This window comes from Coloeus monedula, assembly GCF_965178545.1.
Source record: "Coloeus monedula genome assembly, chromosome: 8".
Classification (NCBI taxonomy): Eukaryota; Metazoa; Chordata; class Aves; order Passeriformes; family Corvidae; genus Coloeus; species Coloeus monedula.
The window spans coordinates 22,650,255-22,794,433 of NC_138788.1; the positions used below are offsets into that span (position 1 = coordinate 22,650,255).

The 144,179-nt window shown below is 37.7% G+C and overlaps 5 protein-coding genes across 5 annotated transcripts in view; 2 read left to right on the forward strand and 3 right to left on the reverse strand.

Moving 5' to 3' along the window:
* The window catches only part of PDE6C (phosphodiesterase 6C), a gene marked incomplete at both ends in the record, with an annotated part of 23,397 nt that extends 19,534 nt beyond the window's left edge, over window positions 1-3,863 (reverse strand). The window contains one exon of the mRNA XM_082285825.1: window positions 3,384-3,863. Coding sequence (XP_082141951.1) covers window positions 3,384-3,863 — 480 coding nt within the window. The remainder of the gene's footprint in view (window positions 1-3,383) is intronic.
* Window positions 3,864-12,291: 8,428 nt separating this feature from the next.
* Window positions 12,292-16,353, forward strand: RBP4 (retinol binding protein 4; the record flags this gene model as incomplete). The annotated part of the gene is made up of 5 exons (XM_082285826.1): window positions 12,292-12,450; window positions 13,066-13,202; window positions 13,347-13,453; window positions 14,814-15,026; window positions 16,235-16,353. The coding sequence occupies 5 exons, from the start codon at window positions 12,292-12,294 to the stop codon at window positions 16,351-16,353; spliced, it is 735 nt and encodes a 244-aa protein (XP_082141952.1).
* Window positions 16,354-19,390: 3,037 nt separating this feature from the next.
* Window positions 19,391-24,917, reverse strand: FFAR4 (free fatty acid receptor 4; the record flags this gene model as incomplete). Its single annotated transcript, XM_082286505.1, has 3 exons — window positions 19,391-19,798; window positions 23,506-23,634; window positions 24,384-24,917. 3 exons carry the CDS (start codon window positions 24,915-24,917, stop codon window positions 19,391-19,393), a joined length of 1,071 nt encoding a protein of 356 aa, XP_082142631.1.
* Window positions 24,918-34,183: 9,266 nt separating this feature from the next.
* CEP55 (centrosomal protein 55) lies at window positions 34,184-44,709 on the reverse strand (the record flags this gene model as incomplete). The annotated part of the gene is made up of 8 exons (XM_082285689.1): window positions 34,184-34,437; window positions 34,894-35,019; window positions 35,652-35,723; window positions 36,709-37,022; window positions 38,871-39,009; window positions 39,750-39,812; window positions 41,984-42,271; window positions 44,527-44,709. The coding sequence occupies 8 exons, from the start codon at window positions 44,707-44,709 to the stop codon at window positions 34,231-34,233; spliced, it is 1,392 nt and encodes a 463-aa protein (XP_082141815.1). The 3' UTR covers window positions 34,184-34,230.
* Window positions 44,710-46,741: 2,032 nt separating this feature from the next.
* On the forward strand, window positions 46,742-110,128 carry MYOF (myoferlin). Its single transcript, XM_082286265.1, has 54 exons — window positions 46,742-46,868; window positions 52,741-52,796; window positions 53,677-53,768; window positions 60,076-60,184; window positions 61,410-61,494; window positions 63,566-63,726; window positions 64,191-64,319; window positions 65,813-65,875; window positions 65,987-66,037; window positions 67,582-67,612; window positions 68,063-68,178; window positions 69,338-69,464; window positions 69,916-70,019; window positions 70,945-71,013; window positions 71,135-71,178; window positions 71,580-71,662; window positions 73,857-73,895; window positions 75,590-75,714; window positions 76,179-76,295; window positions 76,657-76,834; window positions 77,658-77,782; window positions 78,278-78,384; window positions 80,674-80,866; window positions 81,918-82,073; window positions 83,066-83,197; window positions 84,482-84,645; window positions 86,361-86,475; window positions 86,593-86,698; window positions 88,257-88,399; window positions 88,695-88,868; window positions 90,068-90,179; window positions 91,327-91,404; window positions 93,180-93,361; window positions 93,454-93,612; window positions 93,771-93,869; window positions 94,168-94,329; window positions 94,847-95,012; window positions 95,623-95,699; window positions 99,475-99,486; window positions 100,298-100,396; window positions 101,019-101,144; window positions 101,885-102,040; window positions 102,156-102,247; window positions 103,206-103,376; window positions 103,898-104,046; window positions 104,273-104,412; window positions 105,005-105,093; window positions 105,175-105,270; window positions 105,854-105,995; window positions 106,309-106,408; window positions 107,271-107,464; window positions 108,691-108,800; window positions 109,129-109,276; window positions 109,725-110,128. The coding sequence occupies exons 1-54, from the start codon at window positions 46,781-46,783 to the stop codon at window positions 109,758-109,760; spliced, it is 6,177 nt and encodes a 2,058-aa protein (XP_082142391.1). The 5' UTR covers window positions 46,742-46,780; the 3' UTR covers window positions 109,761-110,128.
* The last annotated feature ends 34,051 nt before the right edge of the window (window positions 110,129-144,179 follow it).

Genomic DNA, 144,179 nt, shown 5'->3' on the forward strand with positions numbered 1-144,179 from the left:
ACCATAGGTTTCCAGTGGTTAAATTAGGTACCACAACAATCACTCTTCTGGTGCTTAATCTGAGTTGGAATCTCCCACAGTCTCTTGTTTCTTCACTTCACTTGGGTTATGAATTCCAGTGCAGAATCTCTAAAAATGAGGGCTGGTTATTTCAGCACCAAAACATTTCAGCCCCCTTATAGATCTAATCCAAAAGCCTTCACTTCTTTTGAAGCATTTTTTCACAATTTTTATAATTTTTAACTCAACTAAAATGAAGAATATTATTTCTTGAGTTTCCAGTTATTAATTAAATCCTTGTCTTCAAATACCTCTGAATTGAAAGGAACAGTTCAATAATTTAAATAGGTTATGGATTAAAGCAAATATGTAAAGTCTTTATTATTGGTTCTTACAAGCTGACAATGTGAGATTTTGATTCCCCAAAAAAGACATACTCCTTGTAGAGCTATTTTTTAGTTCTTAGTTTTATTTGGAAATAATGCCTTGGAGAAAAATGTATGGTAATTGTACTCTCCTTTATAATGTTGTCTGTGTTATCAATTACTGTTTAAAGACTACTAATGGACATATCAAATTTTTTGCAGCCTATTATTTTACTTTGTAATACTTGAGGCACATACTCTGCTAGATCCTGTGAATAATGTGAGACAAATTATTAGGGTAATGGTCCTACCTGGCCTCCTGTTTCTCACAGCTCTTAAATCCTGGATTAAATGCTATTAGCTCTCACAGTCAACAGGTCCATAATCTTGTGGGGAGGAGACTGTTCTGACTACTAAGTTAATTATTGAAGGTCTGTATCTTTTCCTCTGCTTTTCTTTTCTGGAGCATTAGTCAGGATGAGGAGCTTCCTCACGTTTATTGGTACCTTTCCAGGATGAAGAAGGAGATAATCCCTAAAGAACCGGTTGCCAGGCAATAAAAGTAGAGTAAATTTTTTTTCCCCAATGATTTATTCCTGTTGTGATCTTATATTGCATTTACTTTTGTTATAAAGGGATGATGATTGAAGCATGAATATGTCACACCATGGGTTTGTCAATGTTGTCATGTACTTAAGACTTAAAAAACACTATGCTGTTTGGATACGGACTGTGTCAACAGTAGAAAGTGGCTAGACATGACATTTTAAAAGTACTATAGCCAACTAGAAGTAATCATTGTGCATATTGTATTCTGACAAGGCAGTAGGGGCAAAATTCTTCTCTGGCTTAATTCTGCTTGTCATTTTTTGTTCGAAATTTGGGTAGCAGACAATCTAGTTTGACTGAAGTGTACATGTAGTGAACTGAAAAATAATTACCCTTTCTAAAATGTGTTAAAGACTTCAGTGTCTGCATATTTCTGCTGCCTTGGACTAATTAGGCTCCTTAAATGTGACTGACTCAAGCTGAAGTTCTGGGTTAGCTATGGAAATAAAGATTCTGGTGATGTAATTGGGAGCTCTTCTTGTGTGAGGAGTGTGGACTTGGACACTGCCTTTTTGTACACATAGAATGAAAATGCTGACATTTTTTGAGATCTTTAGGGTTGTTTTTAAATATCAAACCTTAGTCCCAGAGAAGTCTCTGGGAGTTTTGCAATTAACTAATAAAATGTCATTATTCTGATGATGTTTAGTTACCAAATTTAGATTAATGGGACCATAGTTTAATTGCATTTTTACATGTGTGCCTAATGGCGTAGGCTTCAGTAATCCTAAGAGAGTAAATGGGTGCCTAAATAAAGATTACCTTGGAATGACTGAATTATAACAGATACTCAGCTGACATAAATTAATTTATGAGCACAAAACACCTAGCAGGATCAGATGGACAGAAAAGTTCTCTTATTTAAGCATATTCAAATAACATTTGTCACAACATTTTGAACAAATCCTATTGCAAACACAGAAATATTTGGTTAGTACTGCTCTGGGCACCTCTCTCTATAACGATACTAAGAAGCAGTGCAGTGTCTGATAGGAGGTACATCTTCCTTGATCCTTCTGATCTTTTCTCATGTAATCAGTCTTATGAACTTGGACAGATTATCCTCCAATCTCCCCACGTGGTGGTAAGAGGCAGTAAATCAGACACTTCTGGTCAGAACAGCAACCACTGAAGAAAGGATATTAGTGGTCAATTGAAAACCAACTGATTTATTTCCTCAAATCAGTCTTCTGTTTGCCCCTGTGATTCTACTTACATCTGAGGCAGTTTACTATATATTGGAATGTCCTTTTCATATATATAAATATTAATGTGTTTCTGAGCTTTAAAACTAGTCCTTTATAACTTTTATCATGATAAATATATTATTTTTTGTTTACCTCCTGGAAAACATTGATAATTGCAGTGGATAAATATTTTCATTATTTACTTGGAGTTTAGGACACTGAGGTGGTTTCTATCTCTAAAATATTCTGGAATTTTAAATTGACTGAATAGGAAATACTGAGAATCCAGACAATTATCTTGATAATTTTCTTAGCCCCATTCAATTATGTTCAGATTTTCCACATAGGACTAAAAAGAAATTAAGATACCAGCATTTGATGATTCAAGTTTAGTTATTTTTAAAGTAATCTTCACATTCAAAGCATATTTACATTTCCCCATGTATTCCAGAGCAGTTTCTAAAGCAGACCTCATACATGCATGTTTAACTTTTGTTAGGTCACTCATCATTTAATTCACATTTATAATAAATAATAATAATAAAGATGTAAATAAAGTGAATAAATAATATAATAAACTCTTATCAGCACCTTAAAGAAAGAAGATGATTCAGTGCAGATTCAACAGGAACTTCAATAATGTCAGAACAGCTCTGACTCATTAATTCTCTTCTACAGAAAATGGTTCTGAACAAAAGCCCTGGATCCAGATGTACTCAAAATCAAACCCATTTTAAATCAAACACTGACATTTATGTTGACATCATCTTCATCTGTCCTTATTCACTTACTAATAAGGATACATCTTCATTACAAAAGCTGCAAATTAAATGATTCAGAGATGCATGCATGGCAGCATGGAATGATAACAGAGAACACTTGCAAGCCCATACTGGAAAACAGAATACAAGCCTGCCTTGTTCAGCAGAAACTCAGGTATTTAATGGTCTCTATTATTATAATATTCTCCTCCCTTATTATAGTCATTGACATTACAACTACTTTAAGGCCACTGAAAACACCTAACTAGGCTATATGATGTGGTTCTATTGGATTTTAAGCCATCTCCACTGATGCTTTCCTCATGTTATATGGCTGGAGTCCTGTCTCTGAGATTTTTCTGAAGAACGACTTTTTACCTCAAGCCCTGGGCAGGAAGCTAAGTAAGCAAATGCACAGAACCCCATTCCAAGAGAAGTGACATCCAAGAGAAGTCACTTACCTTTGTCACATCGGGTATATTAAAAAACTTCTTGGTATGAGCCACCCATCCCACTATCCCGATGTCCAGAGGAAAAACAGTCTCATTTTCTGGTTTCACCAAATTCTGCTCATAGCTGGAAGTTGGAGTGATATCAAGAATCCTGGAGGCTACTTCTGGAATACCATTTCGGGAACGACAAATGAACAAACTACACCGATCAGCTGCCAGCAGCTGTGCCAGCCTCTGCAAGGACTTGTGCACAATCTTTTCCATAACACATGCTTCATCCTGGAGTTCTGTTACCAACTCAAAAATGATGTCACACTCCTCCAGACGGGACATGTCTTTGAAGCTGACGTCTCCCTTCACATCCCCAGGCTTCACATTAAAGATACTTCCCAGCACTTCTGGTCTCATTTTTCGGTCGAAATACTCCTTGGCAAATTGGGGATTGTTCTCCAAGTATTTTTCAACAGCATCTTTATTTACCTCACCCATTTTTGTTGGATTTTTCCTAGGATTTCTTCTAGAACTGCATCACCATCAAAGCAGGAACGGTAGCAAGAAGTCCTAACCTGTTACTAGTAAGGAAAATGTACTTTATACATATTGTATAGCTCACAGACATAATACATTCATCTTCCTCTGTGGCTTCCAAGCCTTCTGATACTCTTGAGATATGGCAGAAGGCACTGGCTTAGCATCTTCTTAGTGCGAGATCTTGGAGACTGCTAATTAAAGAGATGTCAGGACACTAAACCCCTGAGCATTCTTAGCTCATAAATCCTCAGGGAATAATTTTAGCATTTTAAACTAACAAATTAATTCTTGTAAAATTGTCTGATGTGTAGATATGTATACCTGTACGTATCTCCTTCATTCACAGTATATATACTGTGCTGTGCACACAGAATTTCCTATTAGAACTTCATATAAGGAATTCCACCCAGATACTTATCCCTCACTATACACGTGCACAGATGTACACACGTGTATTTGTGAGAGGTACTTAAGGGCAGGAAAACCAAATGTTATGGAGAAATCTTTTAAATGGTAGAATTTAGTTTTCCTTGAAATAGTCAGGTGATGATAGAAATTGGATTACTGAAAGTAAATAGTCATGAAGCTATACATAAATAAAATGGATGAAATCCTTAAGACTTTACAGAAGTCTGAGCTTGCTCAAGTGCTCAAGTGATTTACCTAGGTGAAGATGGAATTGCACAGCCAGATATGGCTTACTCTTTTTTCTTTTTTCTTCAGAAAGAGAGAGACAAAAGAAAGAATAAAATCAGACAACTGATTAAATTCGAACTGAGTTGAGGAAAAAGTAAAATTTTTATTCTATAAGCATAAATATCCAGTCAGGGTCTACACTTCCTTCAGAAAAAGTTGGAGATATCTGCTCTATTGAATAGCACAAAAAGGATAATAACTGACAAACATTAGGCAAAGAGGGAATCTTGAGTCTGGTTATACATGGTTATACATGTTTAAAGTTTCCTACCATTAGAAGTTCAATGTTACACACAGGAATGGAAAAGGAATGATGGAAAATGTGTTTAATTTGAGGAGTAAATATTCCAAGGCTACATGAGTGAGAAGGCTGAATTTAAGTGCCAACTAAGACAATAAATGATCTGAGCTCATTGAAACAGATCTGAATTCCAGCACAGCAGGAGGACTGCAATACAATTAACCTTACTTCTGTTTATGATATCCACATAGATCAGAAGCAATGAGAGATCCTTGGTGTAAGAATAAAAAACATATACCCTTTGGCAATTCTTAATTTGTGAAGAGTAATTGCCAAAGTACAGCATCATCTGTCTGCCAGAAGCCACAGTATGTCAACATTTGTTTTTAGCAACAGATCAACATGGGCAACTGACACAGATACTCTCGAGCACGAAGAACAGGTCACTGATAGATGTGCAATAACACCTAACATTACTTTTCCCTCTGACCACGATATGACACTGTGTACAACACTAATTTTTGCCAGACTGCAGATGCTTTACAGATTTTAAAAGGCATATGAAAATCAGCAAACACATTACAAACACATTTTGGCCTAGTTCCTTTTCTCTGATGGGGTTGCTGCCCCCAGCAGCCTGGGGGACAGGCCCCTCCCTGGTAGGTGTGTGAGTTTGCAGCATCTTCTTGACAGGTGACCTAGTGAAAGGAACTTGTGGCAGCACAGCAGAGTGCTCTCACCATTGTACACACACACAGTTTACAAGAAAACAGCAGAAGAAAGGCACATACATATCTTAGTCTTTTAGTAACTTCATGATTTGATCAATACCTATAAAAGCAGTAGACTTGAAAAGAGTTTTGTATGTAATTGTCAATAAATTATTTCTTGTCATCTTCCTGATTTCTAGCTCATTACTTTTCATGCTGTGCTTTAAAAGAAGAGAATTTTGAAGAGCATCAATGAAATAGTGTGAAGGAATAATGACATTTTTTTGCATTATGTGTTCAGTCATATTTTTTTACCGACTTTGGAACATTCCACAGTGTAGTTGCTTTGAAATAGAAGGGGTCTATAGAGGACTTGTCTCATGCCCAGATAAAATATTCTATAAAATTAACTTCTGTGTAAGACTTACACATTCATTTTTTTCACACATGAGAAATCAGTTTTACAAACATCAATTCTCTATATTGTGATCACATTAATTCAGTGAAATAGAGTGGCATGTCACTGCCTGGAGGGAGAATAAGTGAATACAGGCAACCTGACCAAGTGATGCCATTTCCTTTGGGGGCAGGGAGGTTGGGGGGTTTTATATTTGTAAACTAACAAATTTACTATCATTTTATTATCATTTTTTCTATGTGCAAGATCACCTAAAATGCTTATCATAATTTCACCAAATTCCCCTCATGCTCACCTGTTTTTACAAAGGATAAAGTACACTGTTTGTACTTTGAGATAACAAAGATAATTTTTTAATTAGGTACTACTATAAGGTGATACACTTTCTTTGTAATAAAATATTTTAAATGTAGCTGGGCTGTCCCATAATCACTCTTATATCATAAAGCAATTCTTATTGTATTTTCCTTAATTTAGAGTCACTCTTAAAATTGCACTCTTGCCCTGTAAAGTGTGAAATGACATGGAAAGAAGTATCAGAACAAATAGAAGTTCTTTTTGAAAGGTTGTAATGAATTTTAAAGTTTCTCTGCTGGAATATGACATTTATTTTCTGTTCTATCTCCTTTACTCACATTTTTATCCACAGTATTGAGCATTTTATCTTTATTAAAGCTAATTCATATTTGTATTTAAACTCAATTTAATTTCAGAGACACTCCGAAATATGTGTGCTTTGTGATTTTAATACATATGATGCCATTTGCCTTTGACGTTCATAGTACCTACAGAAATTGAACTATTTATGGAGTAGTTCTTAGTAGTAGACCATTCCTGAGCCCTTGTGATACATGGAAACTCCTAAGAAGGATAACTGACAGACGTGCTTATTTAAATAGATTCAAGCATCACGTAGATGTCAAAGGCATTTATAAGGTTTCCCAGTTCAGCTCAGTGTTTGTATCTCACTGTCTCTGCCCATCCTGATAGCAGTTAATGCAATTTGTTCAGTTAGGATTTTCTGAAAAAACACAGATCAAATGTGCTTATTTCAGTTGCATGGCTTTTGATGTGGATAATATTGTGGTCACTGTCTGGACATTGGAGATTCATATGTATAAACCAAAAAATTAATATTCAGATTTTTTTTCCCCCTAAATGGATAGATTATGAGAATGGATTCTGTAGGTTCTTACAACAGGTACTGTGTGACCTAACACAGCCAGGTTTTGGCACTGTTTTGGTGTCACTGACTTGGTATCTTCTGGGAACCCTTATAAATATCCTTAACTGCATATTTCTTTTACAATAATTCTCTATCCCTTTTCTTACAAAAATAATCTTAAAAAACATAAACACTGAAGATAGTAAGTTAACTGCTTTTTCCATATGGTTGTAAATGTTTATGTTCTCTTAAAACTACCAATTATTAGCTCTGGGGGATCATGAAATGAGTAACCAACAGAGATTATAGACTCTAGGGGAGATTTCCTGAAGTAAATGGCCAGTCTTGTGTGAAGGGGTTAACCTGGGTTGCCAGATGCACTGCAGCTTTGGCCAAAAGCATGGATTTCTTCATAGCTTGGCATGAATTTTAGTATACAGACTAAGGCAAAAGGCAGCAGCCTTTTAATCTCAGCCATTCTCACATTTACTCCCTGGGGGTCTTAGGTTACCTGACAAGTTTTTATTACTGAGAATGTTATTCAGCACTGCTGAGAAGGGTCTGACTGTCTTCTTCATGCCCTGCTGCCAGATATGTATACCCTTGTTAAGATCTCCCCAAACCTTCTTTTCAGGCTGAATAGTCCCAGCTCTCTCCACCTCTGTTTTTGTCATATTCCCTTATTGCTCTGTGATCTTTGTGGCTCTTTGCTGGACTCACTTCATTATGTCTGTGTCTTCCATCAGTTAAAATTTAGAGTTTTTCTCACCTGGCTGGTCAGCCTGTTGGAGAACTTTAGATCTTTGTTTCAAATTGTTTCCATTTTAGTAATAGGCCCAGAAAAAAAATTTCAATTCAGAATCACAGGCCTCAGGAAGACTTGCTAAAGATACCATTTTAAACTAGTTTTGTTAGTAAATACTATTTGTAAAGAGTTCAGTGTAAATTTACTCCCGAAACAAAAATGTCATGTCATTAAATCACAAAAACGGGTCGTACACGGGCTGGCATGGAGCAAAGGGCAATCTTTTCTATTCCATTCTGTCCTTGACCTCTGTACTCAGACTGCCACCAAGAGGAACAGTTGTGATGGCGACAGTGTACACAGTTGTCCCTTACAAAGTACATGAAGCTCCTTGGCTCAGGTCATGCCATTTGTTGTTGGTATGGGTCTGGTTTCACAGGGCAGTGGCTTGCATCCACTGCCCTGTACACACACTGGTCATTCATTCACCTGCAAAATCTGCCTCTGAGAGTTCAATGGATACCCATGTTTGTGAATGGCATTCTATAAATAAACAATCAAGAGAACACAGCAAAAAGTCTTTCAATCTATGTGTAGTCTGGCTGGAAATGGATGGTCCATTTCCTACTAGCAGTTTTTGAGTCAACTTTCCCCAAGAGTTAAACTTATTCTTGTGAACAAAAACAAAATTTTAGTTCTTTTAATATGTAAAGCTTGAAAGTTGCAGTGTTAAAAATGTTTTAAACAGTAATTTGACTCTTTTTTCTTCCTTTTTTTTAGAAGTCATAAATAAAGATAAAATAATTCCTACAATGAATGGTTTTTTCCAGCCATTTCCTTCTGTATTTTTTCCCTTGCTATACCTAATTGAAAATACTGCAGAATTTCACATGTTATTAATGTAGAAATTAATCCAGTCATGGAATCACTGCCAGAAGTTAGCCTCTTTTTGTCCTCTTTGCAAAATTTAAAGGTAGAAGACCTTCTTTCCCTTTCATTAAATATGGTTCCAAAAAATACATAGTGACTTCTAAAAAAATTTCTGTACTACTCATAATCCATTGCCAGCCTTAGGCATCAGAAGTCATGTATGAAACTTATGTTATCAATGTTTTAATAATTCTCTTAAATATAATTGTCTGAGCTTTCCCAGAACCTAGAAATCCTTGGATACCATTGGCTTGATCTATGCATATTCCTCTCAGATTCAATTGAAATCAATTGAGTTCCTTTCAGTTTGCAGGAGAATAAATCTGAAAGGTGGATATCTAGGTCTGGATGACGATCACTTGCTGACATTATTTCTCAAGCAAACCCAGAGCCCAATCAACCCAAATGACATTTGACTGAGGCAAAGTTTACACTGTTTATGAGTTTACACAGTTCTTCTGGCACTGCTGTATCTCTTAGGACTGAGGAAGAATTCACCCTTGAATTGCCATAGCAATGCTTGTCTGCTAGAAACCTTCCATTCCTCCTCCACTACACCCTGATCTAGATGTAACCAACAAAAGAGCAGCCTTTTTGCCTAAAAACCTTGTCCCATTGAACCAAGGAAGTGCTTCAGCTGTAACTCTGAAAGGACTTCATCAATGTAAACTGTGTCTCAGGTAGGCAGTATTGGAGATACAGGTAAAGCAGAGGAGGCAGAGAGCCAAACTCCCTGTGCAACCTTCATGTTATACTGACTTGCCCAGCTTCTCTTCTGCAGTTGTCGAAATCTGACTGGGAAATACTGGTGCGATTTCACTGTAGCTGCACTGCCACAAATTCCCAATGACAACAGGTCAAAAGAAGAATTTTCTTGAGCATTGTCTAGAGTTTGTAGAGATCCCAGACTTGAGGACCTGAATGAGTTGAAAGTTATAATTACTAAGTCTGTCAGGCACCTCCACCAGATATGAGTTGCCAAATATTGCAGAGATCAGTGGAGGTATGCAATTAAAGAAATGCTGTGCCACAGCTTATACAAAATTACATGTTTCTGATTTAATTTGTTGATAACATCAGATTAATTTAAGAGACAGTAATATCTCTTGCACACATTTAGAACTGATCTTATTAAAACTTATTAACAGAAGTAAATTTTTGTTTCATTGACGCCTGGTTTCATTTCCTGTCTGTAAATCTTCTGACAACACCAGTATATACAACAGGGACACTGATCTAGATTTTCAGAGGTGGTCAAATCTCAGCAGGTTTTGACTTATCTGCATGAGTGACTGTAGACTGCTTTGAAAAGGTCTCAGATAATTATGCTATTGACAAAACTTTATAGGAATAGATTTGATCCTGCAAGAACCTCTCTGGTGATATAAAGCAGTATACAGATTCTTGAACAGGACAAACTTAGTAGAAATGCTAATAGTTCACAAATTGACAGAGGATAAAGAAATAATTTTCTTTGGTATTAAATAAAGTAATAGATTCAAAGCTTATTAATTAAGCTATAATCCATCTTATTGCTATCAGTCATGTGAGACACTGAACAAAGAAAATCCATGTTGATTTTGATTTTGTTCGTATGATGAATTCATATATTAAGACCAGTGAGTGTTCTGTAAAGGTTTTATAAAAATGTAAATGTATCACTGGTATCACCATTGCCACAGACTGAAGCAAGATTCTAAGTCACCAGAAGACTATAGGTTACTTTTTCTCTTCAGTCTCTGTCAAAATTAGCAAATTTGAAAATTTCAGCTTAAAAATGGAAATCTTGACTAATTGGAAAGCTACCACTGAAAGCTTCAGGACAATTAATATGCATACACCCTTCTGGCTCCCTGCGTTAAATATGTTCTTTACTTCAAACAGAAGCTTAATATTAAACATAGTGGAATTTTTTGTGTCTGATGTTATCCAGGAAATCAAAGGCAGACATGGAACAGCCCTGAGCAATAGATGTTTGAGAAAGTGAACAAAACATACTCTATGCAAAAAGCCCCCAACATAAAGCAGAAAAGGAAGATAAATCAATCAGACTGTTTGCATTATATATGAGAAGAGATTGTAAAGGACAGCAATAGTAAAAAGTCTAATATTTTTATGAATGTATGAAAGGAATGATAAGTAAACTTCTGGGAAAGGCCATGCTAAATAAATTGGTTAAAGCTGTACATTGGCTACTGTTGACATATTTTTTTATACTGCATTAGTATCTTCATATTTAAATTATATTTTTACTTGATTTTTAAAGTAATGAACACAGGCCTTTCAAATAACAGGTTTCTGCCTTTATTCTTTAAAAAAACTGGGAGGTGAAAAATGTAGGTGAATTAGTTCTCTTGGTAACAATCATTCCTATCCTGCTCTGGTTACATGCCTAGAAAATAATTAACAGATTTTCTCTAATGCTTCCTAAAGATGTTGAAACTAGAGAACAAATATTGACTGAGAGGCAGCAAAACTTGCCTGGACAGGAGAAAATAATGGTTTATACAACTGAAAACCATTTGCCAAAAACAGAATAGAAATTATGGAATATCTGATTTAATGTCAAAATGGCCAGATGTGGTGTGTACATGCATTTGGGTGTTTGCAGGCCACACTTAAGTCCTGCTACCACATAAAAGGGTTCTTTCACCATCCTGAGGATGCGCAGGGCCCCAATTCCTCTTGCTGGGAGCTGCTCAGGAAATGATTTAGCACCCAAGAGAGCCTTTTGGAAGCAAGAGGGAAACAGTCATGAGGACCTGAAGAGGTTCTGGAATGACCAGGCTCTCAGAAACATGAGCAGAAACTTGCAAGTATTATGTTTGCCACAGTTTATCAGGGTAAAAGAGGAGAGGACTTTGGGGAGGAGGTGGAGGAAACAAGCCTGCTCCTTGTAACTGGGTCAAGCATGTTGGGTAAGATGGATTTTGGACTGCAGTGTGTAAAATCACAGAGGAGGTGGAGGCAGTTCACTCTCCCCCTGCAGAAGTGCGATGCCTCTCATTCCATTTGTTCTCCCCACACATGTGCACACCCCCCAGGTGTGAGCTCTGCTTTTGGGTTACGAAAAGCAAAGAGAGGCATTTGTTTCTAGTGCCTGCTTGGCGGCAGATCAGGGTCAAAGACCACCTGAGCTCATGGGTGTTATGCAAGAGGCTGTTATGAAGGGGCCACAGCCTGCAGCATGCATCAACCCACCTCCCTGCTCCCCTCTCCAATGCTGGCTCTGTGGCTCAGCAGGTTGCGAAAGCCCCAGGACTACATAAAGCATTCCCTGTCTGGGCACTGCCACCACCATCAGCACTTGAGGTCTCAAGAGGCTCCAGGGATCAGCACTGTCTGTAAGGGACCCTGCTGTTGTGGGCTGGGGACAGCCAGGTGCCTTGCCTGCACACACATCAGGGAAAGCTGCATGATGCCCTGGCAACCTGTCAGGGCAGCCTTCCTCCCCTCACTTGTGTGACAGAGCCTGTTTCTGATGATGTTATCTGTTTGCTGCAGGGACAGGATGGCCCACATGGAGAGAGCTCTGCCCTGGCTGCTGCTGCTGTCACTGGCCTTGCTGGGCAGCAGCACTGCGGAGCGGGACTGCCGAGTAAGCAACTTCAAAGTCAAGGAGAACTTCAACAAGACCAGGGTAAATCTTTTCTCTCCTGGATCTGTGATGCCTTGCATAACTCCTCTTTCCAGGCTACAAAATTTGGCATTCAGTATCACCAGTGTGTTCACATTTCAAAGTCACAGACTGTAATACTGAGAAACAGCAGAAGTGTGTGATGTCCACACCTCCACAGATGCTGAATCCTGATGCATCTGATAAAGGAATACTGCAGAAACTGAGTTTTAGCAGACTGGTCTCAAACTGCAGGGTATAAGCAAAAGGACTTGGTTGTTTCCATGAAAAATTAATACTCTGATGTTTTCAGACACCATTGCAAAGAAAACAATATACATAGTTTTGTCAAGATCTGCCAGTTGTTATCCTTTTCCCACTAAATTTTGTATTCCTTATACTGGACAGCTGCAGATACAGATAAGATTACAAAAAAAGAAGTCAGTATTTCCACAAATTATGACTGCACTAGGATGTATTGGTGGCTTTATTCTCTTGAAACAGCTAGATTTGTTTCTTAGGTACACCTTTGAAGCATGGTGTCAAAGATCTGCATGCTCTTCCCCCTGTTCTGTACTGTCTGATTATAATGTTTCCATTGTTCTAGATCTAACTGCAGCCTTTTTTATTTCCTTGCAGTACAGTGGCACCTGGTATGCCATGGCAAAAAAAGATCCTGAGGGGCTATTTCTGCAGGACAATGTGGTAGCACAGTTCACCATAGATGAGAATGGAAAAATGACTGCCACCGCAAAGGGCAGAGTCAGACTCTTCAAGTAAGCTGTTTGCTGGTCTCCTCTTGTTCCATTTTGCTAAGCTACTGCTCCAATCCTACCTGCTATACCTGTGCTAGTCACACAGTCACACTGAACCTGTGCTGTTAGATTGGAATGTGATATTTTCTTTGTCTCTGGCTACAGTAACTGGGATGTCTGTGCTGACATGATTGGCTCTTTCACTGACACAGAGGATCCTGCGAAGTTCAAGATGAAGTACTGGGGTGTCGCCTCTTTTCTGCAGAAAGGAAGTGAGTACTTAATTATAGAAGATGCAGAACTACTTAGAAGACTAGTTACGTTGTATGTCCGTGCTGGGGAAGGAAAAAGTACTGCTGAATTTCTTAAACACTCTTAAAAGACCTGATAGCTATCATACTGCAAGCCTTAATGTGAACAAGGTAATCACTACTTTTATATGGGACAGCTGGTTGGCTTTCTTTAAACAAGTGGAGACCTGGCCTTTGTATATCTTTGTATTTATTTTGTTTGTTACCCAACAATATAATTGAAGGCCACTGTTTGGAAAGAAATGAAAGGCAGATGAAATATTTTAAGACTTGTTTTAGTTCAGAACTCAATTACCAGATGCTTCTGTTCTCTCTGAATCCTGATGTCAGAGCTGGCCAAGCAGGGAAGAGGATTTAGAAAATATTATTTTGTTTGGTCTTGTGTCTGCAAATGTAGAGATTTATCTGTTTTAAGAGACAAATATGTTCATATGTATATATAGATATATTCTTATTTTTATGTCATCTGCCACACCCTATGCAAAATTAATTCCTTGAGCCAAGTAGAAATTCGGATGCTTTGTAGCTCAATACATTTCCTTAGATTGTTTCCAAGAGAAGCAGGTAGAATTTAGAACTGACAGGAGTTCCATTCTGTTTAAAGACAAAGTTACAAAGCATGTTTTGGATGCCAATATGTCTTAAATAGTTGCCAGGTCTCCTCACAACATGTTGCTGAGTCATGTGTACTTCAGATTGCAGGCTGACCCCAAACTCTACCCTTCTAAAAAGTCTGGTGTCCCCCCACAGGAGAGAAGGGGAAGACAACAGAGAGTTACCTTCAGCAGTGCAGATGTACTGCAAGGGAGAATCTTTTGCTCCAGGAGAGGAAGGTGCAGATATGTCAGGTTTTACTGCAAACACTGAAACAGACCCACTTCTTTTAGAACAGGGTGTTTGTGTGACCAGGTTTTTATCAGGTTACATAGCTAAATAGTTAAGAATTCTCTGAAGTTGTAACTGTGTTTTAAGAAGAGAGTTTATGGCAGAACTTGTAGCAAATACACTTCTAACACATGCAAACTGCATGATAATCTTTTTCCTTAAAAATGCAGTCTAAGTAACATCCCTGGTAGGAGAATATTTACAGGTTTGAGTCATCTGGAGCAGGCCTAGCATGTTCTTCTTTATTTTCTTTTTGAAAATAAACATGGAATTAAATACTGGACACAGGAATAAATGAAAAGCCAAACTGTTATAATTTGTAACAATCTTCATCTCAGTATATTCTCCACAGAGTTATGGCAGCAATCCTTTCTGATTTACTAGATTTCACTTGTGTCTCTAACACTTTTCCTTCTTTTGCCATGGTTTCTTCCAGATGATGATCACTGGGTAGTGGACACAGACTATGATACATATGCTCTTCATTACTCCTGCCGCCAACTAAATGCAGATGGCACTTGTGCTGATAGCTATTCCATTTTATTCTCCCGGGACCCGAAGGGATTACCTCCAGGTGCACAGAAAATCGTCAGACAAAGGCAGATAGACCTCTGTTTGGACAGAAAATACAGAGTTATCACTCATAACGGTGAGAACTTTTTTTCTGAAGAATTTTATTTCAGGGTTTAATGACTAAAGCACTGTGGGATTCTCTTGCTCATTAAATATCAAATGCATAAAGTCTTTTACTTAGTGGCTGTGTTACATTGTCTTTTGAAAACCAGAGCTTGTAGTAAGTTATTTCCAACTTTTTACTTCCCTTATCTGAAGCAGAGCTGAGGTGCATAGCTTTCCATGGAGCATATCAGATCAGCTGAAACAGTAACTAGAGGAAGTTGTAAAACAATTAAATCAATGTAGCATGAGTAAACGTGGTAAGGATGCACTTCATAGTTACAGTAAAAAGTAATTAGGCAGCTGTAATCGGATCTCTTTGCCTTTGTTCAAAAACTTATTTGAGAAATGCTTCAAAAAGGCTTTTAAGGAAAATAGAAGTCTTGGAAAGGATACCTTATAGAAGACATTTTCTCAAAAGTCCTCATGCCAACCATTTCACAAAGGGCTGTGGAAGAGGGACATAGCCCTCATACTGGAAGCATGACCCTATCTTGAGTCAGGCTGAGCTTACAACACAGGGAAGGATACAGATTAGCTCACTTATGCTCAAGTATATTACAAAAGGCCAAATGGTAATAATCTAGAAGAAAACATACTTATATGCTTACTGATAAAAATAACACCCAGAATGGGGAATAGTAAAGAGCAAAAGAGAAAAATCAGAATATTTAGAACAAATAAAATAGTAGTACCTGTCCCTACTCCCTCCCCACCCCTCACATCCTGGAAGACATGCTATCTATGAAAGACTTGACTGGTGAATCAGCTGAATGGGAACTCCCAATGTAGCGATGTGGGCAAAAAAGTTAATACGACTGTTGGATGCATAAAGCAAGACTCACATGAGATTGTTGTGCTTGGCATGGGTCTAATTGCTATGGTGTCCACCATAAATGGAAAAAGTACTGAGGATGAATTAGAAGTTTCAAAGAAGAGCAGAGAAAATGACTGAAAGTTTGTAAAATGTATCTTCTAATGAGTGCTTCAAATATCTTGATGTGTTCTCATTAGAAAGAGGTTAAAGGCTGACCTGAGCAAAGTCTGTGCTTGTCCACACCAAGCAACAGGAATTGGATAGAAAAGGACTTGCAAACACAGAAATAATAAATTTAAATGGATGGAACTTTAAACTGGACACATTCAGAGCAGAAATAAACAGCCATTTGTTTAACTCCAAAGGTCATTCACCTTTGGAACAGTTTACCAAGAGCTTTTGTATGTTCTTCATCTCTGAAATCTGTAAATCAAGATTAAAGGCTTTTCTCAGTGACATGCTGGAAGAAACTGGGATTGACTGAAGGAACTTTTGTGTCTTACAAAGAAAGTCAGAACAGATGAGCAAAGTCAGCTGTTGTGGCTCTATTATCTGTTCATCTGATCCATAAACAGAGACTAATATATGGCCATGTTGTAAAGTAGTATGCTGATAACAGGGTGCCTTGAAGATCTGCTAAAGTAGGTGGTGTTTACAGCTGCTGATCAGTAACCTGGAAAATGTGCCTGACAACAACTTAAAAAAAATTTGTCTTGAATGAGAATTTGGATACCACGTAAGTCAGTTGAGATTTACAACAGACAAGAATAAGAGACACCATAAATGCAAATGGAAGTGACTTCTGTGAATTATTTGTATGATTGCATAAATGGTAGGATAGAAAAGGAACAATTTCATTATATAAATTGATGATACTTTCTGTTTTGAATCCTGCATTCACTGCTTTTCAAGTGAAGTCCAGCAATAATAAAAAATTTCTGAAAATGAGAAAGTCAAATAATGAGATGTTTAGGGATATTTTACTAAATCTAAGGTAATTTAAAAGTTGATCATGCTGCCTCTAGTTTGTCATAGGTATTGAATATCTAATCTACCAAGTTCCACTGTTCTTTGCTATCCTAATTTAGACTCAGATGTTAGGTGTTGAATGCAGTGGCTGATAAGACTGTGTGAGTTTGCAAATGAAAAGTAGGAGCCTGGGTACCTTTTTATTAAGGATTATTTCAGAGTTTATGAGCCCAGCACCAACTTATAAATTAAACTTAAAGCTAGCAATTTGTGTTTTCCCCTTTATGTGATCAGGACCCAATTATTAGTTGATTCTGAATTCTCCAGTATCATTAAGCCAAAGTTCCTGCAAAGCAAGAACATTTCAGAATGAGGGAATGATTGTGAGCTAAACTGAAAAAAAAAAAAAATTATTGGAAGCTTCATAACAGAAACTCTTACAAAATTTGCTTAATTCCTTATATGTGGATTGGAAACCTTACTACTTTAGTTTTAACTCTGCTATTAAGAGCTACAGAGTTACTACCAAACAAACCAACTTCAATTGTCTGCACTGATCTGCATCCCATTGTTACTGTGGTAAAATTCTGACTAATGTTAGTAAATGCTGCAAGAATAGGCTGCTATCTGTTGATAATTGTGCATACTGTGCCTATGTCTTGAAGCTAATTGAGAGAGTGTGTGCGTGTGTGTGTGTGTGTGTGTGTGTGTCTGTGTGTCCCCTCAACTAATAGATGTACAAAACTTACCTTGATTTAAAAAGTACTGGCTGTTCAAGGCAAAAGAGAAGCCTAGGAAATGAAAGTTTTTGTCCAACTTACACTGAAATTCTGATGGTAGTTCCTTCTCAAATACAGCTCAAGCTAAGATACAGTTAGTCTCCCAGAGTAATAGCTCAAGTAACTTTAAGTTGTGTAATGTCAGTGTCAATATTAAGTGACAGTACTTGTAAATACAATACAGCATCATGTCAGTAGAGTTGAAAGCTGCATCTGCTTTTAGCATTTGCTAGAAGGAAAAATTGTGAAATAAACAGTGGTATATTCCCTCTGCTAATTTACTATCGCCATTAGGAGTTTTGGGGGTCAGGAGATTCTTACTTTGTTGAAAGAAATTCTTAAATTAATTATTTCTAGGCAAATAACTGGAAGCTTGTTAAAGTATACACTCTTTTATCACTGAGAGATACTCTTTTATCACTGATCTGCCCAGTATCTTGTTTGCAAAAGTATTAAAACGCATAGGAGAGGTGTAACAGATTAGGTGAATTCCTGTTCTGTTCAGAGTTGAAAATTCCTTGAAATTATAAACTGCAGAGGAAGGTAATGACATTACTCTCACAAGTAACAGTCTGCTGGACTCAAGAATATTTTAAAGAAAATGAGATATATATGCGTTTTAAATTTGGTGTAAGTTCGTGTATTTAAATTTTGTCTGGAGTGTTTGACAAACACAACTGTGGTTTTTGTGTGTTTCAGGATTTTGCTCTTAAGGAGATCCAACCCTATGGAAAGAAACCATGTGACAGCACCACAGATGTAAAGTTAACACACTGATCATGTGTTCTCTGGAAAATGCTTTAAATGGCTTCATTTAGATTTTCAGTATATTTATCTGAGCTGTGTAGCTCACCTTGTCAATAAACCAATGAAACATTTTAATAAACTTGGATTACAGGGGAAGAAAATTGTATGCAAATCTGTACATACGTAGACATTGCTTTCATTAGTAGCCTGTTATTTTAGTGCACTGTTTTGAACTGGTGACACACGGTGATAATTAAGAATTTAATCTTGCTTTTTTTAGTGGTTTCAATTTCTGACTAAAAGAGTATTTATCATTAACTCCAAAATATATGTATTTTCTTTTCAAATAGGACATTTTATTTTCTCTAGAAAATACTGGAAATCATTTTAAAAGAGAAAGGAATTTCAGTGATCCTATATATCACTAATTAACTTTATTATATGACTAGTGAAGATATAAAAAATATGCATCTTTTTAAAAGAACTATTTTACACATGACAATTACCCATTTATTTATTTATTCTTTAATTGTAAATTCACATGCATTAAATCCATGTTTTTAATTTGAGATGGAGCCAAACTGGTCATTTACTTGATGATAACACATGTTCATCACCTTGTTTCAGTTAGTCTGCTCAAACCTATGTTCAGGCAGTCAGTTACTGAAGTGTTTAATCAAGTTCCCTTTAAAAATTTGATTTAAAAAAAGCAGATACTTTCTGAGGACGAACATTTTTGCTAGAAAGTTTAAAGTATTTAATTCAACTATTTTACATTTACCAAGTTCACTGCCATATATCTATTTATTTCAGCATAAGAGGAGAATTCAATCCATTGGATTAAACTGTCCAAATCTTACTGAGGCAAAGCAATGAAGTCAAGAGAATTTTACCTGCAGGAATTAAAAATACATATTTAGCTTTTTTCCTAGTCCTCTGGCACATAATACTATAACATAATGACCTATGTGACCTGGGATAGTGTAGACAAAATCCGAAGTGTGGCACAGCTCAGACTTTAAATAATTATCTGGTAATGAAAGACAAATGTGGCTGTTCATGGTTACTTCTTCTTGCAGTGGTTTCTGTACCTGCTCCATGCCTTTCAGGGTTCCCTGTACAACAGAGAAGAATTTCCTGACATTTACGTCTGAAATGGGCAACATTATACAGAATTGGATTGACTGCAGAGTTGGCAAAAGTGAATAAGGTTATCCAGAAGAAAACTGATGGCAAAATATTTAAATCCTTTTTGTAGTTCTGAACTAAAATTAAAAAAATAATTACTATTATTGGGCTCCACATAATGAAGAAAGAGATCATCAACAGAAAGAGGGCTCGGAATAGCTTGTAGTCTTGCCGGGAAACACGAATCTGATGATGTTCTGAGTAGGCTAAACCAGCATTTAAACTTCTTCTTGATGCTTTTGTAATCTGCAGTAAAAGAGAAAAAAGCAACTTTCACTGAAACACATTTTTACAAGTGAAAAAGTAAATCTTGGCACATGATGTTTTCTTTTGCAAAGTGACTACAAAAAAGGCATTGCAGAATTCCATTTGTACTTTTTGTCAATGTTTCCATTTCAAATAGTCTCACTTCACTAGCAATTCTTTTTTCTCTCATCTGTGAACTCATCTCAATATTAGGCAAAATGGTTGTTCTTTTCATGGCTCTCTACCAGTCATAAATACTTTTCAGCATAAAACAGTCTTAATTACTCATGAAATCCCATTAAATTCAAATTATGACCTCATTTGTTCTATCTAAAAAAACCCATTGATTTTTTTCACAAATGCAAACTGGAACATAGTTAACAATCCTGTTGATGCTCAAGAAGGAATGCGATCCAATTCTTTCATGGCCATGCTAATATCATAATGTAGGTATTAGAAGCAGCATTAATTTCTTACAGTGACTAAATTATTTTAAATGTGAATGAGATTGTGCATTGTTTTGTGTCACTTTTAGCTTTTCAGTCAGTAATCACAATTGCTTTCTATGAACTAACATGAAATCTTACAGATCCTTTTGTCACTATAAAAATCTGTGCCTTGTAAAAGTACTCTCTGATGTAAAAAAACAGACTATGGGTAGCTTGGGAACATAGTATTAATGGGTGTGCCTCATCTGTCATTAGGTAAAATATTAAACCCAGTGACTTGCAAAAAACTCTAAATCCCCTGTTCTACATCGCTGTCTTCACTGAAGGTGGCATGGCACAATCAAGTTCGTTACATTCATACATCTGACGTAAATAAAACAACCCTGAAATATCTAGCAAACAAAGATTTATGCTAAATAACTGAGATACTACTTTATCCCCTGCATGCATAAAGAAGGGAGTGCTTTCAAAAGCCTTGATCAATTAGCTGTCTATGTAGGAAAGTAAAAAGGTGTAAGACTTCCTGCCACTTTTCCCTTGAGCAGAAACTACACGAAGGGTAACACTAATACTAGCAACACTTCATAACTTCCTGGTACACACAAGGATGAAAGTGTTTAGAGAGAGAAAGAGAAAGTAATTTGTCATTCTGTTTGCAGTTTTCTGAATTTGTCACAGACATAAATACTCATCAAGAATCTAGACATCTTCTAAATATTTCAATAGAACGTAGTTGTATAAATCAAAACCTGTGAAGCAAAAATGGGTTTCTTAGCAGCTGCTGAGGCTGAGAAGGAGACAGTATCACTTGCTACTTCCCTGATTTAAAAAGAGCAGAGAATTCTGATGTCCTGAGCATGTAAAACTATTCCAGCTCGATGATCTCCTGCTGTACCCATCTGGAATCCAGAAACTAGGCTGACTCCTCCAAACAGCCCGAACTGAGAGTTGTTCTCAGAGAGCACCTAACCTTAGTAAGAATGAAGATTTCACAAAATGCAAAGGATTAATATCCTCTTCTAATATAAAAGTAGGAAAACTGGGTTGTGTACACTTCTCAGTCTCCAGTGTTCAAAACTGCTACAGAATGCTTTCATCAGATACATTTTTATCTGTCCCATATAAATACCTTCTGTCTTTCCTGCAGGAGCTGCACAGCCTAGGACTAAAAATGCAAGAATCACCAAGACTGTGGTAAATAAGATGCAACTTCATCTTAAGAAAGTATTCAAGAGAAATGGGGTGGCAGTGGTATGTTGTGGATCCCTTTTTGGTCTGCCCAGTATAGACACCTATCCTGAGCATCTGGACCACACTTAGACAAACAGGAACTTAGAAATCAGGTATATATAAGCATGTAACTTCAAGAACACATAAATCTTCACTAGTTCTAGCCTCTGACAAAGTCTTGCCTGAGAGGCAGAACAATGCAAAACCAAATAAATTACAAATCATTGCTTCTAATCTATCATTTTTGCCAGGATTCTGGGAAGTGTTATGTATAAATAATACTCAGTTTCAGAGTAAATTGTGAAGTACACATTTGTAGTAGTAGTATATTTGTTAAAAAATTTCAGGTCTTATATCTGGAGTCAGTCTTCATCATCATCATCATCAATGTTGTAACGTGAATACATGAATGCTTGGCACTGCTTCCAGCAATACTGAGAATCTTGCTATGTGTGCACTGGCATAATAGAGCATTCTCACCCAGTGAGAGTGAGTTTTCTCTTGGGAATGGCTCAGGGATTGAGACATTCTCCAGGTCAGTTCCGGTTGCTTTCTGGAGAGAGAGAAGATTGAATTATGTCCTTCTGTGGGCCTCAAGACTTCTTTGTTTCAGGGGAAATGGTAATGCATTTTAGCATCTCTGTTAGCAAGTTAGAAAAGAAACAGGAGCAGGGCAGCATGGGGCTGTCTTGTAATCAATCCAGTATTGAAAATACTGGTTTTGGTTTCTAGCTCCCTATGTGCCATTTTGTTTTCTGAATTTACCAGTAATCTGGAGTCTGCAAGGACACAACAAACACCATTCCTGTCCTGGCCTCTGACCAAGAACTGTGGCATTCCCTGGCCTGCAGTATTCTGCAGTTCTTTCAAAGGGCTCACATTCTCCATTGCGTTACTCTATGCTCTTTGCCTACAGCAATATGAGGTTGCAGGTGCTTTACTTCACTAGAAGAGGTTCACCTCATGCATTTACCTCAAGATTATAGTGAGCTAAATGACAGTACAGGAACTGCAGGCTGATGACTTTTACTATAAGTTTAGGCTTGATCAATAGGCAAGGATGTGTGGAGACCAGATTCTAGGTCCTAGGTTCACTGAAACACCTACAAGCAGCTCTGGTGTCTGCATCCACAGCCCCTTGGTGCTCAGCATTTCATCCTTGCTCAATAATCCATGTGTTTTGACTTTCCTTTCCAAAACCTGTCATTTTCTTACACATATTATAAGAAGTTTAATTGCCCAATAAAGGAATCAAGGATTTTCTGGGCAGTTCCTAAAAAACAGGCATTGCAGTGCCTAGTTTGGAGTGCTTGGTTTGAAGATTTTTAGATCTTTCTCACTCTGCTTTTAGATAGTTTAAAAGGAATTTAGATGCTAATATGATGCTTGGTAGAATATAGATGAAAACTCTGTGGTGCTGGGTGTCTTGGCTTATATTTCAGCATATATGTTAAACAACATCCACTTAAAAAGAAAGCAGAAGCAGAGGGTTTAATTTACAGGTTTTGTTTGCAACATTTGAAATTGTGGAGAATTAAGTATAATCTAATGAGATCTGTGTACTAAAGACACATGCAGAAAGCCCGTAGATCAAAAAATGGATGGGTTTTTTCTAGTCCTGCCTTTCTCTGCTTTTTTACAAATCCCTTATGACTGGAGTTTAGGCTCAAAGAAAGCAAAATCTAGTTTTTAGTTATTTCAAATGCTAGACTCTTTCAGCATTTAGGAGACTGACAGTCTTTAAATATGAACAGCACATAAATGGAGAATTGTATTTAATACTATATATAGGAAGACAATGTGTTTGGCCTCTGGCAATGTGCAGTTGAAGCAGGTTCTTAATTGAAATGTATAGGCCGTTATGTGCAGGTTGAAATGCTTCATTTTATATCACATATTTATCATTTACAGAGCAAATGATGCTTGTTCCCTTTACGTGTATTTGTATTCAGTGACAATATGCTGATGCCCAGTGAGTTACTGTTTACTTCCCTTTGTTTTACAACAAAATTTAAAGGAAAAACATACCTGTAAGATTTTGGAGTAACTGATGACAATGACTAATCCTGGTATTAGAAAGAAAACAGTGGCAAAGGTCGTATCCCAGACTATTTCTCCTGCAGTGCTGGGCCAATCCAGGGTGCAAATTTGCATGTCCTATTCACAAAAAATGAAGAAGAAAAGTAATGTTGTACCATTATTTTCAGTAGCATTATCCTTATCTCCCACTATGCTTATGGAAAAAAATGGCTAAACCAAGACTAAACCAAGACCCTGAAAACTTTCTACTTAGACAGTCAAGTAGTATATTACTTGATGGTTTTAAGACTCCATACAATTACAAATAGATGTGTCCACAACTGGAATACTCCCATTAATTTCATATCAAATGCTAATGGCAAAATGGAAACTTACAGACCTTAAACTTAATAATTTATTCAAGTGTCACGTTGGGTGCACTTTTGTATGCATTTCAAAATATTAGGCAGAAAAATCTATGCATGGCCATTTTGTACAGAGGGGGCTGCGGGTGCAGGGCAATTCCCCCAGAATGCTGATCCCTCGGTAAGGGGAAGTGAGCTGAAAAGGGGATCTCTGAGCCGCACTGAGGAACGCAAAGAGAATCCCAGCCGATGCGCGTTTCCCAGCGAATGGGACGGTCCGCCGGGAGAGCGGGTCGGGGCCGCCGGGGGGAGCTCCGGCCGCTCCTCCGGGCACAGCCGCGCACCGGCCCGGCACGCAGAGAGCGGCCCGGCACGCAGAGAGCGGCCAGCCCGGGTAGCCGTCTCCTCGCTGACCGCTCTCCCGCCGTGGCAGAGGCGGACGAGCCTCCACCGCCGTCGGTCCCGACGCCCCCCGGCCCGCCCCGGCCCGGCTGCCGCGGCGCGCCCGGCGCTCGCCCTCACCTGGCCGCCGGCGGCGGGCAGCTGCACCACGGTGAAGAAGCAGCAGAGCGGGAGGGTGGCGAGGGCGGCGAAGCCCCAGATGAGGAGCAGGGCGGCGGCCAGCGCCTTGCGGCGGCGGAAGGCGGCGTGCCGCAGCCGGGCGATGCTGACGAAGCGCTCCAGGCTGACGGCCGACAGGGAGAGGATGACGACGCTGCCGCTTAGGCTCACCACATAGAAGAGGAGGTGGCAGACGACGTCGCCCAGCACCCAGGACTCGGTCCAGCGCACGACGGCGATGAAGGGCATGGCGGTGATGAAGAGCAGGTCGGCGCAGAAGAGGTTGAGGACGAGGCAGTTGGCGGCGCAGAGCCGGCGGTGCCGCCTCACCAGCAGGCAGATGCCCCAGATGTTTCCCGCCAAGGACAGGAAGAAGATGGACGCCAGGGCAGATGACTCGCCGATGCGCAGGGCCGTCACATTGTGGCCCTTGAAGTCTGAGAAGAAGGGGAAATAGGTCCTGTTCCCTCCTGGTGTGCCCCTGGACCACGGCATGAGGGTGGCCAGCGGGCGTGAGAGACCCCCCGTGGACGGTGGCACCGGCCCTAGGGGAAAGGCTGCGCTCCCAACCACCACGGCGGCACCTGGGGTGCCCTCCCAGCACAGAGCCAGGAGATGACCGCCATCCCCCTCCCTCCTCTTCCTCCTGCCCCTGCCACCAAGGGCTCGGCCGTGCCAGCCGGGCGGTTTATGGCTCTCGCACTGGAGTGGAACAAGGAAGTGGGAGAGTAAACACGGTGGAGCTCACACAAAGGCGAGGCCACGGTGCGTGGGGCGGCAGTGAGGGGCTGCCCGACACCTCCCTGGGCAGGGTGTGGGTCAGCACGCTGGCACCTCTATGCCCGGGAGCCCAGGCCCAGCCAGCTCCTCAAGGGCTGGCCTGGCTCTGGTCTGCTCGGCTCTCCAGGCAGGCCCTTGGGGTGCCAGTGACCCGGGGGGGACACTCAGTCCGTTCCCGTCCCGTGGGGGTGTGCATGGCTTAAAAACATGGATGGCTGCCACACCACTCCGAGAGCTCTGCTCAGGAGCCTGGGATGACTAGACTAATCTAGGGTGAAAAAAAAAAAGAGGAATTTACCCATCGCCACCTGTATTGACAATGGCATTTGGAAACAGTAGACCTGTGAATTGCTTGTCCTAACTGTGGAGAAGGGTCACTGACATGATTTTGGGGATCTGTTAACAAAACTGATCTAGAATCTCACTCCCCTGTGTTATGAGTTCTTGCTGGAGAAGCCTGTTAGACAATGTAGAAAATACCTTATTTTCTCTGAACTTCAATTCCTAGAAGCAGTTGCTCAGATTGTAAACGAAAGTAGGGCTTTCCACTTAGGGTCTTCACTCCAGATGACTTAGAAATGGGCTGGGAGTGAAGCACGTATATTGTCACAGACAGGCAGATGATGTCTCATAAAACAAGATAAAATGTTTTCATAAAGTATGTAAACAGTTTTATAACTCTAGACAGCTCTGGGTGAATTCATTTGGCTGAGTGCCAGTGTAGGTGCTCAAGGGAGCACTTACAGGCTTGACGTGTGGACCTACACCTTTTGATTAGGTGAGAGTTGTTATTCCAAACCGATGTGCCACAGGGAGCGGGTGACGGGCGGTGCTTCTGCAGTACCCAGGGTGTGACCCTGCCATCAACCATTTACACAACAGCATTAGCGGGGATTCCAGATTAGTGGGGATTCCAGAAACTCGGTCCTTTGAAGGGGCAATCTTCTAATGAGGGATGACAAGAGTGGCATCTTTCCTGGACTGCTTCCCACATCTTTGCCAGTGCAGAATTTGCATTTATTTTAATTAGCATGTTTTCTCCTGAACTATAAGTGGTTCTAACTATCTATGCCATCTCATCAAACAGGAAGTTTGCAGGGCAGCCTAAACAGGTGGACGAAATGCTCCTGCTGACTCCTGCTGATTGATGACGGTATGAAATGTGGGCACAATTGCTGTTAAGTGGAATGGGCTATGAGCTCAAATGAAGACAATAGGAAAACTTGCAAAGGTTGGGGATTTTTCAGCAAGCAACACAAGTGACTGGCAAGTGTCTTGATACAGATACTTTATTCTAGATCATTTGATGGGAGAAAAAAATCTGCACCCGCATTACAAAAACTTCAGTAAATTTAAAAGACCTGCTGATTTTTTATTAGTATTTATGATCAATGCTTGGCATATCTAGCCACTATTTATGTTGGCTCTGCTATGGACTGATTCTTAAAATGATTAGTGAGTCTTGAAATATAGCAATACCTTCCAGTTGCCACAACCTCACCGGTCTGGGACTTTTTACAAGCTGACAGACTAGCCCCAAAATTCTGGGCAGCTGGCAGTAGCAGTGGTGTGGTCAGCTCTAAATACTGGCAGGGATTTGGGAAAGAGCTATTGTTAATAGTCTGGTTTTACCTGTGTGAAAATGTGGGAGGCATTAAGAGGACAGGGGGAGTGGAGGTGGGGCAGCTGGAAATGGTAGCACAGATAAATGCAAATTTTATTATGAATAAAATCTTTAGCCCCTTTCACATTAGTGGAAAGTTAAATTAGAAACTGGCCCTGTCAATTCAGGGTAAAAGTAAACATTTTTTGAAACAATAGGGGAAAGGAGACAGGAGTGAAACATCCAAAGCTGCATTATTGAAAAAATAAAGATACTTTCAGTCAGGAAGGAAAGGAATGCCAGAGGAGCAGAAGGTTTGAAAATGAGATGATGTGTGGAAGTATCTGGGTAGACCTTTGATCTTCTTTAGAAAGGATCACCTTTAGCTTTGGTCCTTAGGTGTGAGTGACAACCTTACTTACTTGGCATAAGCCTGTTGTTTGCTCAGGAGAACCTAAGTAAAATGCTGCTTTTGGTATGCTGTTAGTGAGTGAACTTCGCACTGACCTGTGTACGAAGTCCTGGGGACAGCAGAGGTGTGAAGAAACATGCACGTTTCCATCAGGTTTGATCAAACCAATGGGGGCTCCTTGCAGGAGCAAAAATACTCTGATTACTCATGGGTCTAATGGATCTATTATCTAAAAGAGTAGCTTTCTTTTCCCTCCCATGAAGTACAAAAGTTGTATTTGCTGTTGGGTAGGTCTAATCATAGCAACCATCACAACGTGAAATCTGAGGAAGAGAGGAATCATAACTTCAATAGAGCTACTCTGGCTTTACTGTAATAGGTGGATGCTGCGTGTGGTATGTGCACCACATGCTTATGACAAGGAAGTGATTAACAGAATGCCTGGAAACCTGACATGATTGCTTAACTTATATAATTTTTTTAACCTATGTTTGCTTTTATGCTCAGAGTCAAACATGGAGTCAACTCTGATTTCATTGTCCTAAGTTAAATTAAAGCTGCAGAGACCTCTGTGGAGCTGGTTTGCCTAACCGAGCAGGGAGAAATCTTGTTTCCTTTTTTGTGGGTGTTTTCTTCATCCCTAATGAAAGCCCAAGCTTTGGCCTTCTCTGTCGCAGAAAAGGGCTGTGTTCCCTGATACCATTAGTCAGGCTCTGCTTTTCAGATTATTCCCCTGGCAACCATGAACTGTTGTGACAGATGGGGATCGATCAGCTTATTTATTTCTTGAGCATTAAGAAATATTCCCAGAGAGAGGGACCACTTGGGCTAGGTGACTCAGGGAGATGGGAGTTCTTGTTCCATTTGGACAAGATCTAGTAAGGGGTTTTGTCTTATTTATGCATCCTCTTGCATGTAGATTGGGTGTTTAAGTCTTTGGATCTACAGGTGCACCTGCATCACAATGGGTAAACAGCACTGACCTCTGTAACAGATATATTGCACATTTAATGTTTGCTAAGTGGTGTAAATTCATTTCATTAGAAATGTTGGCTCTTTGTCTTCTCAAGAGAGTTTGCAAGCTTGTAGATGACTCATGTGTCTGCACAGTAAGATTTTTAGCATACGTTTCAACCAAGGTTACCTTTCTATTTTCATATTTGCTCTTGCATATCACACTGCAGCTGTTCTGCTTCCAGATACTATGAATCCTGTGCTTAGAAGTTACACCATTGTAAGGCATGTCTCAAATACAAGTCTGTTTTGATTTATTTCGTTTTTTAGGAAGTTTTTTAACTGCTCACCCATTTTATACTTTCATATCAGTGAGCCAAAGTGCTTACATCAATGTGAGAGGGACAATTTTAAACTTTTAGTGCAAATATAAATAGATCTGTTTGTTCACACATAGTAGCAAGTTCACACATTCCTGTGTCCACTGAAAATAGCTAGATGCTTCACTTAACGTCATCATGTCAAAAACTAATCCCTCTTTCTTCTGGGGCATGAGCAAGTCACTGTTTCTTCTGGGAAGTCTCATTTTGCTGGGGTCAGTATCCATCAGAAGCTGGCAAGCTTCCTGGCATAAGTGCCAGTGGCGCTGTAGTTTCAAGCAGTAGCAGCAGCAGCAGTACTGACCAAGGCCTCAGTCAAACGCAGAGCTGCGGGAATATTCCTGTCAGTAAATGCGCTTTCTAATAAAAGCTGGGTCAGCTTTTGGTCCCCAAGACCACCAGAAATTTTGCCAGCATCAGCATTGAATGATTTCTTTGTGGCTTGCAGTAAGGAAGGGACTTCTCTCAGAACCAAGTGCAAATGAAGAACATAATCCATGTAACATAGAATTCCCCTGGAAGGTCATGTTTTCTGTTTTGCTGAATGTTAACCAAGTGACTCAGCTCCAGCTAAACTGTTATAATTAAATGAGATTGTTTCTGAACAGTTTTAGAAACTGTGTTACACTGACACATCTGGCCCATGGATTTAGGGAGTTTATCAGTGAATACAGGGTACCAGAAGGGTTTGTTTGGATATTGCAGGATCTGATAGAACACTCTTACCAAGGAACTGAGACCCTGAGTGAGTTTTTTGCATTTGGATGTTAAAGTGCCACTAGACCTTTGCTTAACTTTCAGGTGTGCATTAAGTTAATTACATTCCTGCTAATGAGCTTTGATGCACGGACATCAAAACAAACAAAAGCTATGGTGAATGTTTGAAGGATTTACAAACTAAATCACCAGCCTCTCATGCTCAGGAGATGTACTCAGACATTCCCTGAACACATTGTTCTGCTGGGATGTATGCTGTGCAGAGATCACAGATATCATTGGTTCTTCTCATAGTCAAGAACCCAGTGATTAGAGAATGCTCTTATTCGTGAAGTTTAAGGAGAATCAGCTTGCTTTTCTTTCCCTGATGTCTCATCTTAGAAGAGTAACTTGTTGGGAGCAACAGGGTTTCTTCAGGTCAGAACTGGGATAGCAGCTTTACTTTTAAAAGCCACATATTTCTGAAATAAGGTCTACAGTGCCTGTCTGCTGCAAAGAACATCTGTCTATATTGTCAGGCTTCTCCTTAGCTAGGGCGGGAGGAACAGAAAAATCAATCTTGCAACAGCAATGGAAGTTCAAATAATGCTTTAAATTCTGCTGTAAACCCTTCTGGCTTCCCTAATGTAATGCTAATCATGTTATTTCTCGCACTGTTTATGGTTTTCATTATCAGTGGCCATTTGAGATGACTGATGTGACTTGGAGCTTCCCATAAACTGAGTCTGGAAAGCATGTATGCATTAATTAGGCTATAGAGTTTTCTATCTAGTTGAATGAGATTATACTGACCCTATCAAGCTTGTTACATTGATAAAACCAGTACTTTCATTGACACAGTGTGGACATTCACCAGTCTGTAACTGATGAGGGAAATTAAACCTGGTTGCACTTCCATCAAGAAGGCAGCTGGATATCACCAAGATAAGGTCCCAGGCTTCTTTCTTACAGGATATTTTGAAGCACCTTATCTTGCTCTATCTTTTTGGAACTATTAATTCAGTATAAAATACGGAAAATTTTGGTTGGTTATAGAGACGGCAAAATGAGTGTATGTCCCTGAGTGCTGGTGGGGAGCTCTGTTCCAGATCTGATGGGGGTATGAGGGGAGATCTCACTTCATGGATACATGTCCTTCTTGAAGTCTGCTTTTTTGTGAGAGGCACATTTGACATTGACAATGTTAGAAGAGAATTTACATCTGTGACTCCTCCAGAGCATCTCCTTTCTGTGCACAGAGCCTTTCTTGAGCAGTCATGTTTCTCACTGGCTGGCTTGCCCAGCTCCCACTCAGGACACCAGTTTTCTGAATCTTCTTCCTGGAGCACCTTATGGAGGGGAGCCTAAATGCCCCAAATACCAAAGAACCAGACACTGTGTTTTGTTAAAACAATGTGGGAATGAGGCACTTCCCAGTAATAAGGAATTAAGTGACATCAAGTTGTGCTTGTGTCATTTATGCTGTTTTTCAGCAGGATAGTGATGCATGAGTGCTGAAACAGCTTTGTCTGCTTAGACTAGAAGTTTATACAGATATAGGAATACCAGTAATTTTCCAGTTGAGATTAAACTGTTTTAATGACTTCCAGTGCAGTAGTTACTAATTTAGCATGTAGTGAAATAACATGAAGAGTCAGTGCAGAAGAACCATTGTGGCTTTTTAATTTAAATCTTATTGTGTCTTTTTTTCCTGCAGGTCTTTAGGTGTCATTAAAAACAGGGCTTCAAGGCACTGTGAAAAATCAGTGGCCGATGTCACTGACCCAAGGCAGACTTGCCCATCAGGGATAGGTTAGGTAGTTACATAAGTGTCCCCATAAGTCTCCAGTGGTGGAGATTTCAGAGCCTAAGCAATGTGTTTCACTGCTCATCTACTCCAACCACCAGAAAGATTTTCCTCATCTGTTGCAATTTTGAACATGTTACTCTTCTCACTGAGCATTGGAAGAATACTTAGAGCTTACATTTTTTTCTTTCTTCTGTGTGAATTTTTGTCATTTTTTAATGTTTTTTTCTAGACTGGATAAGCCTGGTTCTTCCATGAATTTGATGAGAAATCTGAAAGACTTCTACTACATTCTTATAAGTCTGAATTGTTCTTGAAGTACAATACTCAAAATCAACATAACTGTGTGAAAGATGGATCAAAACCAAGACTAAAAGCTGCACAAGCAACTAAATTATTAGAAGTTGATTCATTGATATAGGAAAAATAACAGAACCATCTTTCAGTTTTTATTTCACAAGCAGCTCTCCTTATGGAAAAAAAAAATTGTGGAGTTTTAGCTGTCTTTCCAGCCACCCAACATTGCATCAAAACCATTTAATTTGCTGTTAAAAGTGTGAAAGCTAGGATTTATGAATATACTAGTGTTGGTAAACCATTGTATTAGCCCCCAAGCTTCCCTAGATCAACAGCTTCAAATAATGCAGACTTTCTGCTAGGTTGAAATTCAATTACTGGAAAGGGACAAAACAGAAAAAGGCTCCTGAAATGGTAAACCCAAAGTGCTTGAAGTAACAAAAACATTGCTGTTGCTTCCCACCTTAAAAAGAACTATACTTACAGCTAATTAATTCTTATGAGTCAGGTGAGCATGTTAGGCACAAATTTCTCTTTCCTACATATAACTAAAGAGAGGAGCAGCAGATCTTTGTTAACTTTCAGAATAAAAAAAACCAAACTGAGATTTCTTAGCTTCTGAGGAATGGAAAAAAAGCACTGATATGATCTGCATACGTTATAAAGTTGGAGTTTTATAGTTGGTTTTAATTACATATAAGTGATGACAATAGTATTTGTGGGTCTGCTTTCAAAGTAAGTGTTTTACTTCACTAGAATGTCATTTTGATATTTTTAAACATGTACCACATTAATGACCTGTATAAATTTATCAGCAAGAGGGTTTTTGTACTTAGGTGTAATATTTATCAGGTAGGACTAAATCCATTGTTAAAGTTCAGGAAAGATGGAATGAACAAGACTTTTTAAAGGTTATCACAACTTTCCAAGTCTCCCTCTACCAGCTTCTAATGTGGAAGTGTTTCATGCTAATTTAAGAAAGCCTCAGAACTACTGAAGAGTGCTGACCTGTAGTAGGCAAACCTATTTCATTTATAATACATAAAAGATCAGGATTTCCTTTTGCAGAAACTATGCTGAGTATGCAGCTGAGAATAGAATACTAGCTGATTAAGGTGTTGTTAAAAGACAAACTAACAAACTTTCAAAAGTAGTTTAATTAGAGATTAAAATTATTAGGCTACAATGAAAAGCATAGCTATTATCCTGAATTAAAATATTTTTTAAAAGATATGAAATTAAGACTATTTCCCTCATGGCAAAACCTTGAGATTCTGAAGCATAATTTCTCTTTTACTCATTAGTTTATCATATCTTTGGTCAGAAAACCTGTTGCTAGCAGTTGAGCAAATTGTCAAATACAAAGATTAGCCTGAGACAGTCAGTGGAATTGAAAAGTGGATAGTGGCTAGTACAGTAAATCTGGCTGAGATATTTCAGGTATAAAGATAATAGCTTTTAATATTTTCTGTCTCATGAACACTGGATTTAATTGAGAATAACATCTCTTGATAATATAAGTGATTAAAAACTTGGAAAGCACCTTCATATTTAAGTTTTAACCATCAGGGATTAAGGTGAACATCACGGGGTAAATGCACGCAGTTCTGCAGCAAAGCACAACAGAAAAGGCTGATACCAGCTAGCTGTCAGAATCAGCAGGCCAGAGAAAGATACTTGGGTATTTGTGTGTCCTCAGCAAACCATAACTTGTAAAATAAGTAAATTTATTCTTAACTAGTGTATCTTTGTAAAATTTCTTCATTTTAATAATTTCCACAGAAATAACTTCTTGTTGGGACTTCACCACACATGAAAGGAACAAAATGCTCGCAACACATTCAAGTTTACAGTAGGTGCTAGAGAAAAATAACACAGCAATTGCAAACCCATTAGGGATTTATTTTGCCAGCTTCTAATTTGTTGCCAGAATTCATCACTAACTTGTGTTTTGTATTAATACCAAAATACAGTGACACTTCAAATCCACTAGAGCAATTTGTTAAAAACTTCACTTTGGGCCATTTGTCAAATCTAAGGTTGAATAACCGACATTTCCAACTTTAACCTCTAAAATACAGAAGCAAAACAAGTTTTAATTCAGTGTAATTCTATATCCAAACTTCAAAAATGGCATCTGACATTGTCTGAAATGTAAACTTTCTTCGGCACCAAGGACGTTTGTGTTTGCTAGGAAGTTGGCTTTTCTTAGATTAAACCTTGGTCAGCATTTTAGTCACCCCTAACTGTGGCTCACGATAGTCAGCTATTTAAGATTGATGTTTTCAACATTAATCTTAAGCAGCAAAGATCCAACATGGCCTTCCTGAGTTTTTGTGTATCAAGATGTTGATCTATTCCACATATATTTGATATATAACACATATATGTATATACACACTACACATTTATACACATATCATGTATAAATAAATATATATATATATATAGTGCACCTACAAGGGCCAAAAGTCTTTTGCAGCTATTCTTGACAGTTAAGGTACAAGCACAATCATCAGGATTCTACAACCAAGAACTGGGTATGCCAAAACTAAAATATAGTCTGACCCAATAGTTGTGCTTTTACTATTCTTACATTTAATAGTGCAAAAAGAAAAAAAATAAAGTCAGTAGTTTACTATTTTAAATATTCCTAATTCTAAAAATATTTCTGTTTGCAACCAGAAAATGCAGTAGCTGTTTTGCAAAAACATGAGGTAAAATACTGAGGTCAAATTACAATGTTAATACTGTTTTTGTGGAACTGAATTATGAAATTAGCAGTCCTTTATAGAACTGTAAGAAAAAAGCTTTAAAAGATCTTTTGCCAAGCATATTGGCAGCATATATGAAGCAAAGATAGTAAGTCCATTTGGAGCTCAAGCTGTACAGATGTCAATGTGTGCTAGTAATTCTCTATGCTGGCTTGTTGGATATGCCACTTTACATCTGGGACACTCGAGAAAACTTTCATTAAGGCAGCTGGAATGTTTCAGGGGAGGACTTCTGTCATATGTGGTCAGCTTCTTGTCAAATACAGCTTGCAAATCTTCTTGTGGTTCCATGCGTCCAGATTCCCGGAGTGTCTGGAAAAGGAGGAGCTTCACTGTGAGACTGGGGCATGCATGCACTGATCAAGTACTGTAGGAAAATATATTAAGGCCTGATGGCACACAAGCCTTGTTTGTGTTACAGCACTAAGGACTGTACCCTGTTCACCAGCAACAAGTCTGAGTGGAAGCACATTGCAGCTTTGTCACGGTGCAACAGACAAAACTGGGTCACACACTGTGATACAAAATACAGAGTGTTCCCTGCTCAGCACCCTGACTATTCTGGAGCTCCTGCTGCAGTACTCCTGCTCCATGCATGCTGGAGAGAAAAGCAATGCCTGCCTGCCTGGCACCGGGCTCTGCACCTTGGGGAAACAGACATAAAGGATGGAGGAACACTTAATGCTTGAAATGAGATCCCAAACTAAGCAGATGTATGTTTATGCAAAATCCCTGACTAAATTCACCTGCAAGTTATTCAGTACATACCAGAGGTTCCAGATAGGTTATTTTCTCCTTGGCCTTGTGCAGCTCCTTGAGAACTTGGTTTAACTGATGCTTCAAGTTCTGGCGATCAAGCTTTCCATTCTCTAAGTCTGTGGTGCATATCTGGATCTGACAGCCCCACAAAGTGAAAAATTAAAGTCAAAGTTACTATGAATTGGGAGGAATGTTTCCCATTTATATATTTAAAGTCAGTTTTGCTCTGCAATAACATCTTAAAATGGGATTTAAAACAAAATTTTAAATGAAAAATTAAAAATTCCTGTTGCTTTCACTACAGTGAAATTTACACATGCCCAGTTACTAAAATCTCCCTTAGCAGAGGTGCAGTATAAAGATATTTTGGTTGGAGGGTGTTTCAGTTTCAAATAAAGAAAACAGAAAATATGGCAATGCAATTATTTCTATAACTATATCAAAAATATATTACAAAACTTCAATTAGGTGATTAGTTTTAGGATGTTTCCTGTGCCTTACCTGAGGCTGTAACTGTTGAACAAGTGATTGTGGAGAAAATAGCATCAGGTTTGATCATACCCTCTTATCTGTGCAAGGTTACAGATTTTTCTCCTGACAGATGTGTCAAAATTTTTAGAAGTATCAAGAGATTATGCATGGTTGAATATTCATGCCTAGCATTACTTTATTTAATATACTAATCATTCTTAAATGTGAAGTTAGTCTAGAAAGACTTTGTGCCTAACACAGATTAAATATCAGCACTTTAGCACATAATTTGGTACCTGTTGTTCCAACAAAGCTATTCTTGTGTGTTCTGCCTCCTGTTTGAGCAATGATTTACGAAGAAGTTGCACCTACAAGGCAGATGAACATTTGTAACAAACACCTTCCATATACAATAGTTAATAAAATAATTAATTAAAAATAATTAATTTATAATGGGATGGAAGCAAACTCTTACATTCCAATGCCAACAGAAAATGTATGCCTGTTATGCAACAACCAAACTCAATTCAAATCTCTACTTTCCCAAGGAAAACCCTAGTGAAAAATTGTTATTGCACTGAGAAGGTGGAATGCAGGATGATGTTATTGTTAAAAAAAAGAAACCAAAAACTGAAGCCTCCTAGGTGATTGTCAAGATACTGACAAAAATATACTCACAAAACCTATGTTTGCACTAACACGATATGATGTTAATAAAAAACAAACAATGCCGCTTTTTTTTAATTTAAGAGAACAAGTTTAAGGGTCAGAAAGCACTATACTATAATTATTAAGTAAATGCATACATTAAAATGTCCTCTGCTTTCAGCATGTATCAGCTTTTATGATAATGCTGTTGGTTCAGCTTCAAAAAATAAAATAAACATCTTTTAATCACTATTAACCAGTGAGAACCAGCCTGTGTTTAGAGAGCTTAACTGTTGTTGGTTTTGGCCTACTTTGGTGTCTAGTAAATTTTATTCTCTTATTTTAAATATCAGTTGTATTGTAGCTGCCAGGTGACAACAAATATTAGCAGTATTCCATAGGAGCGCATGATAAAATGAATTTTTACCTTTCTTGTTCTCATCTACTATTAGTCTTAAGGATGAACTGTATTAGAATCAATTCAATATTTTCTCACTTCTCTTTCGTGTCCCTTAAGACCAGGGAAATGATTGAACAAAGAAGTTCCCAGTTTAAACAATTCAGTTTTAACCACAAGGACATGAGTCTAGATCTATGTGAAGCAGAGTTACCAGAGAGAGGGATGGGCCATTCTGATTAACTATGAATTTTCATCTCTCTTGATTCTTTGCTAATGATCTCAAACCTCCAAATCCATCCACTTACCTGACATAAAAGATCTTCAGACTTTTCTTTTTCTTCTCTGAGCTGTTCTTTGATAGTTTCATTTTCTTGTTTTAGTCTTTGCATTTTCTCTCTCATTTTATTTTCATTTTCTTGAGTCTTCACTTCAGCAACCCGTTGTGACTGCAATAAGGCATTTAAACTCATCATTTCCCCTTGTGTTTCTTCATATGTCTTTTTGAGTTCGTTTAATTCAGATCTCAGCTGGGTTATAGTGCGTCTTTCAGTCTCAGGATCGCGCTTAGCAGTTACTGACAGCTGGTCATAGTATTCTTGCTTTTCCTCCTGTAGATGACCTTAATGAGTCAGCAATAATTGAGTTAGTAATGTGAAGAAAAAACACTTAAACATCAGAGCACTAAATCTTTAACAACATTTTAAGGCTTATTAATAGAAATTGATGTAGTAGGCTATTGCACAGCTCAGATTAGAACTAAACTGTAGTTGAAATAACTTTCAGTATTTATAATGCATTAAGTCTCCTTACCAATATACTTACTGGAAAACACAGTTCTTACAAGGCCTCATGCATTATACTGACACATGGGAATCTGACCCAAAGACACTGGATTCCTACTTCCACTTTTAGGTTCCTTAGCCAAGCTGCTGGCATTACTCCCTCCCCAGCGATACCCTTGAGGATACTTCAACCTTCTACTTCAACCTTGTTGACCAAAGCCAGACTTCCCACTGTCTTTTGCAGACCATCTTTTCCAAATAGTATGCCATAATTTACTTCTAAATAGCAAATAAAAAGGACTAAGATAGTTCTTTTGATTAAAAAAATGCTTGCTTCTTGGGTAGCAACTATTACTTAAACTAGAGTTAGAAAAATTTCTGCTTGTTGACCCAAGAAAAGTTTAATAAGTAGGAAAATATTAAGAGGCAGACTGCAGAAATTCAGGAGTAATACAAAATATATGTAGAAGCAGAATGAGGGATGCAGAATTTCATGGGCTTTGCTGATTTTTGGCACTGTAAGTTTTGTGACTTTGATACTTTTCCTATGAACTAAGCCCTACCTTCTCATTAGCAATACTCCTTTATAGGGCAATGACACTCTCAGAGATAGGCCAAGTTTTTCCTTGGAAAAACTTGTCATATATACTTTCAACTTGTATAGCTAGGTTCTTAGAAACTTGGATTTCTGCTACTGCCTAGTTGCTTGAAGAGAGGAACTTTCTTACACCCTGACTTCTAGTCTCCTGGCTGCCCTTGCGGCAAAGCTTTGACTGCAGTAACTCTGGGGTACATTTCCTGGTGGGCTGAGTCTGCCTCCCTCTAAAAATACTGTTTGTCGATTAGTGAACAGCACCAAAACAAGATTATGATGATATTTTACTGTTTTCCAGAAAGATTCAAACAGCAATACAGAAACCAAGCCACTGCCCGTGAATTACTAAGTGGCAAGTCTGTGGGTATGCTCTTACTCCACACGATGCTAGTTCTGTTTAGTGAATTTACTTTGCAGGTCAGTTGCACCATGTATGAAATTAATAACTGATAATAAGAAAAGCAAGCCTTCTGGTTCTTCTGCTCAGTATGATTTAAATTTTATTAATACTGAGAGGGTGTGCCTTATTGAGGAACTGCACAGCAAGGAAGTGAGCTGTAGGTGGCCAGATCCTTATTGTGAAACACTGCTTTGGAGAGATGCCAAAACCTATCACAGGTTTTCTTGCCCTGTAACAACTGTTCAGGTGAGCAAAGAACGTGGCAATCTTGAGTCATTTTTATAATATTTATTTTGAAAAAAGTAAATTTAAAAAAAATCTGATCCACACCTTGCTAGTAAATCCTTAATGCTTTCATTATGTCGATTGAAAGTGTACTTTGAAGGATGGGAGACGTACATCTGTTTGCCTCAACACTTGCCACAAACAGAGAGGTTGCTAATAGAGTGTCAAGGCTGTTAAAAACCATCTTTGAAGAGGATAAGAACAGGAACTACTGTTGGTCAAGTAACATAGCTGGATAGCAGGAAGCAGAGAAATATTATTTAACCAAGTTTTACCATTAAGCAGGCAAAGTGTTGAGAACGAAGTCTTGATTTTGTTTAAGTGTGCTATAATTAGTTTTCAGAAAATTTATTCTACAGACAATTATGGTTTGGGTCACTTGTGGGGAAAAAAGAAAGTTGATACCTTCCGAATTTGATTTAGATTCTTGGTGGCTAACTATTTCTGCCTTCTGTTCAAGTTCAAAGATCCTTCCAAGCAGTCCCCTGACATATGTTTCCCGTTGCTGGTCATACAGTAGCCACTGTTGGTTTTTCTCAAGAGCCTTCATGAAAAGAAACAGAAGAACAACAAAAAAGTCTCTGCTAATTATTCAGATTTTAAAAGTATTTGTCTTATGTCTTAAAAATATTGGAAGTTATATATATTAGACAGTTTAAAGATAGCCTGCTGCAAATTGTAGTAATCTGTACAATAAATAAACAAATCCATCTTCATTTGGAAAGTTAAGTCAGGATGCTGAGCATAAGTTAAAACTGCAGCAATGGGAAAATTACTTAAAGAACAAAGGCTTTCATGAGTCATGCCTAGATTATGAAGAATTAGCTTTTCAATCTCAAATATAAAATAACAGACCTTGAAAATGGAATAAAATAAAACTGTATCATTGCAATTTAGTTTGTAAGAACGAGGACATGTATTTTTTAGCTGCTTGGCTCATAGACTTATTCAGCTTGGAAAGGACCTCAGGTTTCTGATCCAACCTCATGCTGTCCCAGGCAGTGTCAGGTTCCTAGAGGCTCCTGATTTGTCAGCAACCACTTTGTTCTGATGTTCCAAGCAAGGTCTTTCAAGACAATTTAAATCTTAATTTTTTCTTTTGGAAGTTTTTGGGTTTTTAAATTTAAATTATTGCCTTGTCACAAAATAATTTTAGGGATTATATTTTAGAGAAAAACATACCCTCTGAGGTCCCATACTACCCAAAAATCTACATGATGATAATTTACATTCTTCTGCATCTCAATACAGACGGTATGTACTTGAAATGTACAGGGAACTTACATCTTTCAATTGTCTTTCAACTTCAGTGCTGTTTGTTGCAGCTTCCTGCAGACAAAGAACAACTTGTTAGTGTTGTTTCAAATAGATGGCTGAAACAGCAAAGCTACTCCTTTGTAACTATTAATCTCACATAAATAGCATAAGAATATTTTAAAAATTAAAACAGCTGTGCATTTTGTGTTTAAAGATCTTTATAGGTGGTTGTTGGGTTTTTGTTTTTGAAGTATACAAGTTATGTAGAAAGCCATTTCATATATTTAAAATAGACTCTTCTGCAAGATATGGGAGAAAGATTGACATGGAATTTATTCCATAAGTCTGCTACTCGTAATTACATTAAAACATTTCCTAAGGAAACCATCATGCATTTTCTGTTGAACTGCTGTCTTGGAAATCCTGAAGGGTGTTCCTCAAAGAGCTTTTGAAAAATGAAGATATATAAGGGTATTATTTAAGTGCACAAAGAGAGGTAAATGTTTCTTCTATTTTTGTATCCTCATACGTTTAACAATAACCCAGACATACAGGAGTTGCTGGGGAAAGCCAGGGACCTCGATGCTTCCCTGGGATAACAGGAAGACTGTAAACATCTGGGAAATTGTGCAAGCCTGTCTGGAAGCATAAGGACAAACTGCCTGATTTTCTGAGACCTGATCCACAGGACAGTGAGTATGACTCATGTACATGTATGAGTAGGAGAGTTTTTGAGACCCATCTTAAACTAGAGAGCAGTTACACAGTCCTATTTCTTCTCTGCATGATACAAAGTGTTTATGAAATTGTGTAGGTATAAGTCAGAGGGAACTTCAATGAGAAAAAAAAATGTAGATTACTACCCAAATTTTCTATGGGTCTTGGAACATGATTTACAACAACTTATAGCTGAAAAATACAGAACTTTGAATGCAATTATTAAACTTCAACACTTCCTAATAAAAAATGCAATTTAGAGACACTGAACTTGTTTCTATGAACATTAGAATCCTGCCTCAGTGAAAACTTTCCCAAAATTGTGTCATAAAACTGTTGTTTCCGTTTCAGAGCTCGTATGCCACCTGGCAGTTTCAAGCAGCATTGCTACACTTGTTTTCAAGTTCTCCAAGATATCCAGTCAAAACATCATTGTACTCTGTTGATAAATCAGTTAAAAAATTTAAAAGAAAACTATGGTTTTAAAGTAATACATGTTTTGGTGGTTTATTGCCAAAAATATAATGAAAATCTATTTATTTAACATACATTTTAACACCTCTAACGAAGTTCAAAGTCTCTTAAAATTTAAAATAAATACGTTGCATTTAAAGCAGTATTTCTCAGTATACTGCATTATTAGAAGTACTATATATACATGTATTATCATTCAAAAGTAGTAGATGAAGATACTCTGTCATGTATTTGGCTATAGCAGAATTTCTAGAAATTGCTCAACTCTCGTGTAGAGTGCAGGGAACCAGCACCATCTGCAGGTCAAAAGCTGGAAAAGACAGACTTAACAGGCACCTATTTTTAGGTGCCCGTGCCTAAACAACTTCCCTGTGCCCCTCACAGAGATACTACGGCATTTTCCAAAGAACATTAGAACGGGCTGGGGGTGGAAAAATAACTGTAGAATCCTCAATAGATTTGTAAACACTGCCAAGGATTGGCACCATACCTACTGACCACTTTACATGAGAGGAGACACTATTATTCCTGTCCTATCTTATATCACAGTGAAGAATTTACCATGTGTGATGCCATAGAAAGTACAGACAATTAGTTTTAACAACTGAGACACAGATGAGGATTCATAAGAACAGAGAGAAGAAAGATATTTTCATGACTGAAGCTGAATTAGGTGAGGAGCTGAGTTTGTCTTTATTTGTGCCCCACTGCAGCCTTCTCACTCTAATCACTGAGCACACAAATCAGAGAAGGGCACAGTGCCTGCTTAAGCAACAGTGGATCATCACATGTAGTATCACAAGTCACACTGCCTGTGTGTGAGCTTGAATAAGGGACCTTGCAATACAGCAGGAAAGAATTCCCTCCCCCGCTGCGTTGCCTGAAGTTGTGCTCTCTGACTGTTCCTCATTTAGAGTTCAATCTGGATACCATCTCGCTTCATACAATAATATTTCAGCATGCAACACGGCTTGTAAGAAAACTAAAAACCCATCCTATTTTATGACAGGTATTGGTGCTTAGTGGGCACAAATTCCAATTTGCAATTGCAATATTTCTTCAGTGCTTACCTGGGATGCCTGAGAAGTACTACTGGCTTTGTTCTCAAGATCAGAGCATTTTGCCATGACTGCAGATAAATTACATTTTAATCGGTTAATTTCTTCTGATAGAGAACAAAGTAACTGTTCTCTCCTTTCTGCTTCCTTTGTTTTTTCCTCTAGTTGATTTTGTAGTAAGGAGACTTTACTATTCTTGGTTTTGGACTTCAGCTTGTCTTTCAGGTTTTGGATTTCTCTGTCCTTCTCTCCAAGAAGATGGTTGTATTTTTCTTTTTCTTTTTCAAGAGAAAGTATTTTCTAAATGAAACAGAATAAAAAGGAGTAAGTGTTAGTCTATGCATCAAATGCATTAGTAAGTTTATGGTAGTATGAGATGATCTGAGCAGCAGGGTCTAGTGGAAGGTGTCCCTGCCCATGGCAGGGGGGTTAGAACTAGGTGATCTTTAAGGTCTCTTCCTACCCAACCCATTCTATGACTCTATGATACTCACTTTCAAAGTTCTCTCTTGGCCTTTAATTAGCTGAGAAAATTATTTTTAACTCAAAGCAGACAATACTAGAGCGATTACCTGAAATATTTCAAGTGATAGTAAAACCAGTCTGAAACAGATGAAACGAGGAAAGAACACAAAGAACCAAATTTCACAGGCTTAGCAGGTACTCAGTTTTGCATATGAATTAAGATCACTATAGTATATGAGCCTTAAAACAAAAGCAGTACATGAACTCCAAAACACTTCCAGCAAAGAGGTTGGTGCTACATTTCTTAGTATATTTCTTAGCATATTTGGTAGCTTTTGGGAAGCCTTCTTGCAAACTACATGGCAGTAAGTTACAAGAGAGTTATTATAAAGCATTCAAGACAAGGATCCTGTTTTCCATATTACCTGGCCCTGTAGCTTCAAAATGTGCTTAAGTAGATATTTTCAACATGCACTCTTTTTCCAGTAGGCCTCCAGCACAGGTACCCATTATACAGAATTAGTACTGCATTTAAGATGTCATGGGGCTCTGCATGAACTTTGGATGTGATAGCATTTAATTCTGTGTGAGAAAGGCTGATGTAGAAATCCTGCACGTTGACATCAAGTCATTAGAAAGAGAAACTGAAAGAAAGTGAATTTGAGAGAGCCTCGTTTAGGGAGTGGTTGAACACCACTGCTCACTAAAATTAAAATAGTGACACCAAAGAGTACCTGCTATATCAAACACGATGTTTTTCCTAGTTTTTCTCAGTTTATAGGAAACCAGTATTAAGTAACCAACACCGAGCAAACAGCACAGACTCAGCAAATACACTAAGGAATTTAGCCACAACTGTGCATGAGCTGCCCAGCCATAGCTCATCCTCAGCTTAGGACTTCTCATCTGACGTTGTGGCACAGACACATGACAAGCCCTTTTGTTAAAAAAAGTGGCCTAGAAATACTAGTGCACCTATTCTCCATTAGTTGTATCCTTTCCTAGAGTCTAGCTAAAGTTTCTGTGTCCTTCTTGGAAGCCTGACAGCATGTGACTAGGTCACATATTAAGTTTTGAACTTCTCTCTCTGCAGCCACAGGTTTACCTTGAGTGGAACAGTCGTATAGACATAATGATGCTGCAATACTCTGCAGTGTCTTAGTTTTTGCTCTTTAGCTGCAATGGAAGAAAAATGTAGCGACCTGATGACAGTTTCAGTTACCTATAGCTGAGTGGGAGCTTGACAATTCAATTCAAACAAACATTCTACACTTTTTGGCATGTTCTTAATCAAATGTTTGTGAACATAAAGTTCTTTTCAGGAAGTGCTTAAAATAATTCTCTGAGACGTGTTCTATTGGACACGTGAGGACAGGTCTTAATGGACTAACTGGCACCTCTGGCCTCAGGTCTTTGTATCTACCAGCCTTGTCAGATGCCTGTGATTTTATTAGCTCGTCTATCATTGAAAAATATCTGAGAATGAAAGTGCCAAATTAAAAGTTTGCCTTAACTGTCTAACACTACTAAACCAGTCGTGACATCAAAAGTTTTAAGAGGAAAGGTGGGGCTCTTGCTCCTGAGAGGAAAGATGTGTGCCAATGTCTTTACAAGCAATTTGATGGGTGTTAACGTCTTTGAAATGGGTCTTAATGCCTTTACTGACTTCGGGCAGCAGGTTCGTTACCAGGCCCAGACGGTTTGGTTCCTGAAACAGACAAGGGTCTGCACAAGCCTGAAGTTCTGAACTTCGGGGTAAAACAGGAGGTTCAAGGGGCGATATGGGGTAGGCGGTTCGGGAAGGCTGCACCTCCCCAGTACCTCAGGCAGTGGGGAAAGGAAGAGGGCAGCACGCGGCCGGGAGTTTAGGGAAAAAGGGAGGCTGCGCCCTCCGAAACCGCGAGAGAGAAGATCCCGAGGGCGTGTGCCCCAGTGGCCTCTCTCCCTTTATCTGAATTAAGTCGAAGGACTCCCGTGATTCCTTTTTGGACATAAACCTCTGGCGCTGGTGGATTTTCCTGACATTCCCGAGGCCGAGTGCCGTATCCGTGGGACACGGCCTGCGCTGGCTCAGGGAGAGCCCGGCTCACCTGAAGGAGCCCGCTCCTCTCCGGGTCCGTCATTTTGCCTCTTCCTGTGGCGACTTCCTCCATGGATTTCCTCGGGGCAGCACCCTCCTGCTTACCCTTCTCGAGCCCACTGTCAGCTCTGGAGTTGCCCGACTTTAGGCCCCCCTTGCCAATAATTCGATCTATGGCGGTCTTGGCGTTCATCTTTAGGCGCCTGTAGAAACCAAACGAGGCTCTACGGAACAGCGATCCCTTCTAGCGGGTGGGACAAGGCTTCCGACAGCTGGGGTCTAGCGCAGGCTGCGCGGGCCGTCCCGGATCCCGCGGGTCTCAGAGGGGCCGCGGGGTCACGGCGCGGTGCGGGGTCACGGCCCGGGGACACGGCCCGGTGCGGGGACACGGCGCGGTGCGGGACACGGCCCGGTACGGGGTCACGGCGCGGTGCGGGGACGCGGCCCAGTGCGGGGACACGGCCCGGTACGGGGACACGGCCCGGTACGGGGACGCGGCCCGGTACGGGGACACGGCCCGGTACGGGGACGCGGCCCAGTGCGGGGACACGGCCCGGTACGGGGACGCGGCCCGGTACGGGGACACGGCCCGGCGGCAGCTCCGCGCGGCCCCGGCCCAGCGCCGCTTCCGGGAGTTTGAATCCCGCGGCTCCACCTCGTCACTTCCGGGCGCTCCGCGCGATCCCCGCGGCGCGGTGGCGGCCGGGGTGCTGTCCCCTGGTGTCGCGGTGGCGGCCGGGGTGCTGTCCCCTGGTGTCGCGGTGGCGGCCGCAGGGGTGCTGTCCCCTGGTGTCGCGGTGGCGGCCGCAGGGGTGCTGTCCCCTGGTGTCGCGGTGGCGGCCGCAGGGGTGCTGTCCCCTGGTGTCGCGGTGGCCGCAGGGGTGCTGTCCCCTGGTGTCGCGGTGGCGGCCGGGGTGCTGTCCCCTGGTGTCGCGGTGGCCGCAGGGGTGCTGTCCCCTGGTGTCGCCGCCCGTCGCGTCACCGCCGCCTCGTGTCGCTGCCCGGCCCGTGCCGTCCCCGCCGCAGCGGCTCCCAGCCGGGTGTCCGCGGCGGGACTTGGCCCGCAGCGGGGTGCGGGAGGGTGGAGCGCTGCGCCGTGGTGCTCGGGACGAGTCTGCAGGGTCTGCTCAGTGCTCTCTTCCGTGTCTCTAGCCTCGTTCCTCTCTGAACATGTGTGTTTTTTCTTACCAGAAATCCTCTTCATCTACCCAAAATCTAATAGTTTTAGGAATTACAAAGCAAGCTGGGATGGTTCTGATGTGACCATGTAAAAACTAGGCTGAACTGCGCTCACTTGTGACTCATTTTGCTCCATCTTGCTGGCTTCCCCTCTTCTGTCTCCTTGGGGACACGTGCGGCAGTGGCAGTGTGAACCTCTCGGGTTTTTACATCTGTTCACAGCTGAGAAAAACTAAGTCTGAGCACGGGGGAGCTCAGAGCTCTTGTGCTTGTCATGTAAGCGTTACCTAGTTCATGTTACCGAAGTGTTCGTGCGCGTGTTTATGTTAAGACAGAACATTCATATATGCCTCCAAACAATACAGGGTGTCTTGTCACTTTTATTTTTTGTTTTGCACGCATTTCCTTAATACTTTTAAATTTTAAGTTACGGATACATATTTCAATAATGTATATCCAGGATGTTCCATGAGAAAGCTGCAGTGTATGCTATGGAACACATCGTTGTTCCAGAATGCAACAGGAGGGGGAGGACTCACACTGGTTTTGGGGATCATCGCCAGTTTGTGACTAGGCTGGCACGGAGACAAACCAAAAGCATTTGCAAACAACGAAGTTCTAAAAATTAGGGGGGGAAATGTAAGCTATCGTGAAATTTCATACCTTGGTATACCAAGAGGCAGATGTGATTTACCTCGAATTCTAGAGTCGTGCTTAATGCTCATGTTGCTAAATGCTTATTCTTGCCTTGGTTTCTGACGAGAGAATTATCACGCAGTTTAAAAATAAAAGCAGCAACAACAAATCTGAGTTTTTGCAACGTGCCCTTTCTGTCACAGGATTTCACTAGCGAGAGCTCTTTCTGTGCAGCAAGACAAAACCTGGTGTCAATTTACAGGACTTTTTTTCCCCCATAGCTTTGAGTAGCTAGTCCGTCATAGATCCACCCATAGATCTCCTTTGCTGTAAACCAGCAATTCCCTGCCTCCTCTTCCTGCTAGCATTTCAGTCCACAAGTTAAGGACTGTGAAGTTGAAGACTTCATTCCTTCGGTAGTAGTCAGCATTTAGGCAAGACGGGAAACAATGCTTCGGGTGATTGTGGAATCTGCTACCAATATCCCTAAAACCAAGTTTGGGAAACCAGATCCTATCGTTTCTGTTATTTTTAAAGGTAAGGAAACTTGTCATAAATGTAGTCAGGGAAGAAATTTTGTAAAAGATAATGCCCTTTGTAAGTATTTGAAAATCTGGGAAAACATGTTTTCCTGAAATTGCTTCTGATGGAGTTTTAGGGAGGACTTTTTAATCAGAGACAGGAGTTACCTGAATGAAGTTTGTACTGAGTGGAGTGCATTGGTCTGTTCCGATCAGCTGTGCTTCTGTTTCAGGATCCACATTTTACAAGCTTTTGCAAAGGATTAACCTGTTGCTTTAAAAACAAGTCTAACTGCATAAGTAAACCCACTTAATTCTGAAATTGAAGGTTACCTTGTTTTCCATCTGAAAAATCATTATTGTCTTGATTACTTTGAACAAGCACTGCTCACTGTCACACGCATTTTTATATGACTAATTTATTGTTGTTACAAGTAGTTTACTGAAAAACAGCGGTACTATTTCTGAAGGTGTTTGGTTTTGTTTTAGTTTGGTTTGGGGTTTTTTGTGCGTGTTTGGTTTTGGTTGTTGGTTTTTTTTTTTTCAAAAACAGAATTGCACATCAAAATTTTGCCTGTTGAGATTATTGAATTAAAATATTTTGGAGGGAAACTGTATTTTTCACTTTCATTGCTCATCAGTTATGTATGGGAGAAGCAGAAGACTGTGATAAAATTAGCATTTATATGAATGGTAATTATATTTTACAGTATACTTTACCTGTTGCCATCATTACCTCACTTGGCTAGACTAGAGGAACTTGATTTCTAGTATTGATTTATCTTCAAGGTGCCAAAACCTTCAAGCAATTTTGGATCATGTAATCCATCAAACCAAACTGCGATAAACAGGCAACTTAACTCCTGGTGACCTGGTTTCCTAACTGTGCACTGAAATCCAAATGCTATTTTAAAGTGTGAAAAATCATTGCAGGAGTTTGTCACCTTTAGAAACCAAATGTGAAATCATGACTGCTGTAGGCTGGAAAAGGACAAGGCACTGCACATGCAGAACCTTAACTTTCAAAGTAACAAGTTTTCAGATATGTTTACTCAGCATCAGAAAGATGTGAAATTGTTCCATTTCCTTTGGTTTCCTCCTTTTTTTCAAGGTTTGGTGGGGTTTTTTTTACCACCCTGTGTGTTAGAACAAGTAGCAGAGCCTGACTCAGTAGCTTTTGGAACTTCATAATTCTTAAAATATGATTTTACTTGCCCTACAAAAAGTGATGATACTGTAATTTCTCTGCTTTGTTTCACATTCTGCTGCTTCTTAGGTATCCATTTTCTCATTTCAGTTCCTTGTCTTTCTTTGCTTTCCTGCCACAGTTTTGCTTTTCTGTATTGCCTCTGTTCCTGCAGTTTCCTACTCCAGATCTGGTTTATGCCTTCCCTTCTTTATGCTTAAGTGTCTGTTTAATCCCTCCTTGTAACCTTTTCTTCCTACTATGTGCTCTAGTGCAGTTCACTTTTACCTAGTAAATGTAAGTTACAGATATTTTTTTTCTGCATCTCTGGATTTGTTTTTCAGTTCTTCAGTTATCCAAACACAGGAATTGGACAACAGATATTAAAGGAATGAATTTATATTTATTCTTTATGTACTATAATTGGCATTTTTAGTGTTCCCAAACATGGTTAACCAGTGTCAGCTTCATAATTGTGACAGGTTTTTACTAGGATATTTAATTTCTCATTATCCTGCCACTTCTATTCATGTGATTTTACTACATACCAACAGTCTGATTTTTTGCTTTCCATCCAGAGTGATTCAAGTGGGACAGAAAATACCAGGCTTTTACCAGCTATTAAGCAGCTCTGATTTAATTTGTACATGGAGTGCCTGGTTGCCAAGTGCAAGAGCATAGGGTCATATCTGAAATATGTACAACTTCTGGCTGTTTATGTTTACAGATATTTTTTAATATATACACTGCAGGTTCCCCCCTCACCCTGTTAATGTGTAGAGATAGGAATCCAGTCTTATTTTGGGAAGATTTATGTCAAAGGGCATAAATCTTTAACTTTAGTCCCTACCCAGTGTAAATCCTGGGGGACATAAAAAACACACTTGGGAGTATGTGTTCTCGGCTGGGAAAAACTCAGGCATTTGCAGGACTTTGGCCATGGCGCTGCAGCACATTTTCATGTTTTTGTTTGACTCTGGAGTGTTCTTGGTGAAGTCTTAGTGAACAGCACTCATTTGACAGAAAATTGCTGTGGAAGTTGGCATTTCATTAGAACAGTATTTTGTTCAAATTTTAATTTACAGAGCCTTTGCTGATGTCAGGTTCAGTAAATTTAAGACTCCCATGGAAACACAGTCTTTCAGTCTCAGACCTTTACAGCCATGCTGTGAAGAAAAAGCTCATGACCCTGAAACTGTTAGTATGAAAGTGACTGCAAATGTTTTATATGTTAAGACACATAAGTTAATATGGTTTAATCTATGAATAGGATAGATTTCATCCAATTTGTTTAACTAAACTGGTTACAGACTGGGCAGCCAATTAGTTATTACAGTGATATATATATATATATATATATATATATATATATATATATATTAGGAGGAAATAGGCAGCTGTTTCTGTTCTGATATAGCAGAGGAATTTTGTGCAAGCATTTAACTTTTTTTTACACATTTATGTCCAGTCCAATGGGATGGAATTTTTATTTACTTTAAGAACAGCTCACAGTTCAAAGAGAACAACACTCTGAGAGTAAATGAATATCGCTATCTGGAACTGGGTGCTGTTCTTGCAGGATTCTGAGTTTGTCACTCAATGGGAGACAAATCATTGGTCAAATTAATATGAAAAAACTGTTGCCATTTGCTAAACTGACACTAAGTGATAACAAATCAGTATAATTGCTTTGGTTTGTTAGATTCTTGTCTCAGGGTGTAAAAATTGATTCAATTGCTTGTATGTGCAGTCAATAATAGGCTATTTAGTGCTTTGATCATTCCCTTTGACTGCCTCATTCCACTTTATGCAGTAAAAACTAAGGTGAAATGGCATTTATTTTGATTGGGCCAACTTGAATAAAACTGCTTTTTCTATTTGTGGTTAATCTAAGAGCTTTTCAGCAGGCCTGCAGTAGTTCACAGCTATTTTAGTTTATATTGCAGTGTGTGAAAGAAAACAGTTTTAGAGTGTAATTATTCATTAAATTTGTATTTTCTGTTCTGCAGAGAGTTAAATTATCTAAATTTAATTTCCAGGGTTTTGGAGGTCTGCCCATTTGGTCCTGCAATTGCTGCCACCATGCTATCTTAATTCTACTTTGACAAAAGTTTTATTGGGATAGTTAGTTAACTCTCTTAAAATCTTAGACTTAGGACTGTTGTAGAAGATAATGTTTGTTTCTGCTATTCCCCACCTGCTGATGTTGATTAAAATGCTGATTACAATAGAAAGAAAAAAAGATGGAAGCATTGATTGGTTTGCTATACTATAATTATCTTTTTAATGATGGAACAGTTATTATGCAAACAGCTCATCTTAATTTTTTTGGACACTGAGTCAACTCATTGGCCATTAAATTCTTATAACAGTCGTTTCCACTTGGGAATATTAACTAGCAAGTTATAATATAAGGTAATATAACGCCTCCATCAAGATAAAGCAAACAGTGATTTCTTCTACAGTACCACAGTTACTGTAGTTAGTTTTTAAAGAAACAAGTCTATAGAGTGTCCTACCTGTATCCACTATCATTTCTTATTTCGTGGTAGGGCCACACTAAAAATGGTGTCTGGCCCTATTGTACAGCTTATCCTGATGTGGTTTAGTCTTGGTTGCTATAGCTGCAATCATTACCAGAAGAGGAAAACAGCCTGAGGACCTGAAACTTACGTGAGCTCCTGGAATAACTGAGCAATCCACTTGTTTGGCAATGGGGATTTTTGACTGGAAGAAGAACGAGATTTGGCAACAGCTTAAAAACAAATACCACCACCACCCAGTGCATTGAAATACAGATAAGAGTGTAATAAAAAGAAAGTCAGTAAAGAGAAGAGAATATATGCAAAATATATCCTTGAGGAATGTGAATGTCACACTCTGACTGACTAAAATTACAACTAAAACCCAATGTAAGCTATGCTTCCCAGTGTTTTTTCATCCAACTTTCACACAGATGCATAACAGAAAAAGTTCTTTTTCTCAGTGTAATCTAGAATATGCATATTAGTGGAAACAGATCTTGCTTTTGTGAAAATGGATAATTCAGAGTGGAAAATTCAGCACCTTGTCAAGAATTGTTCTCACTGTTGTTCAAGCCAGGACTCTCCTTACCTTAGAGAGTTACATTTTAGCTTAGGCAGGGATCATAGGACTTCTATCCATTAGTCCCATCAGAATCAGGTCTGTAATTCACTATCTTCTTTACAAACAGCTGTAACTGTTCTTTTTTTTTCACTGGCAGTGAAAACATCTTTTCATCTCCCAGCTTCTAGGGACACTTGGGGTATCAGTGCCCAACCCCAGATATTCTGGGATACTCAGTTTTGAAAATGCTTTGGCTCCTATTAGATAACATGAAGTTGATTTTCTCTCACTAGCTTTTTAATTAGTGCTTTGTTCTGCAAAATGTCAGTCCACAGTGTGGTATGTTATGAAAGCTCTTTCCTTTGTCCTATAACATGAGTCAATATCCTGTATAACTTGTAGACAATTCCTGTTACATAAATGGGAGTCAGTTTTTGCAATTTGCAGCATGGGCTGACTTTTTCAGTACATCCCACTCTCATCTGATAATAAGAGCCACCACAGTCTGCTGCCTGACTAGTAGGTACATGAACTTGCCCATTTGGCATATCTTTACTCTGTTCCCCAGGCCTTTGCAACATTTTCCAGGCTAAGTATAGTCATAATTTCAAATAACAAAAGTGCAATTATCTTTACTGGAGTTCTTAAAGATGTGGAGTGTGTCTGAAGCTTGGCCTTCTTGTGGTGGCTGAGCATTTTGGAGATCAGCAGCTGCTTTAGTGACTGTACTTAAATATGCTTGTTTGTTATGTCTAATATATGCAATCTTTGTTTAAAGAGCTGTGTGTTTGCCTGTGCTCTTTTGTGCTTCTGAGTGTCAAAAGACTCGTTCTCAATCAGAGCTATATACATATATCATAACTGAACAGGATAAATAATGCCAGGCTACGCATAATTTGCACCACAACCCACATTCCAGTGATTTTTAGCTTGCCCAAATGCAAATTTTACCATGAAGTATGGAAGATTTTTAATTTTTTTAATTTTTAGGCCACAGTAAGTTTGGTGAAGTCATATCTGCATAACCTCTGGAAACCCATCTTTTCAGGAAGGATTGCATTTCCTCTTACATGCATGTGTATTTCTTCTAATATTTGCTCATTTAAACCAGACAGTGCTGACACTGTAAGCATATCTTCTTAAGATTTCTTTCCATGTGATTTTATTCCAGAGCTAAACATTCAAAAATATTTTGTAACTCATATATGGTAAATATGTGACACATTTTGTTTACTGCTTTCAAAAGTAGTACTTTACTGCTATCACTTAGAGGTTGCCATTTGGTTTGACGTCTCCAAGTCTTTTAATCTGTCTTTTTTCATCATTATTGAAGCTGAAGCTAAGGGTCATAAAAGGTTGAGAAACCTAAATATTTATTTTGCTTTTTGGAAATACATCTAGCTATGTTTAAACAAAACAGAAAAAAAAGCCTCAACTACTAAAATTCCCCAGGGGACTTTTTCATTGTAAAACGTGCAACATCTGGAAGAGGTAAAAAGAATTGGAACATTTGGTTTAAAGCTCAAACCTTCTTTAGAAAAGTGAAAGGAAAAAATATTATGTTTTTGTAGTGCTTTAGCAGAAACAAATAATCACGCTTTGTTTGTATTTGCAGATGAAAAAAAGAAAACAAAGAAAATTGAAAATGAACTCAATCCTGTTTGGAATGAGGTAATTTTTTAAAAAATAAATCCTTGGTCATTTTAAGACAGAATGCTTGTAAAGTCATTAAGTCAGTTTCAACAGTTGAGTATGTTGTTGGAAAGAGGATCTAATGCCACGTGTTCTTTCAAGGTGTTAGTAAATGCAGGTGAATGGATTCGTCTTGCACTGTGTATTACAATTCATTAAGTAATGTGCTGATGTGAAATTAAATGGATAACTGATGAGTTTGTGGCCTGGTTTTGTTCCCACTTTCTTTTGATGGCAATGATACTGAGCCATTGTTTAGCCACATGTATGGGAACAAAATGGGATAATTTATTATATACCAGGAAAAATCATACAGATTTAGAAGGACTTATGTGTTGAAAATCCTCATGGCTTATTTGTAGACCTAGTCCTATTTTGCATCTTCAGTAATATTTTTCGTGGGGAAAATGTTTTCTTGGCAGTGTTTTTTTACAAAGATAAATGAAAGTTAAATATTTTTCTTATATTTTGTAATTAGAATTACAAAGAAAGGGACCCTACAACTATTTGTTTAAATTCAATAGCAACTGAATTCAGCCAATATTGGAGGGGACTAATATCAGATATTATGAATAACAAGACAATAGTGTGAGGAAGTGGAACTGCAGAAGAAATTATGGCTCACTATTAAACAATTTAATTGTGCTATTGTTGCTAGTAATTAGCAAATCAAATACATTTGCTATGAGCAAATGCTATGATCATTTTTTAGTTTGCTTTTTGCAAATGTAAGCTGGATTTGGTCTCTCACTAAATGCAAAATTTATTTCTGAAAAATTTTGTTGTATATGCTACTCTGCTGGTAATTTTTACATAACTTGTAATTGTAATTTGTGTTTGGTCCATTTTTTTTGTTCAGATTGTTGAGTTTGACTTGAAAGGAATTCCTCTGGATAATTCATCTTCCCTAACAATTATTGTGAAGGATTTTGAAACAATTGGACAAAACAAGTATGTTCCTTCTTCCCTCTCCCTACCTCCTTCCCCCCCAGTACTAAACATGACTTCCAATACAGCAGTACAGGGGAAAATGGAACTGATAGCTGCTGTTTGCTGTGCTCTCTCTTTTCTGTCAATTCCAAGTAGTGTTCGCTGTTGCTGTTTTGGAAGAGAGTATGAACACGTCATCTCCGTTCTTTTTATTCATGGCAGATTTCATATACGTTAGGCAAACATTCATGTTTACTCATAGTAGGCCAATTCCATTGTTAGCTTTTCTTTACTACTCTCTGCCTCCTCCCAGCATGTGGATTCAGGTTTTTACAATACTCCAACAGCTCTGTTGTAAAATCACTGTGAATCAAGCCACTGCCCTCAGGTCTCTCATTCTTGAGATTCCTGCAGGTCAGTTAGGCAGGAATATATTGCATGCCTCTGACTTTATGGAAATCTCAAAACTTGAGATATGAAAGCTTGCCAGTAATCAGAATTTTGCAGTGGACTTTATAATGTATCAGAAAATAAAGGAAAGTGATTATCTGAAGCACCTAAAATGTTTCGCTCTGTACATGGGTTCAAAGTTTAGCAGTCATATGGTTGGTTTTTTTCAAATTGTATTTGTAAATGTCATCTAGACTCATATTTGTAACTCTTAACCCCCAGCTTGTGCAAATGCCTGTTCGTTTTGCTTGGGTTTATGCACAGAAAGTTGTTCATATCAAAGCCAGAGTAACACCTTCAAAGTAAAGCTCTTTGAAACCAGATCCTCAATAACAGCCAAATATTTGCAGTGTGTGGTGTCTTTGGAAGGGATATTGGCAGGGAAACAGGATAAGGGAGTGAGAAGTGAGAAATACACGAGCAGGCATCCTGATTGTTACATGGTAATAGGAAATAGCATCTTGTAGTTCTTTTAAAGACACAAAGCATTGTAACAACTGAAGAGATTTGATACTAATGTACATTCACATTTAGATGAAAGAGTACATGAAAGGACGGAATGTGGAATAAGTTTTTCACCTACCAATTGCATGTAGGCATAACCTGTATTTCTGTGGAGTTACTGATTCTGTTTACTGAGTTGGAGAGAGATTTAGGTCTACCATATCATAGACTGGCTAGTTTTTCACAGTATCCTCTTTTAATATTTAAGGAAAAGTCTATAGTTAGATACATGTCTGAAGTGCTGCAGCATTTCAAAGCAGTGCTCAGCGGAAGAGTGTGCAAATAACACTCCCATGGTTTGTTCAGGATTGGAAAGGTGGAGCACAGTGCCTATCTGAGGTCCTTACAACTGAGGGCTATTCTGTTGACAATTTAAGAAACTCACTGTTTGCTGTGTGCTTTTGACATCCGCAAGTAGACCCATTAACCTGGGAGGTGTATTAGGTGTCTAAGCTAAGTGGGATTTGAGTTGAAGTCAATAATCTTCCCTTTAGAGATTTATGCTTTTATATATTTTATTTTTAAATCTAGATTGAATTTGGATTTAGTTTTTGAGAGTAAAGAGTATCTCTAGGAGCCTCTGTTGCCTGAGAACGAGCAATGAAAAGAACCTACACCATGTCTTTGGCTTTATTTTCTTTCTTCTGGAGGAAAATAATCAGTGAGGATTGCTTTTGTTACTTGCAAAGTAGTGCCAACTTTTGCTCAAATGTTCTGCTGCTGTCTGTGCTGCAGTGTAGGCCAGAAGCAGAGCGCCGTGTTTCTCAGCCCAGCCTCCCTCTCTGGCTCCTCACTCACAAGGCTCCTGGCCAATACACACTCTGCTGTTCCATGCACTCTTAGTCCTGACTGGTTCCAGGCACCTGGTCTGTTGCTATGCCCAGGAGGTGACTACAGAACCTGTACTACCTTCCGGAACAATAGAGCAGAAGATTGCAATAAAATACGTGATTTGTTCCAGCTCCTAGAAGCTGAAACAGCTGTTAATCCAGCCCATTCTTAAACTGATGCAGGAGGAGGAGTACAGTGGATGTTATTCTGCTTTTACACTGTGCCAAGGCACTGAACTCATTACTTTGGCATGTTTCTGTAAATTAAGCCTGAAAGAACATTTGGATATTTTTCCATTTCTTTTTTTTCCTGGAGAGAGAATTTACTGCTTCATTTACAGGATCACTACACTTTAGCAGATGGGTTAATGAGTGCTCTTCATGGTGAAAAGTCACAATACTTGGAAAAGATAAATAAAGCAAACCACTGTACACAGACAGACCATCATAGGAATAAACCAGAGGACTCGTATGATTCATGCTTAGTTAGATTTTCCGGCATAAAGATGTTTGAAAAGAGAACACATCTGTTTTCTATTACATCTAATACTGTTAGTAGAAAGATTTCAAGTTCTCAGAACACAAATCTATGCAGTTAAAAACATCCCAAAAACCCCACCTCAATGTCAGTTGTCCCTGTGAAGTTAGGAGAAAGAGTTGGGATTATGTTTTTCCCCGTGTCCTTTGTGTAGTTAGTAACCTAGTGAGGTAGGAAAAACAGATTGGGCACACCCTTTGCTCTAACAGAAAAATGCAGCTACAAATGAGCAGTGCAGCAAACTATTTAATCATTGCTAAGTATTTGTCATAGTTAAATAATTTCCAGATTGTTTAAATCCTCCTACAGCTGTACCCTTTTGTGTGGATTCTTTTCCGCATCAGTGTGACTGTACATAGTTGCAGACTTTCCTTGCATCCACTGTATGAAAGATCTAGACAGTTCAAGGTTCAGTTTTGGACTTTCCTTCCTTGTTCAAAAGAGTATCCATGTTTTGTTTCTTTTTGAAAGTTTGTTCTTGCAAAGACTATTATCAAATAAGTAAAGATAAAATAGAGGTTTTTCTTAATAAAAATAGTTAAACATAGCAGCAATAACAGAAGGTAGGTATTGGGTCTTGTAGCATAGTCTATAATGAAATATACACACTGAGAAAGAAAGGTTGAGTATAGTAATTGTAACTGCAGTGTAGAATCAAGTTTGCTGATGAGAATCATAAATACAAACCTCTGCCAAAATAAACCCTCAAAAATAGATGAAAATAATTTAAATATTTGACTCTTGAGTAATTTAAACCTTGAGGCTTCCAGTATAAGTAGCATGTAAGCAGCTAGAGGACATGATAGGGTAAAGAATTTAATATAGATTGCTACCTTCAAACCAAGAGGAATAATAAAATGGGTGGTACTGTGAGTTAGCACTTCCTGATCCAGACATGGGTGTGAAGTTTCACTTCACTTGGTTATTTAGGCAGCTAACAGGAAGTGCTAACCACAGCATTAACGGATTAATTAGCTTTGGCACAAATGCAGCTCCGTGTTTAGTAGTTGGTCATCAGTAGTTCATTGATTTCATGCTTATAAACTAAGTACTTTCCTTTGATCACTGCAGGGAAACCATCGTAGGCCTGGTAAGGTTCAAAATCAGCTTCTGAATAGGAACTTTGCATTTATTTTTGGTGTCTTCTCCAGTGGTAGACCAGAATGTTTAAACTGCTTGTGGCAGGACAGGATTTTTACTTTACTCCTGCAAAGCTGGAAAAGTTTAAGAGACCAGACTGATTGGGCATTATACCTATAGAAGTCTTAGGGATGGCCAAAAAGGTACTTAAACATTTACTCATTTGCTTTGGTCTTCTGCTAAAACAGCTGATGAACAAAAGGTCAGAGGATGCATTTAAGCTATTTTGGTAGCAGAAAGTATCCCAATTGATGGTGTCAAGGGGCTAGTGTGATCTGGAATTAAATGGGCAAATGTCAGTCTGCTCAGGCAAGAGGAAGAAAGCTGAAATAGGTCCAGCAAAGAACAGTGTCCTTTGACAATGAACAGGTAGCAGAAAGTCTTTTCAGCTGTGCTGGAAGGGAAGGATTCCTTGTCGTCTTGTAAGTCATGACTTCAGATGGAGATCACATACAATCCTGCCTGAAGGTAAAGAGTCTTCAGAGTTTGGAGGAACCCAGCAATTTCACAGTAGCCATACAGCGGGTCTAGTTACCTATCGGAGGGAAGTACAGGAGCAGACCTTGCAGCAAAGCACTAAACATCAATGAACTGGTGATGGATGTGATCTCACAACAGCTCCTGAGATCTGACTTAGCTGACTTAGCCCAAAGGTTAGAGACCTGACAGAAGCATGTCAGAAAAAAGGCTTTCTCTAAGACTTGTGTATGAGTGACAAAGATGAGACCTAAGGATGACTTTGAGGCATTCCTTGTTACTTTGGAATGTATTACTTCAGTCGTTGAGTAGCTGTATGATCAAAACCAGACTGGACGTAGTCATGGGTAACCTATTCTAGCTGACTAAGCTTGAGCAGAGGCACTGGACTAGATGATCATGAGTGATTCCTTCCAGCCTCATTAGTTCTGTGGTTCTGCTAAGGGAGGGGTGAAACATCCCGAATCCAGTGAACAGGACGACTTCCGGAAAGGCAGAATAGTGCCCAAAGCTTAGAATTTGGCTAAAGCTTAGAAGCAGACTAAGTTTGTAGACCGAATATTAAATTTCTCAGTCTTGCTAGAGTGGAAAAAGACTGGAGACTATTGTGGCCGAACGTGCTAAAGAAGGGGGAAATAAAGGCATATATATATATATAGAGGCAGCTGGTTGCAAGCAAGAAGTCTGTGTAACTGATTACCTCTTCAGTCTTCTGAACATCCGTGATCACTATTTTAAAAATGGTTACTATGCATTCAAATGCGTGCAGTTATCATTTGTACAGGACAGATGAGGATGTAGAAATGGAAATGTACAGTGGAAAATTTCAAAAGCACTACAGGTGAACAGCAATTCTTGAGTTAATGTCACTAGATAGGAGGGTGTGGTTGCTGAAACATTCACCCTGATGATTTGAGATTATTTTGGGTGGCTTCTGAATTGATAATGTTTTTGAAGTTGTCACTCCAGCTCATATCAAATCAAAATGTCAAGTCTATATAATTTTTCTACAAATGTGTGTAGGAAAGTATTTTTTTTCTCTAGAATCAGATTTGGCCTAGCTGCTTATGGGTAGTCTTGTTGGGTTTTTCCCTTCTATGGCACCTCAAAATATGTAAGTTTCTGCAGCTGAACAGAAGTTGTGATGTGGATGTGTAATGCCTGGAAGGTATATTTGCAGGAAACTTTTGTTTTATGGTTAGGTATCCTAATGTACTTTGCAAAAAAATAATTTATGTTCTCATGACACAGTATGCAAGAGTAGCTATAACAGTGCTCTTGCTGCACATCAGAAAGTACCCTTGCATCCTTAGCTGCTCCATGAAAAAGCTCTGTAACTTCAGGGGACCTCAGTTAGATTCTCTGTGTACAGATCTTTTTTCTGCTTTGGCAACAAAGCTGGTATTTTATTTGTAACACATGTTCTTTGAAATATTTACAGGGTTAAATTATCTTGGCTTTTTTTTTTTTTTTTCACTGAAAAAAATCTCAGTTATTCCAGCAATCCACTTCAGTAGGGGAGTAAACTCTTACTGCATACCATGGGAATGAAATACAGTGCCAGGTATCATGAGACCAGTACCACACTGAGAAATTATGCCTCAAAGTAGTCTCTAAGGTTAAAAGTACATGCGATTTTCATCTTTCTGGGAGATGGTGGGAGTGACAAATGCAGTCCCAAAGTAGGCAGAAGTAGTTCAGAAGAGTCTACCACATGTGAGATCCCTTTGAAACCTTCCTTTGGTAGACCCCTCTAGAACCATAAGAAATGTTCTGAGAATTTAGAAGTAAGAAGATGAACCTATTCCAAAATGCAGAGTATGAGCAAGCAGATTAACATTGAAATTTTCTAGTAAGAGCATTGATGTGCATTTGTTTTGTTTCACTGTTTTCATTACAAAGACGTGGATGTCTCTGGCTTTGTATCTCTTTCTGTGTAGTACAACAGCTGTCATACCTAGTTTTTATTCACTACTTCTCACCTGAGAATTTGCAAATCTGTATAGGGAAAGAAAGTATTATATCCTTTAGCTTACCAATGAGAATTCAATGGTGGAAATAAGCGATATGGCTGTTGAAAGTTATGCAGATTATTTTCAAAAATACGCTAAAAATAATTCGTTTTTTAACCTCTTTAAAAGGTACTGTGTTTGGTTAAAGCTGTGGCTGCCATGAAGAACACCAACGCATTTAAGTGTAATGAAACAGAAATTAGAGATTACTAGTACACAATCATTACATGACATTTGCAATGGTCTTTTGTTGTGCTTAGAGTTTGCAAGTAATGGCTGGAGTTACTTGGTTGACTAACAGATGCTAGCAAAAGAAAAATGGGAGCCTCTGTTTGATTTATACTTGCATTCTAATAATGATTTTTATTTAATTTCAGATTAATTGGCAGTGCATCTGTAGCACTTAAGGATCTCGTAGGTAACCAAAGCAGATCTTTTCCCTTCAAACTCATACCTCTACTAAATGAAAGAGGACAAGAAACTGGAGTGAGTGACTTACATTTTATTATTTTACAGTATTCTTCATCAAAATGCTCCAGCACAAGGCTAATACCAATGTAATGCTTGGAAATTTCTAGCAAAAACTCCAGACAGAGGAAATTTATAACCAGAGATAACTACGTCTATACAATTTTGTTTCCCCTGTCTATATCATGTATTTGTATATATGTGTTACAAGTAATATGGGCCATGCATTAGAGTGTGCATGGAAATCACCCTGATGTTGAAAAAGTACATTTTCCAAATACCAAATGGAGTTCCCATATGCACCTTTTTTGCCATATGCTTTGTAACAGCTACCTGTGTTACAGCACTGGTTCTAGAAAGCACATGATCATGTATATGTTCACTGCCAGCTCCATTCAGAAAGTTACACAAGAACTTGCTTTACTTGATTTAGAACATGTTTAAATTTAAATGGTTATTAGCTTAGTTATGTATTAAGTAGTTTTTGGAACCTGGGACTTTACTGTGTTTGTGCAGTGTAGCTGTTAAGGCATTTCATACTGCATTCTAGTACACTTCAATAATGAGAGGCTCTAAGCGTAATTTCAGTATCTCATCAGCTGCAGTGTAATATCATGATTAGTTGGTCACAGGGTTGGGCTTTTTTTGCTGACTCCTCATGTTACTCTGGCAACTAGGAATAATAATGGATTGTTCAGTCATCCAAAACCACAGTCAAGCAAAAAAAAAGACAATTCTATAATTCGAATGGAAAATAATGTAGTGTTTTTCTTCCAGGATGGAGATGCGAACAAGCAATTGGAAAAGCCAGATAGGAAATTTTACTGACAGTTCAGACTTGTTAAGTTGTTGATGAGAGTGTTATTTCTCTACTGCCTTTGTTTTTCTCTCTGCAAATTTAGGATGTCACCTTTCTGCCATGAATATTGTGGAACTAAAATTAACATCTGTAGAACATCTTACATGCTTGTATTGTGACAGATTTTTCTAAATATAAACACAGCAAACTCCATTTGTTAGATATTATTTTAGAACCTAGTGCATTAGCTGCAAATTGTGTAATCTTTATTGTTTGTATATACATATAGCTTAATAATAGTTCATTAATTTACTAGCTGAAACTTTTAAAAACTGTTGTGGCCGTGAATAGTTAACTATTCACGTACAGTGTTAGAACAACTTACTGCTTAAATCAACTGTTGTGAATACTGTGGGCCACATAAAAAAGTGTATTTCTCTTTAGGCAACAATTGATTTGGTAGTAGGATATGAGCCACCAGCTGGACCTGCAAATCCAACTGATCCAGGAGGGACCAGTGCACAGGAAGGTATTTCAATCTTTTCTCAGAACATTATTGTTAAATCTCTTGGAGCTGTTTAAGGTAAGGCAAGAAAGTGATTCAGCAGCACTGTTCACCAGAAGCAAGCATGTCAAGACTGCCAGATAGTGATTTTTAAAGAAATTAAGGATGAGTCAGAAGCTAAGAAAAAAATTGGCATTTCCTGGCGTAAAGTGGATTTTAGCATAATTTTCTCTATTTGCTTAATAACTTTCAAAATGGCTTTTGTTTAGGAAAGAAAGGTTTTTGAATGCTCAAGGAAACTGCAGTTATCTGCTGCAATTTTAGGGCTGACCAAAAAGCAGAGAAGTCCCATTTATTACTTTCAATGTCAGGGAGCTTTGTGAAAAAAATTTTCTTGATTAATTAAACCTCTTTTCCCTTATAGAATGATTACGTTTTGGAAGACACTGTTTCATATTAGGTTGATATTTGACTAGCCAGTGAAATACTGTGATCAGTAGGGAATATTCGTTGGTCTCTCTATATATCATATTTACCAGGCTTTTGCTGAGAGTGTTTTTGCAATCTTCTAGTTTTCCAGACTCTTAAAAGAACTGTGAAGTAACAAGCTTTTGCAGTTGACAGGCAAATAATAAGCCTAATATCAAGGCTGTGTTCATTCAGAAAGAAGGAAGTTTAATAAATGTTATGTGTTTGAAGAGAAGTAAACCAGTTTGACCATTATTTGGTGATAGATAATAACATAAGAAGGAAAAAATTGAAATCAGGAGTCCACAGGAGAGAAATTTTGGTTCCACTGTCTTCACTTAGGTGTTCTTGGAGAGTGGAAGGATAAGTAATGTAAACACAAAAGCTGTGTGTTAAATTACTGCACATTTTAGAGAAATGTGGACTTGAAGGCTAAAAATGCAAATTCACTTTTATGAGATTATTTTGATAGTTTTTTAAAATGTTTTTGAACTCTAAGATACAGGTAAAAATGACAGGGTTTTTAGCTAGTGTGCAGCAACTGCATGAAAATTATTTCAGCGTGAAATCAAACACACCTTAGTTAGTTATTGTAAATACCTATTTCCCATGAAATGAAATCAGTATCCCAACTGTGATAGCTACAGCTCCATTTCAGGAATTAAAAATTAAGTGCTAGGTTATGTAATCAGTTAGCTGCATGGATCCATCCAGGCAAATGCATTTTGAGAGATGTTAGCGAGGGGGGTGGGGTCTTCTGCTTATAAAATACGTAGTATGTCAGTCTCTCTGGTTTTACACATCTCTTACAAGGATCATGAAGGATGATCATTAGCCTGTAATTCATGAAGCTAGTATACATTCTGTTAATGCCAACCACCAGAGACACAGCTCGTTCTTCCTCCAAATTTTACCGTAGTCACTGTGCAGTTAAGAAAAGCTGGAAACACAAGGGAGTGACCACTTTTGTGGTCTAGATATTTATGGATCCTATTTTGCAATACTGGAATCTCAGAGTATGATTCAGTATTGTAGTGTCATGTGGTTGTAGAACTGTCTCCCACAGAGGGATGCTGATTTCAGAACTGTCAAAGAGGCTTACTAAAAACTTACTCTGCAGTTATATGTTGTGGAGAAGGATTCAGAATTTTGTTTTGGATGGCAGACCTTAAATATATTCATGCATTCAAGATTCTGAACTAAAAACTGATACTGTGCTATAGCCTAGTCTTGCTGATGGGAAACAGCAAGATTCATTCAACAGCAGTATTTATTCAGCTGGAATAAAATGAATCCCTTGTGGTGTATTGTGAACTATTCAGGGGATGATTACAGCTGAACTTTGCTTCAATCAGTTGATTAAAAAAGTGTATGGGAATTGTATTAGACACCCTGCATCCAGAAGAAAGACTGATCTAGAGGTAGTTTGGTTAGGATATAAACTTGTTCTTAAGCAGGCTAAAATGACTAGCTTTCAGAAGGACTTGGAAGCATGTAGTTGGCAAAAAAATTGTTGACGTGAGCTAATAATAGAATTTTAGTGGAACTCTTGGATATCAGACTCCTGTAACTTTAACAGCAGCTCTGCTATTTTTTTATTAATTGCACTGGTTTTTTGCTGTATGAGATGGAGAAGATGATGCAGGTTACGAGGAAGGGTTGGATGGTCCAGTTGGTGGTATCACACCAACAGTTCCAAGTGGCACAAAGGAAGCCCAGCTAGCTAAACGCATCACCAAAGGAAAGAAAACACGGAGAGTCCTTCCTAACAAACCACAAGATTTCCAGGTAATAGATTTATTAAATATTGGATGTTCCCTTTTCCTGCTGAGCATGATACTGCTCCTTTTACATAGCCTGAACCTAATTTAATGTCGGCTTATCTAATGCACGATAATTAGCCTCTTCTTTTGAAAGCCAGTATTTCAAAGGTATTCTTCAAATGTTCCTGTTACTGAGGTGTCCAATTTTGTACAGTTCTGTCTGAAATCGGGATGAACCTTATTTACTGTATAGTTGTATAGATTTCAAACTACTATAGCAGCTTTAAAAATAAATGGTAAAGGCAAGTGGAAAAACTAGTGAAATAATTACTGTCATAATTAAGTTTGAAAAGTCTGTCTGGTTCATAACTGTCAGCTACTTCAGGTGTTGGCTAATATTTTTAGTGGTATAATAAGGAATTGTTGTCACCAGGATCATAGATAATATAGAGAATGAATTAATATAAGTGTTTGATTTTTTTTTTTCAGATTCGTGTTAGAATCATTGAAGGTCGTCAGTTGCCTGGAAATAACATAAAACCAGTAGTCAAAGTTCACATTTGTGGTCAGACACACCGGACAAGGATCAAAAGAGGAAATAACCCATTTTTTGATGAAGTAAGTGGTGTAAGAACACTGTAGCTAAAATACTGAGACTATCAAATGTAGAAAAATAGTTAATACAGCTTTCATTATGATCAATTAATAAGAATTTACTAATATTTATGGGTAATTATGGCTAGCATGCATTTTGCTATTCCCAGTCCCTTTATGTATTCACATCACTAAACACAACTCTGTCACAGACAGTCTTAGCAGATAAAACTATCTAGAGGAAAGTCATACTTCATATGAGACATATGGAACACGTTCTTTGGTACAGTTGGCCATCTGGCAGAATCACTTTGAACAGTTGTGTTCAGGTCATAAAAATCACAGAAAAATTAATTAGAAATCGTTGTAGACCTCTATGGCACATTCAGATGAGTGCTCCGTGCAGTGCTTTGGGTCAGTAGGACTGCCACAAAATCTGGAAATATCATTGCCTTGCTACCCATGATTTGTAAAAGCACAACTAGATTTCTCTGTCCAGACAGGAGGTCTGTACATCAAACACACTGAAATACAGGAGAGAATTCAAAACCGCATGGGGGACACAAGAACGATCCCATAGCTGGAAGACTAATGTTGCAAAACTTAAATGTAATAGAGAAAATGATAACTCTCATTATCTGGGAATGTGTATAAAATTCAGATTTTGGAACTGTGTGGCAAGCATGTTTAACACACACAGGCAAGACCAAGGAAATTATAAAACTTTGAAACGTGAACTAAGCTGTAGGTAGCAGTCAAGATTTATGAAGGTATGGAAAAAATAGGGAGGGCAGAAAGCCAGTTGCATCTTACATTGAAACAATTCCTTGGCAGTCTCAGTATCCATTGTAGTCTTAAACTGGAATAGGAGGGACAATGTTTACGTACCCTTCCATTTTGTTGTATAAAATATTGACTGGAGTATAGCTGGGATCAAAGACCAAACTTAGTGAGGCATGATCTATTATGAAAACAAGCTAATAAATGTTATATGTATCTTCATGCTATCAAACTATCAGATTTATTAGTATGGTCTTAAATTTAAAAACTTCAAATCATTAGAATCACTGTCACCACTAACCCTAAACAAGGCCTCTTTGACAACTAAAAGAGAGATGGTTGGACCAGGATTTACTGTCCTGGCGAATGAACTTTATAGTTTCTGAAGTTGTTCCTGTGAGAAAAGTATGAAGTGCAGAGCAAGGAGCAAAGGGCAGTGCTGGAAGTTTGCAGCACAGTTATGCTGACCTTGTTTGTTCAAATGGAAGTTGTGACTGTCTTGTCTGTTTTGTACTGAGACAATTTACTAAATTCAGTTTTTCATTGTGCACCAAATTACCACATAGTATGTCCAGCAAGGACTTTTACCCCTTGTCCAGCAAGGAGGTGGGGTAAAAGTACTGTATCTGGCATGCTTTACATGCCTCTTAAAATAATGTTTTTGCATTTTATGTTCAGGTAATTATGTGTTTGTCATTTTAAGACAGGGGTTTTTTGTTTGTTTTTTACCTTGACAGATATTTTTCTACAATGTCCACATGACTCCTTTAGAGTTGCTTGATGAAACAGTTAGCATTCGGGTAAGAAAAACCAGTGCATGTTCACAAGGCTGCTGGGTGCCTGTAGCATCCTCTGGCCATTTCACCAGTTTGTTTAGGAACATTCCTGTTCATGCTCCTTTGTCTTTTTAGGTGTATGATTCTCACTCTCTACGAGCAGACTGTTTAATGGGTGAATTTAAGGTGGGTATGAAGAAAATTCCGTATCTTGACTAAATTAAATAAAATGGGAGAAAAATTTTAAGTACTAGTTTTAAATGTCTAAATTTATACTTCTTTTTCATGGAGCCAGAGAATTTCCTGATGATGTCTTGCTTCTCAAGGTAGAGACAATTTGCTCAAAACACTAGTAAGCAGATTTTTTATTTGAGTAGAAGGTTATTGTTAAAGAAATGTGTGTGGTTTATATACCAAGTTCTCTAATTTGCATCCAGGTAACTTCTTCTTCTTTTGTAGGTCAGATGATTATTTGGTATGAGTTGAGTTTGAAGAGATAATTTTATTAGGTAAATAGGCAGAATAGTGATATGTATGGTGGCTTAAGGATACACATTCTCAAATGATGTGGAGAGGTGTTCCTTTGGTCAGAAGTTAAGTAAAAGAGATGTTGGAAAATTCTCTTAGTTAAAGTAGTTTCTGTGCTTCTGATGGTATTAGTGAGATGGTCTTTATTTGGATTTGTTATGATCAGCACTGGAAAGTAGACATCTGCCTGTCAAGAATTCCCATGGCAATTGTAATGGCTGCTGGGATCCACTGTTACAACACTCCCAGTATCAGTGCTGGCTGTCTTTTCTGCTTGCTTATTTGGTACTGCATAAATTCACTAGGTCTCTAGACCAGCTTTTTACAAAAATATGCAAAGAGGGAAGAGTGCTCTTTTCTAAACGAAACACTTTCTGCCACAAAGCTGGTTGCTTTTTGCTTCTCCTTGCTTATTTTCTTTGTGATTTCTAGTGATTCAGTCAGTGGTATACTGCTCTGTGAAAGACTGATTATTCACTAAGCAGATGACAGCATGTCACTCACCTACTTTCTGTTCCTGCAGGCACACATTTCAAGAGGAAACCACAAGGGTAATTCTGTCTAGAAAATCGCCCTTTCAGACTTTACCTGCAAGGAATACTAGCCCCAACTGCCTTGAGCAAACATACTTACGTTCCTGAACATGTTTGACATCTGATACAATGAGTGATGCAATCTTGTCCAGATTTGACACAGTGAGGGCAAGAAATTGGCATATTCTTATTAAAGAAAAGGAAATGATTCATTTAAAAATAAACAAGTTTCACTTCTGGAACTGAAGGATGAGATGTTGAGCAGGAAGTAGAAAGAAATTCTGAAAAAACATTATTTTATGTCTGAACATAAAATAATGGGTGAGCGTAGGGAATTCAAAAAGCAGTAAGCCATCCCCATCTTGTGTCTCTGGTAGATGAAAAAGCTGGGGATCCAAGAAAAGAAGGAAATAACTACATGTGTTAGTTCTAGTTCTAATACATCTTTTCTTGCATTTTCTTCTTGGCTGCTCTATCCATTAGAAATCCCTCATTTTTCAATGTAAGGCATTTTCTCTTTCTTCTCCTAGTAGAATTCTATGTAAACTGTCTTCTGTTTGTGACAAGGGAACAATGTAGTACTGCTCATGAAAAACATGGGGGGTGTTGCCCAACCATTTTTCTGTTTTGGTATTTCTTCAGAGGTAATGCCTTTGATCTTTATTTCAGATTGACATTGGCTATGTTTATGATGAACCTGGTAAGTAATAGTTACTTCAGAACTTCTTTACTTGAAACTACAAGCTGAAACATTTCATTAAATTTCTAAAGTAAAAGAGGAAACCTAATATAAAGTTATTTAGGTTTGTTGCTTTAAGTATTAACTTCAAAAAATCCAACAATATATAACTCTTTTCAGTGAATTCACAATGAAGTACAAGCCCCTTTTTTATCAAAGACCTAAAATTTGAAAAATAATGCAAAAATATTTGGTAACAATGTCCATGAATTATTATGCCAAAATAGTTTAACATCAGATTTCTTGTTTTGGATGGCACTATTGAGACCTGTCTAGGACAGAATAATTTTGTTAAATAATCAGGGTAATTTAGGATAAAGGACACTTTTAAAATAGCTAACTGCTTAAATGATGTCTGCCATTTTATAATGGATATTACTGGGGCCAGTGGTGATGTTTGTTTTATTTCAGGCCATGCAGTCATGAGAAAATGGCTTTTGCTGAGTGATCCTGAAGATACAAATTCAGGAGCCAAAGGCTATATGAAAGTCAGCATGTTTGTCCTGGGAACTGGAGATGAACCACCAGTAAGTTTAGTTTAAATGTTTTTCTTCCCCTCTCCACCTCACAGATATTTATTTATGTCTCCCCAACATTTTTTAAATCCTGTATAATTTGTCCTGTGAGCAGTACTTATAAGAGACTTTACAAGTGGTTTCAAGGGCATCCTGTACTAAGTGGCTAACTCAAAGCCACTGTTATTCTCCTCAGTTAAGCAACCTCTACCATTTGTGGATACTCCTTCACATACTAGAAGTAGGGATGTGTTAGCCTGGTTTTGCATGCAAGCTAATAGGTAATTCTCCTTAGCGTAGCTAAGCAGGCAGAGTAACGCTGGTACCAGTTCCAGGACTAAGTCTGGAATGTCTCCACTACTACAAAACACAGACAAGCCAATAGAGAAACCTGAGTACCAGAAAGCTCCAGATTTTTCTTGGTGAAAATTAGACTCCTCAATAGTTACAAGTCAGGCACAAGTAATCTGATGCATATGAAAGCAGTAGGTAGTTTTAACAATCCAGGCCTTCACTGTCTGCTGTTCTGTCAAGGTGAAAACAGGCGGTTTTTTCTTGTAATGCTTTTCTTTCCTGACCATTGCCCATAGATGAAGTTCTGCTTTTCTTCCTGTCTGACGTTTTTGCATACTGGTACTCCTTAGTTAAATATAATGTGGTCCCCAGAACCATGGCAGATTTCCTTTTAGTTCTGTATTAACTCTTCCTCTCTGCTGTCCTCATGATTCTTGAAATCACAAGGATATGTCTAGTTATTTGTAGTGTGTTTATTTACAAATGAGGAAGCAGTAAGTTCTGGTAAGTTATATCAGTCTTGTAAGCCTTTTCTAATTGTAGTAAGATGCCTTGTCTTGAGATGAGTATGAAATTTGCATAAAGTTGGCATTGTACATGTGCCAAAATCATCATTGTCTGATGATGACGATTTTGAAAGTGTGGTTACAATAGACTCCTGCAACGGAGTACTTTAGAGATAAAACTGAAAGTAAAATAGTTTAGCTAGAATTAAATTTTTGTGACTGGATAATTTGATACAGTCTCATTCTTCATAATGAAACTGTCAACAGTCTTCTACATAAAGAATGTTGTGGGCAGCAGTTTAACTAATCACGTTAATTCTGATTCTGTACATTGCCCTGTCTGTTTTGTCTACAACTGCATCCCCCAACAGGTTGAAAAAAGGGAGAGAGATAATGAAAGTGATGATGTGGAGAGCAATCTTTTATTACCTGCTGGGATTGCACTTCGATGGGTCACTTTCCTTCTCAAAATCTACAGAGCTGAGGACATTCCACAAAGTATGTAGCTTCTCCCTACTATCCCCATTGGTGTTTGGTTACCATTAGAAATAGTTATTTGTGTTAGCTGTTCAGAATAGAATATAGGTGACTTTTTATCCATTACTAGTGTATTTTCTTTCCTATGTCTGTGTCAAAATAGGCAATGTCTTCAAGTATGTGTATAATGTTTTTCAAATACAGTGATGCCTTTAAATTCAGGCATCAGCACTTCTTATTATTTTTGAAAAATCTGTATTCTTAAAATTGCTCCTAAGCCAAAATTCTCAATTTTTACCTGCAACACTTCAGAATTTTGTTTATCAGGTTAGACTTTGCCCTTCCTAGATCTGTAAGCTGGTTGATTTTGGTAAGATTGCAATGGGCAATTTATTATTTAGGATTACTACTACTACTACTACTAATAATAATAATAACAAGCACCTTAATTTAATCTTTGACACCTCTCCAGTGGATGATGCTTTTGCACAAACTGTCAAGGAAATATTTGGAGGAGAAGCAGACAAGAAAAACCTGGTAGATCCATTTGTAGAAGTTTCTTTTGCTGGGAAAAAGGTAATTTAGTAAATATCTGAACCTTTGTATTATAATTGTAGTCCTGAGAACAGATTTCATGTGCCAATATGATTTTTTAAGTTTACCGGAACTATGGAAATTTTTAAAAAATGGAAAAGTAAAGTTCACTTTGTAAAATTACAAGCTTCAAGGTACAATAGAAAGGGTGTAAAACTGATGACTAATGAAAGGAATGTGTGACTAAAGGCTAGAATTGACATGCCAGATTGCTTGCCTACCAGTTCTTCCTGATTGCTTTTTGTAATTATCAGATACAGATCTTTCTGGACAGATTAACAGCATTTGTACATTTAAATAATAATGTGTTCCTTAGAATGATGAATTTGATCTGGAGCACAATTGCACAACTTATATTCATTACTAGTCAATTTTTTTGTTATTCATTCAATATGCTATATAGTCAGGTTGCCACACCCAGTAGTACAGAAGATCCTTAGAAGACATGACTAGCAAATAATTCAGCCTCTCCCATACAATATATTCTTCATCTACCCTAAAATCTGCATAAGAAAGCTGGAATCAAGTCATTCCTTCATCTCATTTTGCTGCTGTGATAAAAGCACGTTAAATTGTGGCTTGTGGAAATAACAAGCTTTAATAATTTCATTTAATTGTAGCTAGTGAAAATAAAAAGTAGGGTAACTCCAATCTCATGTTTAAACGCTGTTTCAATATTTTCTTTTCCTCCTAAAGTCATTAATGCTGCATATGGAGATTAACAGTAATTATCAATGGAAAACTCATTGACCATCAATGGCTCATTGCAGCATTAATCCAGGCTTCAATGATTGCTACCCCTAATTTTTCCAAGCAGATGGTGTTATGTCCTAAATCATAGCTAGTAAATACTTTTTTGGTCTGTTTTATCTTTCATGTGTTGTATATTTGATTTCTATTTTGGCAGGTTTGTACAAATATAATTGAGAAAAATGCTAATCCAGAATGGAATCAAATTATTTATCTTCAAATCAAGGTCAGTTTTTTACCTTTGTTTCTGCAGTAAACAGCCATTCTTTTGGAACTCAGGGCATTAGCATTACAGAGGTGAAAAAAGGAATGAGTTATTTCACTTTCATTGCTTTTTTTTATTTCAGTTTCCCTCGATGTGTGAGAAAATAAAACTTTCAGTTGTTGACTGGTGAGTTATGACTTTTAATCAAATTACTTAAGAAGCTAAATGATAATAAGTGAAGAAAAGTCTGGTTCTATAGATGCCAGGTATTTTTAAAGTGCATGAGAGTATTTAAGCAAGTGTTTAAGTACCTTTATGGTTTCTTTACAAGAGATCTGATTAGTGTAACATGAGATTATTTTCAGTTGTGTGGAGTGAGAACTGAGCACTGCCACTGTTTAATGATAGTGTAAAAGTCAGGTGACTTATTAATGGTTTACAGCCCACTTTTGTACCTAGTCTTTACTGTCTTTGTTAGTAATATTGAAGCATTTCAGGTGATAGAAAATGTGTGTACTAGTGGCTTGCTTCTGTGTGTGATGACCAGCATTATATTTAAATAAAATATTCGTTTTTCTTTTTTGTAGGGATCGACTTACAAAAAATGATGTAGTCGGAACAACATATTTAAGTCTCTCAAAAATTGCTTCTTCTGGAGGAGAGATTGAAGGTAATTGGTTGAGCAGTGTGTAACACACTCTTGTCTTACAAAGAATGGCAAAGATCAGTGTTCTAAGAAAGTGTATTTATCTATAGTTCCTCAATTCTCTGGCAGCAGGATTATCTGTTTCTGGAGTTTTCAAAACAATGCTTCTAGAAAAAGTCCTATGGGACTTTTCAAAGTAAAGTAATAAAATTTTAGTGGCTAAACCACATCATCATGGAAATAGCAGTAATTCAAGATTTGGTGTTCTGTTTTATGTATAGAGATATATACACATGTATGTAAGTTAGTGAACTAATTAAATTTGTGTGTACTTTCCCAAATTCAGAAAACCATGTGACATCACAATCTGCAATGTGTAATATATGCAAATTTACTTTGATGCTTAATAAGACATTTAATTTCAAGACAATCTGGAGTCACTGCTTCAGATCCACTTCTTTGGACAGCGGTAAACAAGACTCCTTTTGCTACCTTTTAAGAGTATCTGTTCTACCTCTGAGAAAAGAGCCTAAAAGCTGTGGAATGTTCCTGAGTAGTTAGCCTAAAGGAACTATCTAGAACCACATACTAATTTCCTGGACATTACTATGCTGCTTTCAGATGCTGAGGGAACTTGGGTCAGTCTCTGCTCTGATCAGTAGCTTACTAGAAGCAGGCACTGCATCTCATCGCATGGGTGCTCCATGTTCCTACTTTGTGAACCCTGATTTTGATTGCACTGCTATGATTGCAGACAATTGGTTTATGTGCTTCAGTTAGTAGACATGGCTGGATATGTAATTTCATACAGCTAAAACCCAAAACCGAATAACTGCAAGAAAACAACAAGTTAGGCAAGATATGAGATGCCTAACATATTGTTCTCATTGGAAAATAGATTTGTAATAAAACTCTTCTTTACAATGTTTTAAGAAATACTTTTTGTGCCAATATTTTGGATAATATTAGAAAAATCCTGCTACATTTATATTTAATAATTTTATAATATAATTTTGTGATTATTGATTATTTCTTTGTAATCTATATTTATAATTCCCTCTTTTTGTAGGAAGACCTTTCATACAATTGAGCCAGCTCCCAGACTAGGATTCTGTGTTAACTTGCCAGAAAAAGTGTTTTGTCTTTTTAAGGAACATAGGTCAGCATATTAGTAGTCTGTACAGAATTGTAAAGCTCAAGGTTGAACAGGCTTAACATGTATTTATCTGACTATCCACACTAGTTTTAAGAACACTGTCTCAAAATCATTTTCACCATTATCGCAGTAAGAATCTAAATTACTAATTTTTTCTGTTTTATTTATAAAATCCATATGATAAGTACTTGTCTGAGACAGACCAATTTGTCCTTAAATTGGTGGCTATATCAGATGTTTAAAAACAAAGTTAGTGGCTCCAGTCTTTTACTGACTTGAGGCAAGAATTGGATGGAACACATAAAAGCTCATAACGTAGTCCTCTTAGAAGGATTGCTGTTGAAATAAGACTTCATGCAAGCGTTCTTTTTATATGTCCCAAGCGCAGACAGAAGCAAAAGAAAAAGGCAATGGAAAAGCCAAGACAGAAGGGTTGGGCTGTTGGGGAAAATTCAGCTCTGGAGAGATCACTTGTACTCCCCATATGAGTGTGTATCTTGAACTGCAGCTGAGTCACAGCACATTTACACTTCAAACCCTTAGTAACTGGGGAGGTTAATTTGATTTCTCTCTCTGCTGGTATACTGACATTGGAATTTCTATTATCTTCTCTTTAGTGCTGTGCCTGAAGCTTGTTCTGGCTTCTAAAGGACTTTGAAACTGAACTAGTCTATAGTCCTCAGTAAATGTAAATGTAGATACTCTAAGGGGCCCTGAAATGTAGTGGGTTTTTAAAATGTTTGTAAGATTTAAAAAGTAGTTTTAAAAATAAATCTATATTTTGTATGGAGAAGAATTGTACAAAGTTGAAAAAGAAGCATCAAAACAAGATATTTTGGCAGGTATATGCTGGATTTTTTCCTTTAGAATTTGCACAGGAAGAGTAATACCTTCATATATAAAGCATGAAGCAAAATTCTAATGCACATGAACGTAACTTTTTTCCCAAGCCTTCAACTTTATTTTAAAAGGAGATTGCTTTGTTATGTGTGTTTTTTAAAAATGCTATTTTCACTTGTTAGTTATGTAACCCATGTAACTATTTCTCTTTTCATAATATAGATTTTTCATCTTCGGGAACAGGGGCTTCATCTTATGAAGGTTTATATCTTCACCTGTTACTGATTTTGTGTTCCATTGCCCAAACTGAAGAATATTGCCTAAGATACTCCCATCAGCTTAAAAATATTTCTTAATAATTGTTTGTCTAAAAGATTTCACCACTGTGATTAAAGAGTATCAAACATAACTAACTATAAACCAGTTTTGGCACTGGAATTGGTTTGAAAATATTTCTGTTTGGCTGGTGCTTCAAGCTGTGTGTTAGAGATGAGCATGTAGTTGCTTTAATTACAAAGTGCTTAGTCTAACAATGCCTTGTAATTTTTAACTTAGCTATGGGATCACAGGTATATTTGCACCTGCAGAGCCTTGCGGAAATAAATAACTGCCTAAAATAATTAGTGGCTGTTTTGCTTATGCTTAGCAAGCTATATAAACAAAATTTAGAAAATAAAATCTCATTCTGTTACTGCCTGGAGAGGTGACTTTTTCCATAACTGTCTAGGTTGACATCCAGTTTTGAAAGACTTTATGGTAAATATTTAAATAGTGAGAAATAATAAGTGGAGTGCAGTTGGAAGGTAACCAACATTCATCCACACAATACTTCATTTACTATCTTCCTTTCTTAATAAAGTAATATTAAGTTAAAAGCTGAAATAATTTCTCTGAGTCTGTTTCTGTTATATATGATCATTAGCCTTCTAAAAGTAAGCAATTGAATTTCATATTTAAAAAAGTAGAAAAGAAATTATTTTTATTCCAGTTTTGGGAGGGTTTTCTTGTTGCCTATATGTTTTTAAATTTATATTCTGTTTAATTTATTATCATCAGTAAGTAGTGAATGTAGTAATTTAACACTTGTCAGTACCTTAAATCTAGTCATACTGAGGTCTGATGTGAGCAGTTCAGTGTTAGAACTTTTTAAAAATAGGACATTATTCCACCCATTTCCTTTTAATTCAAAATTTGAACTGTTCCTGATTCAGATGTAAGGATGTGCAAGTATTCAAATGCAAAATAGAGACCTGGAAATCTTTGTTTTCTATTGTGCAGATTATACATGACTTAGTGTTGACAGGTAATTACATCAAGACATCACATTCACTTTTACTATCCACTCAGTAGTGGCATAGTCACACAAGGCATAACTCTTTACTGTCACTGTCTTACCTCAGCCTTCTTTTCCTGTGAGAAATAAGTGCCTCCCTCTCTGTGCTTCAGATCACTCCAGGCAATTTCAGTTGCCAAGGTTAAGGACCTGTTTCTCATCTTTTTTTTTTTCTGCTAGAGTGTGCATCTTTTTGTGTGGCTGTTTAGTTTGATCACTGGTCTGTGCACAATCACTTGATTGCAAATGTTTTACTCGGTTTCATTTTTTTTCAGAAAATGTGTTTTCTGTTAGCATAAGATCATATGACCCTTGCACATAAACTAAAGCTATATATTTGGAGTGGGACATAAATTCTTTTTATTCTGTGGGATTTTTGCTGCATGAGGTAGTATTTAGTATAAATGTTGTACAATGAAGAAGGAAGTTAGGTACAAGTACACTCAGTGGTATAATTATTTTAAATTAATATGGTATATCCAGAGAATAAAGTGTTCTTATATTACTAATACCTAACTAATATCTAACATTTCTTCTAATGGATTTGATGGTAATATTAATTGGTTTTTTCTGGCTCAGTGTGGTAATTAACAAAGATACAATGGTAATATCTTCTGTTTAGTAAACTCTGGAGAAAGTGAAGTTGGCTTTTTACCAACATTTGGGCCTTGTTACTTAAACTTTTATGGAAGTCCAAGAGAATATACTGGATTCCCAGACCCCTATGATGAATTAAACTTTGGAAAGGTAAGTTTCTTTTTTAATTGTTTTTCACTTCTTTTTCATCAATGAATTAATTAATTTTAATGGGTTTTGTTTCACATTATGCACCCCTTGCTCTTTCTTTTTGAATAATATTTTATACTGAAGATTAATAAGGAATTATGATAGTATTTTCCATTCCTATCTGTTTTCATTTTGAAGGTATTTTTGAAGGAGCAGCAGTGGTTTTGATGATTTTCACTAACTGCACATTTGCATGCATTTGTATTTCTTCTTTCCTTGTTTGCATAAATATGTTTTTCACTTCTAGCATTAAGTAAAGCCAACTGCTTTATTTCACTTGTTCCAATATGTACATCCGCCTCTGCAGGATTTTTGAGAACACTTCAATGAAGCCAGAATCATGTACAGCTGAAGAAAAAATATGCTACTTTAGGGCAAATATATAAAACTGGATTAACTGGATTTGATATGTGTTTATGTTACAGGGAGAAGGAGTTGCTTATAGAGGGAGAATTCTGGTTGAACTATCTACAATATCTGAAAGCAAGCCTCTTAATAAAAAATTAGAAATGATTCCTAATGATGACTTACTAGTTGTTGAGGTAAATCCTTGTTTTACTGTCACTGTTGGTAGTGGAGATGTGGCTCGGCTGGTTGGTTTTAAGAGAGTGATCTAACTCACTAAATCAGTACAATAAGGTTGAATCTTCAAACTAAGAGAAATGCTTATTGGTGGCTGAGGAGTTGTGGCTACAAAACTGTTGTGCCCTTGCAGCAAGAAGTGTTAATTTGAAACATTTTATAATATCAAATACAGTAATTAATTATATATGTTATATTTTTTGCTTTCTTCTCAGAAAACAGTAAAAATATTAAAGTTATTATTTCCATTAAGAGATTGCTGTTGTTTTCTATAATTGTGGATCCTGTTTTGGAATGCAACTAAAAAGGTTGCTTTCGTAGAAATACCAGCGCCGACGGAAGTTCTGCTTGGCTGCCGTGTTTCATTCTGCCACAATGCTGCAAGACACGGGAGAGCCCATCCAGTTCGAAGTGAGCATTGGCAACTACGGCAACAAGTTCGACACCACCTGTAAACCTTTGGCATCAACAACTCAGTACAGTCGTGCTGTTTTTGATGGTAAGGATGCTCTGGTTTAGGGATTAGATACTCTAAAATTGTCTTTTTGAGGTGCTGTTTATGGCTTTGGAATGTCAGCCCAAACTGCACTGAACACCTCCTGAAAATGTGACAGAAAAGAGTGTGTGTGGCTCTTCACAGCTCTTGAGATGAAGTTGCATTTATGGAATGCATGCTGCAAGGCCTACTGAGGTTATTAATGAAATTTTGAGAGAATTCAGTGAAATCTTTTGATCATGTACTAGATGTGCACAAAATTTGCAAGGAAAAGAAATCACATTATTTTAGAAGTATCAAGAATTAAGTAGGAAGAACACGCTTTGAATATTCTGATTTAGAATAAAATAATAACTTGTTTTTAAACCATACATCTCACAGCCTAGAAAAAACCAAACTATCTAGATCACAGGAAAATATATTTTGGCTATAATTTTTTTTAATTAACTGCAAAGAGTAGTTCTTTTTTCCCTGTTTGTTAAATGAAATTGTCAGACTTACTCTGGTAAATAATTATTTGAATATTTTATTTCAAAGAAAGACTTATATTAATGTGCCATCAGCATCAGTAAGTTATGGGAAAAAATAATCAACATGTTAACAGCTAATTTATTTTTAAAAATCTGTTGGATTTTGAAACAACTTGAAGTGAGTGTTTGCCATTCGACAGATGCTACAATGGCTTGAAAATACAAATTCTTAGATGAATTTGGAGTAGCTTGTATGTTCTTAATGATTTGTAGTACATAAAATAAATATAGCAACAGTGTACAGTATGTATTCCTGCCATGAATTCTAAATCTTACATACAAATGTTTCACACCAGGTAATTATTATTACTACTTGCCATGGGTAAACACAAAGCCAGTTGTAACGCTGACTTCTTTTTGGGAGGACATAAGTCATAGATTAGACCCTGTGAATGTAATCCTAAACATGGCTGAAAGACTGGTAAGACATTTAAAATCTCTCTTTTGCTGATAGGCTTCTCATTTTTACTTTTTTTGATTTAGAGGTGTAATCAAACAGCGAGTTTTTGAGCAAATTATGGAAATTTTGTGATACTTTCTCTCCTTTTTTCTTACTCAAAATTAAAAGTAGCTTAGTGTAGCAAATGGCACTGTTAATCATAGGCCTGTATTTTAGCAAGGCTCAATACAGTCCTGCTTGAATCCACAGGGAATTCCCACAGGAAAGAAGAGTCCTTGCTGTTGGTTAGGGGCATGTTAAGTCTGTGGAATTGTTATTTGCATGTTTTGTTAATACAGTGGGGGAGAACATCAGAATAGTCCTATTAAATATGAGTGAAGTTTAAACACCTGAGTCTTTTTTTTGGTTTAGCCTTTACACGGACAAATAAATAAGATCAAAATCCTGAAACTCCTACTGACCATAAACTACAATGGAAGTTTATGAGTGCAAATTCTTTTCTTTTAAATTCCTCAGCAATCCAACTTAGCCACCTTAAAATCAGGAATGCAGGCTAAAATGTCTGAAAACCAATTAGCTGAGATGTGGTTGAAGCTGATTGATGAACTTGCAGAAGGTATAAGGTAAAAGAATCTTTTTTTATCTCTTACATTATCATTCTAGGCCTGCTCAGAATCTTCGCTATTGCCTCTGCTAAGTCAGAAAACAAATTCTGAGGACTATAAAACTGACTAACCCCTGAATTGACCTAAGAACTGAAATTCCAAAAGTCTCTGAAAGTAGTAAAACATCATGGATATTGCCAATGAAATAATCCAGCTAGTTGTGTAATTCTCCTTTATCTCAGGATAGTTTTATTACTGACAGTGATAAAATAAAACAGTATCTCTTGAAAAAATCTAAGGGAGGACTGTTCTGAAAATAGATATTAGGTCTCTCTTCTGCCTTTCTTCCATCCTCCCTTCTTTAGAATTCCTCATGTACCTTTGGTTTACCCATGTTTCAATGTTATTCCTGAAACTGAAGAGAGAAGAAAGTCCAGTAATTTACTGGTAAGCCCAAAATAAACAAGTCAAAAGGTATGCAGAGATTAAGGACCATAAAGATCATACTTTTGAGTAAGCCTCTAGTCAACATGTCTGTATGTATGGGAGTGTTCAGAGAAGGCAACAGGAGTCAGCATTTAGAGTTTTGAAAGAGAAAAAATTCTAAATAGAGAGGAAGGATTTGTATGAGAAAGAGACATTAAAAAGGAGGTATTGAGATGGGGAGAGTAAACAAGTGGGTGATAGCACGGGAAAAGGAAAGGGAAAATGACAGAACAGTTATTATCCATAAGAGGAAATAAAGAACATGAAATGAGAGAACAAATTCATCAAGTTGTAGAGCCAATATAAAAGTAAGCAGAGGGAAAAACAAACAGTGGAGGTCAGTATATACTAGCAAAGAATTACATGATAGAAAACTTATGTAAAAATATAAACTAGTAACTTCATAGGATGCTGTGATCTGAAAGAAAGCAGAGAGAAACAACTCACAAACTTCAGGAAAGTAAAAGGTGAAGGTCACATGGAGCCATCTAGTGAGTGTGGAAACTTCAGGTCAGTTCATCATCCTGACACATATTTGCACTGTTATTAATTCAGGCCATTATTTTATAAAATATCACTCAGCAATTATCGAGCAATAGCACTTAGACATATCCACCAAATGAACTTCCTGTTGCTCTTGGGATACAATTCTCTTTTTTGATTTTTTTTTCAGCAAACTCAAAAAACCTCTGTCAAAGACCTAGTTCCCTGCATTGAATTCATAGAAGACTTTTCCTTGCTGTGCTAAAGTTTCAATGAGTTAGGAGTGTGAGAGGGTTTTCAGTGCACTGCTTAAACCTAAAATGATGTGACTTTCTGGAAGTTCTGATCCGGTGCATTTGATTCATGTCTAAGTAGCTCCCAGGGCAGACAGCCCTTGCACTCAGATTAGTAGAACTAACTGTAGTGGAAGGCACAATAGTCAGTATCAAGGTTTTACAGAATCAAACCCCTTAGAAGTGCATCACATGTCATTAAGTATAGGTCAAAGAAGAGTCAGTCTTTTCAAACTAGGCAGTGTCTTCAAAAGTTTTTTAACTTTTTGTAAAGAATCATATTAAAGATGTTTTAATGAACTCTGTTAAAGGGATACAGTCATTGGTCTTTGAAAAGCAGCCTTTTCCTCAAACCTCTACTCAAAAAAGCTCATTTTTCCTACAGAATTGGACAGCACTGTTATGCACATGGTGTGATTTTTTTGGGGTTGTCCTGTGCTTAGCCAGGACTCAGTGATCCTTGAGAGTCGCTTCTAACTCAGGATGTTCTATGATTTCTTGGTTGCACGGAATAGTTACTCTGCCCTCTGGTGACTCAGAAGTTCTGTGTCATGGATTTCTTTTAGACTTCTTTGATGTTTTCCTGCCAGAGGGTTAGATAAGTCTAGTCATAGACACAAGCCATATTTGTCTGTTGAGTTTCTGGGAATATACTCTTTCAGTGAAGGAAAGGAACCTAATCTTGGTCTGAAGGCACTGATTTCATTTTTGAGATTTACATGTTGAGACAATATTTTTTTACTGCGAACATGTAGAGAAATGGATTTTCCTTGGTTTGATTGGCAGCAATTGCATTAAAGCAAACACATCAAGATGTTCTACCTTGATGCTTGTTATGTAAGTCCAGCCTTTCCCTTCCTTATTATAAACACCTTGTCAGGTGGACATCTCTGCAGAAATAGATGCAATAGCAGTGTTCCAGTGGTTTTCAATCACAGGAAATGATGGCACTCAATCCTTTGCCACTGTTTGCATGTCTGCATTTAGAGTGTAGCTAAATAAAATCCACTTAGATTATTAACCATAACAAATATTCTCTTTTCAGTAAACCATTTCCTCTCATAGAAGGGAAATCTAATATTACAGTCCTTGACACTCAGATAGAAAAATTGCGCCTCAAGTCTCTCAAACAGATTGGAGAAGCAGCAGCAAGGATGAGAAGTGAAGCTACTGATGTGAAAGCCACTCTGACAGAAATTGAGGATTGGTTGGATAGATTACTGCAACTGAGTGAAGAGGTTAGTGCTGCACAATACCAGTGATTGGTTTAGCAATACTGGTTAGTTTAGCAATACCTGTCTAACACAAATGGGTGTAAAGTTCACTGCTAATCAGTATCCACTCTCCATAGAATAGTAATTTTAGGTGCTGTGAAAGTAAGCATGTTCCCGTCTGTAATTGCAATTTACTTAAACAAAACTCGTGTGTTAGCTGTTCTCACTGAGAATGTGTGTTGGGTAATGATCACGCTGTGATTGGTAGAACAGACCCTGTTCTGTTTAAGTGACTGTATTTTGTCCTTTCCTTTCTTCCTGAGTTGCAAGTCACTTTTTTGGTTCAGGTACTGCAGGGTGTATGTTGAGTTTCCATGGCTTGTTAGCTGTAGTAATCAGCTTCTAACAGAGTTAAATCTGTTTCTGTGGATTTTTTTTTTAATTTTCAGCAATGTTTTCTGTTTTCATCTTGGCTATCTCATAATTGCTTTTCACAGCTTTTTAGAAATGGTTTTATTTTTAATATGTTGCTTCTGCTCTGTAAAGCTACTGGTTAAAAAAAAAAAAAAGAGCAGTTAACTGGCCAGACTTGCAGCTAGCTCACAAAGGTGGGCACAGAACTCCAGAAAGGTAATAGGTGGTTTCTGTCTTCGCTAAAAGTCTTACGAAGACATACCCTTAACATGGAAGCATCACAAGCACTTTAATATGTAGCAGGTCAATCCAAATCATCAACAGAAGGCATCAGTCACTGCCATTGCCATAAGAGAGTCAAGATACAAAATATCTCTAGAAAAATTCATAAAGGATGTAAGGATTGTTTTTTTAATAAAACTTACTTGCTTTCCAAAAATCTTAATGGTATTTTTATGATTCTTTCAGACCTATGTATTGTTTACTTGCAAAATAAAACTATTCCCTCTATTTATCATAAGTTTGTGGTGATTCTTGATTCTAAATGATAAATCCTTTGACATAAACCCTTATTTATGTTTCTCTTTTCTAAGACCTAGATTAGTTTATTGTTCTATTAATTACTCTTCTTAACCCTCCTTTCCCCACAAATAATCTGCAGCCACAAAACAGTATGCCTGATATAATCATATGGATGATCCGAGGGGAGAAAAGACTGGCCTATGCTCGTGTTCCTGCACACCAAGTGCTATACTCCACAACAAGCCCTGAATCATCTGGTAAATATTGTGGAAAGACCCAAACAATCTTCTTAAAGGTACTTTATTTCTCCTTAAGAAATGATTAACTGCCTAAATTGAGATGCCTTCTGACATGGTTGTGAAACATGCAAACAAACTATGAACAATGAGGTGTCAAACTCAGGACAGATTAAAAGCCAACTGCTTATTGCTTCTTCAAAGTATCAGAGTTTTAAGTCCATCATAAGCCAATTAGAACCAGTACTGGCCAGAACCAGTACTTTGAGACTTTTCTGAAAGAGCTCAAAATTTTGATAGAACTTTAAAGTGTTACTTGAGTTGATATTTTGGGGTTCTACATGAATGGATGCTTTCATAGGGAATAAAAAGTGTGAGTCAGAGAAGTTCCAAAAACCTATTCAAAGTTTTGGATGGTTTTCTGCAAGCAATAGAGCATGCCTACACCCAGAAGTTGTCTCTCTGAATTGGGTCTTACTCTTGAATGGGAATGGCTTTCTCCATTTAAGTTGATACTGTATTCAGTTGAAATAAACGTAACCAGAAAATAGCAACCTGACTGTGAAACAATAGCACTTACAAAGTTTGTCATTTTACTAGTAGTTACAGTGATGAATGCTTCAGTGCAGACAAGCCTGTATCTTCATGGTTTTATGCAAACCCCCATTGATTCTGCATTTACTGAACCATCCCTGCTAACCTCTGCATTTCCAGAGTCTCCCAACAAGAAACTCAAATATCAACACTGAAGTTTTAAGTTCTTGTCAAAACTAAAAACTCATTGCTGAATGAAACTTGGGAGAGAATATACTGGAACAGGGCTGATATTACTGTTAGTGTACTTGGGTTTTTACATGCCCGAGACAGGTAAAATTTAAAGAATGTTTTCCTCCTGAACTACTTACTACTGACTTTTGAGAAAAAAGCACTACGGGAAGAGATAAATAAATATGTATGGTTACTCATATATCTTTGTTACTGTGTATATTTTACTGAAAGCTACAATACCTGCATAACATATCAACGAATAACGTTTTTGTTTTTGTGCCAGTACCCACAGGACAAGACGAAAGATGTCAAAATGCCTGCAGAGTTGCGAATTAACATTTGGCTGGGGCTCAGTGCAGTTGAAAAGAAGTTTAATAGCTTTGCAGAGGGAACATTCAGTGTTTTTGCAGAAATGGTACGTCCATCACTGCTTTCTTACTTCAAACTTGGATGTGAGTGTTGGGAATTCAGTGCAGTTGGAGCTTCTTTGTGTGACGGACAGAGAGTAGTGTTTATTATAAGGAAACAAGTAGACCTCATTCAAGGCAATTAATGATTGAGTCCATTGTACCTACCAGATGAACTTCAGCAGACCAGGTTCTGACCTGGTTAGTCAGGTACAAATCTGGTTAATTCCAGTGATTTCAAATAAGTTTATTTTAGATTTTAATCAGTGTAATTAAGATTGAGAGCTAAACCATTATGTTTTGGCATGTGAATAACCCTTTCTTTTTTTAATTGCTTCTTCACTTCTACAAATTATGCTTGGATACAATTGATTTTGCTTAATAATGGTTCTTCTGTAGCAGTGGAAAATTTACTGTTGCTGACAAAAGGCTATAATACAATAACATTTCAATGAGAAGAGTTAAAAAAGTCAGAACACAAATGCTTGAGATAGTCCCACAGCATATAATAGAGGTTTTGAATGGAAGTGGTAAGTAGCAGGTGTGTTTTATATGCCACATCACATAATGGTGCATACAACCCCGTAGCAGTAAAATAGGTAATAAAGACATTTTTCCAGTGGTGTCAGCATTGCACCTGTGCTTAAAGATTTAGTAAGTCACTTAAAGCAATGGGTGTTCAAAGCCATTATTTAAGTATACAGTTTAAGAGGCTGTTGAATATCTCATTTGTTGATCTTCAGCAATCCAACAATTTTACACGAATAAGAGCAGAAAACTCAAGACCATCATAAACTACAAATAATGCCAGGAGGGGAAATAGACTATTTAAACTGGACTGACATCAGAATCATGCCCCTGGTAGCTACTGTGATAAGATTTTAATTCAGTTATACATATTACAAAATAAAAGGTTTTAAATAGGAGGAGATTTGAGATGGAAAAGAATGACAATCATGCATTTAGGGAACAGAATGAACTTGTTTGAATAATGTAACAGAATTTTATTTAACAGAGCTCTAATTTTGAGAAAATTTTACTGTAGTTGTAGGGAGGCATTACATTGAGAAGATTGTTTACCAGGCAGCACAGAAGAAAATGAAAGAAAGAAGTTAATAATGACATTGCAGACTAATGTGGAAAGGGAATACTTAATTTTAGAGGAAGTAAAATGTAAAATTATAGTAAAATGATTCAGTTGTAATAGTTACATAAATATATATTCATTTCCCCCCTAAAAGCTGTTTCTTATTCCTAAGTAATAATTGTATTTTTGCTTTCTTCCTACACAGTATGAAAATCAGGCTCTGCTTTTTGGAAAGTGGGGTACCTCAGGACTTGTTGGTCGCCACAAGTTTTCTGATGTTACAGGAAAAATCAAACTGAAAAGAGAGTACTTTCTACCCCCAAAGGGCTGGGACTGGGAAGGAGAATGGATGGTTGATCCTGAAAGAAGGTCAGATTTTTTAAATTTTATGCAGGTAGGAATAAAGGCGTTTGTGGTGTTGAGTAAAAGCTCTTCTCTGTTTTGCTGGATGAGAAAGAGATTTTAAGCAGAATGTTCCAGGACAGCAAAAACCAGACAATAGTCAAAGCTAGTTAATAGTGCTAAAATTAGCATTACCTTTTTAAAAAGTAAAACAAAACAGGCAACAGAAAGAAAGCATCCATTTCTAAGAACTAGCTTATGGTTTTGCAGTCCCCGTGTTATGATGGCTCTATTGCTTATATTCTCTGGGTCTCAGTGCTTCATCTTTTAAAAAGGGATAATAGTAGTATTTCATGCCTAGGAAGCTACTACAAGGTTTACATGTGTCTGTGTGAGATTCACTGATCCTGCTGAGATGCTTTCAGAGAAGACCCTTGGATTGGTGGATCTTCCCTAGAGAGAAACTTAACCCTGGCATACAGTATAAATCTGCAGTTCATGCTGTAGTGACATTATTACAGCATCTGCATGGGCATTCACAAACACTGGATGTTTTTTTTGTTTATTTCATTAAATATTGAAAAGTTCCATTGCCATTGCTAAACACCTGACACAGGTTATTTCTCAAACGGACTCAAGGCAGGCGGTGTTTTCAGTATAAGGTTGTGGTGCCATGTGACAGCTCCTCCCCAGGCAGACCAAATTTGTGAAGTGTCAGTCCTTCCTGAGCTCTGACAGGTTCAGTCTTGCTCTGCCAGAGGTTTTCAGCTCTGGAGTTGTGCCAGTCTGACTGTGTTGCCACACTTTAAACCAGACTGGGTACATTATTTGTTTTCATAAGCAAAAGCCAGCTTGAGAAAGAGACTCTTTTTTTTTTTCCTAAAAGAAAATATTTGGCCCATTTTAAATTCTTGTGTTCTGATGGTGAAAAAGATACAGAACTGCTGCTATAGAAAAACTGTGCAGGGAAAAATATGTGCTATTATTTGATCCATTTTAAAATTTTATCAGTTGTAGGTATGAATGGATGGTGTTTTGTTTCTATGAAATTGGTCATTTTTATGAATAATATGACATGAAGAAAATCAGTAACATGGAGGTATTTTCTCAGATAATGGAAAATCCCTTCCTGTTGAAATGCCTATTTTTTTGCCATGCAGCTGCTTCCACTGGGAGATGATCTGTGGCTCTATTTGGTCAGCAAATGGCAGTGTGGAACACACTTTGGTGCCTTCTGAACCAGAGTGAACCACCAAGGGAAAGCAAAAGGCTTTTATCTGATTTAATGTTCTTCTATTTCTTTTACTTGCAAATTAGAAAAATATTAGCCAACTGATTGCTTGCCTTGTCAACAGCATAAATGGAAACAAAATTAAGTACATTGCCAAATTTTAATGCATACATAGATGCACGTGCTTTAGAGATGCGTATAATTCATACACAGTCCAGGTCTCCTACACTTAAATATAAGATGTTTTTCTTTTTCCAAGAGGACATATTGGAAGCAGATCCTGAATTAAAGAGCAGTTAAACGTTCCTGCTAGTCACTCATATTTATGAATAATGTTCCTCCTAATGCTTAATGCTGCTGGAGTTTCTTCAGTGTTTTTTTCTGTTTCCTTCATATAGATGGACAGTCCAGAATACCACCATGTGTGCACATTCTGTACTATGTTTCTGTATGTCCTCTGTAGTGAACTAATGTGGGTTTTATTTATAACTGTATTTTTTTGGATATGCAGTTTGTTGACTGAAGCTGATGCTGGTCATACTGAGTTTACTGATGAAGTATATGAAAATGAGAGTCGCTATCCTGGAGGGGAATGGAAAGCATCTGAGGAGAGTTTCACAGATGTGGTGAGACTTAAATTTTTCACTGGATAAGTACAGGTTTAAGGGAAGGAGTACTATGTTTTGCTACACAGTGTATTTACTCTACTAATGCACAAAACTTATATTTTCCTTATATGAAAGAATGGAGAAAAAGCCCCACCCCCACGTGAATTCACATGTCCTTTTGGATGGGTGTGGGAAGATGATGCTTGGAAATCTGATTTAAATCGAGCAGTGGATGAACATGGTAAGATTTACTGTTTATCTGCTGATTATTAGGACAATCTGCTGTATTTCATAATGAAGGAGGAGGACACATGTCAAAACTAGCAATATTCTGGGCATGATAGTGGTTGCCCTATGGAAAAATACCAAGGAAGTATTTAGATAAAGGTGCTTAAGGAATCAGATAGTATGACACTGAGAAAGTGTTCACTGTCTGCATCTGTTTCTACTTCCTTTTTAATGGATTAATAGCAGCAATTGAGGGGTTTTTAGAGAAGTCAGAAGCTTGAGACCTGAAACCTCTGTAATTGCATCAAGAATATGTGGCAAAGGCAGGTTTGGATCTGTCTGGTAATTTGCCTGTGAACTTCTAGCCACGGGATGAGTCATCAAATAATTCCACAAAGTGAATCAGGAGGTCTGGGGACTAAAGGATGTGGGAAATCTTCTTGTGTTGGTCACACACCACACAAGTCTGGGAAGGATTCTTTTATTTCTGAGAGTAGAATAGCGGCACTGAATTTGTGGCAGGGGAGCCATGCAGGACTTATCAGGATGAAGCGTTGGTTATTAGGCAATTCTGAAATGAAAAACACTTCAAAATCTTTCCATGAAGAGTCAGGTGCTGCTAGACAGAGATTTTCAAACTGTATGTACTACTAACATGATCAGGGTAGAAAATCCTAGTATGCTTATTACTGTTGTCAGCTTAGAAAGTTGGGGTATAAACAACCTCACAAGACCATAATTTGGATTCTACAGCAATAGGAAAAAGTAATCAGTGTCTCCTAACAAAGTATTTACAGGAGATTAAGTTGATGGTTTGAAAACAAAATAAATTATTTTTTTTAAAAAGGAAGATCATGGGAGAGAATGGAAAACCCAGAATTTTGCAAAACTATAAGGAATTTTTGTTTTGTTCTAAACCAGATGAAAACTCTCAAATAGTTACTGCTTTTAAATAAAAAAATAGCTGGCTATTAGAGTAGAAAAAGAAACCTTATATTTATCTTAGAGTACTGATATCTGTCTTAATTGGAACTTCTGGTAGAAGTCTGTGGTAAGTTTTTAATGACATGAATTAAAATTAAGTTCTGAGTCTTAGGTACTTGGCAATTGAATTATACATAGACCAAAAATACAGTAACAGGTTTACCAGTTCTTAAAGTTCTATGATCAGAGTTCATGTAGTTGGTGTTCTTTTAAATGAAAAGCTGTTGGAGTCAGAAGAGTGCACAGGACTTTTAACTCTTATTTAAAATTAAGGATTACTTTTTCCTGCAGTGAAGTATGAAAATGTGATATCAACATCTGAGAAAACAAGAATACAAAGAAAAGAACTTTATTATATCTGTTTTAATGTTGATATTTTTATTGTCACATATATTACAACTCAGCATCACTATAAAATGTCATCAGTGGCTCCCTGGCTATTGGGCTGTAAGGGTCTGCAATGCTGAACAGTCTTGTGTGATAAATCTTCATCCTCTGTAGGTACAGTCACTCTATTCCCCGTGCTTTTTTACTTAATATCTCGCTTGTATTTCTGAAAATACATCAACCTATTGATTCTGTTTTAGGATGGGAATATGGAATTACTATTCCTCCAGACACTAAACCCAAGTCATGGGTTGCTGCAGAGAAAATGTACCACACACATCGACGACGAAGACTGGTGCGGAAACGTAGGAGGGAACTGTCTGAAGGAGTTACAGCAGGAAGGGTAAGAAAAGAGAGATCCAGTCAGGACTTGCACATTTTAACAGTTTGAGGTTTTGGGTTTTTTTAAAAGAACTGCATGAGATTACTCATTACCTGAGTAAAGAAAAAATGTAATACCAACCAAAAAAAATCTTGAACAACCGTTTATGTTTTCATTATATTCCCTTTCTTTATCTTCTACGTTGACGCTTCTAGCTTTGGTTTATGAGGGAGTTTTTAGGCCTGCCACAGCAAATGCTGCTTTTTTTCACTACAGTTACACAACACTGTGGATAACAAGAATTTGTATCTTCTAGGGAAGGTCATCATATGAAGATCAGGAAGGATGGGAATATGCTTCCCTGATTGGCTGGAAATTTCACTGGGAACAACGCAGTTCTGATACTTTCCGTCGAAGACGATGGAGACGAAAAATGGCTCCCTCAGAGACACATGGTGCTGCAGCTATCTTTAAACTTGAAGGTGCTTTGGTAAGGGACAGAGTGTCAAAAAGGTCTTTCAAAGGTCAATCTGTTAATTTGCAGTAAATAAACAAATATATCAGCCATTTTAGCCCCTGAATTGTTAAACTAATATATAACTGAGAAGCTAATACAGTGTACATTGTTTAAATTATTTAGTCTGAAAGGGACCACTAAAGTTGGGGTAGAGATTTTTGTATTATTACTATTTTTTAATATTTTTATTACATATACAATATTGTATATCACATTATATATATGTTTTATATTTTTAAAATCTTACTTATTGCTTTACTTTTCAAATTATTTTTGTTAGTGCATTATGTGAGATTTAGCTCAAAAGGCCAAATTACTAGATGAGCCTCCTGTAAATAAAGTGAAAAGGTAGCTCAAGCTTTTCATGCTTTTCATGTAATTTAGATATTTTAACATCAGCACAAGAAACAACAGGTATGGAAAAAGCTGCCCCTGATGAGTATTTGCTTGTGTAAACAACCAAACACATGAAAAGATAAGAAAGTGGAGGAGCCAGAATTTCACATGACATGGATAGATGAGCAGAATGCAGTTATTCCTCTAATTTTCAGGTTAACACAGCTTTACAAATAACCTCTATTTACCAAAATACAAACTGTAGCAAATAATGTGAAAAGGCTCCTTTGTTTTTGTAAACTATATAATGATTCTGAGTGTATAGCATTAACAAAACTTTGCACTTTTTTCTTGGTTTGTTTCTCTTTTTTTCATCAAATGTTGACCAGCAATTCACTGATGGAATTTTCTTTCTTCACTTAATTTGGTTGCTCTGAGTTTAATAATTCCTCTTTCCATTTTGCTTACAACTGTAGTTCCTGCACTAGTGCTGGGATGAAGCCTTAAAGCAGTTCTCTGCTGCAGCACTGTGCAGAAGACCTGTGACCTTTCCTCCACCATGAACTGATAGGTAGCTAGTACATCTCCAGAAATAAGAAATTCTGGAAGCAAGATTAAATGATTGCATATGATTTCTGCACAGCTTCAATTGGCAACAGGAAATGACCTCTGGACATGAGTAAACATCCTGTAAAACACTTTTGCTCACAGAAGTAAATTATTCCTTGTCCTGGAGGAGAGATGGAAATCCATAAATTCCCACACATAGTCCATTTCTATCAAGTTTCTTCTATGTTTGTAAATAGTCAATAACTTTGTTCTCTATCTAACTTCAGGGAGCAGACAATAGTGTCGATGATGGGGAAGGGAAGAGTTCAGACAAAACCAAGGAGTCAGCTACAAAGGTGTTTGGTGCCAATACACCAATGGTTTCCTGCTATTTTGACAGTAGGTTCTTTAAAAATACCTTTCTCAAAAATCTTGTCTTTTTCATTTTGGTCTCAAACAGAATCATAATTCTTTGTGGTTTACATCTGGCTTTATATGCCTTCTGGAGTAATTACTATCAGACCCTTGATTGGACCCTATTTAAATTATTAAGGAAAAAATCCAGTTAGTCATTTCAGTATTTCAGTCCACTGTTACACAGATATTTTTAAAGCCTGTGTGGGACAGGAATTTTAAGGGTAAATTTAATTTTTCTATTGGTTTAGGTCACTTAACCAGCTCAGTGCAGGATCAGACAATGCCTGGGCCAGAGGAAGCAGTACCATGTAGTTGAGTTGGTAAAGTGAACAAAACTGTAGCTTTGCCAACCTGGATTGGTTTTGAATGCTTTGTAATCACTGTAATGTGAATCACAAAAGCAGGGATGTTGAGATGGGAGCCACCAGTGCTAGTTAACAGGAATAGAGGCCAGTCGTGTGACTTAACATCCTTTTTGAGGAGCTCTGATTGGAACACTTGTCTTTATTTGAACTCTGCAGAACTTGATCAACTTGCTGGGAATGGATGTCTGTATCTTAAAGATTTCAGAACCCAGGGAACATTGTTGAAGTTGCTTTTTAATAATGACCACAGTTGGAGGAAAATGGCACTTTTTCTTGCCAGAGGTCAGAGGTTTCAGCTCAATGAGGTTCTGTAGTGGCTCAGATTTTTTCATGGGCTGAAAGGGTTAGACATGACATCTTTTCAAGCAAAGCTGTAGTAACTTAGCTGAGCTAAAAATGTGAAACACCCAGGATCTTGGAAGTGCTGTAGTGAATACTTAAGCACAGGAGTGCCCAGTTCTTGATTGTCTTTGGATGAGCTAGATTATCACACTGTTTCAAACAAATTTTTGAATAGAAAGATTTTTAGATGATCATATGGTGAAAAAAGCCCAAATAACATTAGTGATATTTTTTTTTTCATTTCTGTGTTGTGTTGGAACAAATGTTCTCAGGTGCTAGCTGATTGGTATTCATACTCAGCACATGAAAAGCAAAAATGTTACTACAGTGCTTGTGTTATAATGGTAAGGCATTAAAATATCTTCATTACAGAAAAGAAGCCTGTATAATGCAGTTGAACTGGTTTTATTTATTTGATACAGGAGTATATACTTACCACCTTCGCTGTTACATCTACCAGGCAAGAAACCTCATGGCTTTAGACAAAGACAGTTTTTCAGGTATGGAAAAATCCTGCTAAAGGTGCAGAAAACCCACTTTTGCCATGAACTAGTAGCTTGATTTATTTGGATGCAGAATATCTTGACTCTTTAAGGTCTGTGCATAGGTCCCAGCTACTGAAACTACACCGTAAAGAAAGTCTCAGCTTTATTACGTATGACCTGAATTTGTTACTACTGCCCCAGAGGCTGCTGCAAACAAAGTGCTCTGTTATGTCCTGTACCAGCTGCTGCCAGTGAATTCTCAGTGAGGGAATGGGATTTCAGATAAGGTCTGAATTTCCCAAGGCCCTTCCTTTTGCCTTGGATTCTCCTTCTAACCAAAGTCTATGTGCAGTTTGTTCCTGCAGGAAGCTTGCACAAAAGCAAGGATGAAGAAAGCTGGATGATTTCTTCGTTACTTATGTCACCAACTGCCTCTCAGTGTTCAGTGTGTCTTATTAACTGATTATGTACATGAACATGTGGAAAACTACACTGTGCCTTACTGATAAGCATGTCTTTTATTTGTTTATACGTGTGTACTTCTTGCCCATGTATTTCCAGCTCTTAGTTATTCCAACAGCGTTGTGTCCATCTGGCATCTTTGTAGTCAGACTAATACCCAGCTTTCAAGTTTTGCTAATTCAAATCAAAATTTCGCTGGAAAGTCACAGAGCAAATTGAATTTAGGTTCTGTAAGAATATGACTTTACGCTTCCTTTACGGAAGTTCAGCAGAAGACAAAGCTGAAATGAATTTTCTTTCTCCATTACCCTCCATTTGCATTCTTTCTTTTTCTCCCTTTAATTGAGTAGGTGTGATGCCTTTGTTACAGAGGATGCAATGCTTTACAAATTTTAGTGCTATTTTCTGAAATGAGGAGGGTTTTGTAGGGCTGCCTGCGTGTATTTGGTGTTATTTCAATATGCAGCACTTTAAAGCAATGCAAAGAAACAATTAAAAATGCCTTTAAATTGCATATGTATAATTCAGGACAGGCATCTCAGATGCAGTCATATATAAACTAGCTCATCTACATTTTATTTTCCTCTAAAATTTGTTTGAAGAATTAGCCAGATTTTGTAAAACTCTGATCATATACCTTGTCAGGATCTATTGAAACTGACCTAAAGATAACCTTTGAAATTGCCTTTAGTCCTTAGCAATTGCAATTTGTACAGGAAACATTAATGACCATCATCAGATACCTTCTACAGAGCTCTTGATGATTTAAAGGCCTGCCGAATACTGGGCCTAGACCACTTTAATCATTCAGCTGTTTCACAAGAAGAGGTTGCTGTAAACAAGCATGTTTGAAACCTAACCATGATCTGAGCAATATAGCCTGGGAGAATTTGTTGTTTGGCAACTAGTCAGAACTAGAATTATTTCTTTGTGTTATTTATGAGGCCGTACAGTTGTATATCAATGGAGACAACAAAAAAGTTTCTATGGACAAGATTTAAAGCAAGATTAGTATAAACAGTGTTTCATTTTAGTTTTCTGGTTATCTTTCTGCTTTGAAAGATATTTTATCATTTTCATTTATTACTCTGTTAATCAAGCCTTGTATAAAGGAAGCGATTTAGTAATTGAATGGAAATTGCTCTATTAAATGTTAATTACATATTTGTGTTCATTTTTGTTTTACATAGAATGGTTTATAGAACTGGTAACAACAGTAGAAAAATAACATATTACATTTGATAAGAATTGTGATTGTATACCTTATGGCTTGATGTGGTTTTGTTTGTCTGTAACTCTGTGCTTTCAATCTTTGTATGATATTTCAGATCCATATGCTCATGTTTCTTTCCTCCATCAAAGCAAAACAACCGAGGTCATTCATTCAACTCTAAATCCTACATGGGACCAAACTCTAATATTTAATGAAATTGAGATCTATGGGGACCCACAGTCAATAGCCCAAAACCCACCTAGTGTTGTTATTGAACTTTTTGACAGTGACCAAGTGGTAGGTGAAATCTTTTTACCCTGATTGCTTTTTTATTTATTTATGTTAGTTGACAACACATCAATGGCTGTTACTGCTGTTTTTTATTGCAGGGTAAAGATGAATTCCTTGGAAGAAGCGTTTGTTCCCCCATGGTCAAGTTAATCCCAGAAGAGGACATCACACCAAAACTGCTTTGGTATCCGGTAACAAATAATGGCAAAGCTAGTGGAGACATTCTTTTTGCTGCAGAACTTATTTTGAGAGACAAGGTGTGTATTTCTCCTTTTTTTGTGTGTGTGTAATATAATAAGATACAGTATATATTCTTCCATGATGAGACATTATGTGAAGAACTGTCTTAACACTTGCAAGGTATTTCATCTAAGGAAGATGGTAGAAACTAATACTCATGTTTGTGTCTTAATAGGCTGGTACCAACCTTCCAATTCTTCCATCACAAAGGGCACCAAAGCTTTACATGGTCCCTCAAGGAATCAGACCAGTAGTTCAACTCACTGCTGTTGAGGTATGGTTACTCTTAAACTAACTGAATACAAGTACAGTCTTCTCATCCTCTGGACAGGAGGCTTGTGTAAGTACTTAAAGAAAACAAAAAAATTCATAGTGAGAAATACTCTGTTCTTTAAGTAGTTTTGAATTTCACTGTTTCCACTTATTTTCCTAGAACTAGAACCTTGAAAGATTTTGCCAGACACATTTTATTATTGAATATCTTTATTTCTTCTTTCCTACTTTTTGAGTGTTAATATTAAGCATATTGATATCCCTTCCCACTTTTGCTTATATTGGATTTTATTTTACAGATTCTGGCCTGGGGGCTGCGAAACATGAAAAACTACCAACTGGCACCTGTTATGTCTCCAAGTCTCATTGTGGAATGTGGGGGTGAAATGGTGGAATCTGTGGTGATCAAAAACCTCAAAAAGACACCGAATTTTCCATCTTCTGTTCTCTTCATGAAAGTTGTACGTTACAAAAACCTATATACCACCTATCTATAGCAAAATAAGTTGCTCCATAGTTTTAAAGTTCAAGGGTTTGTTCTGAGTAGAAAGCTCACACATCCTTTTTTGATTTACCATAAGCAATTTGTGAGCCTGAAAACTGTAATAAAGATCATGTAAACATGTGTGTACAGTCACTGGTAAGTTGCGCGATTTTATATGCACAATCCAGTGCAGTATATAATTTTTTTTTTTTTGAAAAGGCATCAATTTACCTGTAGATGTTTGGCTACTTTCTTATTGCTAGGATGGGAGCTGTGCAAGAGTAAAGAAAATTCAGGATTTGGGGCAATTAAAATTACTCTTACTGACTTTTATTGACTCATAAAATTAGAAGTTTTCATTCACCATACAGCCATAAAACATGGTAGTTCAATATTAGGTAAATGAAGCAACAGCTCTGATTTAGGGAAGAAATCTTTGTTCTTTCTTTTTCTTCTGTTTGCATTGTAAAAAACCTCTAACTTTGTATTTTTAGCTTTTGCCAAAAGAGGAGTTATACAGTCCATCCCTTGTTATCAAAGTAATAGACCACAGACCATTTGGACGGAAGCCCATTGTGGGACAATGTACTATTGATTTATTGGAAAGCTTTCGCTGTGACCCCTACACTACTAAACAGGACATTGCACCACAGCTGAAAGGTAGGAAACTGGAAAATGATACGTTCTGCTTTCTTGTGAGATACTAGAATTACCTACCTTCAGTGTTTACTCTGCATGTTGTACTGATGAATAGACATCTTGTGTTGTGTACTTAGTTGGAGATAATGTTTTCTGAAAGGAAAAACACCTAAAAGAGAGTGTTAATTAGTATAACATTCTGTGAAACATAAGAGGGCATAATGCAAAGGCAAGTCCACTCTTGGACTTGATGTGCTCATTCCCTGAAGTTCCTCTTTAGTACCAACTTGGAAGTTAACTACCTGGAGATCACCTCTGCACTAGCACCAAAGTAATGATCCAGTATTCTAGCAAATATGGTCTGAATACAATGCTGACATTTCCTCTGCATTTTTTCAAGTTTTGCTCTTAATTTGAATACTGTGTATTTGAGAAATGTTTGTATATCCTGCACAAAAATATTTTGTCTGTTTTTAGCAAAAAGTGGCAATGAATTGCTTTCTTTAGATAAACATATAGCCAATGAATTATTTTACATCTTCTGTAACTGTCTGGATTTAAATCTGATGAAACTGTTTAGTAAGATATTTTTCCTACAACATATTGCCTTAATAAAACCTTTGGCTTACAGTTAGTCTGCTCTCTGCTGCACTTCGCCAGGATACAGTAATTGATATGGAAGACACACAGCCACTGCTAACAGCTCAGGTAATCTTTGAAATTTGATGCTTGACTTTGTTCTTAAGATCTCTGATTTCTGAGGAGCTATCTAGACAGCAAAATTGTCAGAAACATATGCAACCCTGTGGAAAGCCAGATTGAAGAAAGGTACTTGGTGACAGGAATGCGAAGGAAATATGTTAATCATTTTAATCTTTGTTTTCATATAGTAAACATCAAACTGTAGCATTTTGTGCTGGTAAAATTCACCAGTAGCTTAAGAATTAATTCACTTGTTCAATAGCTATTGAAAGCACATGATAGAACATTACCCAGTTCCCACTGATGGTGGCTAGAGCAGCTTGATTTTGCACATACTGACCAGTTCTAGATAAAGGAGTTAGAACTAGGTGTATGCTCTGGTCCTTCAGCCCTTCGTTTTATCACAGTCATGGCTTTGCCTCTCTTACCTTGAAGCCATCCAAGCCCAATACCACTGAAACAATGTTTTTCTGCACTAACACTTCACTTCTTTCCTTTTCTGTTGTGCCTTGTCTCTTTACTGCTCTGATTCTTTCGAGACCACCACAATACAGTTTTACTTTCCAGGTAAAAAATAATTCTGCTTGCATAATTTTACTCTTGTGTTGAAACATGACTGAAGACAGATTCCAAACAGTACATTTTCAAGGAAGAAATGTCAATTCTTTTAGGACTGTAAAATGTTTCCTTTGCCTAGTGTGTTCATAGATTTCTGATGGCCTGCTATGTTAAAGGAAGCAGAGGAGTTATGCCCTTTAATATATAGCAGTTTTGCAGACTCTTAATCCACAACTTTCACTTTTGAAAATGCAGAATATTTGACATTGTTACAGCAGTCCCAGAGTAAATACTACTGAATGTAAACTTTTGAACTGTTACTGCTATTTGAGTATATTAATGATTGCATTGTTCTTCCTTCATCTTTTGTTCTTATCATCATCACATTCAGAATCTAATTTCAATACATCATAGACCATGATCTTGTGATTACTGCCATCATACATGTAAATTGTCATTAATATTTAATTTAGAGCAGTCTCACTTTTATCTGAAATAGGTTTTCTCTTCTAACATATTTGGTATATATTCTAATACAAGCTAGAACAGAGAACTATTATTCCCTTTTAAAAATATAAGGAAAAATATTTAGAAAATAAAGAAGACATAGCACTTCAAAGTCACTGGTAAAATTGGTTATATTTGTGTAGTTTATTTTGACTGCAAAGGGAAAATTTTAAATGCCACATAAACAGAAACACAATTTCTTTTAGTTTGGCATCACCCAAGCCAAATATAACCCTAGATACAGTGAAAGCATCCATATTAGAGGAATGAAAACTCAAAACAATCCAAATGGAAATAAGTAAAACTGTGGAAGGTGTAAGTGCTATGCAGACAACACCCTGAGGACACAAAATGCCAAAATTTCATCAATTACATTCCAATTTCCAGTGTTTAAGCAGTATGTCAACAGCACTCAGCAAAATGGCTTCTCCAACAGCAGTGCATGTATGTACCAAACTAATGCATGCAGGTGACCAGGACGGGGTTGGATGGGGAGGAATGTTAATGTATGGAGTCTTGAGGGGGTACTTCTCTTGGCAGTTTGGCCACAGAGAGATTTTGGAGGAGATGATGCTCACAAGTCCAGTATGATTAGTTATATTAAGGTATTCTTGTCCTGAAAATCTTACTATGCATATAGAATATGTATGAACTACTAAAAACTTCATTTTTGTGTCAACTTACTTAGAATCTCTGTGATAAAAGCACAAAATGAACAGGAATTATTTCACCACACTATTAATATTTAAACTTTGTTTAGAAGTCTACTTCCTGGAAAATAAAATTACAATTTAAAAATTTCTAACTCTGAATTTTCTAGGGATCCACTGCATCTCTTCGATTTTTTTTCCATAATTCCAAATTGTTCAAAAAGCTAATAGTTGATGTCTTGACAACTTCACGTATAACAATCTACAGTGGAGTCACTGGGTAGATTTTAAAAAGGACAGTAATATTACGTTGATTTTACCATGTGAATATTTCACTCCAAAATCTCCAATTTATCATATGGCATTTTATTCTGTATTTTGGCATTCTGTGAGCACATCTTGATTACAACTTCTAGTAACAATAATATCTAAATACTGAAGACTATTATTTGCTCTGGGAATTTTTAAAGAAGATCTTAAGGTTTTGATTTTTTTTCCTCCTTAACTACTTCTTCCCAAAACTACCAAGTGCATTATTTGAAGAGACATTTGAAGGTATATCAAGGGGAAAAAATAACAAACCCAAAACATAACCCCTGACTTAAACTCTTCCAACATTATTCTTTGATGGAAGATTCAGAGTTCTACACCGTGTATTTTGTGTAGAGACTTTAAATTGGGTGTTTAAATTATGATTGCATAATTATGCAAGTTAACCTTTGCATTGTCAACATTGTATTTAAACAGTATTTTTAACAAGTGAAATTTAACTATGGCAAACTATTCAAAATTACCTCATGAATTCTGCCCATAATTTGCTGGTAATGATGTTGTTTCCACAAAAAAATCACTCCAACTGTCTTTAGAAAATGACAGTCCCATGCTAATCTGATAAAAATATGCTGTACTTATATGATTTGAAGGTAGACAAGACTAGTAAAACAAATAGACCTGAACATCCCAGCAAAATAATAAGAGAACAGAAATGGGAATAAATGAGAATGATATACCAGAGGGATGTCCTGACTTGATGCATTTGGCTTGTATTCATAAAATGTTTTGCATATTTCCTCGGCTTTGCACAAAAATTCCTTGCTAATGCTTTTAAATGAAAACACAAGGTATAACGTATAAAAAGTAGCACAAATGACACTTGCTAATCATGGCTTCCAGATGGGATGCATGATGCTTGCTCTTAATGGACTGTGGGGTCGTAATTAGGGTATCTGTGATTTAACAGGTGAAGCATTTTGGAATGTGCGCATTGTTTTTACACTTATATGGATAAATCTATAGATGCACATAGAGTGGTTGCTACTGTACTTTATAATCCTTCATCTTTTTTTCAGACTCCTGAAAATCCACAGCCTGTAAAAAATTGTTAAATGATAGTAGAAGGAAATGGGAAAAAGATGTTGAGCATTAGCAAATTATTTTATAGAGAAGTAAATAGTCATAAAGGGGAAAAAACCCACTTGAATCTTACATATGTGAAATTTGTTTGGAAATGTCTGGAATAGGTTCAGTTTTATAACTGCTCTTAGAAATATTTTTCATCTGAAATAAATCAGATCCAGTGCTCTGTGCAGCCACAGATGAAAGTGGGGAACGATGATACTGTGGAAACCAGTAAATAGAATCCAGACTGTAACACCACAATGATACAATAAAAATCTAGGCTTCTCTCAGTTTTGCTTTGCTATGTGAAGAAGCACAGGGCAATAATGTCTTACAGTCCTGCAAACATGTTTTTAAAATGTGTGTGTGTATGTATGTATGTGTGTATATATACATATATATATATATATATATATACTCCAGTTCAATATCTAGAACATTCTGCTTTTCTGACAGCAGAAAAAAAAAAAATCAAGTTAAACACATGGTGTCTGAATATTCTTCAAAAGTATTTCTAAATTATTGATGTTAGTAACTTACTTTGCACACTTACTATATACAAACCCCTAACCATTTAAAGCCTATTTAACTGTATAAAATTCTTCAAATCATATCCTTAACAGTGTTTTTATTTTGCTCTTTTCTTATGACTTGATCCTCATGAGCAGCTCACAGAAAAGGTAATGTATACTACTTTAAAAAATCTACACATTGCTTTCTCAAATTGAAAACCACTATATCAATACTGCCTACAAATTAGAATTATAAGCATGTGGGTGAGAACAGTAATCTCTGAAAGTGTTTGATATAAAACCTACAGTGAACTTGTAAAATGGTAAATTTAGGCTAAATATGCAAGACTAAAATAGGAAGCCCTATATATAAAAAAAATCAAAACAACCAATCCAAAAGAGCCCAAACAAACTCTCACCTTTAATGATCTGCATAATACTTTAAGATTCTCTGTAAGTCCAAACAATCTTAAAAAAATAAAATCAGATTTACAGTGGATGAATACTATTCATTCTGTTCGTTCATAGCAGATGAACGTTATTCATTACCATTGAAAGTTTGTTTTCAGGGGAAAATATTTACATTATGCAGTCCATGTGAATACAGAAACGATCACTTTCTTAAACAGTGATTATCAGACTTAAAAATAGAAAAAACCCCACAGAAATACTGTATTAGTAGAATGTATAGATTGCTAGTATCTTGGTGTCGTGAGGCTTATTGAAGTACTGTTTCTAACAGGGCAAGACTCAATTACTCCCTCTCAACTGCACTGGTTTAGCAGTGAGGTAGATCTGCAACTGCCTTTATTATTATATTCTAATTTTCTTTCAGATAAAGTTCTAATATTACCTAACTGATAATAAGTTTTAGAGTATATTATTTATTACTGTGCTTAATTTTTCATTATTTTTGCTGTCGAATACGATATGAGAGAGACTTTATCTCCCAATAAAATCTTCTTTGCTTTTCTTTAAGGAGGAAGAAATTGTGGATTGGTGGAGCAAATTTTATGCTTCAATAGGAGAATATGAAAAATGTGGACAGTACATTAAAAAAGGATATGACACTTTAAAGGTATTGCCCGGGATAAAATAGGTTAACATATTTCAAAGCTTATGGGCCCAAGACCTGTCTAACTTTTTTTTTTTTTAAATGCTCTTCAAATTTCAGTTATACATGATTTTCTATAAAGGTTCTTTACTAATTCATGTGATGAAATTAAGCTTCTTAGAAGATATCCTGGCTTCTCTTCTACTTAACTACACTTACTAAGAGATGTATTAAAAGTTTAATCTTGCCTTGGGTGAAAGGGAATTTTAGTCTTGACTTCATTGGGCACCAGGCAGATCCTAAATAAACATAAACCTTAAGAAAGTATGAGCACAGAGAATCAGTACATTTACTGTTTGTTGGCTAAAATTTGAAGTGAGACTGCTTTCATTTCTTATCTAATACAGCTAACAAAGAAAGTAAAGATAAGCTTATGACGTGCTACTTACTCTGGTTTTAACCATGACTAAATGAAGCTTTATCACATGTTCTCCAAACACTGCATTTGCTCCCACTTTGATATAAAATAGTTCCAAAAGCTTTGGTTCCCTGAAATAGTCCATCAAACATAAAATACTTTGCAGTGGCACCATGGTGGAGCTGATATGTATGATAATTTCTAAACTTACCTTTTTCTTTTTTTAAGGTGTATGACTGTGAATTGGAAAAAGTACCTGAATTCAATAATTTAACAGACTTCTGTGATACATTTAAACTATACAGAGGCAAATCTGAGGACAGTGATGATCCATCAGTGGTTGGGGAATTCAAGGTAAATTTCAAATGATGGGCAACAAACAAATGCTAGTTGCAGACTTCTGTATATAAGTGGTTATGTAAGTAGATCTACATGCAAGTGTTTCAGCTTAAATATGGATGTGTGCATTAGTAGGGGCAACAGATGTTTGTAACTACTTAGGTACAGGCCCATCTTTTTCAAGGAAAGTACAGCTACATGTTGCCCACACTAAAAGTGCTACATGTTAATCTAAAATAAATATAATTCCTGCTAATGTAACCTTTCCTGGTAACCATGGGGCAGAACCTTCCCAGATAACCTCTTGAACAGGACTAAAGTTCCACAAAGTACGTTTTTAGAATGAATTTGGAAAAGGTATTTTGTACTATTTCTGTGTTTCTGTGACTTTTATAGATTAAAATAATGCTAATGTAGATAAAACCAACCAACCAAAAAACCCCCAAACCTTAAATGATGCTTTTGGAGAGAAAAACAAAGTATTTGTTACATATTCTCAGCTGGAGCAAAAGAGAGTAATTTTGTTGACATCAAAACAGCTGACTTGAGGATATAACCTTGCCTTTTAGTAAGTCTTAATATCCAAAATCCACTAAAATAAAACAAAATACTTCTAAGTCACTGTGGATCAGGCTAGAATTCTGCTACTCCTGTATAAACCAGCATGTATATGTGTAGGATAAATAAGAAGAAACAGACTTAGCGGAGTGACTTTTCTCCATTTATCTTGATGGTGTCTTTCTACCATTTTTTAGGGATCCTTTAAAATCTATGCGTTGCCTGACGATCCCGCTGTTCCAGCCCCTCCGCGGCAGTTCCGGGAGCTGCCGGACAGTGGGCCCCAGGAGTGCATTGTGCGAATCTACATCGTCCGAGCCCTGCAGCTCCAGCCCCAGGACAACAACGGGCTGGTGAGAACGTTGGCTGCCGCAGTGTCTGTCAGCTAACTGCTCTCCTATACTTTAAGTAAAGTTAGTTTTGGTAGCTATTTCTTACCAATATTTTTGTTTCTTTTCTTTTAAATAGTGTGATCCTTATATAAAAATATCTCTAAGTAAAAAAGTAATTGAAGACAGAGATCATTATGTGCCTAATACCCTCAACCCAATCTTTGGCAGGTAACACATTTTTTTGTATTTTCAATTTACTGTATTTTAGACCGTTCTCCTATTTTTTAAGGTAAACCTTTACTTGAACTATTCAGTGCTCTATTCATAGTTATATACTGACAGTTAATTGTGTGTAAAATTGCATAAGGCATTTCCCTTTGAAATCATTGGAAAACAAAGATGTTTGGCTAATCCCTAGATTTTCTTTGTTATGTGGGTAAATTGCACAAAGTAAAACAATGTGTAGATCTTAAAACCAGCCTGTGTTAGTCATATAAGAATAATAAAATGTGCTATAGAATATGGCAAAAGTTTTAACTCTGAAAACTAGATGGATCTCACGAGTAATCAGCTTTAACATGTATTCCCAGTACACTGGTCTTTCCATCAAAACTTAATGATGTCATTGAAATACATGAATAAAAAATACTAGATAGGAATGAAAAGTTACATCATCTGCATGATTACTATGAAATTCTGGGTCTGGTTTAGACTTGTAGGAGGATTTTGATAAATTAGAAAGTACAGAGAGGAGGAATAGAAGGATTATGACGGGTTTGAAAAGCACACTTTGCAATGATTAACTACAGGTTTTCAATTGTTCAGATTATGCAAAGAAATAGACAGCAAAGGTAATTGATTTCAGACAGAAGGTAACTTTCTTCCTCAGTCCCAATTCAAGCTACTGCACAGAAAACATCCAAGTAATACATTGTGCAGAAAGGAAGGAGGTAATAGCCAGAGGAGTACAAATAAAACTGTTTATAAATGCAAATAGAAATTGGAGCATGCATGATAACTGCTTCTAGATTCATCAGCTCTGGAAGCATCCTTTTAATACCTTCTAAAGGCTATTGCTCAAAGATAAATTAATAAGTGCTTTGTTTACTTTGGGCTTTTTTGAGTTTAAAAATAAGAAGCATTGCTCAAAAGAGCAATAGCCTTAATGAGGAATTTTTATGTTTAGAATGTATGAACTCAGCTGCTTCTTGCCTCAAGAAAAGGATCTGAAGATTTCAGTCTATGACTATGACACATTGACTCGTGATGAAAAAGTGGGTGAAACCATAATTGATCTTGAAAATAGATTCCTTTCTCGTTATGGATCTCACTGTGGCATCCCACAGCAGTACTGGATGTAAGTAATTTTGTCTGTTGAAAATTTTAATCTGTAAAACCTAGTACCCAGTCTCCAAAAAATTCCTTAACTGTATGGTTAAAAAACAGTGCTGTGGCTTCTCAAGGGTATTTGTTGTGCTTACTCTATCATCTAAATTCCAAGTGAAACTAAATCTTCAGAATAGCCTTCACTGAAAACCATGGCGTGAACTATTTTAATATTTTCTTAATACAGTAATGTATGTTATTTCTGTCCAGAGAACTCACACTTAAGAGAATTTTCTGACCTACTGATGGAAGTACATATGAAAGCATCTATCAGTGTAAATTATTTTGATACACAAAGAAAAAACTACTGTGTCTTGGAAGGTAATTGAGCTGCTACAAAATTATGTCACTGTATCAAACTCCAGAGGCCTCAATCTAGGCAGTTACAGTGCTGGTCTTTCTGAGCTAGTTTAATAAATACATTTTACATGATGTGTAAATTCCCTGAATAGTGAATAATTTTAGAATGTGTTTCTTTTGCTTTCATAAAAGTTCAGGTGTGAATACCTGGCGTGATCAACTAAAACCCACCCAGTTATTGCAAAATGTAGCCAGGTTTAAAGGCTATGCTCCTCCTGTCCTCTCTGAGAATGGTAGAAAGATTAACTACGGGGGACAAGACTATACTTTGGAAGAAGCTGGTGAGCTTGTTCACTTATTTTATAAGTATGTCTTAAATTCATATTGATAAAATATAAAAATTTCCAGTTATTTATGGAATACTAGAAAAATATCTTTTATTTTTCTCCAAGTTGAGCACACTTTTCTGCTCAATTTTAAATACCTGGTTTTAATTTTTTGTTTTAAATTTCAAATGCAAATTCTAGTTCATAAGCCCCTGTTCTTTTCCCATTTCTTTTATTTCAGAAGCTAGCAAAATCTTGCATCAGCATCTTGGTCCTGGTGAAGAGCGGTTAGCCCTTCATATCCTCAGAACCCAGGGTTTGGTACCTGAACATGTGGAAACAAGGACCTTATATAGCACCTTCCAGCCCAACATCTCCCAGGTACTGTGAACTGGCTTGGTTATGGTTTCTTGAAAGCAGAAATGGAGCATTCCAGAGTTTATGTCATGGTGTTAATGGCATGGTATCACTCAGGGGAAAAGAGGGCTACAAATCATTGCTGCTTAGCTGAAAACGTGAAACAGGTTAGTCTAGAAACATAATAAAATGCAGTTATGCTTTGCCACTAAGACCTCCAAATGACATCCTAAACACTGGCAGAGGGGAAATTAGGAAAGATTTATTTCTTTCTTTGTTACTGAAGTAAACTGGAATATATGTTTATGCCTCACCAGCAACAAAGGAGACAGGCTAGCTCAAGAGCTTCCCAGCTGCATCCAACAAATGAGACCCAGCTTGTCAATTCTCTACAAGGTTCAGAGGTGCAAGTTTAAACATGAAGCCTTACATTGGACCTCACTGCTAGAGAGGAACAAAGGCTAACGTTACTTTTCTGGCATTACCTAACTCACCAGTGGTTGGGGTTTTTTAAGAAAGTTTCTGTAGAAACAGAAAACTTGTCTGAAAAATAAAGGGGCCATGACAAACCCATATACAACAAACAATCCCTCATCCATCTTCTTCACTGCTACAGGGAAAGCTGCAGATGTGGGTGGATGTTTTCCCCAAAAGCTTAGGACCGCCAGGCCCTCCATTCAACATCACTCCCCGAAAAGCCAAGAAGTGAGTATCCCCACATACTACATACCCTCTGGCAGCCTTGACAAAGCAATTCAACTCTCTTGCCCCAAACATCTCTCTTAGGTATATCTTGCGTGTGATTGTCTGGAACACCAAAGATGTCCTTCTGGATGAAAAGAGCATCACAGGAGAAGAAATGAGTGACATTTATGTGAAGGGGTAGGAGCATTCTCTCATGTAACACTTAACTTACAAATGAATAACATTCAGAATGTCCTGGGAATATCTTGGCTGTGGGTTTCAAATATTTTTTTCATTCAGCCAAGTCAAATGCTAACCTCAGAGGAGCACAGAAGTCTTATGAGATAAAGCATGACCAGTTAATGTGTGGTGAAAGTTCCCAGAATTTCACCTCTTGAGATGGATAGCAACTGAAAAGATAGAGTTATCTTTGGTGTTGCATGACTTGGATTGTTATTTTTTACATTCCCTAGTCTTAATATAAAAAAAGTCAATAGAAATCAGAGAAATATACTACTAGGCTGATTTAATTTCTCCCTAAAAAAGAATTCAGCAACTCACCACTGATACGGCGCTGGTCTTAGATCAGAAATCCAGTTCAGGTGTTCCTATTTATAGTGCCAAATTGGAGCCAAACTACAAAAGGGCATGGAAGACTCCCCCGCCCTCTGTGAGCAACACTTACAGGTTGTCTGCAAACCCTTAATGACACTGTTCCAGTACAAACAGGCACCAGTGTAGTCCCACTGCAAACACCAGACATATCTCTCCATATTTTCAGGTGGATGCCTGGTAATGAAGAAAATAAGCAGAAAACTGATGTTCACTACCGATCATTAGATGGTGAAGGGAACTTTAACTGGAGATTTGTTTTTCCTTTTGACTACCTCCCAGCAGAGCAACTCTGTTTAGTTTCCAAAAAGGTAAGTATTGCTAAAGATTTCAATGCTTAGAATACAGATTCTAGCTAGCCTGGTAATTTGTACTTACATATTGAAAGAGACAATTTGGCTCAGATCTGCATACTCTTCTCACACTGCTGTTGTGAACAGATTCCTTGCCTTTGGGCCAGGAACAATACACTGGCAACAACAGCAGTCTCCTTTTTGCAGGGGCAAGATTAGATCTTTTAATACTTCCACCATCCCCAGAATTCACAAGTACTAGCAGACCCCGGCTTTGAATTTTCATAAGTAATTTTTAAAGGTGCTTGGTATTCATTTTTTAAAATTTTAGGAACATTTTTGGAGTCTCGACAAGACAGAATTCAGAATCCCACCCAAACTGATCATTCAAATATGGGATAATGACAAGTTCTCCTTGGATGACTATCTGGGTAAGACTTCGAATAAAAATAGTTACTGTTGTCTCAAAGAAGGATATGAAAGTGAACAATTTTAAATTATCACATGAGGATTGCATTTACAGTGAGACACTGTATGTGTCTGGAAATGCACTCCAGCTTTCCTTCTGAATGAATGAGTATTCACTCAGTAAAGGCCTACTTGCAGGTAAACCAAGATAATTTTCATTCAGGTGAGCCGTCTCCCAAGGCGCGTAAAATGAGAATGTGCATGAAAATTTACTTTGCTTCTTTCTTTAAGTAAAATTAATTGAACAAGGGTACTTCAGTTCTAAATAAGAGTAATGACATAATGCTGTAATTTAGGTTTAAGCAATCTACTTTAGGCTGTTATTAATCCCTACCTTTTCTAGACATACTGCTCTGCACAGGATTCTCTGCCCTGTATTATGACAGCTCCAAAGTTTACACACAAACTATATAGGCCTCGAAATCTGAAAACAAATAGTTGATTTGTAACTGTCATTAAAGTTTGCTAAATTATGCATTTAGCTGTCAGAAATTACTTATTACATTGCTGTATTTGAGTATCTTCTGTTTAGATGTGGGGGGGGGGAAATCCTCAATTAAAAAAAATCAAATGATCTTGCATTAAAGAAGGTGGAGGTGGAGTCGAGCTTGCTAAATGAAATTTATCAACACCAGCAGCAGGGGCTTAAACACAATGTGTCCCAATTCCCTGCCTCACAACATCCTTAGACAAATAAGAATGTAATGTGTCTGTTGATTGCCTTTCCTGTATAACGTGTTTGGAGATAGCAAAGGTTGATGTTGAACTGCTGGGCTGTATGGTTGGTTGTGTTATGCAGTGTTTATTTTTGTATCCACCTCCTAGGCTTTGTGGAACTTGATTTACATAAAACAATCATTCCAGCAAAAGTTCCTGAGAAGTGTAATATAGACATGATCCCAGAATACAAGGCAGACAGTTCTCAGAAGGCTCCCAGGACGGCCTCTCTCTTTGAACAGAAATCCATGAAAGGATGGTGGCCGTGTTATGTTGAAAAGGATGGCGCCCGTATTTTAGCGGTATGGTTATTACTTCTTCTAAAAGTACTTCAGATGTGCTCACCTGACTTTTCAAATTACAAAGACTGTAAAGAGTCTCCCACTTAGCTGTTAGCTTTCAGTGGATATATGGAGGAGGGGTAAATAGGACATTCCATGGACAAGTTAAGGAATTTGTTCCAGCAGTAAGTTTTTGTTTTAAAATGTGAGTTTAATACTTCATTCATTTAGTTTGTTGCTGACCTCGTTTAACTTGAAAGACTGTGGTTGCCAGGTTGAATCATGCTATCTTGCCAAAGCAGCTGATGAAGCCATGTGAATGAATGCATAGCCTCAAGCTGTGCCAGGGGAGGTTCAGCTTGAACATCAGGAAAAATTTCTTCATAAGAAGGGTTGTTAAGCATTGGAATGGCTGCACAGGGAGGTGGTGGAGTCACCATCCCTGGAGGCGTTCAAGAAAGGACTGGACATGGCACTTAGTGCCATATTCTAGTTGACAAGGTGGACCTGGTGATCTTAGAAGTCTTTTCCAACCTAAATGATTGTGTGATTCTTTAATTTATCACATTATTTCTCAGAAGAGCATCAGAGACATCCCAAATGCGTTGAAGACTAAAGGAAAAAGTTTAAATCCAAAGGATTTTTGTACACAGCAAACAAAATCTCTGTACTGAGAATCCAGACTAGCTTTGTGATTATGTATGCAATCAGAAGACCCAAAGCATTCTAACTTGTTCTACAGAGAATATAAATGCATATTTATAATTTTCAGAATATTAAGCCTTTCAAATGTGTCTTCTTCTTCTTTCTAATGTTTTTGCCTTTAAACTTTATCACTGGAATTTAATAAATGAGGAAAAATATTCAGAAACATTTATAAGCCACAGCAATATAAAAAATTAGATGCTTGGTCATTTGGAAAATATGCAGTCCTTGGGTTGCTCTTGAAAAAAGAGAAGAACTGGTTTTGTTTTGCTAAACTGGAAAAAAAAATTATAGCTTTAAACAGAACTATAGATGAATTAGCAGAACAAATTTATGTCCAGTGATTTGGTTTTTTCTGTGTGTCTTTTCCTGATACTGTGTTGTGACGCTGTCATAGTACAGAGATCAGTATATTTTGAGAAGGAAATGGGAAACCCAGATGTACACCATGAGCTGATGCTGGTTCTTCTGTAGAAGTACCAAGCAAGTCCTATTAGTGCAATTTCAATAAGATGCTTGTCTCATACCACTTTTTTCTGAAGGGTAAAGTTGAAATGACATTGGAAGTTGTCAATGAAAAGGAAGCTGAGGAAAGGCCAGCTGGTAAAGGAAGAGATGAACCCAACATGAACCCCAAACTAGATCTACCAAAGTAAGATATTTTTATACCGATAGATTTAGAAATATTCAATATCTAGCTACTCTGATGCATGCAGTAATATATTAGTCATCAGTTACCCTTTGCAAAACTTCATTTATAAAAGCCAATCTTGTTTCCTCCTGCAAGCATTAGGATAAAATGCAAGGTGGTTTCAGTACTAATGGCACATGTTTACTGCAGCTGCTATCTTGCATTTCAAAACTGTTCTCTTCAACCTCCAGACCAGCATGTTTTAATGTGTTATAACCTTAGTGTGTTATAAACCTAAGTATCCCCTGGTTTTAGAGTATAAATAATACTTGTTTCTTCCACAATGCAGCCGGCCAGATACTTCCTTCCTTTGGTTTACAAATCCCTGCAAGACCATGAAATTTATTGTGTGGCGCAGGTTTAAATGGCTCTTCATAGGCCTTATCATCCTGCTGATTCTCCTCCTGTTTGCAGCAGTGCTGCTCTATTCCCTGCCGGTAAGAATTCCTGAGCGTTACTGTTCCTCAGCTGTGGGATGTGCTTAGACAGGAGTCATCAACAAGATACACTCCTTACTCAGGAGTCCATCAACCCTGTTTTAGCAGGAGATGGGGATTATATCCTTATAGATGTAAAAAAATTCAACTGATTTTTACTGAGAAACAATTAAAATTTAGGTTAAAATTAACCTATTAACTAAAGATGGAACAAAGAACTGCTTTAGAAGAGTTAATAATCTACACAATTAAAATAGCTAATAGCTGGCCTAGAGTCTACATTAGTCTGAAAAAAATTACCTATTTTCCCTGTATTTTAACTGAAATTACCGCACCATAAATACATTTTGATCCATTCTAATATTTTAAATGTCTTTTTCAAAGCTACACCGAAGTATTTTGTGTACATCATTTTACTTCTCTTGTTTCCTTCTTCTTCCCCCAACAGAATTATTTGTCAATGAAGATCGTGAAACCAATTTAAAGAAGATTTTTTTTACCTCATCTTTTTAAGTAGTACTGAAATTTTGCCCCAGGCTGTGGACCAAAATCAGCAAGGCTCTCCATCCTTTGTATCTGCTTGTATTTAGAACAGCAAAATAGATAATTAAGACTTTCAATAAGGTTAACCAAGGTTCAAGAGGTCATGGAAGGTGTGTTTTAAAAACAAGAAATAACCCACACCCCCCATTTTTTTTACTTCAGTGGTATCTATGCATGGTAAATTTCTGACATTGCTTTTAAAGTGGATTTTTCATAAAAAATCACTCAGAGGAGCTGCCTGCTTTTGCTATCTCTGGTTTTTAATGGATACTTCCTTTTGAGAATCCTTTTCATTGGGCACACTTTGAAACTCTGCATTTTAAGTTAAAGGAAAACAATCACTACTTACAATTATGTCTACGAAAGAAACATCACAGTGCAACCAATGGGTCATACACTGTTTCTAGTTGCAAAGTTTTCATCATCATGCTTCTTAACATTCTTATTTGCCATGCTGTAGACTTGCAAACACTATACACATATCTTGACAAGTGCATAAACATAGAAATTAATTATGCATTTTTTTAGTATAATTACAAAATTTTAAATAAACTTATCCACAAGTAAAATGCAAGTTTCTAGTTTTCTTCAACTGTAACGAAACTACAATGTATTAGGACTTAAGTAGTGTCTATCAGAGCATGTAATATCACAGACCTGGAGTTTAGGGTTGAAGAATAAGGAAATACTTCTGCACAAAGTTCTCATTAATTTATTAATTAATTATGAAATTAATAAAGAAATCTGTTTACTAGTTTCACTATACTCCTTGTATTTAGAGATGACCATGAATCAAAACACGAGGGTACATGACCTAGAGTCAACCCTTGTTTGAAATCTGATCTGCATATGGGAAGTATCTTACTTTGCCTCAGTCTCCTCTCCCAAGGCAGAGTAAAATATAATCTGCACTAAAAATCAGGTCATCATCTGTGATTCTATCTCACTTTTATGGAGGGCTGAAGCAGAAATACCTGTGAACATCCTCTGGTCCTTGAAATGAAAGAAATCTGCAGCAGAACCTGAAATCAGCATTTGATATGATTGTCACATTTTTGACTGGATAAAGACTTCAGCTGTCTTTAAAAAGATGTCAGAAGTAACTACAAAAATTAATTAGTCTTTAAAAGCTTCTGTCATTGTATTTAGTGACATACTTAACACTTTCTTATAACACAGTACAGTAAAACAATAAGCATGTACTTGTCAGGCAAAATAAGTAACCTTATTCTGTTGGAGGAGTTAGGGTAAAGGTCTTACATTAAATAACTTCCATCATGTGAAGTCCCAGTGCCTAGAGCAGAGCAAGCAGCAGTCATCCTGTCGAAAACACAGCACCTCCCTTAATTTTTTGTTGTCAAGAAACTCTCAAGCATCTTGACCCTTGAATGAGAGCTCAGAGCTGGAACTAATCACTACCCAGATGGATTGTCCCTCCACTAATGATGAAATAGCACTCCAGAAATAACCAGCAATTTGCATGAGCTAATGTTTGATCATCCACTATTAAAATCTGTCTCAATCAATGCCATAAATCTGACAAATGATGAAAATCACAGCAACCTTATTTTCGTGCAAGACAAGAAAGTGTGTTGCTTCTAAGGGTTGTAATTAGAAAGCATTTAACTTCAAAGAGTGTGGAGCAGAGATCCAAGGAAGACTGTTCACAGAGCATTTGAAGAGTGGCAGGTACTGCCCTTCTGAGTGGAGTTCACCCTTTTCCAGATGCCTTTTTGTCCAAGCATGCATAGGCTTGATCATTTCACTTCAATTAGGCAGTGCTATTAAAAACATAACTGAAAAGTCTGAGAAGCCATTCCATCTGCCAGCCTGCTCCAGTAGCAAACAAAAGACAGCACATGGTCACAAGAAAGAAAAGGTGATAATCTCTATTTACATTCAGTGCTAGTCAAATCTGTAATGCCTGGTGCAGCTGCTGTGCATGACTCCAGTGTGCAGTAAGTTTTTGTCTAGTTAGGACAGTTACCAAAGATTTAGCCATGTGTAGGGAACAACGGTGCTGCTCTCACTGTGCACTGATGACTGGGATGTTCACTGTGGCCAGTCCAGCTCTGAACCACTCCAGTTACCAGCTACTGAGGCAAATGGCCTGTGAGGCCACAGAAAAGAGGGCAGAATGTAGATGTGCCTGATGCCACTCCTCCTGATTACAGGAAATTACTTAATCCTGGGAATTCCTCCTCCTGTGAGTTTGTTTTGACAGCCAGCTGTAACAGCCAGGGAAAGGCTAAAGCTAAACTGAAAGTGCTTATAACAAAAAATGGGTAAGTAGCAGCAGTATGTCAGAGTCCTCCTGCCTCTGCCATCACATAGGTTCAAACACCAGCAGCTGCACTCTTTGATGCTCTCAGGTATCCAAGTAGCATCTGACTTTCTCTCACTGCTTGCTGTAGTCGCCCCAGACCCTGACTACCGGCATGGGGCTGTAAGGAAGTTAACAGCTACTATCATGTACTTAACAAAGAAAGAGCCAATATGTAATTCAAGATGAAAAATTTAGAGAAACTTGCACTTATACCAGCTCAGTGTAAAGAGGCAGTAAATTCAGTTACACTTACAAGCCGTTCTTGCACTTCTTTGAACAACCACAAGATGACATCCCAAGTCTCATGTGTTCACAAAGGCCTTCCAGTACTTCTGTTTCATTCCTACCCTAAGTATATCTCACATACGGAGATGAACAACAAGATACATTTGATAGTCAAGGGAAAACAGTCCCATCAAGTCCATTGCTTCTAAGTGTGTTTGAAAAACACAGCTGTAAGCACCTTTGGGACCTACCTATTATATCCAAAGTGATTCCAAGCCTGGTTCTTACTGACCTCTATGTTTTGTATCCACTCCCTGCCCTACATGCTTAAGTATCTATTTAGCGACTTGAAAGCAGTACTAAAGTGTGAAATGGCAGCATTCAGTGCTGCATCTTGTGTCAATGCTAGCTCAGCTAGTAAATACCATGCAACTTTTTACACAGTACTTGCCATTGTTCAGAGCTGCCATGTCATGTATACAGACTGGGACCTGAATTAGAAAGAGAGTTCTTTAATGGAAAACTATCAACTCCTTTAAAAAATCATATGCAAAAAAAAAAAAAAAGGAAATACACATTTTATCTGTCGAGTCTGACCATCATCTGACCACAAAGTTACCCTTTGAAAAATTTATTTCCCTTGTAACCTTTACTGTGGCTGAGAGATTACATCCACTGACAAGTACAAGATGAGGAACGCAGTAGGGGAAAAACTCTTTCCTGAAGCCTGCAAAAACCTTGAATGCATTGTAGTTGCTGATAAAAGACTCCAAGACAGTTCTTGTTGCTTTCCCAGACCTACAAGGTGTCAGGACTTGCAGCAAAAAGCACCGGAGCATTGAGAACACAGCAGGAGGTACACAAACACCCTGAATGAGCAGTGGGACTGCCAGCCACCTCACAGGGATCCTGAACTGCCAGCACAGAAGACAGTGGTGCTCACTGCGTTTAGGAAAGCTACCCAGATGTGGTTAGTGAGAGACAATGAGCCTCCAGCATGTCTTACACCTCACAGCACCAGGCAGCTGCAGGGTGCCAGCATCCACCTGGGGTCTGCAGACCAAGCTACTTCTCCATTCCTTTCTGCAACGGTGGTGCTACCCCAGCACACTGCACCGGGAACAGCCCGGCACACTCAGCCAGGCAGCAGATTTAGGTTTAAACCGTTCAGGCAGAGAAGTGAACTGAACCTTTGCTTCCAGTCTCCTGTGTAATTCTTGTCACTGTTAAGCAAACATGGTAAAACAAAAGAAGACACGCTTGCCACCATCTTCTAAGAGAGATTGTGAACATTTCGTACCCCAGAGCATTGTATGAGTGAGCCTGTCAGCCCGGGCCTTTGGAGATACTGAAGCTTTTGGTCGTGATGCAGGTTCAGTGCCAAGCTGGTTAGCTGTAAAAACATACACATACTTCCAGAAAGGAAAAGATGCAGAACCAGGAGTGACTGGAGAGTTTATATAAACCTTAAGTGCTGTTAGGCAGTAATGGAACAGTTACAGATTTGCACCTAAGCACCTGAACTCCCAGCAGTGCCTCTTCACACAGCTGTGTGTCTGTTGGGTCGTGTCACTGCTCTCTATAAAACAGCAGTTAGGAAAATTAATAGAGATAGATGCATCATCAAACAGGAAGCAATTAGTAAACCCAGGATATGTTAGCAGTGTTCTATTAATCATAATCCTGTTATATTCAAGCCCTGTATTTTGTTTTGCTACAGGTCCCAAAAAAGGCGTAGATAATGAAAAGAATCAAGAGCAAGCAAGTAGGATAAGGCTTCCTATACAAGAAAAGCTTGAGACATCAGCACTAGCCTGAAAAGTGGCAGAGCAGCAAGAAAATAAGTGTCTAAAGTAGGCTACAGAGAGGTAGAGAACATAAATCAGATGCATTTCTTCAGGTACTATATTAAAAACATGCACGTGCACACATGAAGACTCCTTCTCCCCTCTCAAAATCTTCAAACTAAAAGCCAAAAATTTTACAAAAGATTAAAGGAGACATTTTAGTGCAGATTTTAGGTGACTGTTGGAACACACTGGCAGAGTATATTATTTGGTTTAGTAAGAACAGAGAAAGCCTGTAGTGCCTCCCTGCATTTGCATACTAGGGACAACATTACAAAATTAACTAGCTCTGATGCTTCACTGCATCCCGTGTTCACTGGAATCCCCAGAACAGTATTCCACTCCAAGATACACTCTGTGCTACTGAGAGGAGGATTATGCACTCACAGCTGTGAAAGATGCCCTTCCCTGTTGAATTCCCAAGTTTTCTAGCCTTAACTGCATACTGCTTACTACTCAGATAAAATACCACAAACAGCTGATCATGGACCAGCCTCAGAGTGATCATTCCAATTGGGCCATGGCTTCACAATGCATTGGCACTGGTGGCATGACTGACTTTAGATATTTATTCCTATTCACTACCATGCTCTTGACTAACAAAACTAAAACAAAAAGAAACACTACCAACCTTCCTACACCCTGAGTTTTTATTTAGTGTGGGAACAATCCTCTTATTTGCTTCCAGCCATAGTACTATGGTGTGTTGAAAGAAATCATGGGTTATGGCCTTGAGAAGAATATGTTAAGCTCATGTAGTCATCAAACAAAATATTCTCAAACTGAGTCGTCAGCAAGTTCCTTTACCCCAAGACTTCATTTCAGGACTGCAGGCAAATTCAGGGAGAGAAGAATACATCAGCAGCACCTGAGAGACCCTCAGGAGAATTTATTTGTTCACAGGAGGACAAATATAATAAAAATTAAACTAAATTAAATATAAAATTAAGGTAACAAAAAAGTACTTAGTCACCAGCTCACATATGTACCAAAAATGAGGATGCAAAGAGGACAACTTATCAGTTGAGATAAAGAATGCATAAGGCAAAGATTTGTTCTAAATATAAAAGACACATTAACATGTGCTAAAATAATGAAGGCTCCAGTTAGCTGCAAAGTGTTAGACATCATCTCTCTTGGAGAAAAGTGCAAGGCTTCTACAGCAAAGTACAGATTTCTTAGCACTCCCTTCCATGTTTTCCAGAGGAGAAACCTCGCAGGGGTATTTTGTATATGATCCTGCTCTGCTTTTACTCCCAGAAACATGAAGCCTTTGTTTTCACTAAGATAACTCCCTGGCCGAGAGCTGATAGCAGAGTTATTAGCACCTTCACTGCAGCCCGCACACCCCCTGTGCAGTCACACACCAGCCTCCAAAGGCAACTCGCAACCTCGGCACCTCTGGGACTCCAGCCATGAGCTCCTGCCCAGGAGTCCTGACGCTCCCTGGCCTGGCAAAGGAGATCGATTTCAGTGGGCTGCTTTCAACGCTGAAGAGTTCCTGTTCTGGAGTAGGAGGCAGTCAATTAAACTTTTAAAACTAAACCTGCCCACATCAGAGCAGTCTAGCCCCAAATCTACACATTCTTCCACGTAATCCACTTGCCCTCATGCAAAAACCTGCACCATATATGCGCTATATATGAATAACTGCTACTGTTAGAACAATAAAAATGTTTTAAAAAGAAAAAACAAAACCCAGAGACAATCATTTAGAAAGACAGGAACCAGAACACCAAAATCTTCTGGTGTTGCTATACAGGGGCTTTGTTACTGAGGATTTATTCCAAGTTTTTGTTGTTTCTTGCCTTGAAATATCCTGAAACAAAATGGGATAGTCCCACTGTGCTGTGAGCTTAAACACACACACACACACACACACACACACACACACACACACACACAACGTAGACAGGTAAAAGCACTAAAAGCAATCAGCTCTGAGAAAGGATTTACTTCAGTTGCACAAGTATATGTGGGTGTGTTTTTAAATAGAAATGTCTCCACTCATCTTGCTCTGATCCATGCTGTGCCAACTTAAACCCGGCCAATGCATCTGAATAGTCAAACAAACGTCTGTCCCTCCCCAAACATCCACCATTCACATTAAATAAAACACATAACAATGGAGGGAAAATAGACCTGAAAAGAGCTTATTTCGAAATGCAGAGGTCTAACCTGAGGATAGCTATTTTCATGCAAATTTGAATTCTTCTTGCTCATATACATGAACCCAGAATTATCTGTTAACATTCTCAGCTTCTCTTATGCGATTAACAGGTAGGAGAAAATTAAAGGAAAAGGGAATGGAATGCCCCAAAGCAATGAAAGAGAACTTTAGCTCTGTTGCTCCCAACTAGCAAAAGACCCTGAAAACAAACTACTGCACTCAGGGCAATAAGGGAGAAAATGGATTGAAACCCCAAATCCCTCTTACACAGCAAAAGCCAGGCCAGCCTTCCACATCATGGGAGGGTCCTACTGTCAGCACCAGGTTAGTGACTGATCTGCTCCTAGTCCCTTTTGGAGCATGAGGGAAATGCCTTCAATTCAGCCAGCCTCCAAATCAGTCTTACCTTTGCAAAGGTCAGGCAGTATGGATGCTGATGCACCACTGAAACACCTTCCCACAGCAATTGTTCAGCATGTGGCCACCTGCTCCGTGAAACTTCCACTCTATTATACATATTCACTGCAGCATGCCACTACTGGCTCAAAAGCTGAGTTTCCAGTTTGGAAACTGGAAATACCAAATTTCACCTCTGATTTTTTTTTTCATCTGAATGCAACAGAAATTTTTTTTCAATCCTGTGAAAATTTGCCGTGAAAGCAATTAAAAAGGGGTAAAGAAGAAAACCCATTGCCGATCTACAAAAACAAGCATTTCTTGGTTTTGCCTTGAACAGCAGTTCCAATGAAAAGGAGGAGAAAGCTGCCAGAATTGCCTGTGGTAACAGCAGTGACATCTAAACATGCTCAGGGCAATGCTGGAGCTGTAACAAGCTCTCAGGGATACAGGCCAGGCTGTAACAGACCCTGTATCTGTAAAATGAACAATACCTCAACTGAAATGTCAAGATCAATGAACTTTTGTTTTCTTTTTATGCATAACAAAGTTATTAAATTTTACCCCACTTACGTTTTTTAGTTCCTTGAGGTAAGTACATGTCTCTGGAAGATATACGTCTGACAAAGATGACACATTTTGGTCAATTTTAAATCAAAATGGTGTATTTCAAACAAAACAATTCTAAACTCATTTGTCTTACCTCATAACTTAGAATTACCCCATTAAAATAAATTATTTGGCATAGGACAGAATCACTAAGCTGCTGAAGGAAGAATGTACAGTTTAGGGAGGATTTGAGGGGAAGGAAGAGTTTGAGTAACAAGCATTCATAAGAAGAACATTCATAAACAATGGTGCCCTTATGCTACCAGAGAAAATAAAATGAAATTAGCATTTGTAAAAAGCATTGTTAATTTTCTCCTTTTTTTCCCCCGTTTATTTCATAGAACAAAATTTCTATCTACACATAAAGCTAGGCCAGGAAAGCTCTAAGGAGGACATCATTACTCCTAAGGATGTTAAGGGAGGGCACAGTTAGGGCAAGAGGAGAACAAGGTCCCCCACCCTGCTGTTAAAACACCTGAGTGGAAGAATGACCTGACTAGGTCTCCTCATGACCAGGCTTGTCTCAGCAGCCTCAGCTCCCAGGCAGCTCTGATAATCTGCAGAGCCTCCACTTTCCTACACAGTCTTTGAACAGCAATTCTCTTGCATTAAATGCAGAGAATAACAGTAATAGCATGATGTATACCTGCTGAGTACCAAGAGCTGTGTGGCTAAATTTAATCACCATTTCCCCCAAACGTGTCAAACAATCCTGTGCTTTCATTGTGTAAACCATCTACAGAAAGCAGTGCCACACCAGGTAAGGAATTTCTTAAACATGTGTCAAAGTTTTTAGTAGATATTACCTTTACTGTGCTACCTGATGTTTCCCACATATAACAAGCAAGGTTACTTCAAACTGTATGTACTTCAGTTCACTTACTTACAGGAATTCTTCCTTCACTTCTCTGTCCTCTGACATCAAGACCGGAAGGGTCACCTTCATAGTAAAGGACAGCATATGCTAAATCCACATTCCTGTGTAATATCTCTCAAAAGTTATAAACACCTGAACTGTGAACTTAACTCAAATTTTTCAGAAAATAATTTTGTCCAACACGACCCAAAGCCAGTGAAATTTTAAGAGACCTTCTTTTACAATAGATTATCTTACCTCTTGAGAAATATTTGCAACAGAAGAGCTAAACCATGTTCATTAGTTCTCCTAGTTAGGCATCTGTTGAGTTTGGAAAGGGACATTGTATCAATTCAGAATTTTGCCTGTGAAAAGGCCTGAAGGTCTCTCAGGATCCTTTCAGTTTTGTCCTGAGCTCAAACCCACAGGAAGACTGTCCCAGTACCAAACTGATACTCAAATATTTTAGCTTTTTATCCCCAGCACTCCATCTGCGAGCCCAGTTCCTTTGGTCTGGAAGAATGGATCACTGGACCCATTATTATCAGTCAGGTGTTCTCTTATCACCCAGCTACCTCAAGATAAAAGCCTTGTTGTTTAAAATGTAACCAGCATCCTTGTTTGAGCCCAGCCTGCATGCACTAAAAAGGGCCTGAACTCTAATTAGTGCCAAAAGCAGTTTTATACTTACAAGTACTTATTATAGCACATAAGCAAGTGCTCATCTCTGAGATGGAACATTCAGACTGGATTCATCACCTCCTACCTCTCCTCAGTAAAATTAGTCTGCAGCCTCACCCCAAGCATGTCAGGCACAGCTCATGATGCTTCACTAAGCATCCTGGGAAATTCTCATCAACAGTTCCCTGTGGCAAGCAAAGGCTCATCTGCTAATTTTGTTCCTTCTACACAAACATTATCTATTATTTCTGTCCCATGGGATCCACCCTGCACTCTGTGGATTTTAGAAAGCTAACAGTCATTCCATTTTGCCATGAAAGAAAAGCATCATAGTTTGACTATGCTAAGTGCTTTGCTAACAGGTAACTGCAGGCTTGAGCTCACTGTCAGCAGAAATGGGTAAGACCCTCCTAGACAGCATCAATAAATAGCTTGATACGTGTATTTTAAAGCAGTATTTCCAGACACTAAGAGCACTGTTTGTCAGATGAAATATATTATGCTTTAAAATTCCATTATATGCATTTCAAGGGAAAGAAATTTCACTGCAGCAAATATACTACTAAAATGTTTCTGAGGTACAAATAACTCATTCCCGGTTCTTTCAGAAACTGCAAACAAGTAATTAGCCCTTCTGAACTCCAGAGTCTGTAGCCTGTAGCTAATGTGATGTTACTAATGCATTTATAAACATCAGGCTCCAAAGCCAACGCTGAGATATTCCATCATAATTTAGATCTCTCATTAACTTCACCACCCTGACCAACATGCTGTCACTGGCAGAGTGTTTGACAGTTTACATTACCTGCAGACATGAGTTCATGTCAATTCAATTAAGAAAGATTAATTCCAGAACTGACAATGCATAAATATTTTAAAATTACACCTGGCCTTGTTGGCACTGCTTACTCCAAGACTGACTTTAGAAGAGAGAACATGTCTTTAGCCTCCTGGGCAGAAAGGAAAACTCGAAGGAAGGTGAAAGAAAGAATTTATTATGAATTCAGTATTCCATCATACGGTCCAATCTATCTTTTGTAATTCCCCCTCCTTCTCTCCCCCCAATAATTAAACAAGGTTATCTCTCACTGTCTGTTACAGAATGAAAGGAAACAGGAAAGATTCGATGCAAACAGGCACTGCCAGAAAATTGTCAGCAACATTTTATGATGATTGTTTGCTGATTAGTTTAGGTCTGATTTGTGTACATCACTGCTTTGGAAGGCATTCAGATACCGTGGTGATAGACACCATATGAGAATGTAGATAGATAATATTTGACATTTATCTTCATGAACAAAGATCTGGGTAACTCCCCACTGATTGCACTTCTGATGAGTGAAGATAAATGTCACATCAGACTAAGCCATCTAGCATTCTAGTGAAACACTCTTACTCTTGGCTCTGATGTGTAAAAATATCCAGCTTCCATGCATGTGAACAGGCTTAATTAGGTAAGCATCAAGCACACGGTGATAAAATGATCTGCTCACTGTTCTCAAACAGTTCAGGATCCAGAGTAGTGAGATTTATTAAATTCTGTTCCAAGGTTTAATCTACTAGAAGCTTTCTCTGAGATTTCAATGTAAAAATTGCACAGCCATTGCCTGGAACGAGCATTTTAAGAAGAAAAACTCTCCTGGTCTAGTCAAATATGTGCCATAGCCAAATAAACAAACCATTGAGGAAGCGAGCAGTCCCACGAGAGTATCACAGCCATCCTGCTTTAGGGACCAGAGCCTTGTCTTTGTCCTAAATTATGCTGAACTATGCAGATCCACCAACTCCAGTGCTATTAACATTGGCTGATGCTAAACAAGGCAGATGTCCTTAGTGCAACAGGAGTGGGAATCTCTACTAAAACATAAACTGGGAGCACAATGGGCAACATTCAGACAGCAGTGGGAAAGGCACGGAGAGGTAACTCACTTTTACTATTTATAAGCTGATGGCTCATCCCATTCAAGATTTTAATGTTTTGACATGACTTTTCTAATTTTTCTGCACCCACAAGTTGAAAAGCTATATTGAGTGGCTTGCAAGGTACCTTAAACTCATCAAATTTGAGTACTTCTGCACTAGCCAACATGAGGCAGCATAAAAAAGAGGAAAATGCAACAGGAAGAAACAAATTCAGGAAGTAATAATGTTTTCAAACCCCTTCTAAGGTACAGGTTTGAGTAGATGTTAAAAGACTGAACCAAGTGTGTAAAAGTGGTGCTCTCATGTTTTGTTTTGTTTGGGTTTTTTTTTAGGATTTTGTTTAATTTTCAAATCCTGGATTGTATTTATGAGAGTATTAATTGTTCACCACTTCTGTTATCATAAGGTATAAAAGCAACGGCTTTCCTGATTTTGTCATCATCTTATGGGGGAACTCTAAGTTTTAGGTAGAATTTTAGTTTTTTCAAAGGCTGATGATTTTTAGAATGTGCCAGGAGAAACAAAATGTTTCAGATGCTAGACCTTTTTAAAATCCCTCCAAAAATAAAAAAGAGAATTGCCAAAACCAAAACAAATTTAAAGATCCCGAAGTCTTTTCATGTATTCAACTTACCCCCACCTCCCCAAAACCCAACACAACTGGGAGGGGAGGAGTGGGGAAAGAGCAGTTCATACAGGGAGTCTTTGTATAAACCAGAGATGCTTCAGGGTGTCTGGAAAACAACATATATACACACATAGTACAGTTCTCACTTATCCAATCAAGCTTTACTATTACACACTACAGCTGACCTGGTCACTGCACACATCAAAGCTATTTTCACCAGACTCTGTTATCCTGTCTGACAAAGGCACCCACCTGTGGGCTTCCTGTTTGTGAGGAACATAGATCCGGCCTTTTGAGCACTAAAATTCATTAATCTTAGCGAAGCAGAGACAACTACAGCTGAATACAATTTCTTTAGAGGTCTTTCATTTGAGCAAGATTTAATTAATTTGTATTCTTAATTCCAGAAATGCACTAAAGCTTACTAAAATTCTGTGAAAATAAATTTGAAAACAAAGCCACCCAAGCCAAAAGGTGTGCGAAGTTATTAGAAATATGTAGCTGTATTAGGGAAGAAAAACAGAATTAAAACCACCACTGATCCTAGGAACTGCTGCCCTTCCACGGAAATAACATTTCTATGTGGATTGGGAAAAGACAGCCATAAAGTGCACTGAAGCCATAGAGGGCAATGTTTCAGCTGCATGGAAGTTGTGAGCCCAGGAGTCAGCGTCCAGCAAAACAAGTGACAACTTCTGTGAGAATTTTTTGTTCAGACACAGATAAATTTGTATTCATCAAATCTCCTAGGTTAACAGAACAATTACTTCAAAATCAGCACTAAATTAAGTTGAATTTCAAATCTCTCTAAATAACCAATTTGTAAACTAACTGTTGCTATTTTCTCCCATATCAGCTTTGGAGGAGATGGGTTTCAGATTGAATAAAACTTTGATGATATTCTGATTAAATCTTTTGCCTTGGATTTTTTTTTTTTTTTAATTCTAACTAGAGCACCTTATTTTTCTTTCTGTCTCTCTTTTTTTTTTTTTTAAACCACCCTTGTTTAAAAAAACCCACCTCTAGTGGAAGGACAGTCACTTTGGGAGCCAACGTACAAACTGTTGAGGCCATTTTTAGAAGGAAGTCAGAAGAACTAATAAAATAACACTTCTTTTTTTTGTTTTTTAAATTTGAGAAGACATTATCTATTCTCACTCTTTCTTCCTTTCTAACACAGCCATTTTTAGACAGCTGACTTGCTCAGCTATGCTGTCTTTCCCTGGAATATTGCCTTTGCTGGAGCAGAGCCAATATGACTTGATGTCTCAAACTGAAGGGTGCTTACACTTGATTTCTGTCAAGGATCAACAACAAGGCAAAACTTGCATCTTTATATAGTTGAAAACCTGCTATTCTGAGCTTTGGGCCAGAATTCTTGACTCACACCAAATTTTTCTTCCTGGTAGTAAAGTAGGATGGCTGATAAATCTCTTCTTTGATTCAAAATCTTAGGAAGTGGGGCTTTTTAAGGACTTCTGAGTTCTAAGCCCTTTTGCATGTAATTTCCGCTCACACTGCTCCCTCCACTGCACAGTCTATGCAGGTCACACTGTTGCTGTTCTTGCAGCCAAGTGAAAGATATTCCAGGCTGCAATACCCTGTCACAAGCAAGCCCAGAGTAGACCAGAAGGAATAAAGACAGCATGGTTTTCATTCTTGCTTTAGGCTTGCCTTTCATGATTGCAACAGAGATGCCCAGTGGCCCTGGGACAGCAGGATCACCAGCAGTCTAATCAGAATTTTTAGCAGGAGCCTAAGAGTTAGGAAGAGGTTCCTCCAAATGCCTGTGACAAGCAGTTTGAAGCAGAATACAGACTAATTATATTTTACAGCTGAAAGAAATATATGTATACAAGTGCAGAAAACAGAAGAAAGCTCAAACGAAATGGAAAAACTGGTGAAAGTTGCATGACAGGTTAAGAAAGAGTTACACAAGAAACAACAAAGCATGTGTGAGCAGTTAAATAGCCAGTAATAACAGAAAGCAACTAGAAAATAAGAGTAGCTACAGAAAACAACAGAATGGGCAAAACAAAATAGTTCTTTTAAAAAGGGCAAAATATCCTCCCTCCCACTTGTTTAACTTTTAAGATTTTTAGGCAGATTACTACCTCCCTATGTGCTTTTAACACCTATACTACAGCACAAACTTTCAGACACTACAGAAATAAACACTTCATGAGAATCCCAGTGTAGCATGTGGTAGATGGTGCAGCACCAGAACAAAGAAGGCTCTGAAAGGCCAATACAATTAAGGTGTCTGATAGTTTGGTTTCAGTCACGGAGGGGTGGTTTTGTTCTGACTCTCTTTGAAAAGAAAGTCAGAACATGCATTCTACTACATGAGCGGCCTCTACATCAGGCAACAGAAGACCTCCCTCTGAGATGCTTAGACCCCTCTGTGTTTCCTGAGTCAATCCAATATGACCACAGGGAAGTCTAAGTTCCCTAAAAAGAGGCCATGAATGATATCAAGCACCATACTTCGCTGCTAGCTTTAAAAGCAGCTGTTTAAATTCTGTATAGGCTTTATCCTAATAGTCTGGTTTGGTACACTTTTTTTTTTCTTTTTTACTATTAACAGATGACTGGGGATAATTTCTTGCATTTATGTTTTTAAAATCTCAAAATATGAAGAAGTTCCTCAAATTAATACTGTCCCTCACATCTTAAACTATTTCTCATCTGCATGAGCAGATGATATCTAAATAGCATCTTCCAAACACAGACTACTTTTATCATCTTTTCTAAAAGTCCTTTCTAGGCTGTGTTAAGATAACCAGGGTTTTTTTTTAAATAAGTAAGTATTTTGTTACTTGTACTCTTCAGTTTTTAACACTTTTCTTTCTATACTGCAGGCATTTTGTGTGTTTCTAAACATGCCAGAGCAAGAGTCAAATGTAAACAGCTGCATTAAAATATCACACTGATTAAATAACACCAAAAGACCTGGATTAAACAATGCCAGAAGACCTGGCCTAAAACAAAATAGGCAGGAAATTAAAAGCAGCATCTGACATTTCATCTCTAACTCAAACCACTGAAAGAAGATTTAAAGGACACAGGTTCTTTTATCTGTGAAATTAATCTGAGACACTGAAGAGTGAGACAGAAGGTAATAGACTGTCTGCAAATGGTACCATCACAGTCACCTCAACAGTTTACTGTCAACCTGGACAGGCAAGAGAACACACAGGGCAATCCAGGATGCTGTAAGCAATGACAACGGGTTCAGAAGGTGACACTACACCCAGCAGGTGCTCCCTCTGGCTTTGGAGCATTTGGAACCCTACACTCAGCTACAACGGGCACAGCAATATTTCTGATCACTTAGGCCATTAAATGTTTCAGGGCATTTATAGGGGTAAATATATCTATCCCACTGCACAATTCTATTCATTCTTCTACTCTCCTTACAGCTCCACTGAGTGCATATCCTTCTTGCCCTTTCTTGGAAATGGCGTGGCTCCATTTTAAGAGCAGATGAAGTCATTTCAAATGAATTTTTAAATCTCTCCAGCAATTTCTGTCTGATGTATTTTGATGTTGTTGAATGGTGTCTCCAAAACCCAGTAAATTTTAATTGCTTTTAGAGAAGAAAAAAAAAAAAAAAAAAAAAAAGGAAATTACAAGACAATTGACTGATCTAAGACCTGCTCTTTTTAGAGCAGTCCAAGTGAGATTCTGAAATTAGCTGGAGCTTTCTGAAATGCCACCAAGGTATCCTTGGTTTCAGTGAACTAGAGGTTTGAAAAGCACTGATGACCAATGAGCTGGCTCTCCATGAACATCAAAAAGTCTGGTAATCATCCAATCACACAAGTCCAAGATAAATGATCACTTATCAAAGGCAACTTAAAAATTCAGGTCTTTATGTTAACAGTAAGATCTCTTAGACACTTCTAGCTGAGCAGATAACCAAACAAGAAACCAGTCTCCCCAGTGGAAAGGTGATACATTCCACTGACTCATTTCATAGTGAGTGACAAGAGGATATAATAAACCACAAGATTTATAATAAAAAATAAGATGTTGCCTTGAACCATAAAAGCTTTGTTAAGTGGAAGTGTTGCCCTAACAGTTAATGGACTATGAAGAAATATCCAAAAGGTTATGGGTGAGCTCAGCTTTCTCCTTATGTGGAAGACAGAAATCAGTCTTCATCTGCCTTTGCACTTTTCTTCTGTAGGAGCTCCCCATCCAGAAGTTGGGAAGATTACAGACACATTGGTGACATTAACATTTCTGTGGGGGTGAACAAGGAGGCACAGGGCTGAAATTGGAGTATCCATAGCTGCTTTTACATTGGTGTCCAGAGGAACCCGATGATTGCTGGATATGCTCAGTACTCAGAGGTGTCCTGTCTAACAGGGTAAAGGATTGTGATGTGCTCCTGAGAAGCAGAAAGTGCTGTTCTGAGACAGAACAAAATTTTGCATCTACCCCAAAAGCAGAGCACTTGGACTTAACTTCACCAAAAATGATCTAAGAAGACTTGAACAGCTGACTGTTGCAAGAGAAGATTGACAACCAAAGCTTTTAACAGAATTTTCTCCAGGGTTTGTGTTTGGGGTTTTTTCCCCAGCAGGCATTTACATGAGCTGAAGACTGATGATAGAACAGCAGTAAAAAGTAGTAGGACCAAAATCTTAGTGATTTTTCTATATGAGACTTAGTCAGCAGAATGTTTTATCTTGCAGGCAGCTGAGAGGAAGTGGAATAGATAAAGTCCTCCTGCACAAGAACGTGAGCGATAGCAGAGCATGAAAAAGACAACTTTCATGTGAAGGCAAAAAACTGGTCAGTCTCAGGAACAACAGCACTGCACACTTGCAGTGTAAATGTACTTACAGACTACCGCTTTGAAAAAATCACAGTTGGGCCCAAGTATCAGATGTGATAATGGAAGATCCTGTATTACATAGACATGACTTAGCTATGATCCCAGTGCCACTTACTAATACTTTAAAAGATTAAATCTAAAATATTATCACTCTTACAGAAAATATGGAATGAGGAATTAGTAGCACTGTGACAGACAGGAAACAAAACCAGAAATTCAGTCTTGAAAACAGAGAAGTCAGAAGTTCAAAAGCAGAGAAGAGCAAAGGCCTGTTAAGAGCGAAGACCTATAACACAATCAAGAAAAGAAGGCACAACTGTCAGGAGTGAGAGGCCAGCAGCTAAATGAAAACAGGCTGAGTAAAGATCAACTGAAAACAGGATATGTGAAACATTTGAAAGGGATTCATCCCCAAGAGTCCAGACAGAGTGAAGAGCAAGAGAGAGCTATGGTCTGTGTTAAGCCTGACTCCATGTCATACAGTAGAGTCACAGCTAAGCAGCTGCCCAGTGTCTCTCCCTGCTTTCTTCTTTCTTCTCTGCTATGACTGAATTTGCACCACCTGGGCAGTAGCTCAAGAAAAGAAAGTTAAAAAAAAAGAGGTAGTCTAGTTTACTGGGCTTCTGACCTCTATCACATAAGGCTCCTTGATCCCCTGGCGAGCAGGCATGAGTAATCTAACAGAGTGATGGGATCAAATGGAACAGTGGAAGTAGGAGAACTGAGATGTCAAGTTGGGTGGCCTCCTGAGGGCTTCTTTACAGGAAGGGCAGGGGGTAGACCTGGATAAAGATGACATGAAATTCTGTGGAGTACGGAAGAAGACGCTGAATGTAATGCACACGTCATGAGCAAAGAAAATACAAGAAATCTAAGAAAATATATTTCAGAAACGTAAAGTTTGGCTTTTGAATTATCTTCCCTCAAAATGATACTTTGACACAAGTACTTTTTGCTTTCCTAACATTCAAAGATGAGACAGTTGAAACAAACCTCATCTTCAGTAAAGACACCTCAAAAATCTGTGGGTAAAGGTAATCAACAAATTTTATGCAGATTGAGAGTCAAACCCTAAGAATACTTCAATGAATGAATAAGGCATAAGGAAAACTATCAATGGAAGATAGTATAAGTTTATCCCAAAACATTATTACACATCTCCAGCCAGCAGATTGCTAAACATAGGAGAAGAACTTTTTCTTTCTTTTTCCCCCAGCAATTTCTTAAGATGCTCCCATAATGCATTTTAAGAGCCCAGAGACACATTCCCATTACTAAGTTTTTAACAATCCCACAAGAAATTTAGGTCAGAAAGCAAAAAAAAAAAAAGTCTGAACATACTTGTAATATGAGGCAGATTTCTGTTTTACTGAACAAGTATCATTAATATTGCTACCACTTGATGCATATTATATTCCACTCAGACTCAAAAAGTTTTTTGCCCCAAATCTCTGTAATTAAATGTATCATGTCAAACATGCACACATTCATAAGCTCCTTTTTGTGCTTGACCATGAAATCTTAGGGATTCTGTATAGCCCCCCCCAGTAAATAGTAAAAGATCTTAACTCTGGGTCTTGTTATATGGGTCATGAATAATACTAGAAAGAAGTGCTGTGTCTCAAAATTGGACAACAACAAACAAGGGAGCTACAGAAGAGGGATAACAAACACAATAGACCAAAAGAGAAAAACATACATCCAAGGCACTATGTCACTGTCCTACTTCATTTATAAAAGAGTTGGCTAGTAATGAGCATTAATTTAGTTTACATTTTTTAATGGTATGACATTATTCTAGACATACATCTTCAAAACAGAGTAGTGGCACATTGGCTACTTTTGCTACATTTACATCCAGTCCTAATTCTAAAATTAGCTAAAAAGCAAAACCATTTAGGAAAGATATGAAACTCAAATAAGACACACAAAATGAAAAACTGTTTTTGTCATATGGCTTACCCAAAAAGAAGAGGGAAAACATCATAAACAGGTCCATTTTCATCTTGACTCTCTGTAAATGTTTAATGTGAAAAAATGTGATAATTAACGTTTCTATACTCTTATGCTTAAGGAGTCATTACAATCAGCCTTTGTTTGCTACAGAGTTGGCAGCACAGACCTGCTGCATTTGAGAAGGGAATGTTTTAGGGTCATTTAACATTATATCACTCTTGGTGATCCAAAAGCTGCTATAATTCTGCCAAAGAGTATAGAGGGTTTCCCAGTCAAGTTTCATCCTGATTTTGATTATTGTTTATCTCTAGTCCATGTCTGAATAGTTGTAGTAAAATAGAGGAAGTTTTACTCCTGAATTTGAGGTCAGCTTGTAATGAACCATGGTTTCAATCGCATGAACAGCTGCTTCTTTTATAAGCAAAAAGGGTTCACTTACAGTTCAGGGTAACACAGTAATAATTTAAGGAACAAGGAAGCTTCTATTCATTTCTTTATTTTTTATATGGTTTTGAAACATTTTGACATCTGAGTGCCTATAGTGGACTTGTCTGAATAGAATGGAATATTGACACTATTCTGCTTTACAAAAAAATTAACAAAGTGGATTTTAAAACCAGAAATACAGTAGAACTATCAATCACCATATAAAAGCTTTTTTCACTGAGAACTTCATTTTTCATAGCAAGAAAAACTATTATTGATCTTCTAAAACTTTGTAACTCAAGTTAAAAGGGACATAGTAAATCAGATATGCTCTCTGAAGACCAGACCAAAAATATCTGGAAATTACAAGAAACCAAAAGGGGAAAACATCCCAAAACCAAGACATAATTAAAAGTCAGTAGGACATAACATTTCTTACGATTAACCAAGATCTCTCATCAGAAATAAAGAGGCTGGTGGTTTTTTTCCTTATCTAATTTGCAAATGTCCTTCTGGATGAGCAGGAATAATTTTTACAGATTACAGAAACTAAATAGAAGATTAACAATGAATTTTTCTTTGTTGTCTACTGCTCACTTCTCCAATAAAACGCACTGTCAGGCAGACACTGGAGTAAGCCATTGTCCCAACTCACAGCTGTTCTGAAGAGAACTTTACTAGTTCTGCTTTCTAACCTTACAAAAGATTTGACCCTCTCTGCTCCAGCCACTATGACTTCAATTCAGCTCGCACTTTTTCAAGTTATTCCATACCTGTGCAACACTGTTCAATGAATCTTTTCCTTACCTACAGCAACCAAAAAGGTGAAGAAAATCTGGTGCTTTTACTTTACCTGATGCATTTCATCACTCAGCCATGGATCCATTTTAACAGTGTTATTTTATTGATATAGCAAATGCCTTGATTTCCACCTGTCCTTTTAAACAAGATTTAACTTGCCAATACCAGCACACTCACTCACACCAGGCTTGCCCACTTAGGGGCATTTGTTTAAATGTATCCAATTGTTTTGCAATGCACTTCAATTTATGTTCTCTTCTCTCTTTAGCAAGCAGCCATCATCAAGTTAGGAATATGATTTCACAATTTACTAAAGGTTTACTAGAATTTGGTGGTGATGGGATTGGCTTCTTTGTAATGCATTTTAGCATGGTGTTAGCAAGGTGAATCCAAATCCAAGACTCAGACTTTTATTTACCTAGGAGAAAAAGCTGTGCCAACTTCCAACTCACCTGAAGGATGACTATCAGAAGGAATTGTAAAACCTAAACTCAGTCCTAAATGGTTCTGTGCCCTGAATTTAGGAGTAAATTGCTTCCTTACCACTCGGCAAATACTTAGCTGTTCACAGCAGAACTAGCTGATAGAGAGAAAATCCCAGGAGCAAAACTATGAGAACATTGAGTGTACAAAAGGGTACATGACTTTCACACTGTGCCTTTAGTCCTCTCTCATGGTTCCTTCTCTGATAACTCAAACAGGCTCTTGGCTCCTTTCTGAAGTGGCTGAGGTAGGGATGAGCTAATTCAGGATTTTATGTGACCTAATTCAGAAAACACGCAACTATTTCACTTCAGTGTACACTGCTCTGCAGGAATTTTTATTCATGTCTATGTATCTCTAAGGCTTTGGAACTTGGAAACTTACATTTCTGAAACCTGCTGCTCTCCACATGTCCTTCTTCCTCCCTAACATTTGCTGTAATTCACCTGTTTCCCAGATGAAATAGTAACTGGTTGGTCAGGGTACACTAACCGCAGATTCCTTGTTGGGCTGGCCATTTTTAAAATGTCACAGCAGAGCAGTAGGACACAGTTCCTGCCTTACACTCAATGGCACTACACACCACAAGGAATAAATAGCATGATGAAAGCAATCTTTCCACATCCCCTATCTGAGCAACAATTCTTGCCAATTCTTGGAGCACTAAATCCAGCACAGTGGATTTATGCAAGTTCCATATTTGAAATCTTATTTTTAAATTCATTTTTGATGGAGAATGAGTCTTATGGCATCTTGATGTTTCTAACTCACACCATTGCTTCTTTTCATGCCCAATTAGATTTGTTCCCATTATTCTTCTTCCTAGCCTCACATTTTTCTATTTTTGACACTTCCTAAAGTAAGGATGACTTCCTGAAGCAGAAGCATGACCAACAAAGCAATGCTGCTCATCATGCTCTTTCACCAGTTCATACTATGCGTTACCATTTTTTTTTCCCTTTCTCACTATGCCAAACTAAAATTTCTTGGTAAGGTAGATGTTCCAACCCACTGGTCCGTACATACCCTGTTATTTAAAATTTAGCTTTGGGATTCTTGGCTTGAACTTAAAGCAATATGTACTTACATAGATTTGCCCTCCTTAAACTACAAGCCATACTAATATTCATTTATGTAGCAAGTTTTTAGCCTGTTAATTCTTAATCTCTTTTGGTAGTTAAAGTAGAGATATTTTACTTTGTCAGCCTTGAACACACAAAACCTAAATCTAAACCTAGGGTCAACCCCTAAAGAAGTGATTAATAAACAATTATAAACTAAACAAGAGGGAAGAAAGCAGTAGAAAAATTTATTATTGAAATGGGCCTACTTTGTAGTGGGAAACACAATAGCCTGCATTTGTAAGGTTGCTAAACAAAATAAGATAAAATTGCATCTCTGGTAAAGGCACATTAGGTGCAGACTCCTTGAAAGACTTGGTAAGATTTAGGCACATGTTTTTCTTAAGTCTTTCGAAGTCTTCCTGAGAACTTTATTAAAAAACTATTCTGCCACATCTCCCAGCAGTAATACAAACCCTTCTACCTCTGTGTTCCCATCAAGAGATAAATTCAAGATAAATTAGGGGGTGTACCAGGGCCCAAGCCTGAATTCTGGGGGAAAAAAATCACATTTTATGTGATTCTGCTTCCTTTTTAAGTATATTACCTGTACTTCAGGAGGTCATTGCTTTTAGGCACCAAGACCATGCCCTCTAAAATGTTCAGTTCTCATATATGTCAATTTCCAATATTCTGAAAAGGAGAAATACAGAAAAGACATTTTAGATGAGATCTGTTAAGTATATCTAACATTTTAATTCATAAAACAGCTGTTTATTTCTCAATTATAAATAGCATACTCTAAGCAGGCAAAAAAATATCCTTGTGATCCAAAGCACAGTTTAGTGACTTCTTTTATTTCCATTTGTATCATTCTGCATTTTTGTACTAGGTTAAATACTCATGAGCCTGTAATGATTCCTGCTAATACAGCTCAACTGGCAAACAAAAACACCTGTGCAAGCAGTTCCCTAATTAACTAATTGTAGCTGTTATAAAAAAACAGGGAATCTACCACTTTACTAGGTACTTTATTTCAATGAGGTGTTTGTAATGGCAAGTCATTAGCTAAAATCATTGCAATCACACTTAAAACAGTATTAAGACTCATCACTCTTCCTCTCTTAGCTATTAAGTTTACTACTGTCTTTAGTTCTTCTACTTTCATTACCATTTACTTTTCATATTAACAGTACTTGGATTTAGCATTTCTCTGAAGGTCTGCTCTTGCTAAGATAGCACTGAGGTAGTTGTTTTGAGGCTGCAATTTGCAATCAGGATAAGGAGTCATGCAATGGGACAAAGCGAGTAATCCCAAAGAACCAGAATGCAAGCTGATCAAAGCATGGGATACTGTTGGTGGGTTAGTCATACAAAGCAACATGACAGATTGCTATTACAAGTAACCAGAATAAAACACATGTGAAATTTCAGGTTCAAAAATGGTGAAAAAGGACACTATACTATGAGCTCTGCTGCTGGAATTTAGAAAGCTTCACCGTGTCCTGCTCTCAAAGCACAAAGCACATGACAGGGTATCAAGCAGAAGATGCACTTACGTGTTGGAGCAGGGAGAGATTTTTTACTAATCATAGCACTTTAAACAATATTTAAAGACAGAATACAATCCCAGAGGAAAGACAGCAGTGCTGAGATGTAAGGGTGAAAAGGAAACTTTAATAGTGTTCTGTGTGTATAATAAGAAAGAGTGTCAAGCATGGCACTTCCACGTCATGCCAAACATGGATTCCTCCGGATTTTAAAAAAATGGACAACAAATATATACCCACATAAAAGAATGAGTGTTTTAATAATTTACAAAGGTGTACGCTTAAAAAAGGTGCTGAAGTCTCAAACTTATTGCAGTGAGTGAAATAATAACTCTTGTGCACAGGGTTTGCTTTCTAACATCAGAGGTTTCCTTCCTAGTTACAGCTACCATTTGTGTTAAACCAAGGACACAGCAGCTCCCTGATTTTCTGAGTTTAAATCCATAGAAGAGTTAACAAAAGTTACATCAGCCTAGCTTGTGGTACCTTCAGTGACACTGTCTAGTTCTATAGAAAACTATATAAAACCAAGCAAACAAACAAACAAACAGTCAGACAACAAAACTTCCAGGTATTAGAGAGGTTAGTTTTCTTACTGGACCAGTGTGAACATGCAGACCACTCTTGGCCCAGTATAAACATTTTTTCAGTCAGAAGGTGTTTTATTTATATGCCTCCACTAAAGAAGAGTTTCCTTTATACAGATAGGACTGCAGCATGCACACGTATGGAAGTTTGCATATGCACAAAGGAATGTGACTCACCCATGGAAATCCCATCAAACTGTAAAGGTTTATGAATGAAATCCAAAGGCTACACAGAATACCATCAATGATGAGCTATTTTATAAACTGGGAAATAACAACAAGACTTAAAAAACCCTGTAATCTGTAGCCAGAGACACACTAATGTAAAACAGATTGCTTCTTGAATTGTATGCTTGATAGAACCGCTCTGAAACTTTCTCTTCATAGATCCGTTCACAAACTATGCTCAAAGTATTACAGCAACTGCCAGTATGCCATTGTGCAGCTATTACATTTAAAACAAACAAACAAAAACTCCCAAAACAAACAAACAACCTTCCCTCCCCCCCCCCCACTTCTTCCCCCCAAACTAACAGCAACAAAACACCAACACTATAGCAGAGGTACTGTTATTGCCATACTTCGCCCTCCCAACATGTCTAATACCACAAAACTGTAAACTATGAGCAAAAGATGACAGTTTAGCTTCTGTGGATACACTCAGGTTATCCAGACCCAGTTTTCTGCCAACATATTTGAGTCAGTATTGTGTAAATTCAAGTATTGTCCCATCACTCTGATCTGTTTTAGAAATACAAAATTACTAAAGCAGGACTCAGCTACAACTGTCTTTAGGGTTGTAAAGTTACATAAGGAGGAATAGAGACACTTGATGTAACTGAATACTAGCTAAAATAAATGGCAAGCTGCTTTGTTTAAACAGGTCAAATCCCATGGTCAGCAGTCAGAAAAAAAATCAGAGTGAAGATAATGGGATTCCTCCCTAGACAATTGTAGCAAATTGGCCCTGTGACAATGAGAAGAAATTAATTCTGTAATTTCAAAGATTTGAAGCAGATTAGAACAACCAGGACATGGTTTTCCACTTCCATCTTAATGTATGTCTGACTGCATTATATTTAGAGGATAACTGTTTCTTCAAAGTTATGGGAAAACATGACAACATTCATGCCTGTTTCAGTCACTAGTAAAATTACTTCATTCTACATTGTTTACTGGATCACAATGATCATATCCTTCTTTTGACCCCAAACCTTGAAAAAATACCACAGACTGCTAAAATACTTACAGTAAAAACATCAATCTAATCTTTCTACTCGAGCAAAACAGTATGCTCTATCAGGAATGAAAAACTGGTTTCACTGAGGCTCACTTGACATAGGAATGAACCCACTGAGTATGTAAGGTAAAGACAAAGGGTGTTAAAATAGGAGTGAAATGTTGCAAGGAACGTTTCCCCTTAATGAATTACTGGGAGATTTGTAGCAGGCCAGCCAGGGTAAGTCTTTCAGCATGTGTATCCAGAAGTGTCATGGACTTGCTGCACTATATCGTTGCTGCCCTTTCCATGAACTGGGCAGTTTCCTTTCACCAGTTTATTTTCACTTCTATTCTGGCAGCTGTCTACAGCAGTAGGCATTTATCTTAAATAATTTGCTACTTGTTGAAGAATTCATGGAAGGTGGGAGGAGAGGGAAATAGCCATTCTTGGTGCACCATGTCATAACTGATTAAAAAAAAAAAAATCAATATAGATTAAACAGATTTCCCACAGATTTCCCCCCTCACTTCAGAGGAAATCTTACACATATAGGTACCTTCCCCCTCCCCCAAACAAAGCACTACTAGAACTTGCTGAATTTAACTTGCCAATTATTCAAAGTAGCAAAATTTGTGGCAGCTGTGCTTTCACTTAAATAATTCAACGTATGTTCCTACCAATTAAAAAAAAAAGACTCAGTGGTAAGTGCAATAAAAATTAAAGTTGGTAATAAAAAAAAAGTTTAAAAAGTGAGTGTTTTCATATTATTAACCTTTTTCAATAACAGGGCAGACCCTTTGATGCAAACTACCTCTTCCTATGTTTGACAACTAATCTCAAGAGCAGAGTTTCTGGGAAAAAAAGATTGGGCAGTGGAAATCCAAAAGGTAAAAGCATAATTTAATGGGGAATGTTACTAAAATGTACTTTATATTAGCTTAATCTCTGTGTCATGAGCAAAATTATCATTTGCTCAGTTAGTAGTGTACTGTGGAAGAAAGAAAAAAATGCCATGGTTAAGTGCCACTGGTAATATAAAGGGCTAATCCAAAAAATAAAAGAAAAAAAGAGAAAAGTAAACATTTTCATTCTCCTTATTGGATACAGTTATGGGACACTGGCAAAGTACATTGCAATGTACTTCCAAAGAGTTTGGTAATTTTTATTAAATGGGAGCAAAAGCAAAATGGGAAAGAGTGAAAGTCAAATCATATTCTTGTGTTGCATATATGAAACCCAAGGGAGCAACTGGTATTTCAAGCACTGGTTACTACCAATGATTTGATGAAAGACCAGTAGCTGTAAAACTTTAATGCTTTTCTAGGCTTTACACAAATTCTGTGAAGTCAGAAGTTCACTGCAGCAGGTGAAAAACCAAGCAAGCCTCCCTAGTCCTCATTTTCTCTCATTTGAATGCAACAGTTTACACTGCAAGTTTGCATGCTGTAGCCCCACAACAAAGCAAGCAAACTGTAATTTGCTATTTAGAGTAACCCATCTTTTCAGACAAGCTAGCACTATACCAAAACATTTTTCAGTTACAGAGACAACAAAAATTCATTTGCATTAACACATTCATTATATTTCTATTCTATTTCCATTCTACTATCCCAGAAAAGTTTCAAAGGCAGAAAAACAACAGACAATGTTGAAAAACAAAATATCTTCCTTTCACCATAAAGTCTGAGTAACAACTAAATGGCATTCTTCAAACAGAGATTAACAATGTTGAACCAGATGTTCTCCGTTTCACAAGTGTTTATGCCTCAAAAGTACCCAAGACAGATATCCTTTGGAAAATCCTACATCCAGAGTTCAAATTCAAGCTTAAACAAAACAAAATCAAGTGGAACCAACACCCTCTCCCCTCTGCAGTGTGTGACACTTCCTCACTCTGAATGTATCAGTGTAAACTGATAGAAAAATGAGTTTTAAAAGTTACGCGTGCACATGCTTACACAAAGTTGGTTAGAGAGGCGTTATAATCAGAACCTTGACTGTAATGCCCTGATTCATCAACATTTCAGAAAAAAATTAGCTTCAGCTATGAGAGTCTGTCTCCTTGAAGTTGTCCAATACTGAATGAACAGCTTTGACTCCAGTTAAAATCAAAACCAGACAGATTTTCTTCACTTCTAGTCTGTTAGGAGTTGGTTGAAATTTTCATGAGAATATGAATTTCCATAAGGTTTGAATTTCAAAGAGCAGACATCTTATAAGAATTGCTAACCTTGAAATATTTCCCTTGGAATCTTATGGCATGTGGATGCCCTTTCATCTGTGCCCATTTTTTTCAATGTAACCTTAAATTACACTGGGCCTAAACTTCTTTACTCAGTACTTTCAGGTAGCATCAATGAGAGTGCCATTTGTATTTCTCCCTGTATAGAGACTTACAAAACTATTCAAATTTTTAATTCAAATTTAAATTAAAACCTAGCTGTTTAATTTTCATGCATGGAGGAAGGGTCTCAGATCTGCTACAGTGATGTTTACATAGGAGAGATAATCTAAAGTGAAATGGATATCAGTACTGTGTTACAAACTGATTGTCAAAAAAAAAATTGACATAGGAACCAGTCATGTCCAGAATCTGCTTAGCTGACCAGAAGCATAGAATCATAGAGTCATTTTGCACTACAAAAATCTCTTTTCAACTGCCCATAATTTCATGACTCTCCTTTATCTGAACATTCATGTTCCTCTTGCTGGATGTGGGACTGTCTTCTGAAGAGCTGCTGTGTGACTGTACCACTGCTCCCTGGAACAAGAATGCCTTTGCCCCATCAATACATTCAGATGATAATGGCCAGCACTAGAATGCTTAAGAACAAGGGCTTAAGACTTGGCTTGGGGGACCACTATGTCACACTTGCATTAAGTCATCTTGGACACTAGGGTGAGGAGCAGTGGATAGGGAAAGAAAACAAAAAGGTTTAATCAGACCTCAGCAAAAGGTTTCTTGTCTGCAGACGATTTCATGTCTTCTTCAAGGCGTTAGACAGCAAGCTATAGGGGCTTGGCAGTCCAAAAGCTGTGATATAAGTTCCTGTGGGATCAGCTGTACGAAATGGCATCTTGTGCAAACACATAGATTTTGTTCACAAACAAGCAATCTTTGTATCCAGTTTTTACTGAATACAAACACCCAATAACAGCCAAAATCTTTTAAATCATAAGCAACAACTTTTCTTTTCCCTGATGAATCAGGCCTAAACACCTCAGACTGGAGTCACAAACTTAGCAGAAACCCTTGCACCAACTTCCCTTCGCTTTTGTCATACTTCACAAGATGAGGGAGTATCCTCTTCACACTGTAGAGCTGCTGTGAAAACAAAATGTCTTAAGACATTAGCTAAGCATTCCAGAAGGTACCCTTGGGAAAATTATATATATATATATATCACAAATTAAGAAGAAGATTTAACCTCAAATTATAAACAGCAGCATACTCTAATTAAATGGAGGAGGAGCTCAACTGCAAGCAGCTACAGAAAGAGTCAGTCTGTCCAAAATATCTGTTCAATCATGGCCACTATTAGGCCAAACATTTATAGATTTCTTCCCTTTCGTGTTTTGCTTCCTGTATTAGCTGATGATAAAAAACATTTTGTCACTACTTAGCTGGGCAAAGAGACAAAGCCAAAACCCAAAAAGCTGTTGCATGGTTTATTTACTTAAAAAAACATGTTTTCATTGTAATATGAACAAGGCTCAATAACTACATTCTGGGAATTAAAGATTCAAACTCAGTGTTCTTAATTTGTATTTTTCCATAGAGCCAATCCTTTCAGAGATGCTGCATGGTCTAGTGATGGTCAGAGGAGAAGACTGGGAGCCTTTAGGATACTGGGTACTAATCCAAATTCACAGCACTGACTCATAGTCTGGGACAAGTCACTTGACCTCCTATGCCTCAAACAGTCCGGTTGGAAAATACAAAAAGAAAAGCAGCAGCCCTGAATGAGAAACAGTTATTATGACTAAGATAAACTCCTGGATAAATCCAACATCAAATAAAATGTGTTTTCCATATGGAAGCTGCTTTCCTAAAGTGGAATAAAAGGTAAATGCCTGTCAATTATAATGATCTGAGAGGCAAGCGGGGAGAAAAGCAGCTCTGCGACACATCAACAGGAAAGACTCAGCTAGGAATGAAGGACACTTCTGGAGGTGCAGAGACAGAGGAGGTGGAAAGCAGTCAGGCATCTGGCAGCAGCAAAGGTGAAGCCATGATTTGAGGAGGTCAGAGACAACAATGTGTCTGAGTTGGAAAAGGTCACTTATCCAATATTGCAGCTGTAAGATGAAAGAATGCAAGTGGAGATTTTTCAGAGCAGAGATCACAGATGCAAGAACATCTAAAAGGTGGACTGTTTGAAAGTGCCACTGACAGATACGATGCATCCATCTTCTCAGGCCAATTTCTCAGCTCTTGAGTCTACCTTTTCCTTGTTCTCTCTTGCACTTCTCTAAGCAGCCATCCCTGTTTCCCAGTTTCCATCCCATTTGCGTTCAAGCAAGCCTGCTCCAAGCACTCCAAGTCTGTGTGAGGAGATAACCATCTCCCAAAGTAAGGGTAGAAGATGGCATTTCCCCTGTTCTACTTTGCCTGAGCTGTGCTTTCTGTGCATTTTTGTGACAGCCATTCCATTAAAATACAGTGTTATTGAAAAAGCTTATTTCCTATATTAACAGAACAGCTGAGGTTCATTCCCTAGTGGTATTTACATGAGGCTCATGTGAGAAGGAATAAAAGAGAAAGCTAATAAAACAGATGAATTTTAAGGAATTAATACCTTATAGAAGCACGTGGAATCCAAACTGCAAAAGAAGCAAGTACAGCATCATTTGACCTTGGAATAGATACTGATCTCCAGCATGTCCACAAAGTTTCAGATTCACCAGGTGAGATCTCTTTATTTCAGGGAAAACAAAAAAACTACAAAAAGTTCAGATGTCCCTGACATACGCTGAACAGTCAGTCAGTGACAGTAGGAAATTGTGAACCAAGGGAAAGACATAGCCTGAGAGGCAGTCATCTATAGATTGCACAGTGAACAGCTTGAAGAAAGACATTTATTTCCTTGGACTGACTTTACAAAGCCAAAACAAATTATGGCAGCAATGTATGAACAGTACTCTCCAGTTCAAGCTGGAAACATGCCATCAGAAAGTCCACTACTTCCACAGCTCCTGTGGAAATTGGTAAAGCTTGTTCAAAGCATTAAAAACAAACACATGCAGAACTTGAGTTTAAAGAACTGGCCATGTCAGAAACTGCAGCAGTGGATGTTTCACCAGCATTGTCATTGAAATGAAGTAGTGAATCCTCTTGAGTTTTTACTGGAGTGGGATAACATCCTTGGGCCCAGGACAAGCCAGCGGCAGTTCTGGCATACCAATGTGGAGACAAACAAACCAGCAAGGAGGTCTCTGTACTGTGTGGCCTTGGGCAGGTCCACAGGGTACAGAAATGCACCCTGAAAGTTTCCTACAATAGAACATTTTCCAAAATACTGTGGTGAAAACTATCAATAGCACTGAGTCTTTTACGGGCTGTGAAGCTGGTACTGACAGTTTCTCACTTCTATCTAGCCAGGAGAATATCTAAGCTAAAAAAAATGCTTTTAGCAGTTATAGTAAAAGCAATTTGAAGAAGAATGGGGAAAGAGAGGGTAACAGCTGAGCAACTGTCTGAGAGGAGACAGTCCTGAAGGCTTAGGCAACCTATGGTCTTGCAGTCAGCAAACAATACAAAAAATTAGACCTGCTAAGCACAACTTTGCCAGGTACCTGATCTGATGATGATGAGGATATGAAACGTATGTTAATGTATGTCTAGCCTGCTGTCAGTAACTCTCCTTTGACAGGAAAAAGTGAAAATAGTTCAAAACAAAGATCCCTCTTGACAGTATCCTTAGCAGGATGTCAAAGTACTTGAGAATCCCAGTACAGACAAAAACCAAGACAAAATTCTTGTTGGAATTCTTACAACTAGCATTCTCATTTATTCCCTGTTTTTTTCATAATCTACTTCTTTGCCATTCACAAGTATGCTGCTGTGTATTTCAACACTCCTGTTAAGGCAATTAGAGACAAACACTTGGGCAAGTCATAGAAGTAATATCTCACCGCACCAGTGGACCAATGGTAAAACTGGAATTCTTGCAGCCACAGTCTCTTTGCCCAAACTAGTGCAAGGCTTAACCACACTGACTTAGAGTTGGGACTGCAGTTTACCACTTACTTCCCTCTTCCCTTCTGGGAAGGCACCTTACTATCAAATTAACTTCAGACTTCTGAGCAGTCAGAGGATCAGGTTCCCACACCTTTGATGTGATTTCTGTTAACACGGTAAAGACATACACTAGTGCACAGGCCAGGTCTCTGTGCTGTCAGTGCCAGTCTCAGATTTTGTTGTTCAGCTCTTAATTTAAGTGACTTCACTTTAAACTCCATGTCAGCCCCCAGAAGACCAGTAAATCTAGCAATTAACCAAAGTAACCATGCATTTATGAAGTAAAAAGGTAACACTAATATTTAGTCTTAAAGGGCACTATTTGAAAAAGAAGTTCAAAGCGCCTACTGCATTGTATAGATAAGACCAGGAACCACTGAATTAGTAATTGTTCAACCACTCTGGGAAAAAATGTACAAATTTTCCACCATTGTCATCCAAAAATATTTTAAATGTTTTTATGTCAAGTTTAAACAGAACGTTTCTGAAATCACCTTAATGGTTTTTCAGTATTACTTAACTTGCAAGCAGAGCCAAAAGGATAAAATACCACTGAAAATTCTCTTTCCCAAATATGTGCAAAAGGACCAGTAAGAGGTTAGTATCTGAAACCAGCTTTTTATTTCAGGTTTTCAAGTCAACATTTAAAGTCTCCAGAATCTTGATAAAAACTGACACCATATTAGGTGCTTAAATCAACAAACCCCAGAATTTCAGCATTCTCAAAGCAGGCAACATGCTTTCTCTGTGTGCTGATCATGAGTAACCTAAATGAAGTTATTGACACAATTACAATTCATAGCAAATCTTAGTAAATGTCATATTTGTAAAAACAAACAACAAATTATAATTAACTAGAAAACCAAGTCATTTAGGCTTTAATGAGCAATACAATTCTTATGCCTGCCTTTCTCCCATCCTGGACTTATTTCCATTCACTAAATAATCTGATCTCTCCAATTAAGAGCTGTCTGAATAGAAAAATGTACTGCATTTATCACCACTATTATTCTACTTCAGTCAAAACAATATGAGATGAATGCAGTCTAATTTATGAATGGTACTAGACGAGTCTGACCTTTTTCACATAGCTTTAGTAATTAATCTCAGTGACTATCATTTTTTTTGCTATTCATACCCACACAGAACTGAGATGACCTAGAGGAAGAAACATCTAATAAAAAAAGTGAGTTGCACTTTTTTTAGGATTTTGATTTCCTCAGTCTAATTCTAAAATACATTAAGTGAACTGTATTGCAATTACTACATATTTAGAAGAAGTGATGATGAAAGCAGGAGACCTATTTAGCTCTCACCTGTTAGAACCCACCGCAATGAATTAGATCCTGAACATCTATTTGTGCAAGAGATATCTGTAAGTAGATAAATACTGTTCCATTACCTCACTAAAGTTGACTAAAAGAAATGATACAATGAATAGTATAGTGTTGCATTAACATTATTAGTGTTGCAGCCTGGTTTCAGGAGAATATTTTTCAGTAAAACTCATGTTCCTAAATGGAAAAAGAAAACTGTGTTTAAAATCACTGGCCATATTCAGAACAGAAGAAAAGAAGCCTATCCTTCCTAGCCTTTCAGCTGCTATACCAGCCCCAACAACTGTAATCAGTGAAGGGCCACCTCATCTTTAGTTGATTCTATCTTCAGCTGGAAACTTACACAGGACTCTGGTCTAAACTGCACCTTGGAAAAGCAAACCAACCAACCAAATAACCACCATCCCCCCTGAAATTCTCCTCAGCTCACAAGTTATACAGCAGTTTAGGAAGGCCGTCCATATGTTGTACCTCCTCTAGACAGAGCTCTCACAGAAATGACAGAAGGCTCGGTTGGTGTAAAGCCATCTCTGAAGCCAGTCTGTATCACAGTTTCTGAGGTCACTTGCTGACCATGTTATAGAAGGCTGCCCAGATGTGATGAGGCGACATCCCTACCACCAACCCACCTCCAGAAATGCTGGAAGACAGGGCAGGAGAGCTCTCAGAAGATGGTCTTCCTCACCTAGATCTAAAATCCTGAAAGCTTGTTGTACTGCTCTGTGATTTTTACCCAGCATAAGGGGACTGAGGAAAGACTTACATGCATATATATAAATTAGGTTATAATCAAAACTTCCGAGTAGGTTTGTGGCTCATGCTGAAAACCACTGATGCATTACATAAAGCTTCCTGCCAGCACTAGCAGGAAGCTATTGCCACAGAAATATGTGGCTTGTATTCTGGCTTGTATTCTGGCAATTCTACTTTTGTTTCCCTGGCTTTTTCCATGACAGCCTGCAAGCAGGAAGAGAGCTCATGCCTGCTGCAGTAGAGTTAGCCCACGAGTTAAGTGTCACCAATCCCCAGAACTGGTGCCCTTGGTCAAGATGCTGCAGTAGAACTGCCCAAGACAACCAACATTTGCAACTATCAGACAAGATATGCAATGCACTCTCTTACAATGTGTATTTTTTCCATTTAGCAGACACAAACCTGCAGAAAGAGGAAGGAGATAGGGTAGTGATCCTAGTAGTAATCACAGCTTGCATCACAAGCTCAATCACAATCTCAACTGCAAGTATGGGCTTAGCAGCACAGCTGGTGAACTCTTGCAGATGTCCACTAAATGTGACATTTCCTCACTCTCTTTGCTGTTCACAATTGCTAATTTCTTCTCTATGTTCATATCTGTTCTTTGCTCAGTAATGCAAGGATACTAATGAATTATTTCAAGCAATTAAGTTACTCCCTCTGCCAAAAGAATGTGCATCATACAGAGACTAAGTTTTATCAAAAATCTGTAATTATTTTGCTTTTCTTAAATGAGAAGTTCCTAGAGTGTTATAATCAAATTATAACCCCCCAATATGAGGTCTCAGGTCTTATACAGCATCCATAAAAGTGCAAAAATTCAAAATTATTGTAATGTAAAAATCAGAAAATATATGTGATACTGAAAAATATATTTCAGATAATGTCCTATTGTATTTGGAGGTTTCTTGTTTGTTTTTTACAGATGGAGAGCCTTGAATTACAACTTATGAACTGTCAGGGACAACAGCCTAAAATTACTTATTATTCCAAATTGAAGTCTGGGGGAAAAAAAAAAAAAAAAGCTTCTTCCTCATAGATTGAGACTCCAGACCTACTAGGAGGAAGAAGAGAGTATGCATAAGGAATTCCTTTTCATGGAAAAGAAGCTGAATTTATTAGAGGCTCTTCAGTTTCTGGTAAGTTTCCACATTTAAAAAATAGTTTTGCACAAACTGGTTTTGTCCACACATTTTTATAGTCTAGGAAGTAGGTGAAAATTGCATTGACTGATTTTTAATTCCTACCAGTCTTATACTTCACATAGGCTTGTAAAACCTTCTCAACTCAAGACTATATCATGAGATGACATAGATTCAAACTTTAAACAAATACATAAAGCCATGACCCATTTGTTTTGATATTCTGCAATGTTCCAGACAGGGAGAAAAGCCATCACTGAAACCATGAGACATACAAGACTTCACAATTTATTA

Bases quoted from the DNA above. Each gene is read 5' to 3' on its own strand.
- MYOF (XM_082286265.1), top strand. From the start codon at position 46,781: ATGCTTCGGGTGATTGTGGAATCTGCTACCAATATCCCTAAAACCAAG. The intron at 60,185-61,409 runs GTGAGTGACTTA...ATTTCTCTTTAG, and splicing joins AAAGAGGACAAGAAACTGGA to GCAACAATTGATTTGGTAGT. The intron at 78,385-80,673 runs GTAAAAGAATCT...TTCTCTTTTCAG, and splicing joins GAACTTGCAGAAGGTATAAG to TAAACCATTTCCTCTCATAG.